The 141,360-nt window shown below is 42.0% G+C and overlaps 4 protein-coding genes, 2 long non-coding RNA genes and 1 pseudogene across 11 annotated transcripts; 3 read left to right on the top strand and 4 right to left on the bottom strand.

Annotated features, from left to right (window-relative positions):
• Positions 1-20,170: 20,170 nt before the first annotated feature.
• Positions 20,171-76,854, bottom strand: dqx1 (DEAQ box RNA-dependent ATPase 1). 3 transcript variants are annotated; one of them, XM_047050905.1, is made up of 12 exons: positions 76,538-76,854; positions 69,712-70,072; positions 60,176-60,369; positions 58,643-59,081; positions 56,338-56,643; positions 56,061-56,160; positions 26,482-26,640; positions 26,097-26,288; positions 23,846-23,971; positions 21,771-21,961; positions 21,463-21,653; positions 20,171-21,262 (listed from the first exon to the last, which is right to left on the bottom strand). In XM_047050905.1, exons 2-12 carry the CDS (start codon positions 70,027-70,029, stop codon positions 21,046-21,048), a joined length of 2,433 nt encoding a protein of 810 aa, XP_046906861.1. In that variant the 5' UTR covers positions 70,030-70,072; positions 76,538-76,854; the 3' UTR covers positions 20,171-21,045. The 3 variants fall into 3 exon arrangements, with proteins under 3 accessions (XP_046906861.1, XP_046906863.1, XP_046906862.1); XM_047050906.1 differs by lacking the exon at positions 20,171-21,262 and adding an exon at positions 21,269-21,355; XM_047050907.1 differs by lacking the exon at positions 69,712-70,072.
• Positions 76,855-78,430: 1,576 nt separating this feature from the next.
• Positions 78,431-85,502, bottom strand: LOC124488276. 3 transcript variants are annotated; one of them, XM_047050897.1, is made up of 5 exons: positions 85,386-85,502; positions 83,853-83,919; positions 79,535-79,752; positions 79,100-79,259; positions 78,460-78,755 (listed from the first exon to the last, which is right to left on the bottom strand). In XM_047050897.1, the coding sequence occupies exons 1-5, from the start codon at positions 85,500-85,502 to the stop codon at positions 78,625-78,627; spliced, it is 693 nt and encodes a 230-aa protein (XP_046906853.1). In that variant the 3' UTR covers positions 78,460-78,624. The 3 variants fall into 3 exon arrangements, with proteins under 3 accessions (XP_046906855.1, XP_046906853.1, XP_046906854.1); XM_047050899.1 differs by lacking the exon at positions 79,100-79,259 and having other exon boundaries at positions 78,431-78,755; XM_047050898.1 differs by lacking the exons at positions 79,100-79,259; positions 83,853-83,919; positions 85,386-85,502 and adding exons at positions 80,148-80,300; positions 80,391-81,723.
• On the top strand, positions 82,410-85,490 carry LOC124488277. The gene is made up of 2 exons (XR_006958621.1): positions 82,410-84,269; positions 85,402-85,490. It is a non-coding gene; the product is annotated as an uncharacterized LOC124488277 (long non-coding RNA).
• A 15,736-nt stretch (positions 85,503-101,238) lies between the features above and the next one.
• On the top strand, positions 101,239-103,356 carry LOC124488286. 2 transcript variants are annotated; one of them, XM_047050911.1, is made up of 3 exons: positions 101,239-102,024; positions 102,782-102,845; positions 102,991-103,356. In XM_047050911.1, the coding sequence occupies exons 1-3, from the start codon at positions 101,291-101,293 to the stop codon at positions 103,033-103,035; spliced, it is 843 nt and encodes a 280-aa protein (XP_046906867.1). In that variant the 5' UTR covers positions 101,239-101,290; the 3' UTR covers positions 103,036-103,356. The 2 variants fall into 2 exon arrangements, with proteins under 2 accessions (XP_046906867.1, XP_046906868.1); XM_047050912.1 differs by lacking the exon at positions 102,782-102,845 and having other exon boundaries at positions 103,192-103,356.
• Positions 103,357-118,256: 14,900 nt separating this feature from the next.
• LOC124488279 lies at positions 118,257-123,765 on the bottom strand. The gene is made up of 5 exons (XM_047050901.1): positions 123,714-123,765; positions 123,508-123,612; positions 123,214-123,399; positions 122,948-123,127; positions 118,257-118,645 (listed from the first exon to the last, which is right to left on the bottom strand). Exons 1-5 carry the CDS (start codon positions 123,742-123,744, stop codon positions 118,272-118,274), a joined length of 876 nt encoding a protein of 291 aa, XP_046906857.1. The 5' UTR covers positions 123,745-123,765; the 3' UTR covers positions 118,257-118,271.
• A 2,438-nt stretch (positions 123,766-126,203) lies between these two features.
• LOC124488281 lies at positions 126,204-127,105 on the bottom strand. Its single transcript, XR_006958622.1, has 3 exons — positions 126,925-127,105; positions 126,435-126,829; positions 126,204-126,291 (listed from the first exon to the last, which is right to left on the bottom strand). It is a non-coding gene; the product is annotated as an uncharacterized LOC124488281 (long non-coding RNA).
• Positions 127,106-134,965: 7,860 nt separating this feature from the next.
• Positions 134,966-136,731, top strand: LOC124488285 (annotated as a pseudogene).
• The last annotated feature ends 4,629 nt before the right edge of the window (positions 136,732-141,360 follow it).

Here is a 141,360-nt window from a genome sequence, read left to right as displayed (position 1 = left end):
GCATAGGTCACTGATAATAACAACAAGATAGCCCCACAGCATTGCGGGTAGTCAAAAACAAGAAGTACATATTGTGAACAACCAAAAAATTGTGCTAAAGGGAAGAAACCATAAGAGCATGTAGTTAAACAAGTTAAAAATTACACAACATTAATCTCTAAGTGCAGGTGTACCTGTAGGAAAGCAATAAAAATAGGATTAACTAAAAAAGAATACAACAGTTTAAATCAGCTACCACTAACCAACAAGAGCAACAGTCTAAGCAAGAGTCATTGTGAACCTTGAGGAAACTAGCGTTGGGTTCAGCAAACCATTCCTAAGTACCATTGTACTCCTGGAACAAGTGTGTCTTGAGCCTTCTCTTGAAGGTGGAGAGACAGTCCGTGTCTCTGATGGAGGTGGGGAGTTGATTCCACCACTGGGGTGCCAGGCAGGAGAAGAGCTTGTGCTGGGACCGGGCGGTCTTGAGAGGTGGGACCACCAGGCGGTTGTCTGAAGAAGACCGTAGGTGGCGGGTGGGGGTGTAAGGCTGCAGGAGAGACTTGATGTAGTCGGGCGCAGTCCCGTTCACTGCTCGGAAGGTCAGTACCAGGGTCTTGAATCTGATGCGGGCCGTTATGGGTAGCCAGTAAATATGCGTTTTTCTTCTGCCTGATGAAAAAGGACAGACCAGCATTTTTTACTTTGATGAAAGTCTAAATGTTTAATCCTTTCCATGTCCCAGCATGCCAAGCTGCTGACTTTTAGTGTCTTAAGTAATGAAACCAGTTCAAGTTATAGACTTTTGACCTGAATCCAATGATTATCTGAATAAAAACCACTCAAGAGAAGTACTGCTTCTTGGATGATTTGTGCTCCACATCAGTACATCTCACACATTTGCCTTTGTTTCCATGGGATTGCTAGTTTATGCTCCACCATTCTGTAATAAAAAATATAATTTAGGACAGCAATTACATTTTTGTGTTATCCTTTCGCATTACACACATTTAGTCAATGTTCTTAAACTCAACCGATTGTTGTCATTTTACCATACTGTTCATATTGATAGTGTTTGGGAAGATTACTGTATATTTCCACTTTTGATTTGTATTTCCATCGTGAATTTGGTCTTTAAGTTCAATTGGAAGTGGTATTAAAAGGTCTTAAAAAGTCCTTTTACATTTAACTTGTTTACTACTGTAGACACCCTGTGAAGCCCCCCACCCCACCCCAGAGACAGTTGGTTACAGAGAGGTGCAGACATTAAGTTAAACATAGTTATGCCTTAAGAGTAGAGTAAAGAATAGAGACTAAATGTGTAAATAGATGTTGAACATCAGTTCTCTGAGTTGGTGCATGTCACTTTAGGCAAAGGTTGTCTTTTAAACCTCTAGGTTTAAAAATTATTCAGATTTGATCGGAACTCTCTCTTTTATACATTTATAGTTGGATTTGACATTTAACAGCCATTTAATTCATTAAGCAAGTTGTTTAACTCAAACAACCATAACACAGTACATATGCTATACAAAGCTGCAGTCAGATTTGTAGAAATTGTTAGCTTGGATGTTATCTTGCCATATACATGGGGTCTTGATGATGATGTGCACGCAGCTTCAAGGCAGAAAGACGCGTTCCATTTCAGTAGACTCCGAGACCTTAGCGCGTCACTAGTATCTCGTCATATCACACAGTCGGAGCACAGCTAGATCATCAGCGTCAGCGCTCTTGGGTACCCAGCATGCAGTGTAGCATGTCAAAAACGCCAAAACAAATAGTTTGGTTACAACAGCTATGCAAGGGATTTCAGTTGTTGCGTTCGTTCAGTTAGATGTTTGTAATATTATTGTTTGTTAGTTAAAATAATATTGTTGGTCACCCTGAGAGTGCATGTTGTGTGGTTTAATGGGAAGTGAGAGTCGGCCATTATACATCAATGTCCGCAAGGAGTTGATCGTGGGCTGTGCCGATGAGGCTATTCTTGATAGTAAGTTTACTGTGGTTCTGGAAAGAGGTCTTCAAGCCATCTTTGAGAAATTCTGGAAACAGTGTTGTGACCAATGTGTTTTGACTGTAAGAAGCAATTTTTGGTCGTCATCTAAACCTCATGCGTCCGCTACAGCTACAGCATTTCTGCTTTGGCGTGACTTGCGCTGAGGGAGGTAAACGGCATGGATTGGGACAGTGTGCGGGTAGGTCTATTTTTATATAGGGTGAAATGGAATGAGAAATGTAATACAAAATGTCTGAAATGGGTGTATCTATGTAAATGTCCACATTGCCTCAATATATTTACATTTACATTTATGCATTTAGCAGACGCTTTTATCCAAAGCGACTTCCAAGAGAGAGCTTTACAAAAGAGCATAGGTCACTGATCATAACAACGAGGTAGTCCCAAACATTGCAAGCAGCCAAAACATGAAGCATACATTGTGGAAAACTAAACAAGTGCCAAAAGGGAAGACCCATAAGAGCATGCAGTTATACAAGTTTACAAATTAAAACAACATGAACCACAAAAAGTGCAAATTAAAAGAGCAAATGGAGGTGGGGAGCTGGTTCCACCATTGGGTGGCCAGGCAGGAGAAGAGCTTGTGTTGGGACCTGGCAGTCTTGAGCGGTGGGACCACCAGGCGGTTGTCTAAGGAAGACCGTAGGTGACGGGTGGGGGTGTAAGGTTGCAGGAGAGACTTGATGTAGTCGGGTGCAGTCCCGTTCACTGCTCGGAAGGTCAGTACCAGGGTCTTGAATCTGATACGGGCGTTGACGGGTAGCCAGTGGAGAGAGATGAGCGGGGTAACATGGGAGCGTCTGGGTAGATTGTAGACCAGGCGGGCCGCTGCGTTCTGAATCCTCTGAAGAGGGCGGGTTGCACATGCTGGGAGACCAGCGAGTTGCAGTAGTCCAACTTGGAGAGGACCATTGCTTGGACTAGCAGCTGGGTGGAGTGTTCAGACAGGTATCTCCTGATCTTCCGGATGTTGTAGAGGGTGAATCTACAAGACCGGGAGACTGCAGCAATGTGGGCCATATTTGTGTCAATAAATCAAATATCATTTTGACTGATGGTTTTCAAACCTTATTGGGTTCAAGATGACATCACTCTGAAGTACCATCAACAACTGCACCTTGGTATGTCAAAATATGATTGAATAAGAGTAGTTTCAACGTTGGCTGAATCTAACAACACTCACCACAGGAGAAACAGCTTACTTTTGAACACAGTAACTGAACATGACAATATTCAACACTGAGAATAGCTCAATGGGCTGGGATGGTGACCTGTGAAGTATAAGGTTGTAAGTTGGAATCCAGCCATTATCTTTTGGCCTGTCATCATTTTGATTATTTGTTTAGTTCAATAGGATGACATCATTCTGAAGTCCCACAAACACTTTCACCTTGGTATGTCAAAATATGATTGAATTGGATCAGGTTCAACGTTGGCTGAATCTAACAACGCTCACCACAGGAGAAACAACTTACTTTTTAATACAGTAACTGAACATGACAATATTCAACACTGAGAATAGCTCAATGGGCTGGGATGGTGACCTGTAAAGTATAAAGTATTAGGTTGGAATACAGCCATTATATTTTGGCCTGTCATAATTTTTATTATCTGTTTAGTCAATCAGGACGACATCATTCTGAAATACCCTGCACAAATTCATGCAATTTCACCTTGAAATTCCTAACCTTTGTCGCAAAGCTGACCAAAGCTGATACTCTGCCCTTTCTATTCATACTATCTCAACAGTTGGGAGTGTAGCAGAGAGGATAAAGACTGACTTGTAACCTTATGCTCATGAGTTCAAATCCCCATTCAGCATTTTGTTGTTGGCCAAACATGAAGTAGTTTTGCTCTCTTGTTGTCCAACTCTCAATCTTCTACAGTGTACATGTTTATAATATTTTGCGGAGGAACCTGCATCGCTGCTTGCAGCTATATTTATTATTATTTTTCTTCTCCTTGCGCCCCAATATCTCAAAAAAGTCCCTTGTCATACATTTTCTAATTTGGCACATTGATACTACATCCAAGTGGGTACCCCCACACCAAATATGGGCCACATCGGACCATAGGGGGCGCCAAGACCACGCCCAAAAGTTCAATTTTCAAAGTGATTGCATTTCCACCCCATTGCTCCAATTTCTCTGAAACTTTGTGTGCATGCCTCATTTTTCATGAGGAACAAAAAAGCCTCAAAGACCCATAAGGTCCGCCATGATGGATTTTCCTGTACAGTGATAATTTTGGAAAACCTTCAAAATTCCTCTTCTCTTGAACCAAAGGTCTAATTGACTTGAAATTTGGTACAGATATGTATCACTGACGTATTGAGAAATGTTACTTAAGGCAATTGAATCAAGTACAAAATGGCTGAAAGGGGTGTATTTATGTAAATGTCCACATTGCCTCAATATGTTTGTGTCACTAAATCAAATGTATTTTTGAAGGATGGTTCAAACCTAATAGGCTTTAAGGTGACATGCCTCTGAAGTACCATGCAAAGTTTTACCTTGATATGTCAAAATATGACTGAATTACAGCAGTTTGATCTTGGACCAAATCTAACAATGCTCGCGATTGGAGAAACAGCTTTTTTTATTATCCAGTCATTGAACTTTGTGTATTCCATGCCTGGGAATTGCTCAATTGGCTGAGATGTTGTGCTGTTAAGCAAAGGATTGTAGGTACAAAACCAGCCAGAGGCATAGTTTTTTTTTTTTTTATTCTGACAAAACAGTTTCTAGTCTTCTGATAAATCCTCCGGTTGTAAAACATAGCAATGCGTGTTTATTTGAGCGCATCACAACACTCCAATCGTCTGTTAAGCGATACTGTGTAAACCACTGCAAAACAAGCCAGGTTCATAACAGTATTTAGCTACTGGAGGTCAGATGGCTGAGCCGTTAGGGAGTCGGGCTATTAATCAGAAGGTTGTTGGTTCGATTCCCGCCCGTGCCAAATGACGTTGTGTCCTTGGGCAAGGCACTTCATCCTACTTGCCTCGGGGAGAATAACCCTGTACTTACTGTAAGTCGCTCTGGATAAAAGCGTCTGCTAAAATGACTAAATGTACTAGTAGTCTACGCATGGTAGAGATAACGCTAATGGTTATCTCTAATGAAGTAAATTGATTGTTCAGGTGGATCCCTTGTCTGTTGCACAAATTCATTTCAGTAACCTAAGCCAGGACACATCCCCACTGATGCTAGGCATGATTTGAAATTCCCTTCAATGACAAGTTATGGCACTCCAAACAACCTTTTATAAAAACTATAAGTAAGTTATTCTTTACAGCAGCAACCCAGTCATCCTGTTGTCCCATTTTTATAGGAAATGTATAAGCAGTTTCAACTTTGGCTGAATCTAACAACGCTTAACACAGGAGAAACAGCTTACTTTTCAATACAGTAACTGAACATGACAATATTCAACACTGAGAATAGCTCAATGGGCTTGGATGGTGACCTGTAAAGTACAAGGTCGTAGGTTGGAATCCAGCCATAATCTTATGGCCTTTCATAATTTTGATTATCTGTTTAGTTAATCAGGACAACATCATTCTGAAATACCCTACACAAATTCATGCAATTTCACCTTGAAATTCCTAACCTTTGTCGCAAAGCTTACCAAAGCTAATACTCTGCCCTTTCTATTCATACGATCTCAACAGTTGGTGTGTAGCAGAGAGGATAGAGAGACTGACTTATAACCTTATGCTCATGAGTTCAAATCCCCATTCAGCCTGTTGTTGGCCAAACATTAAGTAGTTTTGCTCTTTTGTTATCCAACTCTCGATCTTCTAAAGTGTACGTTTATAATATTTTGCGGAGGAACCTGCATCGCTTCTTGCAGCTATATTTAGGTTCCTCCGGTAGGAGGGAACCTATTGTTGTTGTTGGTATTCTTATTCTTATTATTATTTTTCTTCTCCTTGCGCCCCAATATCTCAAAAAGTCCCTTGTCATAAATTTTCTAATTTGGCACATTGATACTACATCCAAGTGGGTACGCCCACACCAAATATGGGCCACATCGGACCATAGGGGGCGCCACAGGCCACGCCCAAAAGTCCGATTTTCAAAGTGATAGCATTTCCACCTTATTAGTTCAATTCTTCTGAAACTTGGTGTGCATGCCTCATTTTTCATGAGGAACAAAAAAGCCTCAAAGACCCATAAGGTCCGCCATGATGGATTTTCCTGTACAGTGATAATTTTGGAAAACCTTCAAAATTCCTCTTCTCTTGAACCAAAGGTCTAATTGACTTGAAATTAGGTACAGATATGTATCACTGACGTATTGAGAAATGTTACTTAAGGCAATTGAATCAAGTACAAAATGGCTGAAAGGGGTGTATTTATGTAAATGTCCACATTGCCTCAATATGTTTGTGTCACTAAATCAAATGTATTTTTGAAGGATGGTTCAAACCTAATAGGCTTTAAGGTGACATGCCTTTGAAGTACCATGCAAAGGTTCACCTTGATATGTCAAAATATGACTGAATTACAGCTGTTTGAACTTGGACCAAATCTGACAATGCTCGCCATTGGAGAAACAGCTTTTTTGATTATCTTTATTGAACTTTGTGTATGCCATGCCTGGGAATGGCTCAATTGGCTGAGATGTTGTGCTGGTAAGCAAAGGGTTGTAGGTTAAAAACCAATCAGAGTTATAGTTTTTTATTTTTTATTTTGACAAAACGGTTTTCTAGTCTTCAGATAAATCCTCCGGTTGTAAAACATAGCAATGCGTGTTTATTTGAGCCCATCACAGCACTCCAATCATCTGTTTAGCGAGACTGTGTAAACCACTGCAAGACAAGTCAGGTTCACCACAGTAGCTAGCTACTTGTAGTCTACGAATGGTAGAGATAACGCTAATGGTTATTTCTAATGAAGTAAATTGATTGTTCAGGTGGATTCCTTGTCTGTTGCACAAATTCATTTCAGTAACCTAAGCCAGGACACATCCCCACTGATGCTAGGCATGGTTTGAAATTCCCTTCCATGACAAGTTATGGCACTCCAAACAACCTTTTAAAAAAACTATAAGTAAGTTATTCTTTACAGCAGCAACCCAGTCATCCCGTTGTCCCATTTTCATAGGAAATGCACAAGCAGTTTCAACTTTGGCTGAATCTAACAACGCTTACCACAGGAGAAACAGCTTACTTTTTAATACAGTTACTGAACATGACACTATTCAACACTGAGAATAGCTCATTGGGCTGGGATGGTGACCTGTAAAGTATAAGGTAGTAGGTTGGAATCCAGCCATTATCTTTTGGCCTGTCATCATTTTGATTATCTGTTTAGTTCAATAGGATGACATCATTCTGAAATACCATGCACAATTTCATGCAATTTCACCTTGAAATGTCAACCGTTTCTTAACCTTTGTCCCAAAGCTGACCAAAGCTAATACTCTGCCCTTTCTATTCATAGGATCTCAATAGTTGGTGTGTAGCAGAGAGGATAGAGAGACTGACTTGTAACCTTATGCTCATGCGTTCAAATCCCCATTCAGCCTGTTGTTGGCCAAACATGAAGTAGTTTTGCTCTTTTGTTGTCCAACTCTCGATCTTCTAAAGTGTACATGTTTATAATATTTTGCGGAGGAACCTGCATCGCTGCTTGCAGCTATATTTATTATTATTTTTCTTCTCCTTGCGCCCCAATATCTCAAAAAGTCCCCTGTCATAAATGTTCTAATTTGGCACATTGATACTACATCCAAGTGGGTACCCCCACACCAAATATGGGCCACATCATACCATAGGGGGCGCCACAGGCCACGACCAAAAGTCCAATTTTCAAAGTGATTGCATTTCCACCCCATTGCTCCAATTCTTCTGAAACTTGGTGTGCGTGCCTCATTTTTCATGAGGAACAAAAAAGCCTCACGAACCTATAAGGTCCGCCATGATGGATTTTCCTGTACAGTGATAATTTTGGAAAACATTCTAAATTCCTCTGCTCTTGAACCAAAGGTCCTATTGACTTGAAATTTGGTACAGATATGTATCATTGACGTGTTTAAAAATGTTACTTAAGGTAATTGAATCAAGTACAAAATGGCTGAAAGGGGTGTATTTATGTAAATGTCCACATTGCCTCAATATGTTTGCGTCACTAAAACAAATGTATTTTTGAAGGATGGTTCAAACCTAATAGGCTTTAAGGTGACATGCCTTTGAAGTACCATGCAAAGTTTCACCTTGATATGTCAAAATATGACTGAATTACAGCTGTTTGAAATTGGACCAAATCTGACAATGCTCGCCTTTGGAGAAACAGCTTTTTTGATTATCTTTATTGAACTTTGTGTATTCCATGCCTGGGAATGGCTCAATTGGCTGAGATGTTCTGCTGGTAAGCAAAGGGTTGTAGGTTAAAAACCAATCAGAGGCATAGTTTTTTATTTTTTATTCTGACAAAACGGTTTCTAGTCTTCAGATAAATCCTCCGGTTGTAAAACATAGCAACGCGTGTTTATTTGAGCCCATCACAACACTCCAATCATCTGTTTAGCGAGACTGTGTAAACCACTGTAAAACAAGCCAGGTTCACCACAGTAGCTAGCTACTGGAGGTCAGATGGCTGAGCCGTTAGGGAGTCGGGCTATTAATCAGAAGGTTGTTGGTTCGATTCCCGCCTGTGCCAAATGACGTTGTGTCCTTGGGCAAGGCACTTCATCCTACTTGCCTCGGGGAGAATATCCCTGTACTTACTGTAAGTCGCTTTGGATAAGAGCGTCTGCTAAAATTACTAAATGTACTTGTAGTCAACGCATGGTAGAGATAACGCTAATGGTTATCTCTAATGAAGTAAATTGACTATTCAGGTGGATCCCTTGTCTGTTGCACAAATTCATTTCAGTAACCTAAGCCAGGACACATCCCCACTGATGCTAGGCATGATTTGAAATTCCCTTCAATGACAAGTTATGGCACTCCAAACAACCTTTTATAAAAACTATAAGTAAGTTATTCTTTACAGCAGCAACCCAGTCATCCTGTTGTCCCATTTTTATAGGAAATGTATAAGCAGTTTCAACTTTGGCTGAATCTAACAACGCTTACCACAGGAGAAACAGCTTACTTTTTAATACAGTTACTGAACATGACAATATTCAACACTGAGAATAGCTCAATGGGCTGGGATGGTGATCTGTAAAGTATAAGGTCGTAGGTTGGAATCCAGCCATTATCTTTTGGCCTGTCATCATTTTGATTATCTGTTTAGTTCAATAGGATGACATCATTCTGAAGTCCCACAAACAATTTCACCTTGGTATGTCAAAATATGATTGAATTAGAGCAGTTTCAACGTTGGCTGAATCAAACAACGCTCACCACAGGAGAAAAAACTTACTTTTTAATACAGTAACTTAACATGACAATATTCAACATTGAGAATGGCTCAATGGGCTGGGATGGTGACCTGTAAAGTATAAAGTATTAGGTTGGAATCCAGCCAATATATTTTCGCCTGTCATAATTTTTATTATCTGTTTAGTTAAACAGGACGACATCATTCTGAAATACCCTGCACAAATTCATGCAATTTCACCTTGAAATTCCTAACCTTTGTCGCAAAGCTGACCAAAGCTAATACTCTGCCCTTTCTAGTTATACAGTCTCGGCAGTTGGTGTATAGCAGAGAGGCTAGAGTGACTGACTTGTTACCTTATGCTCAGGAGTTCAAATCCCTGTTCAAGCCTATTGTTGATGGCCAAACATTAAGTCGTTTTGCTCTCTTGTTGTCCAAGTCTCGATCTTCTACAGTGTACATGTTTATAATATTTTGCCATTTTGCGGAGGAACCCACATCGCTGCTTGCAGGTATATTTATTATTATTCTTGTAATTTATCTCATGAACCTATTGGTAAAAAGTTTTGAAATTTGGCATATTGATACAACATGCCACAACTACGGCCCAAACACAGACTGGCCCAGATCAGACCATAGGGGGCGCAACAGGCCACGCCCAAATGTCCACTTTTCAGAGTGATGGCATTTCCACCCCATTGCTCCAATTCTTCTGAAACTTGGTGTGCATTCCTCATTTTTCATGAGGAACAAAAAAGCCTCACGAACCTATAAGGTCCGCCATGATGGATTTTCCTGTACAGTGATAATTTTGGAAAACATTCTAAATTCCTCTGCTCTTGAACCAAAGGTCCTATTGACTTGAAATTTGGTACAGATATGTATCATTGACGTGTTTAAAAATGTTACTTAAGGTAATTGAATCAAGTACAAAATGGCTGAAAGGGGTGTATTTATGTAAATGTCCACATTGCCTCAATATGTTTGCGTCACTAAAACAAATGTATTTTTGAAGGATGGTTCAAACCTAATAGGCTTTAAGGTGACATGCCTTTGAAGTACCATGCAAAGTTTCACCTTGATATGTCAAAATATGACTGAATTACAGCTGTTTGAAATTGGACCAAATCTGACAATGCTCGCCATTGGAGAAACAGCTTTTTTGATTATCTTTATTGAACTTTGTGTATTCCATGCCTGGGAATGGCTCAATTGGCTGAGATGTTCTGCTGGTAAGCAAAGGGTTGTAGGTTAAAAACCAATCAGAGGCATAGTTTTTTATTTTTTATTCTGACAAAACGGTTTCTAGTCTTCAGATAAATCCTCCGGTTGTAAAACATAGCAACGCGTGTTTATTTGAGCCCATCACAACACTCCAATCATCTGTTTAGCGAGACTGTGTAAACCACTGTAAAACAAGCCAGGTTCACCACAGTAGCTAGCTACTGGAGGTCAGATGGCTGAGCCGTTAGGGAGTCGGGCTATTAATCAGAAGGTTGTTGGTTCGATTCCCGCCTGTGCCAAATGACGTTGTGTCCTTGGGCAAGGCACTTCATCCTACTTGCCTCGGGGAGAATATCCCTGTACTTACTGTAAGTCGCTTTGGATAAGAGCGTCTGCTAAAATTACTAAATGTACTTGTAGTCAACGCATGGTAGAGATAACGCTAATGGTTATCTCTAATGAAGTAAATTGACTATTCAGGTGGATCCCTTGTCTGTTGCACAAATTCATTTCAGTAACCTAAGCCAGGACACATCCCCACTGATGCTAGGCATGATTTGAAATTCCCTTCAATGACAAGTTATGGCACTCCAAACAACCTTTTATAAAAACTATAAGTAAGTTATTCTTTACAGCAGCAACCCAGTCATCCTGTTGTCCCATTTTTATAGGAAATGTATAAGCAGTTTCAACTTTGGCTGAATCTAACAACGCTTACCACAGGAGAAACAGCTTACTTTTTAATACAGTTACTGAACATGACAATATTCAACACTGAGAATAGCTCAATGGGCTGGGATGGTGATCTGTAAAGTATAAGGTCGTAGGTTGGAATCCAGCCATTATCTTTTGGCCTGTCATCATTTTGATTATCTGTTTAGTTCAATAGGATGACATCATTCTGAAGTCCCACAAACAATTTCACCTTGGTATGTCAAAATATGATTGAATTAGAGCAGTTTCAACGTTGGCTGAATCAAACAACGCTCACCACAGGAGAAAAAACTTACTTTTTAATACAGTAACTTAACATGACAATATTCAACATTGAGAATGGCTCAATGGGCTGGGATGGTGACCTGTAAAGTATAAAGTATTAGGTTGGAATCCAGCCAATATATTTTCGCCTGTCATAATTTTTATTATCTGTTTAGTTAAACAGGACGACATCATTCTGAAATACCCTGCACAAATTCATGCAATTTCACCTTGAAATTCCTAACCTTTGTCGCAAAGCTGACCAAAGCTAATACTCTGCCCTTTCTAGTTATACAGTCTCGGCAGTTGGTGTATAGCAGAGAGGCTAGAGTGACTGACTTGTTACCTTATGCTCAGGAGTTCAAATCCCTGTTCAAGCCTATTGTTGATGGCCAAACATTAAGTCGTTTTGCTCTCTTGTTGTCCAAGTCTCGATCTTCTACAGTGTACATGTTTATAATATTTTGCCATTTTGCGGAGGAACCCACATCGCTGCTTGCAGCTATATTTATTATTATTCTTGTAATTTATCTCATGAACCTATTGGTAAAAAGTTTTGAAATTTGGCATATTGATACAACATGCCACAACTACGGCCCAAACACAGACTGGCCCAGATCAGACCATAGGGGGCGCAACAGGCCACGCCCAAATGTCCACTTTTCAGAGTGATGGCATTTCCACCCCATTGCTCCAATTCTTCTGAAACTTGGTGTGCATTCCTCATTTTTCATGAGGAACAAAAAAGCTTCAAGGACCCATAAGGTCTGCCATGATGGATTTTCCTGTACAGTGATAATTTGGGAAAACATTCAAAATTCCTCTTCTCTTAAACCAAAGTTCTAATTTACTTGAAATTTGGTACAGATATGTATCATTGATGTATTTAAAAATATTACTTAAGGCAATTGAATCAAGTACAAAATGGCTGAAAGGGGTGTATTTATGTAAATGTACACATTTACTCAAAATGTTTGTGTCACTAAATCAAATGTATTTTTGAAGGATGGTTTTTTAAACCTAATAGGCTTTAAGGTGACATCACTCTGACATACCGTACACAATTTCACCTTGGTATGTCAAAATATGATTGAATTAGAGCTGTTTCAACTTTCGCTTACCACAGGAGAAACAGCGTATATTAGCTTTTTTTATACAGTAACTGGACGTAAAAATATTCAACACTGAGATTAGTTCACTGGGCTGGGACGGCGACCTGCAAAGTATAAGGTCGTAGGATCGAATCCAGCCGCAGTCATTTAGCCCGTCTTAAATTTGAATATCTGTTTAGTTAAACAGGCAGACATCATTCTGAAATACCACGCACAATTTCATGCAATTTCACTTTGAAATGTCAACCGTTTCTTAACCTTTGTCCCAAGCTGACCAAAAACTAATACTCATATCACGCAGTCGGTGCACAGCTAGATAATCAGCGTCAGCCACTTGGGTACCCAGCATGCAGTGGGGCATGTCCAAAAACGCAAAGACTTGTGGAAAATAGTTCGGTTACAACAGCCTTGCGAGGGATTTCAGTTGTTGTGTTCGTTCAGTTAGATGTTTGTAATGTTATTGTTTGTTAGTTAATATAATCTTGTTGTACACCCTGATTGTGCATGTTGTGTATTTAAATGGGACCAGAGAGTCGGCTGGTACACTCCCACCACCTATTCTCGCAAGCAGCTGAACATGAGCTCTGACCAGCCCAGCCCAGCTGACCACATGACTACTGTTTACATTTATTCATTTAGCAGACGCTTTTATCCAAAGCGACTTCCAAGAGAGAGCTTTAAAAGTGCATAGGTCACTGATAATAACAACAAGATAGCCCCACAGCATTGCAGGTAGCCAAAAACAGAAGTACACATTGTGAATAACCAAAAATAAGTGCTAAAGGGAAGAAACCATAAGAGCATGTAGTTGAGCAAATGACAATACACAACATGAATCTCTAAGTGCAAGCGTACCTGTAGGAAAGCAATAAAAATAGGATTAAATATAATACAACAGTTTAAATCAGCTACAACTAACCAACAAGAGCAACAGTCTAAGCAAGAGTCATTGTGATCTTTGAGGAAACTAGCATTGGGTTCAACAAACCATTCCTAAGTACCGTTGTACTCCCGGAACAAGTGCGTCTTGAGCCTTCTCTTGAAGGTGGAGAGACAGTCTGTGTCTCTGATGGAGGTGGGGAGGTGATTCCACCACTGGGGGGCCAGGCAGGAGAAGAGCTTGTTTTGGGACCGGCGGTCTTGAGCGGTGGGACCACCAGGCGGTTGTCTGAAGAGGACCGTAGGTGGCGGGTGGGGGTGTAAGGCTGCAGGAGAGACTTGATGTAGTCGGGTGCAGTCCCGTACACTGCTCGGAAGGTCAGTACCAGGGTCTTGAATCTGATGCGGGCCGTTATGGGTAGCCAGTGGAGGGAGATGAGGAGCGGGGTAACGTGAGAGACGTCTGGGTAGATTGTAGACCAGGCGGGCCGCTGCGTTCTGAATCCTCTGAAGAGGGCGGGTTGCGCATGCTGGGAGACCAGCGAGCAACGAGTTGCAGTAGTCCAACTTGGAGAGGACCATTGCTTGGACAAGCAGCTGGGTGGAGTGCTCAGACAGGTATCTACTGATCTTCCGGATGTTGTAGAGGGCGAATCTACACGACCGGGAGACCGCAGCAATGTGGGCCGTGAGGGAGAGCTCGTCATCCATGGTAACCCCAAGGTTCCTGGCAGAGGATGAGGGGGTCACCGTCGCAGATCCCAGGATGATTGAGAGGTCGTGGGAGATGGAGGGTTTGGCCGGGATGATGAGAAGTTCCGTTTTGGCAAGGTTCTGTTAACCTTGTTAACGGTTAATTGTGCATTGCCTGAGATTCTGGAAAGAGATCAACTCAAGAAGACTTTCAATATCCTATAAAAGGCTAATACTCTGCCCTTTCTGTTTGTAACATTTCAGCAGTTGGTGTATAGCAGAGAGGCTAGAGAAACTGACTTGTTACTTTATGCTCATGAGTTCTAATCCCCGTTCAGTCTATTGTTGTTGACCAAACATGAAGTAGTTTTGCTCTATTGTTGTCCAAGTCTTGATCTTCTACAGTGTACATGTTTATAATATTTTGCCATTTTGCGGAGGAACCCGCATCGCTGCTTGCAGCTATATTTTCAAATAGCTTTTGTACACATATATGATTATATGTTATGGAACAACTGATGAAGAACTAACATAGTGCTACCTAGTCTTGGCATTAACATCAAAAATATCTAAATTAGCTTATCAATGCCATAGCTCCCTTGAGAAACAGCTTCTCTTTATTATTGTACGCGGACGGCAAGCTGTAAGATTTGCCCCTGCTTAACATTAACAAGACTCATGTCAACAGGCTACCTGTTGCGAAGGACGACCTATTCAGGCAGCTGAAAGTGACCAATTAAGAATCAGCCAATCAGGAGCGGCACTCCGCTCTGTGGCTCATTGAGGACTGGTCTAGGTTGGTGTCGGCAAAGTTAGAAGAGAGTGCTAGAACCAAAGGATTGATCAGTTGATATATTTATCCAAGTGTTGCTGTACTGTCCAGACCGACGGAAATTGTGTGCGTGCAACTACTAGTAAGTTATACTGTTTGTTGTTGGTTGTACCACATCATAATGCAGGGCTCTCAAGTTTTGAAGACAGGCAAGAGTGACATTCTCTCTCCCCCGTCAGGGGGTCAAAATTAATTAATTCATTGCTTTTTACCTGACATCTTTGAAAGGCAGCAATGATTAATGCATCCATGGCCAGGATATAATAATAAAATATGACATTATTTTAAAAGTCAAAGGAATCGGGCCTATTTACATCCCGCACTGGATTCGATCCTGCCACCTATGACCTCCCAAGTGGCGCCACTACCAACGAAAAGCTAGATAACCTTTGATGCGGGTGGCATTTTACTTACCTGACGAGTGAGTTTCACCGATACACACCGGCTACATCTATGAACTAGCCTACTTGTTCTGAGCAGGTGTTGTCAGTGAACAGGCTGTAAATCTGTTGGTTAAGAGACTCGTGAAAAACTGATGCTAATTATCAGGGATTTTTTTTTTAACAGCAGTCAAGTTGTCATTGTTTGTGTCAAACAAGTTGTGAATTTGTTGTAACATTAAAACAGGAGATCATGACTGTGCTCAAAGTGATGCTCGAGCTCCAGCGGTTTGCTTTGTAGGTGAACAAAACTTTCGGAAGACGTAGCAGAATCCCGAAAAATTACAGGATATCCTTTTTTTCCATTAGTTGTTTTATTAAATCTTACCCAGATACAATGGTGCTATTTTATTTTTTGATTGGCTGATAAGTGGCAGCCTCGACTAAGAACTCCAGGGGAGACGCGCTTGACTGCCGGTTCCATAGTGAGGGAGTGGGGCGGCCAGAGGAATTTCGGTTGGGTGCTGCGGCATATTAAATATATTATAAATATTTTTTTTCGGTGTGAGAAATACAATGTGTGGCGGGAGGGCGTGACTAAAGACCGAAATGAGTGACTGTCACTCTCAATGCATGACACTTGAGAGCCCTGATAATGTTACTGTGTCTCTTGTGAGGCAAGAATGTTGTCGCACATTGCTGCTAGCTATTGTATAATGGCGGAGTCTCGCATTACCCGTGTGATCTATTGGAACACATTAGAACACAGAATATAAGCGGAGATTGCTTTGCAAGCCTTATGTTGTTTTGTATATTGTGTAACATTGTTTAGCATAACACTGCATTTAAGTTTATAATATTACTGATTCATGCCTATATGTGCTTCAGAACCACACACATCGATATGTACATCGTTAGTCAATAAAACTCATAAAAGGAACATCTTGTTGCATTCTAATCGATGCCCCCCCTGGTGGCCACAACCCTTTGAAGATCAACAAATTATAGTCCTTTTAAAGCCACCAAAACACTACCATAGCAGTTTAGTTTTACTTAACACTCATGTAAGAATGGAAAATGGTGTCCTATACTGCTACTGCGTATTATAACGTTTGGTGAATTATAACCTTACTGGTCTTTTCTGTAGATGATATTTAGTGAATAATTTTGTAATGTCAGCCTTGTCATTGCACAATTATTTTACACTGCTGATCACACGTAACGTTAAACGTTAGTGTCCTTCGGTTAACACAAAAATGTTAGTAGCTGGCTAAGCGCTAACTCCTAACATTAGTCACTCCAACATCGTAACGTTGGACGAGGCAAGCTATTCTATTTCTCGTGAACTACAGACTGTGCAGCTAGCTAAACACTCACCTTTCTTCCGAATTTTTTTTCTAATATTTTGGGCCCTTGATGTGCTCCTGGCCTCTTTTCTTCCTCTCCACTCTTTTTTTGGCGTCCCGATTTATGTTTCTGTTTTGGTATTGTCAGTTCTCTGTTGATAACCAGCTGGCTGGTGCTGCAGTTCGTGAGCTATAACGTTACGTGCATATTTTCAAAAGAGGAGCGAACCATGGACCAAACTATTTTTTTTAAAGAAGGGGTGTTATTACTCGGAAAATATAAACGTTTTTTTTTTTAATTTTGCTTGATTTTGTGGCTTTGTTTAAACTCTGATGCATTGGTATGAGTATTAGTTAGGCATAGGCATCATCATTTAGTAATAGAAAGGGAAGCCTACATAATAGGCTACTGTGAATTTTGTGTCCCCCCCTGCGCTGTGGGCCCCTAGAATTGTCATCACCTTTCCCCCCTAAACGACGGCCCTGCCCACCAGTGTGCAGGTGAGATTTTCCATACGTGCCTCAGCCATTGGCTGCGTTTCCCAATAACAATGGATCGTAGGAACGATCGAGCAAAAAACGAAACCATCGATATTTCTGACGTGCGTTTCCCAAACATGCTCGTATGGGAGTAGGCTAGTATGCACTTTTAAGAGTTACGAATTTGCAAGAGACACTTTAGCTACAATTTCTTTGGGAACGGCCTGTAAAACTAAGATTCGTTGTACGATGGATTCTACAATCAATTTAGGCTTACGATGCTTTCGGGAAACGCAGCCATTGTCAGTATCCTTGTGGAGCTTCATCTTCCATCAGCATTCCCAGGGGCCCAGTTCCCTATGCCTTAAAGCCATTGTTGTCAACCTCCTGGGCAACTCCGGCCACCTGGGCGCCCTCCAGACCTGCTCTGCCCCTCGATCCTGACTTCCAGTAGCCCTCCAGACCGGCTTCATCCTTTTGACTTGCCTCTGGGTTACCCTCCGGACCCGCTCTGCCTACCCTGCTCTGTGTTCCTGGTGGGATTTGGGACCCACCTGTGGAGAGGGGGGGGGGGGGGGTACTGTCATGCACAGGTGGCCACAGTGGCTGTGTTCTTCAATGTCACAGCCAACTCATCACCTGCATCCTTGATGCTTAATTTGATTATTTTCACCTGTGCCTTTATTGGTACCTATTTCTATAATGTTCTGTGCCGTCTTTATGATCTTATCAAGTTAATTCCAAGCATGGTGTTGTCTGCTTTGTGACCTTTTGTCTGTTGTTTAAAATCCCTCTGCCCTTGTATCCTACCCCTCTCCATCATCAATCCCCTTAACAACATGAGATTAAAGGGGTCATTGATTGCAGAACTGAATTTACCTTGTCACAGTTGAATAACAACAGTTCAGTGGGTAAAATGGACATACAGTGAACCTCAAAGTCCATTGACACCTCTTTCCTATGTAAATAGGTAGCTGTAAAACAGTCGGTTTTGAAAAATCCCGCATTGGGACGTCACAATGAGGCTCCAGCTTTTTTGGCTCTATCTGTACATTTGTCACGCCCCAAAATTTGCTGCGCGGTGTTCTGTGTACTTCCACCGAATTACAAAGAAGAAGGTTTTTCTAGCATATTGAAAATGGACTACGGTAGTAAATGCAGTGTTCCAGGCTGTACAGCAGGGGTGTCCAAACCTTTTTTTAGTAGAAGCCAAATACAGAAAAATAAACAAAGGGCCGGAACACACACTACAGGGGTATTCGTCGTAGTTCACTAAGCGGTTTAGCGAGCACATTTTCAGGCTAAGATAAAAAACGCCCCTCTTTTTGGTTCGTGGAAGCAACTTTCGATAAATCACCATAGTAACATATCAATTAGCACTAACCTGCTCCAGAGCAGGCTAACGTAAGTGTAGCTGGATAAGTTTGCCACACCCCCGGAAAATAATTGGCAGCTCCCTTTTTGAGAGACCCAGTTGACCACGGAGATATTCTAGTTCGATTAGCTTTCCATACCAATAAAGTTCTTAATAAAGATCCTTTATTTCACACGGATTAGTTCTTGTTTGAGCGATATCGATTCAGCCGACAAGGACTCATTTATTTGCGAGACCTTCTCCGGCCGTACATTGCAAATATCACACGCCGCAGCAAGCTTTATGCTTTATGAGCTTATGCTGCTGTATGTGAATATGGAACGCTAGGTTTTAAGAAATGTCTTGTCTTATCTGTTGTGCCTGTGCTTTTTATGTTTCACTGTGGGAGAGTGGGAAACGTCATATCGATTTCTTTTTATGTCTTGACATGTGAAGAAATTGACAATAAAGCTACTTGAAACTTTTACTGTGCTTCAGACTCTCTGCATAGCCTTGAGGTTTTTTGCGTCAGGTACATTTTCATACAGTATAGGCGAAGCAGAAAACAATGGCAAAGCCGCAGCATGCGTTGCTGTAAGAAAAGTGATATATGATGAATCAATTCATCATATTTCCTGGCCATGTCCCAGTCAATTAAATCAAAGAGGGATTTACAGCGGCAGCGGTGGCAGTGTTTGACTTAACCATGATAATATGCTTATTGTCTTCGTAGAGACTCATTACAATAGTTTGCTCGGATGGCGAGAATATCACCGCTCTCTCTTTTGTCTTTTCCGCCATCATACCGTTAGAAAATCACGGTTTTGGTGATCGACCTTTCCTGCCTTTTGAAGTAGGACGTGCTCGTGCACTTGCCCTGATGAGTTTAGCCTGATTGAAATTAACCACATGATTTGGATGCGGATCAGCCGTCATCGAACCGATACTTGCGGTTCTCAATTAGCTTGCTAATGTTAACGGGCTAAAGGGACAATTGATTAACTTAGCTTCAACCCTTACGACGAACGGGCCCTAGAAGTGACATATTGACGCATGAATATTATGTGTATTTCTAACTCGCCTATAGTGTGAAGAACATTGGGTTAAAGTTAAGTTTATTTACCCCCCCATCTTAACAGCCTCAACTCGGCTCTCTTTTTTCCCTTGGCACACACCAACGATGCCATTCCTTTATGTAGACAAAATAGATTTATTTGTACAAAAAATTTTCAAGGCTCCACATTCGTTGTTTCAGTGAGTGCTGATGACCGTGTTGCGTCTTTGCTCTGCAGCTACACTCATTGTAAACCAACCAATCAGCGCAAAGCTCATCCATATATTCATGAGCATGCCATAAAAGGAGAAAACCTAGCGTTTTTTCCCGGGAAAAATTCACTTGATGTATCAGGGGGCATAGAACAGCACCCGGGCCATTTTCGTCCCAACCAAACTTACATACCCTATTCGGTATTCGATTTTAGGAACAGTGTGAAATACCCAAAAAACCTAGTCAATTACCCCTTTAAGTAGTGAACAAAATAAAGGCCAGATGTTCAGGAAATAAACATTTTATTAATGTGTGTTCAAAATATAATTTTGAAGATACAGAAGATTTGGGGAAGATACCCTGAACTTACACACACATATTATTCAAACAGTTGGAGTGGGGAAGAAATTATCAGAGTACAAACACTAAACACAATAAGGGTAAAAAGATTAATCGTATCACAAAAGTTTCAGATACCATTGAAATTGAAGCTCTGTGCAATATCAGAAGTCCATTGTAAACCACTCAGCCTTGAGATTAACACAGATTCACAGTGTCAGGTTCACTTTCTTGGTGCTTCTTGGGAATTAAATATAATTCATTGACTTCCTGGGAGCATTTATTGATTAAATGAAAAGTGTACAATCCACAGTTGTATATAAAATGTCAGCAATTTCTTCCCCAATATATTGCTTTTTATTTATTTTATTTAGCCAGGTAGGCTAGTTGAGAACAAGTTTTAATTTACAACTGCGACCTGGCCAAGATACAACACAGCAATTTGACACATACAACAGAGTTTCACGTAGAATAAGCAAGCATAATAAGCTCAGTAATTACAATAAAACAAAATATTACTTAGCATTAAAATGTGTACAATAAATCTGTATGTTTGCTTCATGTTGAAGCTTTTTCCCATATCTAACAATTATATTCTTAAATTAGGTGATGTTTCCGGACACCTGTACATTAACTCCTGTTCCCTCATATGTAAACAGCTTCAATAAAAAAGTGTCTTGTTGGTTAGTGTTTATTTACTCTTGTGAGAGGATCATAGTGTGGTTCAGAAGAGTAATCTTGGAAGACCTCAGTGACAGCATTTGAGAGCATCTTGCACAATGTATCCACAACTCTTGGTTATCTATTCAAGGTTTTCACTGGTTCCTTTTATTGGACTATACAGAGTTCGGTGCTGTACTGGCTGTGAGTTTCTCCCATGTTGTTGGGATTTCTCTCTTTGTGCGTCCTGCCATAGGCTCCATCTGAGCCCTCCTCCTGGTCCTCGTCTGGGGAAGCCTGACTCTGTCTCAACTCCATCAGCAGCTCCTTCCCCTCACTTGGTGGCAGGTTACCCAGGTAATATTGAGGGGCCAGCTCCACTAGCCTATCACATTAAGAAGAGGCGAGGAAAGAGGTTACGTTTTTATTATGTTTAGACACTCACCTGATAAACTGAGTGAAACAACTGTTGAGCCTGCTGCAAAGACAAAACAATTCAGATACTCCAACAAAGTAGTAAAAAAATGATTATGATGTTTATAAATATAATTTTCTTAATAAAAAATATTTTGCCAGGATACTCACATGTGGGGATGAACTTCGGAGGCAATGCGGATGCAGTTGTCATGGGAGATGGTGAAATCATGGTAGAGGACCCAGGTAGGTGGGCTGGGGCGTGGACGACGGCACAGGTAGGAAGAAAAGGGGTGGAGGTGAGCCACATGGCGATGAGTCAACAGGAGGTAGTTACCAGAGCCATCTACATCATGCGCTACCTGAAGGACAAGGAGTTTGGGAAAATAAAAGAGGAATTGCAAAAGGAAAAGCTGGAAAGGTTAGTAGGCATCACAATGATCTTTTACCCATAAGATTCACACAAACGTTTTCTCTACCTTGAGGAAAAAGCCTGAGATAAGCGCACGCTTGATGTTGGTGCAGTTATCTTGGCAACCAAAGGCTGGAGGTGAGACAGGCAACTCTATTCGCTTCATCACTTCCAGGAGCTCTCCCCTGATCAACACAGCTAAACGTAACGCAACTGGGTTCAAGAAGTTGGTGGTACACCATGCTTCATCTTCGTTGTCTGTAAAATACATTTATAGGCAAGTCAGTTTATTTATAGAGCATATTTACAAACAGCCAATGCCGACCAAAGTGCTGTACAAAGTCATCAGATAAAGGCAAAACAACAATAAGTAGGAACAGTCGACAAACTAGTTTAGACTAGTTTACTTCAAATCACATGAGCCAATATTTTATTCACAATAGAACATAGATAACATAACACATGTTTAAACAGAGAAAGTTTACAATTTTATGCACAAAATGAGCTCATTTCAAATTTGATTCCTGCTAAAGGTTTCAAAATAGTTGAGACGGGGGCATGTTTACCATGGTGTAACATCTCGTCTTTTCAAAACAGTTTGACGACTGGGTATTGAGGTTATGAGTGTCTGGAGTTTTGGTGTTGGAGTTTGGTCCCATTCTTACTCTATATAGGTACCAGCTGCTGAAGTGTTTGTGGTCGTCTTTGACATATTTTTCGTTTAATGATGCGCCAAATGTTCTCTATAAAAAAAAAGATCCTGACTGCAGGCAGGCCAATTCAGCACACGGACTCTTCTATGACGAAGCCATGCTGTTGTAATAGCTGCAGTATGTGGTTTTGCACTGGCCTGCTAAAATACACAAGGCCTTCCCTGAAATAGACATCTTCTGGAGGGGAGCATATGTTGCTCTAAAACCTTTATATACCTTTCAGCATTCATAGTGCCTTCCAAAACATGCAAGATGCCCATACCGTCTGAACTTATGCACCTCCATACCATCAGAGATGCTGGCTTTTGAACTTGCTGATAACACGATGGAAGGTCTCCCTCCTCTTTTGCCTGGAGGACACGGCGTCCGTGATTTCCAACAAGAATGTCAAATTTGGACTTGTCGGACCATAGAACACTCTTCCACTTTGAAATAGTACATTTTAAATGAGCCTTGGCCCACTGGACACAAAGGCGCTTCTGGACCATGTTTACATATGGCTTCATTTTTGCATGATAGAGCTTTAGTTGGCATCTGCAGATGGCACGGCGGATTGTGTTTACCGACAGTGGTTTCTGGAAGTATTCCTGGGCCCATTTAGTAATGTCATTAACACGATCATGCCGATGAGTGATGCAGTGTCGTCTGAGGGCCCGAAGACCATGGGCATCCAATAAAGGTCTCCGGCCTTGTCCCTTACGCACAGTGATTTCTCCAGTTCCTCTGAATCTTTTGATGATGTTATGCACTGTAGATGATGATATTGGCAAAGCCTTTGCAATTTGACGTTAACGAACATTGTTTTTAAAGTATTCCTCAATCTTTTTATGCACTCTTTCACAGATTGGAGAGCCTCTGCCCACCTTTACTTCTGATAGACTGCCTCTCTAAGACATCCCTTTTATAGCTAATCATGTTACATACCTGATATCAATTAACTTAATTAGTTGTTACATGGTCTCGAAAATTAATATTTTCAAAATGTCTTGCTTTTTCAGCCATTTGTTGCCCCCGTGCAAACTTTTTTGAGACCTGTAGCAGGCATCAAATTTGAAATGAGCTCATTTAGTGGATAAAAGTGTAACATTTCTCAGTTTAAACATTTGTTATGTTATTTATGTTATATTGTGAATAAAATATTGGCTCATGTGAAGTCTTTTAGTTTTCATTTTATTCAAATTTAAAAAAGGTTTGAACTTTTCCGGAATTCGGGTTGTACAATTAGCACAAGTGACCCTAAACTGACCCGAATTGGCAGTTTATTCCACAGAGTAGGGGCCAAAACTGAAAAGGCACGATCACCTTTTGGTTTCATCCGAGTCTGTGGAATGGCTACTATTACTTCTACATTGTGATATAAAAATAATAATCATTTCGAGAAAGTGTAACTATCTAAGTGTGTAAAAAATAGCGAATCCAAGAGACTCACGCTGTATGTAGGCATTGTAGATGTTAATGAGGGTGAAGTGGTCTCCCTCTGTGTGCAGTAGGGGGAGTCTGTGAGTAGCTGCAGCCTCCTCTCTGTTAGATGGAGGAGTCACAAAGCATGGGGGAGCTGGAAACAGAGGGCAGGGGGACTGTTTTGTAAAACATTAAGGGTCTTATGTCCCCGCAAAGACATTGGCTGTTTATCAATCCACGTTTTTCTTCGTTCTTGAATTCTTGCGAACTCGTATGACGTCATCTTTCATTGCCCAAGTACGGTTCCAATCCAAAGAACACAAGTTTTCCATCCTCGCGGTCTTGTAAGACCGTTCTCGCAAGACACTTGGCAAGAACGTTCTTCTCAAGAACACATACGTTCTTAACGTTATTCGGATTGTTAAACAGCCAGCGTGTCTGAGAGAGATACGTTAATGAGAATGTATTGATAGGTGTACAGTGCATCCCGAACGTATTCACAGGGCTTTACTTTTTCCACGTTATGTTACATAGGGTGACCAGACGTCCTCTTTTATCCGGACATGTCCTCTTTTCGAGACCTAAAAAACGCGTCCGGCAGGGATTCAAAAATTGTCCGGGTTTTTGCCCTGTTCGAGTTTCTCTTGGTCTTTCACCAACAATGACGCCCTTACAAGTTTCGGAAAGGGTATGTCCCTTACGTTCCACTTTCTTGCCAAACTCTGACTGTAGCGAGAATTTTGATCAGATAGTGCGGCATACACGACCAGCACCCCCCCCCCCCCCCCCCCCCCCCCCCCGACGTGAAGTGTCCTCTTTTTCACAAACTCAAATCTGGTCACTATGTTACAGCCGTATCCCAAAAATTAATTAAATTATTTTTTTCCACATTCTACACACAATGCCCCCTAATTGATAACGTTAACTTTTTGGGGGGGAAATGTCTATAACTATAAACTACTTAAGTATTCACAGCCTTTGCCATGACACTCAAAATTGAGCTCAAGTGCATCATGTTTACACTGTTCATCCTTGAGATGTTTCTACAACTTGATTGGAGTCAGTATTTCAAATGGAATCCCGATTCAAACAGTACGATCTGCTAACTGAAAATGTGCCCCCAAAAACGTAAATAAGATTGACATTTATTTAGGGGCAATTGGCTAATTCAAAAGAAGTTTGCTGGAAGCGATCATTGTCAGTATATATTTCCAATATTTTTCCATATAATTTTACCTATATTTAAAATATATTCCACAATATATTGACCACATATCTGTACATATATTTCATGTATATATTTCCATATAATTAGAATTCCCCCGTCAGGAATAGGCTTTAAGGTGACACCCCCCTGAAGTACTGCAAAGTTTCACCTTGATATGGGAAAATATGACTGAATTAGAGCTGTTTGAGCTTGGACCAAATCTGACTACTCTTGCCATAGGAGAAACGTCTTATTTTATTATTTAGTTACTGAACATGCCATGGTCTAGACCTAGGAATGGCTCAATCGGATGAGAGGTTCTTCTGATAAACTAAGGGTTGTAGGTTCAACTCCAGGCATAGGCATTTAAATTTTTTTGACAAAACAGTTTCTAGTCTTCTGGGTAATCCCGGTGTAACTATGTATTATGTACATTTTACAATATTGTGCCATTTTGAAGGAGGACTCCGCCGTTGCTGTTTGCTGCTATACTTTTTACATATATTTAAAATATATTCTATTTGATATTTTCCAATATACTGCAATATATTTTCCTTCCGTAAGGGTCAATATCCCAGCCAGAGCCCAGACTTGAACCCGATTGAACATCTCTGGAGAGATCTGAAAATGGCTGCACAATGACGCTTCCCATCCAACCTGATGGAACTTGAGTGGTCCTTCAAAGAAGAAAGGGAGAAACTGCCCCAAAATAGGTGTGCCAAGCTTGTAGCATCATATTCAAAAAGACGTAAGGCTGTAATTACTGCCAAAAGTGCTTCAACAAAGTATTAAGCAAAGGATGTGAATACTTATATACTCATAATTTTTTTTCTTAATTTTTGCAAATCTATAAAAAATATTAAACCAACTCTTTCACTTTGTCATTATGGGGTATTGTGTGTATAATTTATGGAATCCATTTTGGAATAAGGCTGTAACATAACAAAATGTGGAAAAAGTGAAGCGCAAATATTTTGGGGAGGTTGTGGTTGTGTTTTAAAGTAAGTGAGAGATAAGTAGAGGGTGTCAGTGCATGTGTACATATGTGTGTAACCAAGATTTGTGTGTTGACCTGTTAGCATGGCAGCGATGGTGAGCAGCTCGTTGACACAGTCATACTCGCAGGCTGCTATCAGAGCCTTGGCCAGTGAGGGCTCCAGAGGAAGCTCGGACATGATGATGCCCACCTCAGACAGATTGCCATCGTCATCCAGCGCTGCCAAATAGTCCAGGTCCTCCAGAGCCTGCATCAGAGACTCTGGAGCTGGGAGGATATAACATAAAAAAAACAGTTGGAAGGAAGGAGAATATAAGATAATATTAAGTATAAAAACAATTGAGTATAAAAACAAAGTACATTGACCACATAGTCATAGATGGTAACAGTCTGTCCTGAAGCTTAACTTAAACAATATAGGAGTTATAGGACACAAAACAGTGGGACTGTTTTCTATTACCTGGTCTATCTAGGAACTTGCACTGGCCCATGTCAGCAATGTCCAGCCTCTTGAGCAGCAGCACTAGGTGGCTGAGGTTCTCCTCCACCACCCCTGGACTACAGGCTTGCACCATGCCTTCCTCATACAAAGACTGGGGGTACAGACGGAAACATACACCTGGGAATGTGGGTGGGGGGTAAAGAAAGGGGAGAAAGAAACGTTACGAAAAACGATAAATTGGGAAAGGACAAAGCTGGTCCATCATACATTGATGAGTCAAAACATTATGACCACCTGCCAGTGGAGGTTTGTCAGGGGAGGATCATCCTCCTCAGTGAAATTTCCTAAAATAAAACATTTTGGAACGTAAAAAGTAACACATATTAAATAGAACTACACTGAATATATTTATATGTCTGATACATTTATTAACCTATAGATGAGTGAGTTCTAAATATTACCAACGCTTCCACCAGAGTGAGTTATTTTTTCAAAACGAAAGCTAGCTAGCTTTAGTTAGCTTCCGTTACCTAGCAACCTAGCATAATACTCGTAGCAATGCTACTACCTGCTAGAGTTACTTGTTAGCCTCCTAATAGTAAATTTTGAAGCCATACTATAGCGTTTGTCATAGTTTTTTTCTATCGGAAAATAGTCGGTTGGAATGTTCAGAATCACACGTGTGACGGTACTCTGTGGGGCCCGCTTTCGAACGATCACATATATGTGACGCTACTAATTAACGGGTTAAAATACACAATATTGAAATGAAGGTCTACAGTAACTCAACAGCACTGTCTGTGATAGAACTACGGTACATCCGGAGGACAGGTAGCCTCAGTCCTCCTCTGGCTGCATTGATTTCAATGTAAAACCTAGCGGCTGGCGGGCCGAACCACCCGTCCATAGACATGCACGGTAAATAATAGGGGTGGGAGAAAAAATCGATTCAGTCTTCTAGCAATTCACATCGATTTATTTTTTTATCTTTGAAAAATCGAGAATTGATTTTTAATCGCATCGTGACCCCAAGAATCGATTCGAATCATGAGGTACCAAAAGATTCCCACCCCTAGTAAATAATACTATTTCCGTGGACTTCTTCCCACCAGTCAAAGCTTCCGCAGTATGAATTGACATGCTGTTCAACCAAATCCAAAGAGCATTATTGGGGGCGAAAATTTTAGACTGAGAGAGTGATAGGTGAGCATTTTAGTAATATTATTCTATTCAAATTAGGTATTTCGTATTACAGGAGACTGAAAAAGAATATAGATGGTTTTCTTGGTTTTAAAAATGTTTATTTGTGTTCAGTTACTGTATCAAAGCAGCTAGTAGCTAGTACTAGCTAACTACTAGCAGCGAGTGCAAGAGAAAGCACTTTTTCTCATGCACTATGACTAAATGTACTGAAAATGTTGTGGATTTTTTAATTAAGAACCCCTTTAGTTTCTGGGATACACGGAATAGGTGAGAACGTTAGACTATAAGTGTAAGTACAAAAGTTCGAGGGGGACTGTACTGCGACCCTAGGAATATCGGCAACACCAAAGCAGGGTGCATTTAAATGCCGACATAAATTTCAAGCTTCTGGGGGAAAAGCAGTTATTATCTGTATCTTGTTTTCCTTTTTATAAACAGAGGGTTTTGTTGTGTAAAATGTTCCCATGCCCACAGTGATCAGATGCGTCTTTCCCTCTTGTCACCTGGCCCATTTTTTATTTTCATCCTTTGTGTTACCATTGATAGGCTATACAGTATAATTAAATGATATTTGGTACTTAGAGCTATGGAAGATGGGTATAAACTCCACATGCATTACGTTACGTACAGCGTCCTGCTGAAGTGATAATTAAGACCGCCGCATTTACTGCGAGTGATCAAGGCTGTAGTATTATATTGAGTTTAGCTAAAACTTAGTCTCTTGGGTAGAGCTGAAGGATCAGCAGTTAGGTAACCAGTTTAAACTGGTCAAAGAGTAGCTAGCCAGTGAGTCATTTCGGTTTCAGGGTACTCAGGGTATTCTTTTGTTTGACAGTAATTGGGGGCGTTGTATCTGCGCATTAGCATATTTAAGGCGGCTAGCACTACAGAGGCAGCCTCGCCTGGCAGCCTCGGTGCACGAAGACTCAGTCGAACAAAGCCAGGGAGTCTACCTGCGGGGGTCAGTCAAACAAAGACAGGGAGTCGACCTGCGGGAGTCAGTCAAACAAAGACAAGGAGTCTACCTGCGGGAGTCAGTCAAACAAAGACAAGGAGTCTACCTGCGGGAGTCCACCGAGGAAGGCTGACGAGGCGGATCACCTCTTCTGATAAGTATCAACCTATTCATATTTAGATTATATTCAACCTAGAACTTATTCATAGCTAGCATGTGTTTCCTTAGCATTCCTGTTCATTACACTACCCGTAGACGTAGATATGTCACAAAGTATATATATGGTCAACTTCTAACCTTCACCACCTATCCAGATCTTCTCCACCTGCCCTCTCTCTTTCTTTAGGGCTCTGGAACTGCCAGTCTGCTGAACAAGGCAGACTTCATCCCGGCGTTTGCATCTCATGCTTCTCTTCATGCCCTTGCGCTGACAGAGACGTGGATCCGCCCAGAGAACACTGCAACTCCAGCTGCTCTCTCTGTCAACCACTCCTTCACTCAATCACCCCGATCAACTGGGCGGGGTGGTGGGACAGGTTTGCTTCTTTCCCCACATATTAAATACACATCCACACCACTCTCTGTTACTGCCAAATCATTTGAACACCATTATGTGATGCTAACCTATCCTATCAAAGCATGTTTAATTGTTCTTTATCGCCCACCAGGACCGCTAGTCGACTTTGTGGAGGAGCTGGACATGCTCCTCAGCGTCCTCCCAGATGATGGAACCCCCCTGATAGTCCTTGGGGACTTCAACATCCACCTCCAAGGAACTTAGGCTGTCGACTTCTTGTCTCTCCTGACCTCCTTCGACCTGATACTGCTGACCACACCGGCGACCCACAAGGCAGGAAAACAGCTAGACCTCGTCCTGACACTTAACTGTATCACTGACTTAACCTCTGTAACCCCACTGCACATTTCTGATCACTACTTTATCCAATTCTCTGTCTCTTTCCCTCAAACTCCTCCTACCTCCCCTCCCCTCGTAACTTTCCGGCGCAACCTCCGCTCCCCATCCCCCTGCCATTTCTCCTCTATTGTAACATCCTCCCTCCCTCCCATTGACGAGTTCTCGTCCCACCCCCCTAACACTGCCACCGACACCCTGTTATCCACATTAACTGCACCACTCGACACTCTCTGTCCCCTGTCAGGCCTGCACAAGCTTCTCCCTCCTGCCCGTGGCTCACGGATGTTGTCAGTTGAGAACGGTCCATCCTTCGGGCAGCTGAGAAGAGATGGCGCAAGTCCAAAGACGGTCTGGACCTTGATAAGTATCACTCACTCCTTAAATCCTTCTCTTCTCACTGCTAAAACCCTTTACTTTCTGAAAAAAATTAACTCTGCTTCAAACCCCCACAAACTTTTCTCTACCTTCTCCACCCTTCTTAACCCACCTCCCCCACCACCCTGACGGCAGACGACTTCTCCTTCTTCTTTGAGAAAAAAGTCTCCCGACATTAGCAGTCGGTTCCCTAAACCCACCTTTCCTACCCCCTCCCCCTCCATGACTGACCCAACTAAATGTCTAAACTCTGTCTCTCCCCTGTCCGAGTCAGAGCTCTCTGACCTCATTCTCTCTCATCGCCCCACCTCCTGCCCCCTTGATCCTGTCCCCTCCCCTCTCTTTCAAACCATCTCCCCCTCCATCATAACTTTTCTGCTCCATGTCCTAAACTCCTCTCTTACCTCTGGCACCTTCCCCTCTGCCTTCAAACAGGCCAGAGTTACCCCTCTACTTAAAAAACCCTCCCTTAACCCTGCCGTCCTCCAGAACTACAGACCGGTATCACTGTTACCCTTCTTTTCTAAAACAATTGAACGTGCTGTATCTAACCAACTGTCTAACTTTCTCTCTCAGAACAACCTGCTTGACCCCAACCAATCGGGCTTCAAGACCGGCTACTCCACAGAGACTGCCCTCCTTTCAGTCACCACTGCCCTCCAGTCTGCCAGAGTAGCTTCGAGGTCATCCTTCATCATTCTGCTGGACCTTTCTGCACCGTTTGATACGGTTAACCACCATATCCTACTCTACAGACTTTCTGAGATGGGCATCACTGGCACTGCACTCCAGTGGATCTCATCCTACCTGTCGGGAAGATCATACCAGGTCTCCTGTCAGACCCTCGCCAGCTCTCCACTGGTGTCCCACAGGGCTCCGTCCTTGGACCCCTCCTTTTCTCTCTGTACACCACCTCACTTGGACCACCTCCCATCACCTCTCATGGCTTCTCCTACCACTGCTACGCTGACGACACGCAGCTGTACCTGTCGTTCCCCACAACTGATACCGGGATCTCAGCTAGGATTTAGGCCTGCCTCGCAGACATCTCCGCCTGGATGACCGAGCACCACCTCCAGCTGAAACTCGCCAAAACAGAACTTCTCATCAATCCGGCCAAACCCTCCATCTCCCACGACCTCTCAATCATCCTGGGATCTGCGATGGTGACCCCTTCATCCTCTGCCAGGAACCTTGGGGTTACCATGGATGATGAGCTCTCCCTCACGGCCCACATTGCTGCGGTCACCCAGTCGTGTAGATTCACCCTCTACAACATCCGGAAGATCAGGAGATACTTGTCTGAGCACTCCACCCAGCTGCTTGTCCACTTGTCCTCTCCAAGTTGGACTACTTCAATTTGCTGCTCGCCAGTCTCCCAGCATGCGCAACCCGCCCTCTTCAGAGGATTCAGAACGCAGCGGCACGCCTAGTCTACAACCTACCCAGACGCTCCCACGTTACTCCGCTCCTCATTTCCCTCCACTGGCTACCCATCACGGCCCGCATCAGATTCAAGACCCTGGTACTGACCTTCTGAGCAGTGAACGGGACTGCACCCGACTACATCAAGTCTCTCCTGCAGCCTTACACCCCCACCCGCCACCTACGGTCTTCGTCAGACAACCGCCTGGTGGTCCCACCGCTCAAGACCGCCCGTTCCATACCTGTCAACACTCCCGTTTTCCCCGGGAGTCTCCCGTATTTGAAACCCATCACGTTTTGTCATTCCTCCCGTGAAACTCCCGTAATTTGTATGGCCAAACCTCACTATATAAATATTCACATCAATATATTATTTCATTGTTGTCCAGTTGCCAGATCTTGTATGAAACGCATCCTACTCACATAATACATAGGGTATCATACAATTTTCAACCCATTTGTGACCGCAACCAGAGCCCGTCTATATTAACTACATTCTCTGCCGCAACCTACAACCCAGTTGCGCTGTTGATATCTCTGCGGGTAGACGGGAGAATTTGAAAAATACATGGTTGATTTTTGATACAGAATCACTAGTAGAAATGGCAAAAGTCCCAGGTGGTGCTACGGCAAAAAAAAAAATATAGCTGCAAATTAACAGTAGGCTACACAGTAGCGGACTGGCCATTGGGAGCACATGGAGAATTCCCGATGGGCCGAAGCACTTCTGGTTGCCTTATAGTTCGCTTGCCTTATATATTTTTTTACTACTAATAAACATTTCGGCAGAAAATTGAGCGACACGGTTGGCCAGCAACACGGTTGGCCGGCCCCTCTTTCCCCCAGTACGGTTGGTCTATTCCAAATGAACGTCTATGCACACAACAGTGACACTGACATATAAAAAGCTAGCTAGTAGAGACAATATAAAGATGGAAAACCAGGCCAAGAAATGTAAACGTAATTACCTTCACTGGACAATGTTTTACCAATTGAAAAGGCGGCTATGTTTGTTTGTTTTACATAAAGCCTCAAAAACCTTTTTGCTCAAATCAGCCACAAAAAATTCGCTTGCGCGCTATGTGCGCTCGCATTAAGCGTTGAAGTCCCTATAACTAGCATCACATCAGGCACAGAAGTTGCATGCATTAGCAGGGCGCTCGCTGTGGTGGCGTATACGGGACCGGTTTTGGTGGGCCGGTCTGAATCAAAGTCCAGAGCCTATTTTTACTCCCAGTCCGTCCCTGACAGTAGGCTACATGGACGGAGGAATTTAATGTCTAATCAGCAAGCCGCATCGACAATTCCCCCCACCAAAAAATAAAAATCTCCCGGATTTTGGTACTCCAATGTTGACAGGTATGGCCCGGTCCCAACACAAGCTCTTCTCCTGCCTGGCCCCCCAGTGGTGGAATCAACTCCCCACCTCCATCAGAGACACAGACTGTCTCTCCACCTTCAAGAGAAGGCTCAAGACGCACTTGTTCCGGGAGTACAACGGTACTTAGGAATGGTTTGCTGAACCCAATGCTTGTTTCCTCAAGGATCACAATGACTGCTTAGAGACTTGTTGCTTTTGTTGGTTAGTGGTAACTGATTTAAACTGTTGTATTCGCTGCGAAATATTTTATTTTAGTAAATTTTATTTTTATTGGGTGTGCTTTTTCTTCGGCAAGGGCACAAACATTGCTATCTCACATATATATTATTATTATTATTATTATTTTCCCACCCCAAAGAAAAAAACTGGACTATATGCACTACATAGACAACGTTGGTGTCAAAATGTTCGTCTTGGTCCCGATTGAGTTGCTTGTATTTTTATTTACGTTCCGTTGTATAGTTTAGGAGGTTACAACTAAACTTTATTATGTCAAAAGAAACGTTTACATTTCCGGCGCTTTCAAACAATCAGTGAAGTGTGGCTAGCAACAGCAGCTAGCTTGCCTCTAGAAAACTGCTTTTGAATTAGCCATGTCCCCTTAAATTAATATTAAACTTATTTACGTTTTGGGGGGCATATTTTCTGTTAGCAGACGGTACTATTTGAATTGCAATTCCATCTGAAATACTATCAGTGACAACGTTGTTACAGTAGCTTGTTTCAAAGGGGGTTAGGTTTGGCCATACAAATTACGGGAGAATTGACAAAACGGGAGGGGGCGGGAGATGGGTGTGAAATACGGGAGACTCCCAGGGAAAACGGGAGTGTTGACAGGTATGGTCAGTGTGGACCCTTGGCCTTGTTGAAGAGGCCAACAGCGGAAGGGAAAAAACTGTTTTTGTGACATGAAGTATTGGTCCAGATGGACCGCAGTCTTCTGCCGGAGGGGAATGACTGAAACAGGGAGTGTCCAGGGTTGGAGGAGTCGGCCACAATCTTCCTCGCTCGCCTCAGGGACCTCGAGGTGTGCAGGTCCTCAATGGAAGGCAGATGGCAGCCAATCACCTTCTCAGCAGCGCGGATGATACGCTGCAGCCTGCTCTTGTCCTTGGAAGTGGCAGCAGCGTACCAGACGGTGATGGAGGAGGTGAGGATGGACTCAATGATGGCTGAGTAGAAGTGCACCATCATTGTCTTTGGCAGGTTGAATTTCTTCAGCTGCTGAAGGAAGTACATCCTCTGTTGTGCTTTCTTGATGAGGGAGCCGATGTTCAGTTCCCACTTGAGGTCCTGGGAGAGGATAGTGCCCAGGAAGCGGAAGAATTCCACAGTGTTTACTGGGGAGTCACTCAGGGTGATGGGGGTGAGTGGGGCTGAGTTATTCCTGAAGTCCACAACCGTCTCCACTGTCTTAAGAGCATTTAGCTCTAGGTTGTTCTGGCTGCACCAGGTCACCAGGTTGGCCGCTTCCCACCTATAATCAGACTCATCTCCACCAGAGATGAGCCCAATAAGGATGGTGTCGTCCGCAAACTTCAGGAGTTTGACGGACGGATGACTGGAGGTGCAGCTGTTTGTGTACATTTAGTCTTTTTTTTTTTTTTTTTGCAGACGCTCTTATCCAGAGCGACTTACAGGGAGAAGAGCAGAGGAGAAAGGACGCAGCCCTGAGGTGATCCGGTACTGATGGACCGGGAGTCAGAGACTAGTGTTCCCAGCTTAACGCACTGCTTCCTGTCAGACAGAGAGTCTGTGATCCACCTGCAGGTGGAATCGGGCACGTTCAGCTGGGAGAGCTTGTCCTGAAGCAGGGCGGGGATGATGGTATTGAAGGCAGAGCTGAAGTCCACAAACAGGATCCTGGCGTAGGATGCTGGGAGTCCAGGTGCTGTAGAGTGAAGTGGAGGGCCATGTTAACTGCGTCGTCCACAGACCTGTTGGCTCTGTAGGCAAACTGCAGGGGGTCCAGTAGAGGGTCTGTGATGGATTTAAGGTGTGCCAGCACCAGGCGCTCAAAAGACTTAATTACCACATACAGTGCCCTCCAAAAGTATTGGAACAGTGAGGCGAATTCCTTTATTTTTGCTGTAGACTGAAAACATTTGGGCTTGACATCAAATAATGAACGTGAGACCAGAGATCAACGTTTCAGCTTTTATTTCTAGGTATTTACATCAGGATCTGATGCACAACTAAGAAAATATCACATTTTGTTTGAATCCACCCATTTGTCATGTGATCAAAAGTATTGGAACAGATATACTTAAAACATATTTAAGTGAATAAGACTTAATATTTAGTTGCAAATCCTTTGCTTTCAATAACTGCAGCAAGTCTGTGACCCATTGACGTCACCAAACTTTTGCATTCTTCCTTTTTGATGCTTTCCCAGGCTTTCACTGCAGCCTCTTTCAGTTGTTGTTTGTTTTGTGGGGTTCCTCCCTTCAGTCTCCTCTTAAGCAGGTAAAATGCATGCTCTATAGGGTTTAAGTCTGGAGATTGACTTGGCCAGTCTAATACCTTCCATTTCTTGCCCCTGATGAACTCCTTTGTTGTTTTGGCAGTGTGTTTTGGGTCGTTATCTTGCTGCATGATGAAGGCTCTGCCAATCAGTTTGGTTGCATTTTTCCTTAAATTGGCAGACAAAATGTTTCTGTAGACTTCCGAGTTCATTTTGCTGCTGCCATCATGTGTTACATCCTCAATGAAGATTAATGAGCCCGTCCCAGAAGAAGCCATGCAAGCCCAAGCCATGACATTACCTCCACCGTGTTTCACAGATGAGCTTGTGTGTTTGGGATCATGAGCAGTTCCTTTCTTTCTCCAAACTTTAGCCTTTCCATCACTTTGGTAAAAGTTAATCTTTGTCTCATCAGTCCATAAAACTTTGTCCCAGAATTTTTGAGGTTCATCTCTGTACTTTTTGGCAAATTCCAGCCTGGCCTTCCTATTCTTCTTGCTAATGAGTGGTTTGCATCTTCTGGTGTAGCCCTTGTACTTTTGTTCATGAAGTCTTCTGCGAACAGTAGATAGTGATACCTTCACTCCTGCCATCTGGAGGTTGTTGCTGATCTCACTAACAGTTGTTTTAGGGTCTTTCTTTACAGCTCTCACAATGTTTCTGTCATCAACTGCTGATGTTTTCCTTGGTCTACCTGTTCGACGTCTGTTACTTAGTACACCAGTAGTTTTCTTCTTCTTCAGGACATTCCAAATGGTTGTACTGGCTATGGCCAATGTTTCTGCAATGGCTCTGATTGATTTTCCATCTTCTCTAAGACTCACAATTGCTTGTTTTTCACCCAAAGACAGCGCTCTGGTTTTCATGTTGTTTTCACCTCTGAATACAGTCTGCCTAGACAAAACCTATCTTACCCAATCTGAACCTGAGTGTAGACATTCAGTGGTATTTATTGATTGAATAATGTATGTAATAGGACACACCTGGGCAACAAAACACACCTGTCAGTCACATGTTCCAATACTTTTGCTCACGTGACAAATGGGTGGGTTCGAACAAAAAGGTGATATTTTCTAATTTGTGCATCAGATCCTGATGTAAATACCTGGAAATAAAAGCTGAAACGTTGATCTCTGGTTTCACATTCATCGTTTGATGTCAAGCCCAAATGTTTTCAGTCTACAGCAAAAATAAAGGAATTGGCCTCACTGTTCCAATACTTTTGGAGGGCACTGTAGGTCAGGGCGACGGGTCTGTAGTCATTATGTCCAGTTGGCCTGGGCTTTTTGGGCACAGGGATGATGGTGGAGGACTTAAGACAGGCTGGCACATGGCATGTCTCCAGGGAGGTGTTAAAGATGTAGGTGAACACCGGAGACAGCTGGTCAGCACAGTTCTTGAGGGTGGCAGGGGAGACAGCGTCCGGCCCAGCTGCTTTGCGTGGGTTCTGCCTCTTGAAAAGTCTGTTAACTTCACTCTCCTGAATGGAGAATGTTGTCACTGAGTTGGTGGGGAGCGGGGGGGAGGGAAGGGATAGTTCAGGAAAGTCCAATTGTCTTTCAAAACGACATTTAAACATATTAATGGTCAAATATTTACTATTGTGTTAAAATTTAAATGACTTAGAACACGTTCATATCGAAGACCAGTTCGTTAAGAATCAGCTACATATATTAGCAGGTTGACTGACTGATTTCTGTCTCATACTTTCCCGTAGCACCACAGTGCATTTCCCTGTGGAAGCTTAGCTTCCATGGACTTCAATGGGCCTGCTGTGAACAGTTGTTTTCAGTGCTTCAAAACTATACGGTCATTGGATAAATGCTGCGATTATGTCCCGCCCTGGACGCTCAGCGTCTCTGAAGGTGAATGGAGGAGTGGGCTGGCCTGGACGCTGGGCTTCCAAGTTATGATTGAAGGGTCTGTCGAAAGACTGCATCTCCTTTTGATTGACAGCGATTTTGTACTGTAAAACTCGCCGAAGCTATTCAAGCTCAGTCTCATCACGGATTTTGCAACTGTAGTTGAAAGACAAACTGCGGCAACCTATTTCTTGGTATTTGCTTGTCGAAATTGCTTGCCAATTTTCATCATAGATTTCATACAATTATACATCACATTCCTTGTTTTAGTTTAACCTACTTCCCACATTTCCTTCAGGCTTTATATTTGTTCCTTGGTTCGTTCATTCATTCATACAGTAGGCTAGGCTAGTGTCGTAGGGGTGAACTAGCCAGTGAACTGAAAATGTATATGATGTAAGCCGAAAATAAGCTTCCCCTATTTGAAAGACCAGCAGCCGCCACTGCCTGAAACCGACGCAAGCAAGCACACCCTACAATTTCCCCAGAAATTGTACCCTCTCTAGTTCTTACTGTTGCTTGCTTTTTCTACAGGTACACTTGCACTTAGAGATTCATGTTGTTTAATTGTAACTTGCTTAACTACATGCTCTTATGGTTCTTCCCTTTGGCACTTATTTTATGGTTGTTCACAATGTGTGCTTCTTGTTTTGGCTACCCGCAATGCTTTGGGGCTATCTTGTTGTTATTATCAGTGACCTATGCACTTTGTAAAGCTCTCTCTTGGTAGTCGCTTTGGATAAAAGCGTCTGCTAAATGAACATTAGTTTTAGTACATTTACAATAGGTTGCTAGTCGGCTTATTACTACAAACAACATGTTGTATTACATTTTTTTCTCCTATCGCACACACCACATCCCACAGACGCTCTGAGGTCATGGGAACACCTTGAACACTTCATCGTGTCCCTTAAACCGTTCCCAAACAAAGAGTACCTTGTCTGCGATGATGTTTAGGTAGATCGCACATGTCAAACTGACATCCACATGAATGGCCAGACCCAGGGTTTCCCAGTAAAACATTTCCCAGAGCTTCATTATCAGCTTTATTCACCAAGTAAGTTTACACAAACAAGGAATTTACTATGGCAGGAAGGGGAATACGGTAAACATAGGAGATTTAAATATAAAACGTAGAAAATGTACAACAATATCTAAATAATTCGGTAACCCTTCCTCTTACAGTCCCTTAAGTACTAGGTATTTACATAGAAAGTAAAGGCTATGTTTTGTGTTTTACCCAGTAAATAAATACTAAAGTGCTGGTCATTACTGGGTAATTTTCACTGTTCCTAATTAGGTAAAGACAGAAGACAAAACTTAGTATTTACCTGTGAACTTATAAATATTACTATTTAAATACCGCTGGTAGTAAGTTTGTAACTACGGGAGATATATATAGTAAATTATAATGTGTTATTGGGTAAATACCACTGCTACTAAGTAGGTAAAGACGGCCAAGCTCCAGCAGAATTACGAAGAAAATACATTACCCTGCAGTTACCTAAGGTTTATGTCGGTAACAGTCCAGGTCTAATGAGAATATAAGATAGTACTTTCCAATAAAATACCCTTTCAGATACATTTATTGATGAGGGCCTCATTTACTTGGCTGGTATACCTACCTCCGCGGTAAGAGTTTTCTTCTACTATCATGGTAAATCTTCATGGATACTGGGTATGTTCTTGCGCATTTTTGAAATATTTACTCAGTAAGTAATCTGAAACTGGAATGTAAAAGGAAGCCGTGTTTGTTTCCATGGTGTTACCAGGCTCTTACCATTATTCTTTGAAATCAAATACCACTTTGTCAACATTACCCTTAGTATGAACCTGTACTATACGTTCCAAGGCGATACCAGGTAAAACATGGCTATGTACTCAGTAAGTAATCTGAAATTGGACTGTAAAAGAAAGTCGTGTTTGTTTCCATGGTGTTACCAGGCTCTTACCATATACTTTTCAACTGTTCATTCCCTTCTCCATGCAATAAACACAAACTTGGATTATGTTACTAAGCAAACATGACACTTCACTCTGTAAATTGTAACATTATTTTTAAATATAGCTGCAAGCAGCAATGAGGTGTCCAAGCCGGTTAAGCAGGTAAAATGAACGAAAAACAGTTTAGACATTCTCAGAACAGGGTTCTGAGTAAATGCAGCTTTGAATCCATCAAAGATTTGCTGAGATACGACCCAACTTTCTGTTTGCCGGCTTTGCCGCAGATTTTGATTGGCTGTACCGATCAAACTGTTTCGAAAATGTAAAATAATTTTTATAGTTTGTGTGAGGATTAGGGATGAGATAAGATTTAAACTATGGAAGCAAATCGTGACCAAAATTCAAATGAAAATGCATTTCCAGAAATGCATTTTCATTTTAAGAATGTGGCTGCATTATTTGACTCATAAATCAAATTAGTATTCAATCATCCTATTTGCATTTTCATTTTCTTCTTTAAGACTGCTCATTCTTTCCCTTAATTAAAATGAAAACGAAAAAGACATTTGAAATTTAATTTTCAAAATATGCCCCAGCAAATAGATACCAAAATTCAATTTGAAATGTAAAATTTGAAAATGAAAATGCATTTCCAGAAATGCATTTTCATTTTAAGAACGTGGCTGCAAAATCGTGACCACAATTCAAATTCAAATGCATTTCCAGAATTGCATTTTCATTTTCAAGAACGTGGCTGCAAAATCGTGACCACAATTCAAATTCAAATGCATTTCCAGAAATGCATTTTCATTTTAAGAACGTGGCTGCAAAATCGTGACCACAATTCAAATTCAAATGCATTTCCAGAAATGCATTTTCATTTTAAGAACGTGGCTGCAAAATCGTGACCACAATTCAAATTCAAATGTATTTCCAGAAATGCATTTTCATTTTAAGAATGTGGCTGCATTATTTGACTCATAAATCAAATTAGTACTGATTAGTACTGAGCGGACATTGCATTTTCATTTTCATGTTCTGCCCGCAAAGAACTGCCCATAATTCGAAAACGAAAATGCATTCTGAGCGGCGCAGTAGAGTGACATCAGTAGCCGCTATTCTTCAGCTCCCTGCTGACCGAGCTACCCATCTTGTTCGGTAGGGGGCGGTGTGCACATACGCATTGCATTACATGACAAATGTGCCGGGAAATTGATTGAATTGCCGGGTCTTTAGAGGACGCATCACAGATCATGGCGCTCCCTCAAATTGTGCAGACACTGATAGAATTAGCTGAGCTGGTAGAAACTAATAATATATCTGAGTCTGATGCCCGTGACCGAGTAGAACAAGTCACAGAGAGCTTGGTGGCATACTCTGCCGTCACAGACGTACACATTAATGAGGTTGCCATAGTAAACCTCTCTTCAGTCCTGGAACGGCTGGATGCTGTGGAGCCTCAAATGGGACGGGGACGACCAACCATCCACATCCCGTTCGAGTCCATCGAAAACTATTTATTAAATGGTTTAAAAATAAAGGACATAGCGGAGCTGTTGTCGGCCACCAGACCATCCGTCGGAGGATGCAAAGCAACGGATTTATGGAGCTAGAAAGCTGACAAAAGTATCTGAATTTGAATATGAAAGATCTGAAATATTTGTGTGTCGAATTTCATAAAACTGAAATATATTGCTGTTGAATATATAATATCTGAATTATTTGTATGCCAAATTTAATACAACTGAATTATTTTGATCCAAAAATAAAACATTCTAAAATTCAGATTGCAGGAATTCAGATTCTTGAAATTCAGATTGCGGAAATTCAAATTCAGATTGCGGAAATTCAGATTTTGTCTGAACCAGGCCAAAGGTGAAACAGCTTGCTTTCACAGGAAAAAGTAGACCATTTAATAAATAGTTTTCGATGGACTCGAACGGGATGTGGATGGTTGGTCGTCCCCGTCCCATTTGAGGCTTCACAGCATCCAGCCGTTCCAGGACTGAAGAGAGGTTTACTATGGCAACCTCATTAATGTGTACGTCTGTGACGGCAGAGTATGCAGCCAAGCTCTCTGTGACTTGTTCTACTCGGTCACGGGCATCAGACTCAGATATATTATTAGTTTCTACCAGCTCAGCTAATTCTATCAGTGTCTGCACAATTTGAGGGAGCGCCATGATCTGTGATGCGTCCTCTAAAGACCCGACAATTCAATCAATTTCCCGGCACATTTGTCATGTAATGCAATGCGTATCCTCCCTCTTGGCTCTCGACGAAGGCGGTCGCATTTTTCTATCCTCCCCTCCCTGACCTTCCCTGCTTCGCTCTGTCTTGTCTGTCTTGTCTGTCTCAAGATACTCTCTCACCATCACTCTCCGAAACTGGAAGCATGGAATTAATTAGCTGGTCTCTCAATGCAATTGACACCATCTTCTCGAAGAGAAGCTCGGGTTCGGGGGAACCCAAATGTCCGGACGGGACGTTTGCAGCTGGCTACACGATGGACGCGTGGGACAATTGGCGTGTCGTGTGTCTAGCGGCGCTTTCCGTTGAGGATGTTGAAGACATCTTTATTTTTCGGAACCATGATTACAGGCTTTCTGCTGTGTGGATTAGGCGGTTGGCTTGTGTATCGGAAAGTCAAGGAAACGGCTGCAGCCATCAAAAGCCCCCTTAGGCTGCCCGACCTGATTGAGACGGTGGGCAGAGCCGTTGGAGCACTGACTGTGAACTTACAGCAGAATAGGGAGTACAACAGGGATAAGTTCGCGGCTCAGCAAAGAAGGTTTGAGGATCTGGAGGCCTTCCTGAAGGGTGGACGTGAAAATTGAGTCGCATCTACTCGTCTAAACATCTACACCAATCTCATCTACTTTCGGCCCCGTAACCAGCTCAGGCCTTGGCCAAGGCCGTTGCTGGAAAACAACTCCCCTGGAGAGCGCTGAAGCGAGACTATCTTGCCTTCCCTTCCCACTCCCCCACCATCAACATCTGTGGCTTGGTCTCTACCCGGGTCATGACCAAGGACGTCTCCTTGCCAACACTATCTGCATAGAGAGACTCGGACTGATTGTGGCCTAGGTCGAGGGCGCCAACCCAGACCTACTCACACACTAACTTTCACCTACTACAGATACCACCACCCCCCCACCCCCATCCAACGCCTTCGATTGCTTTTCCCTGGGTGGCTGGCGGGTCTGTGTCCAGCGCCTATTACGGTCGCAGGTCCAGATGCTGCTGGTCTACCCCACCGCCCTTTCCCATTGCAAGTGTTTGTAATGTTGTGTTGTTAATGTTTGTGGGCTTATGTGCTGAGGTTTTTGCCTGTTCCCATACTGTACTCCTCTAGGAGCATTGTATGGGGGTTGCCTTTTTCTCTCCTCCTCTCTCCTCATGTTATGCTTTGCTGTAATCTTTCTGGTGGGCGCCTTTGATGGCTGCCTAGGTAGGCTCTCCTGCCAAATCAAATTCCGTGTCTGTGCAAACTTTCATGGCCAATAAACATCAATTCATCAATTCATCGTATGTGCACACCGCCCCCTACCGAACAAGATGGGTAGCTCGGTCAGCAGGGAGCTGAAGAATAGCGGCTACTGACGTCACTCTACTGCGCCGCTCAGAATGCATTTTCGTTTTCGAATTATGGGCAGTTCTTTGCGGGCAGAACATGAAAATGAAAATGCAATGTCCGCTCAGTACTAATCAGTACTAATTTGATTTATGAGTCAAATAATGCAGCCACATTCTTAAAATGAAAATGCATTTCTGGAAATACATTTGAATTTGAATTGTGGTCACGATTTTGCAGCCACGTTCTTAAAATGAAAATGCATTTCTGGAAATGCATTTGAATTTGAATTGTGGTCACGATTTTGCAGCCACGTTCTTGAAAATGAAAATGCAATTCTGGAAATGCATTTGAATTTGAATTGTGGTCACGATTTTGCAGCCACGTTCTTAAAATGAAAATGCATTTCTGGAAATGCATTTTCATTTTCAAATTTTACATTTCAAATTGAATTTTGGTATCTATTTGCTGGGGCATATTTTGAAAATTAAATTTCAAATGTCTTTTTCGTTTTCATTTTAATTAAGGGAAAGAATGAGCAGTCTTAAAGAAGAAAATGAAAATGCAAATAGGATGATTGAATACTAATTTGATTTATGAGTCAAATAATGCAGCCACATTCTTAAAATGAAAATGCATTTCTGGAAATGCATTTTCATTTGAATTTTGGTCACGATTTGCTTCCATATTAAACAATTCCGATTCCTTATCAATTTCTGTTTATCAATTTGATTCCTTATTGATTCTCTTATCGATTCTTAATAGGCAAGGGGGGGAAAAGAGAGCACAAACGGGTTTATGGTTGGAATACTGCTTCAGCATTCCAAGTATTGTTCTTTGGATCTTTATTCAACTTCTTCTATTTCTTCTGTGACACCCTTCAGCACCTTCAAATCTTCAGCTATTAAAACCGTTCAACTATCAAAAAATTCAGCAGTTTCAGGCTATGACTGCTATGACTTTTTCAGCTTTCTACCTCTTATGTTTGAATTAACGTAAATCAATATTCATAATATTTTTTAAATGGTTTTCCAATGGAGTTCTTTTTCAAATCCTCTCAATTCTGTTAAACTTCTTCAACTTTCAAATCCTTCTTCTTCCTCAATATTTTAGCCACAGCCACCATTTAAACTTTAAAATGTTGGGAAAACTCTAAACATTTTTTTTTTATTCAGCTTTTTAATATCTATTCAACTTTGTTCAATATCACTGATTATGTTCCATGAGTTTTTCTAATAGTTTCTGAGATTTACATGGGTGTGTATGTGGAAAGCCTAGAGTGCTGACAAACGCTTAGAGCTTCGAAATTAGTTTCAAAAAGTATTTGTAATTTGCCAGCATTGCAACAATTTTCACTCTTCATGCTTCATTTTTGGATCAATAGAAAGCTAATTTTGTGTTGGTGGTAGACAGTTGTCTGTGGTATACAACAGACTTACACATTTTTTCAGAGCCCCACAAAAGCGAGACAACGTCCAACTCTTGACCCATAGAGACCAATGCAAATCTGGTGACAAATTGGTCAGAGTAAGCAGAAGGAACACGTTTTTGAAACTGCCGGTAGAGTAGTATTTCTGTTTCCATAATTTCAGTTACTAAAACGAATATTCTACTTCCTCTACTAGTACAGTTTAACCGTTCAGCTTTCAGGTGCTCCCGCATTGTATTTCAGCTCTTGGCATTGTTAGATGATGCAGTTTAGCTTCAACACGCCTCTTTTGTGTGACTCACACATGTTTTAAGTTCATTTCAGCTTGCGGGTATTTTCTAATTTCTGTATTATCAGCAATTTTTTTAAATTAATTTCAGCTTTCCAATGCATTTTCTGCAGGAAATGCACTTTTTAGTTTACATTAATTTTCTTTTATATAATGTTCTATAATGCTGCACACCATATACAGTATGTATACATACACATTTACATTTTTCCGTTGCTCTTCTTCTACACTTCTATTAGCTACGCTAGCTTAGCTATAGAATCTTCAATTTTCAGCCAAGGTCAAATCATATAATGTGACAGTGTCAAACATTGGCCATTCTGTTAAACAATTAAAATGCTAAGTTTAATGATGGAATAAAAATCAATGTGCTCAGTTTAATAATGGCTTAACACAACAACGCGAATGTTTGCTGATAACACATGCCCTCCAATAATTAACGTGAAGTGATCAATAATGGGAGACGAATGCCGGAGCTAAAAGCTTCTGCCTAGTTGCCATGTTTGCAGCAGTTTGAATAAACTAGAAAAGTTCGCGCATGCGCAACGCCACAGAAAACCGTTAGCAGAATCGTTAAATAATTTAGCTGACGATTCCAAGGAATTGGTTCACTGGGAACTGGTTCTAAACAAGAACCGGTTCTCGATACCCATCTCAAGTGAGGATTGCCATGACTACATACTAGACTACAGGTAGCTAGCGACTGTGTTGTACCTGGCTTCCTTTGCAATGGCTTACAGTCTCGCTAAACCGAAAACCAGTGACATGGCAGGCTCGTTGGCTTTTAACCTCTTACAGCCCTTGCCAGGACACCAATTTATCCTAGTGAGCTATTCTCAGTGCTGGAAATGACTGTATTCAGTTACTGTGTAATAATATAAGCAGTTTTTCAACTGGCAAGCGGTTGTCAGATTTAGCCCAAGTTTAAACAGCTGTAATTCAGTCCTATTTTGACATGTCAAGGTGATTGTGGTCTGAAGATAATCTGTGCCAAATTTGGTGAATATTAGATACATTTTGAATTGGAATAGGGAAACAACTTTTTAGAAAACGTAAAATGGCAGCCGCATCAATTCATCTGGTATCACAAGTTAACATGTGTCAGACACGGGATCGCCCCCTAGTGGTTAGATAACACAATATTTTGTGGTCCTCTTTGGAACAGGGTCCCGAACACCATACCAAGTTTGATGTCAATTCAGCAAATATTTCCTGAGATATGATCTCACTTCCTGTTTTGGCTGCTTCATCGCCGACTCTGATCAGCTTTACCGGAAAAACTGTTTTGAAAATCAAAAACCATGTTAAAATGTTTTTGTTGCTTATTGCAGCGTCACCTAGAGGTGAAATGGCATGATTATTGGACCTCTTTAGAACAGGGTCCCTAGTCCTTATACAAAGTTTGGTGCCAATGCAGTAAAGAGGTGCTGATATACGACCTCTCTTCTTTTATGGTGGCTTGGTTGACAACTTTGATTGGCTGTTCCAGTCAAAAGGTTTAGAAAGCATGTGATGTTTGTTTGTGAGGCTTGGTCTGAATAGAATCTGTGCCAAATTTGGTGAAGATTGGACAAACTTTATAGGAGGGGTAGCAAAAAAACGTCATATTCATTCAATCAAAATGGCGGCCACGTCAATTCGGCCACATCCACAAGTTCCCAGCCCTACAGGACACCTACCACACACGTTGCCTAAGGAAAGCCGGCAGGATTCTAAGAGACTGTTCCCACCCATCCTTCAGTCTCTTTACCCCGTTGCCTTCTGGCAGGCGTTACCGCAGCATCCGGTCGCGCAAACGCAGACTGGACAACAGTTTCTACCCAAGGGCCATCAGGCTTCTGAATGGACACTAATATGGACATTGACTTACTGCACACTAGTCAGTTATACACTGTCACTTTCAGCTACTGGTTGCACTATCAGTAACATCGCACTACTGTACCTCGCCACCAGGCTCCTGTATGGTCATTGACAAAGTCACTGATCTGCAAATTTGCACTATTGGACTGTACTCCACTTAGGTTAGAATAGGTTATAGGGTTGAAACAGGTTTTTTGTGCATTTAGGGTTAGTATAGTGCACTATTTATTGTTATCTGTAATTTAGGAAGTTTTAGTATTAGGGTTAGTATAGTCGATTATTTATTGCTATCTGTATATTTAGGAAGTTTCACTTATTTAAGCTCAGCATAGATGTAAATTATGTTCTGTGTACTTGTATGTTATGTTATTCCAGGTGCTTGCGTTGTCTTGTCTTAAGAATTTCAGTGCCCAGTCTAACCTTATGTTGTTCTGTGTACCTGACAAATAAAAGACTTGAACTTGAACAGAAGAAAATGTATAACTAGAGAGGGTACAATTTCTGGGGAAATTGTAGGGTGTGCTTGCTTGCGTCGGTTGCAGGTGGGTCCGTTTTCCCATCTATTGATATTTTCAAGCATTTAGCCTACTCATATTGCATAATTCATTAAGAACACCCTTTGAAACAAGAAACCCCCTTGGAACAAACTACTGTAACAACGTTGTCACTGGCAGTATTTCAGATGGAATTGCGATTCAAATAGTACCGTCTGCTAACTGAAAATAAGCCCCCCAAAACGTAAATAAGTTCGATATTAATTTAGGGGGACATGGCTAATTCAAAAGCAGTTTGCTCAAGGCAAGCTAGCTGCTGTTGCTATCCACACTTCACTGATTGTTTGAAAGCGCCGGAAATTAGAACGTTTATTTTGTAAGGGATAATTACGGTGGCCGACATGTGCAAACACGCTACAAATAGACAAAGTACAAGCAAATTGACCATACACTAGCAAATTAAGAAAACATGTATTTGACCACTGCATTCAGCAAACGCGCTGCAAATATAGAAACACGCTGCAAATACACACAACACAACCAAATACATACAGTGCCCTCCACAATTATTGGCACCCCTGTTTAAGATGTGGTCGTGGATTTTTAAAAATTCTCCTTAAAATAAAAAAAACATAGAACCCAAATGCAAAAAAAGAGAAAAATCCAACCTTTCTTCTAAGTACATTACTTTAGTGGTAAAAAAAAAAATCACACATTTAAAAAAAAAAAAAACTTGAAATCATGTGTCCCACAATTATTGGCACCCCTGATGTTAATACTTTGTACAACCCCCTTTTGCCAACAAGACAGCACTTAATCTCCTCCTATAACATTTCACACGATTGGAGAACACAGAGAGAGGGATCTTTGACCATTGTTCTTTGCACAATCTTTCTAGATCATCCAGTGTCCTGGGTCCTCTCTTATGCACTCACCTCTTTAGCTCGCCCCACAGGTTTTCGATTGGGTTGAGGTCTGGGGACTGAGATGGCCATGGGAGGATCTTGAGTTTGTGACTGCTGAAACATTTTTGTGTAGACTTGCCCATATTTTCAGTCAGAGGAATCATTAAGAAGTTTAAAACAACTGGAACAGTGACAAACAAGGCTGGAAGAGGTTCCATGTTTATCTTGCCACAACGCACAGTGAGGAGGATGGTAAGAGAAGTAAAAAAAAGTCCTAAGCTCACTGTCACAGAATTGCATCAAAGAGTATTCATTTTTACATGTGCCCCTCCTCTTTGACAGTTTTTCAAAAGACTTACTTCGATGTTGGTCCAAACTTTTCATATATCTCTCTTTCTCTCTCGCTCCATGGGGCCGAAAATCCAGATCTTCCACTTGGCTCTCCCCCTAGAGGCCTGGAAAACTTCCGTTGTGAAAACTGGATGCAGCATTTTTGGTTTGCGTGCTTTCGTTTTTGCAACGCGTTTATGTACTGCAGCGTTTTTGGTTTGAGTGCTTTCGTTTTTGCAAAGCTATTTGCAGCGTGTTTATGTATTTGGTTGTGTGTATTTGCGGCGTGTTTGCTGAATGCTGCACGTGTTGTCAAATTAATGAAGATGTTTTCTTAATTTGCTTGTGTTTTGTCTATGGATGTTTTTTCTTAGTTTGCAGCGCGTTTGCACGTCGGCCACCGTAGATTATGTATTGAACGCCGGTCATTATCGGGAAATTAAGCCCCAACAGGGCGAACAACACCCCGACGCGAAGCAAAGGGGTTTTGTTTCGCCCTGAAGGGGCTTATTTTCCCAATAATGACCGGCGTACTATACATTATCCCACTTATTACACGGCTACTTGCCAACAAAAATAACTTAACACAGTGTGTCTTTTTACAATGTATTTGTTACCATTTGTATTGTTGATCAGCAGAGAAATAGTTTGCCAAAGACGCTGAACAACGCTGACGCCTAGACTTTGAACAATCTTTAGGCTTCAAATCATAGATATATATATAAACACTAGATGTCTTACGGCGGAGTTTAGAACGTCCGCACATGGCGGCCATCTTGCTACAGTGAACTCGCTCACCCATAACATTGGGTTGATGCTACATGTACTTTTTAAATAACCATTGCTTGCTCAATTTTCAACTGATTTTTTAACGGTTTGGTTTGTTATCAACGACAGAGATGTAGCTATGCCACTAAATACTTATGAATAATTATGTAATTAAAAACAAATTGAATAGAAGTATGCAGTGGCATAACTACATCTGACGTTGATAACAAACCAAACCGTAAAAAAATTGGTTGAATATTGAGAAAGTTATAGTTATTTAAAAAGTACATGTAGCACCAACTCAATGTTATGGGTGAGCGAGTTCACTGTAGCAAGATGGCCGCCATGTGCAGACGTTCGACTCCATTGGGCGACAACGCGGACGAAACATCTAATGTTTATATATATCAATGCTTCAAATCAGCTGACGTCGCTAAGCAACAGAGTACGCTGGGGTTGAAAAGTTACCGGACTACTTGCGGAGTTCTACGAAAGACGTGAATCCGAGGCAAAAAGGTCACTTCCCTTGACAGCGGTCAAATATGCATAGCAACGGTCAAATATGAGAAAATTGTTCACTGCAGAACGTTGGGAAGCCTCATTCAAGTGAATGGAGCATTCTACAGCATTAAGAACAGCCGCGTAATAAGACATAATAAAGTTTAGCCATAGCTGTGGCATTGAAGACAGTACTGTAACCTACTACTACACACTGCCAGTGGGCGAGCCGAGTCTGTGACTCAGAGGCTAACGTCAAAACAAGACACGGTCTCACTCAAATTCCAAGTTTTACACAAATAACAAAAATATGCTGACCCGCTGGCTGTCTTCACAATCGCCATATCTTTAAAACACTGCTCTCCATTTGGATGTAGAATTGACCCTGGTACGAAATTAAGAAAATACTCATCAGACACAGATCTACAAAACTGTTGTCGACGAGTGTCACCACTCGCTAACAACACTGTTGTTGCTGCCGCAATCGTCAATGGAGGCTGACGGGGGTCTCACGTAGCAAACAAATCAACGTTTTTACAGCAACCTACATAAAAATCTCACCACCTGGCTGTCTTCACAATAGTCGTATCGTCATAACATTTCCCTCTGTTTTTTCGTGTAAAATTGAACTATAAAATTAGCTACAAAAATACTACTATGACTCTTTCTAGCATGGCTGCCGCCTAAAAGACTAGGCGGTCTCACGGGCGACCCGCACTCGCTCAAATTACAAAGACTTTGACAACCTAAATCAAAAATCTGAGATTGCAGTTCCACTCGAAATCGCTTTCTCAACAAAGCCTTTTGCTAAATCCCAATACAAGCAACTCAATCGCTAGCAAGACAAAACTTTTGACACCTATGTTGTCCAAATATTGACTGATCCTTAGGGGTGGGAAAATAAATAATAATAAATTATAAATAAATATACATGAGAGAGAACAATGGTTTGTGCTCGCCGAAGGCATGCACACCCCAATAATAATAAGAATAAGAATAAGAATACGTAGAAAACACTTAAGGTGGCTTCGCCACTTCGCGGCTTGGCAACCAATTAAAGCACTGTTTCCATGACATGAACAAATACAAAGGTTAAATCTATACAAACCTCCATTTAAAAACTAAAAATTCAATAACTTTATAGCATAGAACACGTCAGTATTAGTTTGGCCCCTATGGTTTGTCTTTTGTACAGCTCCTGTAACATACATACATAACATAGTGAAACAAATATCTAAGATTCTACCTATTTGAAGTATGTTAGAATACAGAATAATCGATTGGCACATTTATCTGAGTGTATCATGTGTGGTAGCCAAGCATGCTGTGGTCGTGTGGGTTCTTTAGAAGTGGTTGCACACTGGGCATCATTTTTTCCTTGCCAGCCGCCTCTCCCTGGAGCCTTCTTATTAAGCTTTTACCACCTTGAGCCGTCAAGAATCTTTGTGAAAACTGCGCAAGTGGGGTTTAAGAACAAATTTGTTCTTAAGAACATTTGGTGAATGAGGCCCAGTGTTAGTGGCAGTTGGGAGTTCTGGGCCTTGTTGATGAGGCCAGCTGCCGACGGAAATAAACTTTTATTTTGGCGTGAGGTTTTGGTCCTGATGGACCGCAGCCTCCTGCCGGAGGGGAGTGGCTGGAACAGTGTGTGTAAAGGCTACGAGGAATCGGCCACAATCTTCATTGCTCGTCTCAGGGACCTTGAGGTGTGCAGGTCCTCGAGAGATGGCAAATTGCAGCTGATCACCTTCTCAGCAGTGCGGATGATACGCCGCAGTCTGCTCTTGTCCTTGGCAGTGGCAGCAGTGTACCAGATGGTGATGGAGGAGGTGAAGATGCACTCAATGATGGCTGTGTAAAAGTGCACCATCATTGGGCCTCATTCTCGAAAGCAGTTGAGAAGAATTTAAGAAGGAATTTCTTCTGAATTGGAGGAAAATATTTCGCATTCATGAAAGTTTTTTTGTTCTGAACTTTCCTAACTCGAAATAGCAGTCGTAAATCGGCCAGAGTTGTCTCAAATGCGATTCTTTAAAAAAACACAAGGTTTAAAGGAATCGCATTTAAGAAAACTCTCCGTGTTTGAAGTGTTAATGAAGTTATGAGAAATCGTTGGTGATTTCGTTCAACTCTACAGACTATGGCAAGCCGTTTTATCATTTAACCAATGGATTCTTGATATCCAAAATTTGAATTCTTGATATCAAGAATTGCATTTTGGATATCAAGAATTCGAATTTTGGATATCAAGAATTCATTGGTTAAATGATAAAACGGCTTGCCATAACAGACATCTTTGGATTTAAATAATTAACCTTGCTTTGTGTGCACACTGTTAGATCCAATGGAGAACAATTCCACTGCTCATCTTATTGGTATGATGTTTTACACCTGTGCACTGGTTGCTTTTCGCTTGGACATAACTTGCGTTCCTGTTGCTTTCCTAATTGTGTCGATTCTGACTGCACACGTCACTGCTGTTGCGTGCCCTTATAAGGAGCTGTTGGGGCGTGTATGTATGCAAAATGTGTTTTTCTTACGTTGTTTTTCTGAAGCCTGTAAGAAACATTTCAGAAGAAACTTAAGAAAATGTTCAAGAATGAGGCCCATTGTCTTTGGCAGGTTGAACATCTTCAGCTGCCGCAGAAAGGACATCTTCTGTTGTGCTTTCTTGGCGAGGGAGCTGATGTTCAGTTCCCACTTCAGGTCCTGGGAGAGGATAATGCCCAGGTAGCGGAAGGACTCCACAGTGCTGACTGGGGAGTTGCACAGGGTGATGGGGCTGAGTGGGGCTGTTTTTCCTGAAGTCCACAACACACCTCCAGTCTTGAAAGCGTTTAGCTACAAGTTGTTCGGGCTGCACCGGGTCACCAGGTTGTCAGCTTCCCACCTGTAGTCAGACTCATCCCCGTCAGAGATGAGCCCAATGAGGGTGGTGTCACCTGCGAACTTCAGAAGTTTGATGGACTGATGACTGGAGGTGCAGCTGTTGGTGTACAGGGAGAAGAGCAGAGGGGAAAGGATGCAGCCCTGAGGGGATCCAGTGCTGATCATAGACTTGTATATTAATAGACACAGCTAGATATTTCTTCCAAGATGGCGTCCCCAATCATTTCTGTGAAAAGTGCTCAGTGGCGCAGTGAGGCAAGCGAGAGCGCGAAATGGACCGCGCCATCTTTCCAGACTGACTCGTCCGGTCTTGCACAGAAGCTTGTTCCTAGCTCCAAACTCGTGCATGCTTGCAACTAGCTGTACACGTTATACTTTGCGATAACCAGTCCCGAGCTTGTGAGCTGAAGCTAAGGCACTGCAGACAACTGTCAGAATGCGGTACAAGTCAGATCAAGAAGCAGATACATGTGAACTTTACGAAAATCAATACTATCAGTACTGTAGTATTACCTATGCGTGCAGGGCCTATACGTTGTTCTTTTTACTTCGTGTTTTTAGTTTGACTGCTTAAGTATTGTGTCGGATTACAGTTTTTTTATTCGCTTTGGTACTATTTTCACAAGTAAGGTGTACATTTTCAAAACTCTTAGTCAAAGATCCAAACTGATCACACTTGTAACGCAGCTAGTCATTCTTTCAAAACCTGATGGAATGCTTTCAGTCCACATAATCATTGTTTCAAACACAAGATTATTGTAATATTTAATGGGAACATTTGGTTTAATCACCGAAACACAACAGTATGATCTGCTTTCAGTTTAGTACTTTTAACAATCAGTTCATCCAACAGCAAACAATGCAAGATAAATGTTTCAAATCGCCCTTAGAAGTGCTGAAATGAATATGCTACAGTACTATGTAAAAGACAGACTACAGTGTCAGTTTCACATTAGGCAATGCATTTACATTACTCAAATTTACATAATCTATCTTCCAAATTATATCCATCCTATGTGTAATCAAGTGAAGGATCAATGAAGACATTGTCTACAATCATTTGGCCAAATTACTTTTTAGACTACTGTATTTTTCAGATATAATTGTAACATAGGTATACTTTCTATTACGTATGTAACTGAATGAGAACAAAACATTTACTGCAAAGACCCCATGTCCACCTCTCTGACCTCTCTGTTGGAGTCCATGACCACCTCTCTGTTAGAGCCCATGCCCACCTCTCTGACCTCTCTGTTGGTGCCCATGCCCACCTCTCTGACCTCTCTGTTGGTGCCCATGTCCAAGTTTCTGACTTCTCTGTTGGCGCCCATGCCCACCTCTCTGACAGATTCCTTGTCCACGAGTTCTTCCTATTCCTTGCTGTCTATCCTCCATGTTGAAAGAAATTGTCAGTGTTTAAGCCCCCACTTTTACATATATCTAATGACCAATTGTGGTTACCCCAATTTGAAATCAAGTAGCAATAACGAGTATTCATCATGTGTGGTTACAGTAATTTATACGTTCGTACAAAAACACATTTTACAGTATTTCTGTAGTTCTCAAAATCAATATACTGTTTATTGCTGAAATGAATATATATAGGTTTACCAAACGGTTCAGTCCTTAACCATTAAGATCAGTTGGATTAAGTGTTGGTCAAATGTATTTACGCAAATTAGAAAAGAAGCATATCAAAAGTATTGTGAGCCTTGCATTGTGAAAGACAATTACTTCATATGAAAGGTATTGCTTTGATGACACACTGATTAGGTGTGGTGAATAAGTGATTGTGTAGTTTGTGCATTGTACTTTGTCAATTGAACATGTGATTACATGTTTGAAAAAACTGACTTTTTGATGATCTGCTTTGAGTTTTTTACTAACAGTTGTGAGGTTTTACCACATACTTGTGAAAATAGTACCAAAGCGAAAAAAAAAAACTGTAAAGAAACTGTAAACTTGAATATCTGGCTCCGTCGTTGTTCTAGCTCGGCAAAGCAAGCTAAATTAAGGCCGAATCCCAATACTACCCCTTACCCCTACCTCTTACCCCTAGCCCTTAGTTTAACCCTAGCCCTCAAAACTGAGTTGTAAGGGCTACAACCATAACAACCATAACAATATTGTGGTTAAATAAATACAAAAACCAAACGCAAAGTTGGGTAGTGGTCTCGCTCTTTCCTTTTGCGGCTAGACCCTAGACCTGGTTGTAACATTAGGGTTGCAAATTTTGTGTAATTAACTTTAAACTAATTATGTTTTCCATAACCGAGCACGCTAACAATCAATAATCGATTGATAATTAATAAGATACAAAACACGTCTTTTTGTCAGTTTAAGTATTATTTGAACAATTCTTGCGGCACATTAGTTTTGCGAAACATTAATTGGTGAAGCACAAACAATTTAAACGAACAGATTAATAAAACAATAAGGCTCTCGCTCAAAACGGCTGCTCTTGTCCGCCTACCCTTATTCAACAAAAGGCGCCGCCAAACAAAAAAATGTCAAATGGGGCGCCCTCTTGTAGTATAAAAGTTAATATGAGCTCCAGAGAAAATGCTATACAAAACATACATTGTCGGTTAATACATTTTTTATCTGTTAAAATCTTAAGGTCATTTAATCATCCCTAGTTTATGTGTTGATTAGAGTTGTGATTAAAGGTTTGGGTGGGCCTCAGAAGATTTTCAGATTTCAAATCAGGCCGTCCTTTAAACCATACGGGAATTAGTTTTGAGTGTTTGGCATATATTAACCCCTACAGTGTCATATCCAAAATGGCATCATACTCCCTCCACCGGCTTGTCATCATTCCACAATGCATCCTGGTGCCATCACTTCCCCAGGTAAACAGTGCACTAGTACTGTACATCCATCCACATAATGTAGAAGAGAACAGGACGCATCACCTTATTCATCAAGTGCACTCTGACCGGGCTGCAGCTAAGCAGCCCCTTAAAAAGCAGGGTGCAATTCAATGTGTGTGACAAATTCTTCCCGTTTCACCATTATCATTGTTATATCAACTGTCATTAACATTTGATGTGAATTGAGCCAAAGTAGACCTTATGTTGGTTCAGATGGTATAGCCTTCGTTGCCTTCGTGCATCGATGAGCCTTGGGCACTCTACACCCTGTCGCCGGTTTGTCCCTCCTCGGACCAACGTCAATAGGTACTAGGACTGGGCGATATATTGAATATTAGCGATAATATTGCAATCATTTTGACAACGATGTATAATGTGAATATATTGTGAATATTGAATATTAAAAAAATATATTATTATTTTTTGGTCCTTGTGTTGCTTGTGTTTTAAGATCACCGTCTGGCTACTCTGTGTTCACATACACACACAGACACAAACACACACACACAAACTGAAAATTGCACTCGCACAGGCACTCTCTTTTGCTCTCTTTTTGTCTTGTCACACAAGGACTTCTACATGAATTGTTCCATGTGAGGTCCATTTTGTACCATGTTATGGCAACTGCTAAAAATGTGCACTACACATTTTGTACTTTGTAACAATAGCTGTTCTATCGAAATGGTTTTGGTTGTTTTCTAATGGAGGCAAAAGAAAATGATGTTTTCATTTATTATTTGAATGCAAATGCAAACATATCGAGATATATATCGAATATCGTATTTTTTGGAGGCAATATCGAGATATCATTTTTTAAATATATATATCGCCCAGCCCTAATAGGTACTCACCACTGCTAACCAAGAGCACACCACAAGCCTTGCCGTTTCAGAGATTCTCTGACCCAGTCTTCTGGCCATAACAATTTGGCCCTTTTCAAAGTCGCTCATGTATTTTCTCCAACCCATTTCTCCTATGTGCAACAAGTTAACTACGAGAACTGATTCCTTGCTTACCATCACATATACGCAGACCTTGTTTATAGATTATCAACCTTATTCGCTTAATCTGTGAGTGGTTATAATGTTTTGGCTCATCAGTGTATGTTCCATACCTTTAGCAGGGAAAACAAGCATCCTATTAGGACTTCGAAGTGAATCTACCTGGTAAGTGACTGTTGATCCTCTGAGTGCGCATGTTTGCCTGGTGCTTGCTGATTGGCCGTAAGACCTGGGAGTCTGCTCTGATTTGTGGTTTATAAACCTATGAGACAAGAATGGGATGAGATCATCAAAGAATGGTTCATCAATTGACTTCTTTATCTCTACCAATGTCAAAACTACATACCATATTAACCACCATATTGCTTTTAGTACGCAAATAAAAACATGAAATGATTTCATGAAGCTACATGTCATTCAATCTTACTGAGTTACTCACTGTTTTCAGTTGAAGGCCAGTGTCAATGACGTATCGTATTCCAGGCTGAGAGAAGGAAGCTTCCCCTAATGTGTCTGTGAGTATGACTTTGCGTTTAACCCATGGCTCTGACCCTGGTGCTTTCAGATCCTCCTGGTTTTCTGAGCTTTCCGTCTTCCCCAGCACAGAGGCTTCAGGTTCGGGCTCGTAGATGCGCTGGGTGGCCCGGCCTAGGCCAACATGAAGGGGGAGGACTCGAAGAGGACCCAGCTGAGGACTAAAAGCCACAGACTCTTTCTCTAGTAGAAAGACACATTCCTCAATCTCCTGGAAGGGAGACATGGGAGATGGGGCAAGAAAGAAAGTGTATGTCAAAAGTGGAAACTTTACTGATGTATCTCCAGTACATGTCTGATGTGGCAACAGGATTTCCAATAATATTAAACTTCTTATTTCACAATGCTGAATGACCAAAGAATGCTTGAGGAGACAGGGGGACATTATTTCATGAGATGCTATAGCTACAGGAGCTTGCCTCTTTTATTGCACACCTAAAATATGATTTAGCAAGAGTTGTCCCAAAATAAATAAGAGCAAATAATGAACAAATTACAATCACGGAAACACTATCTTTATTTCACTGGTTTTCTTCACAGCACTCTATAATTGTAATTATCTTCTCTCAGGGAGCTGAGGGGGAGTGGTTATGGCGATAAGTTAAAGGGATGGGAATCTAAAGAGATAGCACTGAGGCTTTCATCTTTGACCCACGCTGCCCAACACTATCCCTTAACCTTCAGAAAGAGACATCTGTGTCAGTTTAACAACCAATATTTAGATGTTTTCTGCTATCTATTACCTTCTCTATCTGAAATACTTACACCACTCTCCCCCTCACTGTCTCTATTACAAACCTTTTACAATATTTTTTTTGTAAATATTTTTTACATACAACTGTTGCTCCTCAAAACACATGAAAACTGAAGAATCTTAAAAAACAGGATTATAAAACCAAGTCATAAAACAACAAAGTTACTGAGATGGAGGTAGGGTCGTGAAAAGTCTCGCGTATTGACGTTTGAGAACGTTACTTCTGGCTAAAATCAAGTGTCATTGGTCAATCAAAACGTTGAGCCTCGCCCACATTGAGACCACTCATTGGTCAATCAAAACGTTGAGCCTCACCCACATTGAGCCTGTGTCAGGTTACTGACCTGTTTCTCTGTCCCCAGAGCACATATGACAATAAACCACAATAACAAAGGCATTTTAAATTACACAAAAAAATACTAGGGGGATAATATTAGGGGATTTGAGAATTCACTGCATGAGAATTCACTGCATGCATTCAGAATATAGACACGCAGGTAGATTTCTAAATTATCACATTAAAACAGAGCTGGTTGTTCATATTTGCTACATTGTCACCTGAGAGAAGGCTGTTGAAATGCATTTTAATTTACAGCTGCAGATAGTATAATCATTGTAAAGACTGGTTTACATTTAGTAGACTATAGATTGTTATTCAGAGATATGTTTATCTCAACTCAGGGAATGGTGCAGCCTAGCCTGCAACTTCCCTCACAATATAGTTAATTCTGATCATGGGCGTATCTAGCCCTATTTTGGGGGGGGCCCCCAAAAGTTTCATTAGCCCCCCCAATTTAAAAAATATATAAATTCATATTTTAAATCTAAATGTGTTAATTTCTCTTCCTAAAACCCATTAGAGGACACTATTTAAAAGGATATTTTCAAAACTTTCTTCTGGGGGAACATGCCCCCAAACCCCCCTAGTCTTGCTGGGTCACAGGAAAAATAATAGGTTTTATCTAGGGGCTTAGCCCCCCCAAAAGTGGGAACCTAGATTCGTCCGTCCCTGTTTCTGATCATGTAATATCTTGTCATTTAGCTTCACCATCCTTACTCCCCAGTGGTGGAATGAACTCCTCGTTCAGCAAAGCACCCCTCAGTCACTGCCCACCTTTCCACAAGGTCTGAAAGCACATCTCTTTAGATTCTACCTGGACTAATGACTTTATCTAAGAGTACTGTATGCAGCACTTATCTGTACATTACTCGTGTACTTGTGGTGTCTGCGAAATTTACCTTTCTATGATGTATTTGAGACACTATGTTGTTGTTCTGTGTCTTGCAACACAGACTACTCATTGACAATAATCACTGTAATACTGTGCTTTACCTCTAGCCCTTGACAATCTGGTGCATTTACAATATTAATTTATATGTTGCTTTAGATAAAAGTGTCTGCTGAATGAATATAAATGTAAATCTCTACGCCATTTACTTAAGTATGTATTTTTACCTGGCCACTAGACAGGAACACCATCACATTTCCCTCCTCCCCTCGGCGATGTAGGTCCAATACCATGTGACATGCTGCTACAGCGGGCTCTCGCCCCATGGGGGGCTCCCGGTACACCGTTTCCACAGTAGCCAATGGTAGGGTATCCTCAACCATACCTTCCTCCTGACCCCTGGCAGGTTGATGTGTGAGAAGTGTGTCCAGAGTGAGGAGTGGAACCTCAGGGCCAAGGAAGGTGACAAGGCGTGGGGCAAGAGATGGGACAGTGAGTAGGACCACGCGAAGGTCGTGGCGCTGGCGGCAAAGGTCGAGGAGGAGGCCTAGGAGGACGTCAGTGGGCACGGTACGCTCCTGGAGCTCATCAAGGATCAGGATACCATAGTGGCGCAGTAGCGGGTCCGACATAATTTCTTCTAACAGTAGGGAGTCACTGACAAATCTAAAGGAGAAACGGAGGGATGGATAGATAAAGAAGGATATAGAAAAATACATTGCTATATGTGTTTCTTTTCATTTAGACTCTTTTCCCCAACACACCGTACACAAAGTACCATTGTACTGATACACACAAGGACATGTAAAAATCAGTATTTTATTTCATGCTTGAGGGGTAAAGGTGGAAATCCCTGTCAAAAGGGAGTTGAGATTACTTGTAATATGTGTGGGGGGATGGGGACGTGTCTTTATAGCATGTGCTGCTGTACTGTATGTGCATGCCTGTGTGTGTGTGTGTATGTTCCTCTAGATAAGGGGTGACAAACTCATTTTCACCGAGGGCCACATCAGTATTATGGTTGCCTTCAAAGGGCCAGTTGTAACTACAATGTTGTTTACGATGTAAAAACATTGTTTTCAGCTGTACCTTTTGTAAACATATTCTGCTGCGATGCAGTCCGCCTTTTAATTCTTGGACAATCTGCTGTTTTACTTGGAGGCTAAATTTGGCATATTTATCTCTGTGTTTGGTGTCAAAATGCAGACAGAGATTGTACTCTTTAACGACTGACATTGCCTCATAACACAAAATACATACATTTTTTTCTCCTTGAAAACATGTATTCGCCTTCCCAACTTTCTTGAATCTGCTTTCCATCCAGGGCCATTTGCAGCCTGCTTTGAATGGGGGTGCAGTGAATTCCGTATCATGATTACGAAAAGGGATCGTATTATTTGTTATATTGATACAATTTTCAAGACTGCTTATCAATCCAATGTGTTAATCAGGCGCGGAGCCAGACGTTGTAAACATTCGGGGATTAGCCCAAATTTAGGACGTATCCTGGGTTTGATGTGATAGTGACTTCCACAGTTAATGTGAGTGTGCCCAGCGCGCATCATAAGGCAGTTGTGCTGTATTGCGGGATTTGAAGTTTGTGTGTTATTGGTGCTTCATATCACCGTGCCATTAAAAAAAGATGATCTTGCGGACCAAATATAAATGTACGCCAGGCCGGATGTGTCCCTCGGGCCTTGAGTTTGACACGTTTGCTCTACATGTCATGTGTGCGTGTGTGATTATCTTCCCCTCCTTACCTGAGCAGCGTATCTGGTGTGCAACCATCCTCATGGGGGACCCTGTAGCCCACCTCTAGGCCTAGACTCAGGTCCATCTCGTCAGCCACCCTAAGAGCCAAGCTCGCAGCTGCTACGGAATGTGGCTGGGAACAGCAAACCAAACCTTGGGAAAATTCATTTGAGAGGGCGTATTCCACACACCACTGGGGTACCTGGGGAAAGAGGGATAGGTGAGGGAGACAGAGGGACGGAAAGGAGAGGGGTTACTGAAGGAATGTAAGTGCGATAAAGAGGAAGGATTAGATTTTTAGTCTTTCTGTCCTATGCTGACCATCAGTAGTGTAAGAGAGCACATATACTGTATGCATCTGTTTGTAGACTGGATGATGCTCTGCCCCCTCTTTTCAGGTGCTAAAGAACAGTGTTGGGGAAGTTACTTTCAAAATGTGGATTAATAGTTACTGTCATTTCAGAGTAATTAGTTATATTACAATATTACTGTTTCTGAATTGTAATGCTTTACACTACTGTTGGGTTACTTTCACCAAAATAACCGCAGAAGTATTCCAAAATGCTAAATTGAGCTTATTGCAGCTCATTATACATCCAGTAGAGCGTTTCCTTGGTGTTGCACATCAATTGGACTATAATGTTCTTATCCCTGTCTCTGATTAACTGAAAATGATGGGAGTCCATCTCACAAATGTAGAATCAGTCTCTTCAGTCTCTATTTCAACAGGAAATAGTGTTACTCTTTTACTCACAGATTTTCTTTTTCTCTGGTGCCGAAAGGTTTGTGGTGTTGGTGAATAAAAAAAACAAAACAACACCTAATATAGGATTAAAATATGCTGTAACGCGCGTTACCGAGTTACAGCAAAAAGCAATTCATTACTATAATCTACCAACACTGCTAAAGATTTGCTGAAGGAAATTCTGCATGCCTTTCTCTACACTGAGGAAAGTGCGCACAATGTGCGCGTAAAAGCATGGCGAGGTAAAACATGCCGCACTGAGGTAAAAGCGCAGACTGCCTGTCGCGGTGACTGAAAATGGCAAATTGCACTTTTCCGTGTCATGCATATGCATTCACGGGAGGGTCAAGTGGGAGTTTCCCATAAAAAGATGGGAGGGGATGCATAAAGTGCGCCTAATTATGTATTCCGTTGTCTGTACAATAAACGCCCGTGAAAGCACACCTCTAATTTGCAGTGAAAATTCTCTGCTTCTGAAAAGCAGGTGTAAACCAGGATGTGGGTTTCCTCGCATATGCATCTTGGTGAAATGGCAGCAGTAATCAGAGCAAGACGAAGACATAGGCCAAGGAGACGAGCTGAAAATATTTTTGCCACAAGGATCACACTTTTTCAGTTGAGTGAACACAAAATCATTACGCAATACAGATTAAGCAGCCATGCAATATTACAGTTTTTTTATCTGTGTAGAATTCCGCCCTTGTATAATATTTAAATTTGCTGTTACCTCATCAACTTCGTTATCACTAAATCTTGGTTTTCGCAGTTGTGACTTTGGTGGCTGATCCATGATAGAAAAAGAGAAGGCGCGTTCAATTGCACGTTTAAATGCTCGCAATTTACTGTATAGTGGGCGGAGAAAGGCGCTGATTACTCGATGAACTGCAGGTTTGGTAAATACGACATAAGCTTAAGGATCACAGCATGCGCTTTTTGCGGGTTGGCCATGGTGCTGATAACGCTACGTTTGCAAATGTACGTGCATGAGGGCCTGCAGGTGTTTTCACACCTTGTGTATTGTATTGGAGTATATGAAGCAGTATGGAACTGTCAGGGCCCTCTCTTAAGTAATCTTAAAAGTAATCTTTTCCAATTTTATTTGATCAATTCATAATTTGACAATCTAAAGACAATGTTTTTGAAATAAACCCTTCAATCCTGCCTATTAGGTTTGTATTGGAATGTGACGAGTTGAGTGAAAAAATCCCCTTTTGTCACCTTATCAGAATTTTGCTGCCTCTGTTGGGAGGAAAATGCTATGCAGCCCTGTGATCGGTTGTCCAGCTATGAATTTAGGGCCGAATAATAGTAATTCAATGAAAGACAAATTTCCATTTATGGTAAAATTGACCAATCATATATTCCCTCTAAATGGGTGGGCTTTGTTATCGCTAACTTTATGACAAGTTCCGCCCGCTGTGGGGAACGCGATGACAAGCTAACAAACTAGCTAACGTTAACTTGTTTGTTCACTTCACAATGGAAGGCACGAGTAACGTTCCCGCTAATGAGGAGCAGTGGCAATTTTAAACTCTTTTTAGTGGTGCTCAAGCACACCTATATTTCATCTGAGTGCATTTGTGTTTAAGCTGAGTGAACATCTTGACTGCCGTCTTACTAGTGAGGTTAATCAGACTTGTTTTATTATTGTGTTAGCTAGACTAGTCCCACAGGCAGAGCTTTAAAGTTTAGCAGCTAGAGATCAAGTTTCGGGGTAGTTGCAGCCGCGCTTTGTTTTCATTATAATTAACTAGGGCCATCGTCAGCTGTGCCTTAGCATATGTAAGGGAACTAGCACTGCAGAGGCAGCCTCATCTGGCAGCCTCGGCGCACGAAGACTCGGTCGAACAAAGACAGGGAGTCTACCTGCAGGAGTCCACCGAGGATGGCCATCGAGGCGGATCACCTCTTCTGATAAGCATCAACCTATTTGTAGTCTAATCCATCTCGAACATATTCATAGCTAGAATGTGTTTCTACAGCATTCCCGTTCATTACACCACTCGCAGACGTAGACATGTCACAAAGTATATACGGTCCACTTCTAATCTTAGCTACCTATCCAGATCTTCTCCACCTGCCCTCTCACTTTCTTTAGGGCTCTGGAACTGCCAGTCTGCTGTGAACAAGGCAGACTTCATCCCGGCGTTTGCATCCCAAGCTTCTCTTCATGCCCTTGCGCTGATAGAGACATGGATCCGCCCAGAGAACACTGCAACTCCAGCTGCTCTCTCCGTCAACCACTCGTTCTCTCACTCACCCTGCTCAACTGGGGCAAGGTGGTGGGACAGGTTTGCTTCTTTCCCCACTTAAATACACATCCACCACACCCTCTGTTACTGCCAAATCATTTGACCACCATTATGTGATGCCAACAGATCCTACCAAAGCATTCTTAGTTGTCCTTTATCTCCCTCCAGGGCCGCTAGCTGACTTTGTGGAGGAGCTGGACATGCTCCTCAGCGTCCTCCCGAATGATGGAACACCGCTTATAATCCTTGGGGACTTCAACATCCACCTCGAAGGAGCGCAGGCCGTCGACTTCAAGTCTCTTCTGACTTCCTTCAACCTGACACTGCTGAACACACCGGCGACCCAAAAGGAAGGAAAACAGCTCGACCTAATCCTGACACGTAACTGTATCACTGACTTAACCACTGTAACCTCACTACACATCTCTGATCACTCCTTTATCCAATTATCTGTGTCTCTCCCTCCAACTCCTCCTACCTCCCCTCCCCTCGTAACTTTCCGCCGCAACCTCCGCTCTCTATCCCCCTCCTATTTCTCCTCCATTGTAACATCCTCCCTCCCTCCCATTAACAAGTTCATGTCCCACCCCACTGACACTGCCACCAACACCCTGTTATCCACATTAACTGCATCACTCGACACTCTCTGTCCCGTCAGGCCTGCGCGAGCTTCTCCCTCCTGCCCGTGGCTCACGGATGTTGTTAGTTGAGAACGGTCCATCCTTCGGGCAGCTGAGAGGAGATGGCGCAAGTCCAAAGCCGGTCTGGACCTTGATAAGTATCACTCCCTCCTTAAATCCTTCTCTGCCCGAAAAACTGATGCTAAAACCCACTACTTCCAGAACAAAATTAACTCTGCATCAAACCCTCACAAAATTGTCTCTACCTTCTCCACCCTTCTTAACCCACCTCCCCCACCCCCCCCCCCCCCCCTCCACCCTGTCAGCAGACGACTTCCCTTCCTTCTTTGAAAAAAAGTAGCTGACATTAGCAGTCGGTTCCCTGAACCGTTCGCCTTTCCTATCCCCTCACCCTCTATGACTGACCCTACTAAATGGCTTAACTTTTTTCTCCCCTGTCCGAGGCAGAGATCTCTGAACTCATTCTCTCTCATCGCCCCACCTCCTGTCCCCTTGATCTCCTGTCCCCTCCCCTCTCTTTCAAACCATCTCTCCCTCCATCATAACTTTTCTTCTCCATGTCCTTAACTCTTCTCTCACTTCCGGCACTTTCCCCTCTGCCTTCAAACAGGCCAGAGTTACCCCTCTACGCAAAAACCCTCCTTTAACCCAGCCGTACTCCAGAACTACAGACCGGTATCACTGCTACCCTTCTTTTCTAAAACAATTGAACGCGCTGTATCTAACCAAACTTTCTCTCTCAGAACAACCTGCTTGACCCCAACCAATCGGGCTTCAAGACTGGCCACTCCACAGAGACTGCCTTCCTGTCAGTCACCACTGCCCTCCAGTCTGCCAGAGCGGTTTCGAGGTCATCCGTCATCATTCTGCTGGACCTTTCTGCAGCATTTGATACGGTTAACCATCAAATCCTGCTCGCCAGATTTTCTGAGATGGGCATCACTGGCACTGCACTCCAGTGGATCTCATCCTACCTCTGGAAGATCCTACCAGGTCTCCTGGGGAGGCAAAATGTTGGGCCCCCGCCAGCTCTCCACTGGTGTCCCACAGGGCTCCGTCCTTGGACCCCTCCTCTTCTCCCTGTACACGACCCCGCTTGGACCAATCATCACCTCCCGTGGCTTCTCCTACCACTGCTACGCTGACGACTCGCAGCTGTACCTGTCGTTCCCCCCGACTGATCCGGGGATCTCAGCTAGGATCGAGGCCTGCCTCACAGACATCTCCACCTGGATGACCGAGCACCACCTCCAGCTGAACCTCGCCAAAACAGGACTCCTCATCATCCCGGCCAAACCCTCCATCTCCCACGATCTCTCAATCACCCTGGGATCAGCGACGGTGACCCCTTCATCCTCTGCCAGGAACCTCGGGGTGACCATGGATCCCTCACAGCCCACATTGTTGCGGTCTCCCGGTCGTGTAGATTCACCCTCTGCAACATCCGGAAGATCAGGAGACACCTGTCTGAGCATTGTACCCAGCTGCTAGTCCACACACTTGTCTTCTCAAAGTTGGACTACTTCAACTCGCTGCTTGCCGGTTTCCCAGCATGCGCAACCCGCCCTCTCCAGAGGATTCAGAATGCGGCAGCCCATCTGGTCTTCAATTTACCTCTGTTACCATTTTCTCCTCATCTCCCTCCACTGGCTTCCCATCACGGCCCTGGATCAGATTCAAGTCCCTGGTACTGACGTTCCGAGCAGTGAACGGGACTGCACCCGACTACATCAAGTCTCTCCTCCAGCCTTACCCGCGACTTACGGTCTTCTTCTGACAACAGTCTGGTGGTCCCACCGCTCAAGAGCGCCCGGTCCCAAAACAAGCTCTTCTTCTGCCTGGCCCCCCAATGGTGGAACCAACTCCCCACCTCCATCAGAGACACTGACTGTCTCCCCACCTTCAAGAATAGGCTCAAGACGCACTTGTTCCGTGAGTACAACGGCACTTAGGAATGATTGGCTGGACTCAATGTTTCAGGATCACAAATACTCTTAGAGAGTTTTGTTGCTCTTGTTAGTTAGTCGTAACTGACTTAAAACTATTGTACTTCCTGTGTAATATATTTTTGTTGCTTGCTTTTTTCCCCACAGGTACACCCTTGCACTTTTGAGGTTCATGTTGTTAAATTGTTTCATTGTAACTTGTTCAACTACATGCTCTAATGGTTCTTCCCTTTGGGACTTATTTAGTTTTCACAATGTATGCTTCATGTTTTGGCTACCCGCAATGTTTGAGGCTATCTCATTGTTATGGTCAGTGACCTATGCACTTTTGTAAAATTCTCTTTTGGAAGTCGCTTTGGGTAAAAGCGTCTGCTAAATGCATAAATATAAATCTCAGCACCCCTAAAAATAATAATAAAAAAATTGAATTATTATGAATTCATATTACTTAATAGTTTTAGTGCTCTAATGTAAGAGCAAACGTGTCTGTTAGTGACAGATAAAACAATTACAGGTTCAAAGGGCTTTTAACATGTTTCATATCCAGTGTCGCCATGCTCCTTTAACGTTGGTAGTCTGCTAGTAAAACCAAAGGAGAAGAAGTAGGTAGTTAACTTCATGATGCAGATTAAGAACACAAGTCACATTCTCATTGGGGGCTGAGCCCCCCTAAAGGTCTGATCCTAGAATCGCCCCTGGTGAGGAGGACATTGTTTCACATTTGTTATATGCGTTTTTTTCAACGAGTGATTGGGGTCAGAGGGCCAAGGTTTAAGAGTCACGGTTTCCTACTGATATGAAGTATGTCCACTCACTATGAATGTCTATCTCTCTCCATCTCTCTCACTTTGTTTGTGACTTGCTCACCTCCCCCTGAATACAAAGACACCCTACCCCAAATGGGAAAATAAATTACAGTAACTCAAAACAGATCGCTGATTGGATGCACAGTAACTAACAGGAAATAAGAAATTGATTGACAGAAGTACAAAATGCAATAATGAGAAAGTTACGTGCACCAGGACAGTTGTTTGGCTATCGAAGCATGTAGCAATTACTTATGCAAAAGTATAAATTGCGTGTTAATCGTAAACATCGATAACCAAACAACGATCCTGGTCCATGTTTCGTACTTCTGTCGATCAATTTCTTATTTCCTGCTAGTGTGCATCCAATCAGCGACGAAAGTGTTGTATCTACCCTTTCCATTTTGAGTTAATGTAATTTTGTTTCCCATTTGGGGGAGCGTGTCTTTGTATTCTGGGGGAGGTGAGCAAGTCATCCTATTTGGGGGGGAGTTGACTCGTATTTGGGGGAAGTGTTTTCATTTGGCGGATGTACTCATATTAGTGGGTGTGTTTTGCACTTCAGGGCCACCATAGTAAACCACTGGGAGCAGAACCCCCCATTGGCAGTGCTCTATAATTTAGAAAAATCTCACCAAAAGTCGCTACTGACTACAAAATCTCGCAAAAGTTGTGATATTGCGTGGTTATATATTGTGTCAACCTTAATGCTGTGTTCACACCAAACTCAAACCAAATTATTTGCGCGTCAAGATTACGAAGATGTAAAGTCAATGCAAACCTCTGTCTACCTCTTGATGATGATTTCTTACTAATATGATTACTGTTAATATTATCTAGTAGTAGTGGCTAGATAAAGCATCATACACAGTTGACAACTTTACGTTGCTCCGATCAGGTTTTTTGGTGCCGATCACCGATCACTGAAATCAGTATCTGCTGATCCGATAATACCAATCACCGATCACGGTGTTGATTGAAGCATTATATTTATTGTGTAGCATTATTTATGAAATTAATTATTCGTAACAACATTGGTATTGTATTTTAAGTATTTAAATTACGAGACGAGAGTATCATGAATCGACAACCATCTGTTTTATTGCAGGAAACGTGCAACATTCCACTGTAGAAGCTATCTCGCTTACTATAAAATGTGTAAATAATAATCAATATTTAAATAAAAAATATATAAATCTTTGAAAGTCACAACAATAGACCGACGATGCGTCTTCCACTTGCGATGACATCAATTATGGCACGCTGTGCCAAAAGTCCCTCATGCACAGCGAGCTGAAGGGTGTGCGCCATGCACGGTAGGCTAGGTAAACGCGCGTCCCTCATGGCCTTCTCCATGTTCCTGGCGTTATCCCGCAGAATGACGTGCACCTTTTGCTGTCGGATTCCCCATGCTTTAAACATTTACATTTACATTTATGCATTTAGCAGACGCTAAATGTCGCGCTAAATGTTTTATCCAAAGCGACTTCCAAGAGAGAGCTTTACAAAAGAGCATAGGTCACTGATCATAACAACGAGGTAGTCCCAAACATTGCAAGCAGCCAAAACATGAAGCATACATCGTGGAAAACTAAACAAGTGCCAAAAGGGAAGACCCATAAGAGCATGCAGTTATACAAGTTTACAAATTAAAACAACATGAACCACAAAAAGTGCAAATTAAAACAACATGAACCACAAAAAGTGCAGGACTGTACCTGTGGAAGAACAATCAATAGTAAAATATTTCACAGCAAGTACAAGACTTAACCTCGTTATAACTAACCTACAAGAGCAACAAGGCACTCAATAAGAGTCATTGTGATCCTGGAGGAAACTAGCAACAGGTCTAGCCAAGCATTCCTAAGTGCCGTTGTACTCCCGGAACAAGTGTCTTGAGCCTTTTGAACATGTCAGTGAAAGCTGCAACAAGAGCCTCCGCGGTGTGCGATCCGGGAAACTCTTGTGAGTGAAGCACCACTTTGGTCAGCTCGAAGTTTTTATTAATAAACTGCGCAGTTAGGCTCAGCATTGACATAGGACAGACACTCAAACTCCAAATGTCACTCGTGAAGTTAACTGCCTTGATGTTGTCCTTCATAAGGCTATTGATGTGCATGTAAACATTTTGGTACAATTCCAGCAGACAAACATCAGTTAGGTATTTTCGGCCCGGCAGCGTATAGCGTGGGTCCAAGCAGGATACGAGGCGTTTGAACCCGGCATCTTCCACAACAGACAGCGGCTGCTGATCAAGGCATATGAATTCCATTACCTTTGCATTTAATTCCTTTCGTCTCTTGTTGTCATTGCTGTATGGTTGGTGTCGATTCAACGTCTCTGTTACGGTCAGCTGAGTGAGTGGCGTTTGGGAAGAGGTTGCACGTTCGTTGTCTTTATCTGCTTTAGCGCTAGCCAATTTCGTAAACTCCTCAAATTCCTTAATGTGACAAGCCTTCAAATGCCGTATGAGGTTTGTGGTGTTGAAACTCCTTGGATGCGTTCCTCCACGGGGAACTACTTTTGAGCAGACGTTGCAAACTGCAAATGTATTATCTTTCTCCGACACCTTGTAATATTGCCAGACCGGCGAAGCCATTTTGTCTCAGTCGTTTCACCTACCCGCCACCGAAGATGGGGGCCAATGAAATTTAATAACATGGAGAGACAGCCAATCACAAGCTTTTTTTTTTTTTAAGAATAATTTCTTACCATTGGCGTTCTCTAACATTTTATTGAAACGTCTGTGATAGTAGTTCTCGCAGATTTTATGTCATCTGATCGGCCATGTTTGATCGGCCGTTTTGACAACGCCGATCTGATCGGCGCCGATATGGATCGGCGCCGATCAGATCGGAGCATCCCTACTTTTAGCTCTATCTATCTTAATTTACAGGGCAGTGGTTATTTAAGTTTGTTGGTAATGGTAACAGCTAGCTACTATTAAGATAATATTAGAAGTAGGCCTAATCATCCTAGTAAATAGTAACCATTTTTAAATCCAATTTTACCAATGTAATCTAATATAGCGTTTGCTCTAGCTACACACGCCTTGCTAATCCCGATTTTCTTTGAAAATGTGTTGCAATTTGTTGCAGCGCCGCTGTGTGTGTGAATGCCCCATTAAGTTTGTGTCATTCACCTTCCCCCTCACCTGTGTGCTCTTGCCTGTCCCACTCCGGGCACTGACTACCACCATGCTGTGGCTCTCTAGGTGTTCCAGCAGGCTGTACTTCATCCTCCACATGGGCAGGCTCCTCCTCTCCTCCAGCAGAGAGTAGTACCGAGAGGAGAAGGGCAGTCCGTCATATGGGTTCACCTCCAGATCCCCTAGCCCCACATCCTCTGTGCTTCCTATGTCAACATCAAGGTCCCCAGACAGGAGAGAGGAGACAGAGAGGGAGTCTAGGGCTGAAGGGGGGCGCCGGGTTGAAGTGGGGGACGTCGAGAAGGTGGCGTTGGGTCCTGACATTGCTGGGAGTGTGTGTTTGTGGGGAGGGGGGGGGGGTATTTGCCTATTTGTGAACAGAAGAGAAGGGATAAAAAAATGAATGGAGTGAGATTTTTGGGGGGTTAAAATAAACTTTGATTAACAGGCTCTTTAAGTCTATAGCCCCACTTCACTGATATACCCTAATGCACAACGATACTCCTAAAAACCCATGTGAATACATAGTGAAGGAGCAATTCTATAGGGAGTTAGATTAGTTTCATAACGAATAACGATTCACAAACGTATTTCATGATTCACAAATAAACGTAACGCGATTCACAAATGTATTTAGTGATTCACAACTGTAACGCGATCCACAAGTAAATGACCCCTTTTACATTTGTTTGCAACCTGACAAACACAAGTTACAAATCGGAGAACACGAGTTACAAATCGGAAAAACACGAGTTACAAATCCCTGCATTTGTGTGTGGATTTTTGGAACTTTCCTGACGTGCTTTGATTCACAAATGCATTTTTTCTAAAAGATATGCTCTGCAGCCTATCAGATGTCTCTTCCAATTTCACAGCTCACACTTAGCTTGCTAAACGTTAGCCTAGGAAACACTTAAAATGACTAAACATGGATTCTGCCATTCTCAAGAATATTAAATCACGTATGATAATCAGCTTAATAAGATTAACAAGCAATATTTCACCTGCATGCTACCAGGCGACATTGCTCGTGATCTGAAGGAGACAGTGTCTGTTATTATGGCAGGTTGTTGAAGTCTGCATAGACACGTTAATGTGATTGGTTAAATTGGAAGAGACAATCTGATAGGCTGCAGAAAATGTATTTTAGAAAAAATGCATTTGTGAATCTAAGCACGTCAGGAAAGTTCCAAAAATCCACACACAAATGCAGGGATTTTTTTCTCGTGTTTGTCCTATTTGTGACTCGTGTTCTCTGATTTGTAACTCGTGCTCTCCGATTTGTAACTCGTGTTCGTCAGGTTGCAAACAAATGTAATGGGGTCGTTTATTTGTGAATTGCATTACATTTGTGAATCACGAAATACATTTGTGAATCGCATTACATTTATTTGTGAATTATGAAACTAATCTAACTCCATAATTCTATGTTATGGAGTTTTAAACAGCAGTGATACAGTAGTTGTGCTGTGCATATACACACAGGTGCTTGTCTTGTTATAAGGCCTGTGCAATCAGACAGCTTAGTGAAGAGTGAGCGGTTCTCTCTTTTCAGCTGTGCTATTCCATCCTCCCCTGGAATGTCTGCATTTGCCTTGTAGGCATGTACACTAGATCACAACAAACAGTTTGATGTACCCAACCAATCTCTCACAGAAATCAATTCACTGACACATACATATAAAAACAGTACCGCACCCAAGGTAAACACATGATAATTACTACACTGGAACACATGCAACATAGTCACTTATATTTATCACACACTCATACCTGAGTACTATCCCTACTGACAGGCCTAAAAAACGTAAATGGAGTAAGGGCAAAGACAATTACGATAACGCAATATATAGAATACCAGTTTGCCTAACTGCCTTTGTCAATAAATGCCTGAAGCTAGAGATTCATGGATACAGTCTAAAATTACTTAACTCGATAGGCAAATTGCACAAAATTGAGTTAATTACACATTAATGGCAGGACCCAAATAGCACAGTGGTAGTCTGTGTGAAGGGTAGGGTAACTGAAACATTACATAAGGAAGAATATCAGATTGATTTTAAAAGCATCAGGGTAGGCTTTGTAGTATTCATCAACAAGGACCGATTACACTTTCCTATTTACTGCGTTGTCTCAGTTAAACTATCAGGGCTTGGAAATACTGCGACTTGCTAAATACACAGCTGCAAGACCCAGTTAAATGTTATATACAGCTAGCTAGCAAACTAACGTTAGCTAGCATCGCTAACAACATTGGCTAACTCAACTTCGGTAGGCTATCCTCAGTGCTAGCTGACCATTGAAGTTGACGCTGTGTGCTCAAAGATTCGGACGCAAGTGATAGATTCCGTTGGTCAAGAGAAAAAGTGCTAAGATTAGATTCCAATTGGCCCAAAGAAATGTCAATTATAAGAATTATCCAATAACGTTTCGCAATTCTAAGCCTGCATGGCCCCCCCCCCCCCCCCACAAAAAAAACTCTGGTTCTACACGATTCACGTAAATGACCCAATTGACCAAGAAAACGGCGACAAGTTTGCAGGTCTGGGAAGAAACGGTTGTGGACGATAATGGGGCCCCGAACGTTGGAGATTTAGAGTGGACGATAATGGGCCCCTTACACTATGTGCGCTGGGAGCGCACCGTTTAAGTTTGAAAGTTGAAAAGTTTGTGTGTCCGAAACGCTTTGTGATACAGTACAGTTTACAGAGCACAGTATATGTTCTGTAGCTACTATTGCACTAAATGGTAACACCTGAATACGTTATGCAAATATTAGAGCTGTCAAAAGATTAAAATATTTAATCGCGATTAATCGCATTAATGTCATAGTTAACTCGCGATTAATCTCAATTAATTGCACATTTTTATCCATTCTAAATGTCCCTTGATTTCTTTTTCATCCATTCTTTTTTCAAATTTCTCTTATCGACATGGAAAAGTGGTTCGGATTGCTTCGTGCAAATGTTTTGTTTTTTTTAAACAACATTGTAATCGCCTGGCTTTGACGAGCAGGCGGAGAATTCGCATCAACTGTGTGCTTGGCCATCAAAATTGTATTTTAGACTCCACGACGTGCTGCGATGATAGCTCAGTTCAGAACACACTGATCACTTTGGTCTTGTCAATGGAACCATTTGGCAACCTTTTCAAAGTAAACTTTCCATTCAGAATATTATTGGCATCCATTTCGGCGTCTGGCGCTGGCAATCAACTCGAAACGTAACGTTAGCCTACTACCAGAGAATGTCTAATATCCATAAACGGGCTCTGCTACTACTCTTTAGCCGGCTCGCAAGCCCAAACGTATGTGTGGCGTGCCTGTTGTTTTGTTTCCGGTCTAGCTAGATCCGGTGTGGTATTGTAGTTTTTCTAACGTCAGTGGTTGTTGCAACAGAATGTGAAAAAAACTACTAAGTTTGCTAGGTCAAAAAGAGCGTTAATCGCGCGATAAAAAAATGTACGCCTTTAATTCAGGTTTGCGTTAACGCCGTTAATAGCGCGTTTAACTGACAGCACTAGCAAATCTCCAACTTGTTTGTTGAGATGTTAATAAATGGGAGCTTCCTCAAGCAGCCATCTCGAACCCTTACATATGGTAATTAGACATTGAAACATGCGGCTTATAGTCCAGTGCGGCTTAAATATGTGCACATCATTCAATTTAGCTGCTGCGGCTTATATTCAGATGCGCCTCATAGTCCGAAATTTACGGTAATGTGTTTACTGATGTCAAAACTGCTTGCACATTGCAAATGTACATGCAAGCGCTGTATGGTGAATTATGACAACTCACTCAACCATTGTGCATGTAATGACTGATGTAATGAACTAAATGTCTAGATGTTTGTGGTGGTAAGACAATTTAATAGAGAACCAATATAATACCTTTTAATCAAAATAACATAAGTCATTGATGACTAGGGCACCGTACATGCATACTAAGATCGGATATCGGCCCCGATATTGACAAAATAGCTGGATCGGGGATCGGAAAATGTAGCCGATCCACTGGCCGATCCATGCAACCTTTAGATGCGTGAGTTCTAAATATTTCCGACGGTGCCCACAGCAAGCATAATACTCAAAGCAATGCTACTAGCATGCGTGTGTTACCTGTTAGCCTTCTCATTAGTACATGTTGAAGCCATACAGCGTTTGTTGCATAGTTTTTGTCTATCGGAAAATATTCAGTTGGAATTTTCGAAATCGCATATGCAACGTTACGCTGTGAGACCCGCATTCGAACAATCACATATGTGCAACGCTACTCGTTCTACACTGTAGATTCTACAATAGTAGAGACGTTGAGCTGTAGGAAATTGGCGTGCTCCTAGCATTGTGCTTTTGGATGTGCTTGATTAAATTGGTATTATTGTACTACTACCACCACCCCTCAAAACATTTACTTTGCAGACATTGCAAACAGCTGACAAACTAGACAGCCATCTCTTCTCACTCCATGTTGCTTTTAAGTTTCTGTCCACTGGTTGGACATGAGCTGTACACTGCACGGTGCAATGCTTTAAGCTAAAAACTTCCATGGTTTACACACCAGCGACCACAAATAAATAAGAATTCAAATATTTTTACAAACATTGTTGACAATGTTTGGTTGCTGTTTGATTACTATTGTATGTTTGACCAATACACTATTTTGTTTCTACAGCTGCATTTTATTTAGGCCCTACGTTTGATTACATTCTATTTTTGCATTTTGAATGCACAATTGTTTTTTAAATAACAAATAAATAAGAATGCAGTAGATTACACCTGTTATTTTGTCTTAGTTAGGAAAGTCTGGTGCCTTTAGTCTTTTCCACATGGTGGAAGGAAGGTATAAGGTGGGAGGTATACAGTTTATTATTAATTCAACAACGGTATCGGATCGGTATCTGGTATCGACAGATACACAAAGCCCAGGCATCGGTATCGGTCTCGGGACTGAAAGTCGGATCGGTGCATCCCTATTGATGACATAGGAAACAGCAGACAAATGAAGGCTACATAATCATTTGCATGAATGTAGCCTACCACAGCATTGACAATTTGACTAGAATAGATGATGTAGAGGTTGAACAAGTACTTCAGAGATGACAGAGAATTTCAATTTTGATCGAGGGAAATATAGGTACCAAAACCACTGAGAAAAACTGTCATCACCAGCTGCATCACGGGCAGTGCACTATATCTATAATTCCAGAAATGTGTGCGTCACCGACATCATTGTGGGCACTGTGCCCTATCTATAATTTCAGGAATTAGTGTGTGCCACACATTTTATCACAGGCACTCTGCACTATCAATAGTTCAAGTAATCTGTATATGTGTGCTTCATTGACATCTTAAACATGGACTGCATCACAGGCACTGTGCACTAGTTTTTATTAGTAACCTAACTTCCGATGGGGCACTTTTATTTTGAAAGGTGCGCAAGTTGATATAGCTGTCTCGAGTTATACCAGAGCCTGTTTAAGCAGAGCCTTGCCACTCCCTATTAAGCCCCATTGTACCGAATTTGGTTGCAGTTCCACCAGAGTTCCACTGTGGGTGATCGCAAGCGATTGTATGTTGAATGGGAGTCTATGGAGCTAAACAGCTAAATTTGTCTCTTTCACCTGATTGTCGTTGAGAAATCTCCGATTTGATTGTAGTTTTTGCATGTTCAACATGGATTATACGTTGAAAGTTGAATGAACGAGTACTTATGTCCTTTTGATTTCTTACAGGGTGAGTCGTTGTTGCCCATAACACGCTAGCATTCTGCTAATGAATGCTGATTGGTTAGTGAAGGACTGATACGACCAGAGCTCCCGCTTGATGGCATCCGAAGCGGAATCAGAATGTCAGAGCATTAGCAACATTAGCAAGCCAAAACTCTTTCTAGCATGTGTATTGACAGGGAGAGCCTAACCTGTCAGCTGTGTTGTCGATGCCCTGAGAGAAAAAAGTAAGTTACCAGAGCTTGCCCTAAAGCAGTAGCTCTGGTCGTACGATGTGTATGACGTCAAATACATTTTCAAAAGCTTTTTAGAACAGAAAGGCGACTTTAAAACAATCTAACAGCCAGCAGTGTGTATTTTCTTTGCCTCCCCTTTCGAATCCAGAATTCAAATTACTAGACAAAAAATTATATCCTGAGAAAAGTGGATTTTGAGGGGTTCCGCTCCATAGACCTCCATTCATTCTGCACTCGCTCGTTAGCGCCCTCACATGGTACTTCAACCAGTTCAGAACCCGGAAGTTTCCTGAGAGTGGCAGTTCTCTCTATATTAGACATTCTCTGGTTATACAGTTTTATGCCACCTACCAGCCAATCAGAACCCGCCCCCCCCCCCCTCCCATGGGAGAAGTTTAATATTAATTTGGAGGATTATAGCACAAAAAAACAAAAAAGGGCACTAGGCCTACAATGATGCATGGTGATATGTATACTAAATTGTTAGAACGTTTGTTTTAGGGATATAGGCCTACATCTATTTTTGACAACGCTATTACTAGTGAATGGGAGGAAGGTCCATTATTATCCTATGATGCTCATTAACCACAATGCGATACTGTGAGAGTGGATGTGAGGAACTGTTAAGAGGACAAAAGGATGATATGGAAACTTGGCTCCTGTTGACGAAAGACAAAGGATGACGCCACCTGTAGGCTAAGCAACTCTTCCTTCTTGCTTGTTCTCTCCCCCCTTACTACTCTCTCTCTCTCTTTGGTTTCTCGTGTCAAGATGGAATCGACCTGCCAGGGGCTACGTGTCAGCTGACAGTCACACACTCAAAAGCAATAACCATTAGCATTTAAATATATTTTAGAAAAACGTACATCTTACCTCTAATACATTACTGGTATTTCGCCAAAGCGAAAGCAGGACTCCCGGATTTCAAGAAATATTCTCTGATGTCGGTGGAATGCACAAGCTATAGTCCACTGTTTACTGTTGCACGCTAGAGTCCACTTAAATGTCTCAGAACGGACACCGAAATAACAATCAAGAGGGTTATTTCAATTGGCTAAATCATAAATGCTCATTCCTTAGGTTTACCAGGTCCCTGGCTTATAGGCTATCTGTGACTGATGACACGGATAGAAAAAGCTAGTCGTTGATCTGTCAATTCGCCGCCATGTTTGACAGTCTCACCGTGCGCAGGTGGAGTCTACAGTCAAAGGGGGCGGAGTTGTAATCTGCTGGCTGACAAAAAAAAGTAATATAGGCCTATGCTTATCAGTGACGGCTGACAAAAAAATTGGTGGGGACAGGAGAAAGAAAAAAAACTAGCTACTAGCGTGTTTGTAGCAATAAACCGACCATAGCAACTTAATGTAAATTTACTAAATAACTACCTAATGCACCTGATGTGTATGCCCATCTTCCATAGCTCTAAATAGCAAATACATTATCATACTTTATAGCCTATCGATTGTATTACAACACATAGGATGAAAATAACAAAATGGGCCAGGTGAACGAGAGGAACATAGCCTATACATAATCACTGCGGGCATGGGAAGATTTTACACAACAAAACCCTCTGTTTAATGTTTTAATGAAAAGTAAGATAGTTACAGATAATAACTCTTTATAAATCACATGAGGCCTGTTCCATAAGGCGAGTTTACCGAATAAGACAGACTTATATCAGTTAAGTCAGACTTATTTCTAGTTCATTCAGTTCCATGAAGCAAGCTCAATGTAGTTCGAACTCAGTTACTATGGTAACTTATGCTTCGAAACTAGCCTGGTCGGGGCAGGCTAATTGTCAAGCTTAGACAGTGTTGTTGCTTAACCAGACGTTCCTGTAACACTGACCCGACGGGAAAACTATGATTTACCACGGACATTCTCATTTTCGTTTTCTCATCAGTTCAATATGTAGCCTACATTTATGGAAAATCAACTTAAATTGCCTACATAGGCTACAACATGTAGCCTAATGCATTAAACATTGATGAACAATGATTTGATACACACGTTCAGGGCCGTCGTTTAGGGGGGAAAGGTGATGACAATTCTTGGGGCCCACAGCCCAGGCAGGGCGTGGCCACGTGGCCAGAGAATTTCCACCCCGCTGGTGTTGGGCCGAATTCTCACTCCCCAACAGAATCCCACTCCCATACGCGTGAACGCGCACTGCCTTCCTAGCTATTGCTAATTGTAGTTTGACGAACCGAGGCGATTTTTACAAGCCTAAATTCCCTCGTCTAAGGCTTTGAGGAAACTGTCAGTAGACTATTTAATTCATGTTTCATCAAAATATAAGTTTATGTTGTGCTGCACTTGAGAGCCGATACGATTTGTATGTCGTTCTACTCGTAAAATCCGAATGATTGTCTCACTAAAATAGACGTAATTTGGAGCTGCACTTGAAAAACGATGTTGATGTCAATGTTGTGCTACACCAACCCAGTCTCATCCCAGATAGCAAAAATCATCTGGCCCAGATCCGGGCCAGAGCCTCCATAAAGTCTGGGCCAGATCCGTAAAACGGACTCGGGCCGGTGTCCAACGGCACAATGGGCCAATACCGGCGCGGATCCGTTTTACGGATGTGGTTCACATCCGGACCGACACTGGGCCAGTTCCAAAACGGCAACGATTATTTCGGTTATATTCCCCATATATGTTAGTTCACGCTCAATATAGTTCTCAGTAAGAAAAAAAAACATGAAGATTTTCAAATAAAATACTTTTATTAATTTTCAAGCCATTAGTTTAAATATATGTACATTCTCAAATTTTAACATAACAAAAAACACAAATGTATAAAAATACAAATAATAAAAAATACAAATCTTTTATTAAATCAAATCAAATGCATAAGAGGAAGAAAACCATGTCCTAGTTTAATGATTCACTTTAACAATACTAAATGCACACATAAAACAGGAATGAACAATGAGTTAGACAGAAGACACAAACTAAGAGGTCTCCTTGGCCATCGCCCTGTCTTTGCGGCCGCCTCCCCTGTCAGATGCCAGGTTGAACCATCTTATGGCGCAAGAGTCAATCTCACTGTCCGGTGCACTCTGATGATTCTTCCTTACAGCTTCTGTTGAGGGAGTTTGTCCATCACTTAATAAAACTGTCACTAACAGATATTCTGAATGTTCCACTTATTCCAGCTAATTCTTCATTGCAGTGGTTCTCAAACCTGTCCTAAGGGACCACCTGTCCTGCATGTCTTAGATGTTTCCCTGCTCTAACAAACCTGATTCAAATGAATAGGTCGTTATCTTGCTCTGTAGAAGCCTGTTTACGAACATGCATTTGAATCAGGTGTGTTGGAGCAGGGAAACATCTAAAACATGCAGGACAGGTGGTCCCTGAGGACAGGTTTGAGAACCACTGCTCCATTGTTTTGACAGCTACTTCACTGTATTTTACAATACTTACTGATTAATAGAGTTCTCGTGAGCATTTCTTTGAAACATTTTTTGCCATTTACTCCTTTCCAATTAATTCTTTTGGCCACTGTGTCAGAGAAAATCTTTGATAGAACATTCCAGGATATTCTCTTGGTGTTCTGTCCTCCTACTGCACCAAGCGCAGAAATCTGACAAGATAAAAAAAGGTTTCTTCTTGATCAAAAGACAAAATATTTGCTACAATTATGCACAGTTTTGTTGGCTCATGAAATCAGGTCTAAAAATGTTGTTTTGTGAACTCTATGAAGTTTGCAATTCTGCATCAAATGCTGGGTTTATCTGAACAGAACCCTGCACTCAACACCAGCTAAACAATATTAACACCCAGTAGACTAAACAGCAGTGATGGATGTCGCCTTAAAGGTGATGATGTAAAAAGACAATGAAGTTGTTGGCTTTATACCATGTTTTGCTTAGCATGAGAATTCCTTGAGTCTTTCAGCCACTCCTCCAACTCCTCCACTTCAGACATGGTGGCCAGTGGGAAACTCATATTGTCCGGCATCTCAGCCACTGGAGTTTCTGTACCCACTCTTGCAGCAAGACTGTTGACAGCAGCAGCAAGTTGCATTTGTTGCTGCTTGATGTGTTCCAGCAGGGTCAGGATGTGCAGCTGAGCCGCTACAGAAAGAGTTAAGAAACAATTAAAAGTGTTACTTTTAGCTGTTACATGCTATTCCTCTCTTCATCATTTATTTATCTATCATATGAAGTATGATATATATTAGGGGTGTCAAACCCTGGTCCTCGAGGGCCGCTGTCCTGCATGTTTTAGATGTTTCCCTGATCCAGCTCACCTGATTCGAATGAATGGTCGTTATAACAACCCATTTAATTGAATCAGGTGTGTTGGAGCAGGGAAACATCTAAAACATGCAGGACAGCGGCCCTCGAGGACCAGGGTTTGACACCCCTGAATATAGTTTCAAAGAGCACATAATGTAAGTACAAATATTTTTTCATATTGACTTATTTAACCATTTATATGGTCACAGTCTGTTTTAAAATGATTGTACCAGAGCAAGGAACAGGTCCAGTGCCGGTCTTCCCCAGTCTAAAGCTAGGAACGAAAAGGTGGTCTTGGCCATTTTCTGACAGAGGGGTGGCAGAGATCCGCCACACAGGACTTGAGGGCAGACGCGTAGGGGTGTCAACCAGTGACATTGGAGCTGAGGACAGGTAGGTAAATTGAGCACATTAAGAACAAAGACATTTGATAAGACCTGTGATATGAAATTGTTTTTTTGAAGTAGGCCTACCTGTGTCACAAGCACGGTCAGATTGCCTCCTCAAATCTGGACGATGTCCAGCAGAGAAGTGGTGTGGAGGACTTGGAAGCATGTAAGGTGGAGGGCTAGGGACAAGTGGTGCAGGAGCTGTAGTATGCCTCTGGCCTGGCAGAGGTCTAGTAGTGGTCTGGCAAACTACATTGAGAGTGGGTGGAGGAATAGGAGGCAATGGAGTGGAGGTGCGTCTTCTCTTGTTCCTCTCATCTGCCTCACTGTCAGAGTCTGTATCACCAAAAATGATCCTAACAAGCAAAGCAAAACAGCTAACAACCTGGTATGTGCAACATAAAAACTAGTTTAGAATTGAACAACATTGGCTAATTACTTATCCTTATTAAAAACATCATCTGTTTGTAACTCTTAAGTGTTACAGATCCCTCAGATTTTCTCTTACCTTGGCTTACTTTTTCTTTTCTTCATAATTACTTGTTCCTCGTCATCAGTTTGTAACTCTGACGTGTTACAGATCAGTGAAACCCTCAGCTTTTCTTTTGCCTTCATGTAGTCACCTGATAAGTTTTGAAAATCTGAATTATTAGTAAATAATTAAATATAAACTTTCAAATATTTAATGATTTAATAATTTCAATGCCTTATTAAGTTAACTTTCTAAATGGTTCCGTACCAGCTCTAAAGAGGACTCGAACATCATACTGTTTCCAGTCTGGTCCTGGATCCTCCCGTTTTTGGACAGCTCTATTGATGCGTTCATCACTTTTGTAGTTTGGCCACCAAGTCACACCATCTTCAAACCACGAGTCTGATATAATGTTTACTGTTTTTGTTTCAGTAAATTCCACAACTATATACATCTGAAAAAGAAAATACTACGGATTAAAATGAGCATTATTTCATAATTTCTTTGGAAATAATAACCCAAAATGTTTTCCATTCATTAATTGTCTTTCTTTGTAGTCGTTTGTATTGTTGTTATAGTCTGACTTTCAACACGTTCTGAGTGCACTTATTGTAGTTAGTTTCTGTATGTCTTACCAACCATTTTCGTTAAAGATACTTACATCATTAAAATTCACAAGTATCCAGAACCCTTTCTGGGCCCTTTTTCATTTGGAGTAAATGTGCTGTTTTTCTGTTAGTCTGGCAGTCATTTGTCTTATTATTAGTCATTGGTCTCCCACTACTCAAACTCCCCACCCTCCCTCCTTATACCCACCACTCCAACTATGCCCTGTCACTATGCATGTGTAAAAAAGGCATGACAACAAACTTATCTTTATAAGGTAAGAGGACACACTTAAAGGAAATGTCTGACACTTTAGCTACCTTAAAAGGTCCTGTTGGTTGAGACACAATACATGTTCTAAGAAAATCTGAGCCCATAGGATAGTTAAAGAACCTTTCAATTTTTGAGAAAACTTTGAATACTACATAAATTCCTTCCACAGATTGAGTGATGTTATGTAAAACACAGATATCTCTGCCTATAGCAAAAACATTATCGCCTGTGGAAACTTTCACTGTCCATTCTTTAGTATGTAGCTCTCTGTACTGTGCTTCAGCTTGAAGGCCATCAGGAACAGGTCCAACATAATGTTGCCTTCTTAGACCCTCACGACAACCAATGCTGCAGATCTTTTGAACCTCTGATAACCTTCGTACTACCTGAGCAAGAGGAAATTCAGGCTTTCTAACACACCTCTTCAGTTTATGAAGGTAATTTTCAAATGGAAAAGCAGAGATAGTGTCCAAACAACCATGCACATCTGCATCTGCAGACAGGTGGACCAAGGAATGGACATTATACACTAAGGCATCTCTGCCGTACAGCTCCCCAAAATGACTAACAAATGTGGAGAGCAGTGTGTTTGCATATGTACTATACATATGGACTAGCTGTGGACTGACAAGGATGGAAATACCTGTAGATAACAACATAAAGTTGTTATATAAATTACTGTCTAAATATGGTTCCAGAACAACAGGGCCTGTATACAAGAGAAATTGTCTGAACTCTGTAGCTTTCCAACGATCTAATTCTCGAAGGGATCGGGGTTTCCTTGCAAACTCTACTGGTATATACCTACGCATCTGAGTTAGACTTTCTGAAATCCTGTCAACAAGACTAGAGGACAAACGAAACATCAGAGGGCCCCTCAGCCAAATGTTTAGCAATCGTCGCATTACACCTAAACATGCAAGGTGCATGTAATCAAGGGGAAACCGAGTTACCATACCAACATCTAAATTAGAAAATCCATGAGGTCCTTCATGGTGATGATCCTCATCAGCTCTCTCTGAAAATGATGAGTCAGTCCGTAACATGTAATTATTTAAAGGGTAAGTCATTCGTCTGTTAATGTAAACACCTGGCTGGGAACATTTATCACATCCGTGATATCCATTGTGAGCCTTTGTGTTTTTTACAAATGCCCTAGCAGGTGTATCACACACAACAGAAACCAGTTCAAGGAACACTTTTTTCCCACTGAAATCAAAACCTCTCTGTAGCTGTTGTAACTCACATGTGAAGTCTCGCAAAAATTCTTCAGCTGGATAAGGTTTTTTACTGCCACAAAAAATGCCTATGACAACAGGTTCCTTCATTGGAACACTTAACAGAAGTCCTAAAATAGGCCAAAACTGAATATTTGTGCTTTTAAACAGTGGTAACCCATCAATATTAATCTGCAGCTTGAATTTAAAGCCATCAGCAACATTGCGTATATGTTGAGATAAGGTGTTACGAAGCGCTGCCAAGATACCTGTATAATGATACAACCCACCACATTTTTCTTGTATTTTGTAATTAATTTCTGTTTTGAGGACAGTCCTAGCATCTTTTGGCAGTTCTGGGTGGTACACCCTCAACAGGGTAAGGAGGGCTGTGAGCGCGACCAAAGAAATACTGAACTGTACAGCCCAATTGGCTAAGCTGTCCAAAAGGCTCACATGCTCTTCATCAGTGTCATCATCAGACTCTGAAACCATTTCTTCTCCCCCCCATTCTATGTCTGTGTGATGGTCATCTGAATTGTCATCCTCCACTTGAGGAGTAACGCTAGAGTCACAATCATGGTTGCCATCGCTGTCATTGGTGTTGTCACATGGGTCTGCCCTGTTTTCTACCGCCTGTTCTGTTAAATGAGAGTCGTCTGCAATGTCATGGAGTCGTTTTTCTAATGCAAAGCGTGCCCTCTGCCTGACTCCGGAGTCTGTTAATGGAGGTTGCCTCCTTTTCATCTTCTCTCTAAAATAGATTCTGACAGAAATACATGTTTTAGGGTCCATCTGGGGTTTAACCCCAGCCCTCTACTGATCTTTATTTATTTATTTTCCACTGTATATGTGTGTGTATCAGACATTTATCTGAATAACAACAAAGTTAATACAAAAACAACTAAACAAGTTAACTTTTTACTCCTTATACCCATAAATATTGTAACACATTGTATGTTTGTGTGTTTGACTCACCTTCCTGTTGTGCTGAAGACGTGATGTGTGACTCCTTTCTGTTACAGTATTCCAGATAAACCTCAAACTGAAAGAACATTTTTTACATGATTAAGATTATTATTGTTTTAACAAATGAATACGATCAGATATTATTTCTCAGATCAGAATCAACTAATTAAATGCCGTTTCAAATTATATGGTGAAATAATAAAATACAATGGAAAGTGCATGATTTTTGATTGGCCGATTGACTCTGAAAACTAGCTATTCACAAGCGACAACTTGCTTCTGAATGGTCATTTCAAGTAATTGACAGTTGCCGTTGCCAATGCTCATCCATATCCTGTCTGGCTAAAGATCCTACTGTACTGTAGGACTGTAGAGCTACAAATGAGCAACGGACAGCGACGTTGAAGAGAACTGTTCAACATCGAGGTAAGCGTGATAATATAATAATATAAATAACATGTGCAACAAGTCATATTTAATTAAAATGATGGAACACAGTGTATTTGTTACGTTTGTGTCGTAGCTTGCTAACTATGGCATATCTGGCTAATGTTCCGTTAGTAGGACCGAGCTACAGTAGACAAAGCTAGAGCTAACAGTACATTAGTAGCTCGAGCTAGCACTATAGCTACTGGTTTATTTTATAGCAGTTCTTCCAGTCGTGGTTTTACAATAGCTTTTAAAATTGTAGAATGGACAAACCAATCGGTAATTACTATGTATATATACATATAACAAGTTGGTAGCTACAGGTCTATCCATAAAGAGGCATGCCCGGCCAGTAGAAATAGCGTTAGCTTAGCTCTAACAATTTAACAGAGCACACCACTGGATCGTATTCGATGTAGCTATATTGCTAGCGCCATCTAGCTACAGCAGCTAGTATACGCACTGTATAATGAGATGTACACTTACATTAAGTCATTTTTAGTTACAATAATATTATAAACTTCTATCTACTTACTCAACGTTACTTTTCAAAAGCTGGTACTGTATCGTTAGACCACCTAGTTTGCTGGTGTCCTCTAACTGCCACAAATAACGGTTTGTGTCCGAATGTTTAGCCACAAATTCACGAGACAGCCATCTCGTGCGATCAGCTTGCCCCTTGTTGATTATAACTGGACAAAAACATTTACAGTACTTGTTTGTACCGGTTTAACGTTGTTTTTATATACAGTTTGGGATGTAAAGTAATATACGAGGTCTATCGGTATACTGCAAAAGTAAATGCTTAACTGATAGTTGCCATGCACTTCTAAAAGTCTAACAGCAAATGTCAAATTATGTCAAAAATACCTTTAAGTCATGAGTTAGCTCGGCTATTTAACCAACTAAAGACCTCCTTAATTACCAGAGTAGGCCTGTTGGATTACTCCTCCTCTTCTAATGTTATGTTCTGATTGCCAGTGGGTTGTTGTTTATGGTGACTCTTATTTAGCATGTAATGGGCAAATATTTAACATGGTTCTGTAGCAAGATGAGTTTAATTTTCTTGGCTGTTTCTGTAAGAGCATCTGCTAAATGACTAAATGTACTTACTACTTTTATTTTCCAGTGAGCAGAGCGTTGAAGATTCTTCCTGGTGATCTGCTGCCCATCATCAACAGTGTTGGGGACTTCTGTGTGCTTCTTCTCACTTCCTGCTATAACAACCATTCTCCATTCCACAAATATAGCTGTTGTTTCTACTCATTTGTCAATTGTGTACAGCAATTAAGTGCCAAGAGGGTGTGGGTTTTCATTCAAACAACCACTATACCAGCTGATTTTACAATTGAATTGCTGCTCTTTATTAAACGGGAGCCACAAAGTGAAATCAGATGGTGTAGTCGTGCTTGGTTACGTAAATGTTTTTCAAAGTTATGTAAATGTTTTTTTAGCACGGTAGGCAATTTGGTGACAACCTGGCTGGTGTGTCACTGACTATCCAATGTTATCAATCCATATAGCCTCCCTATTATAATTGCACATCCTCATTACAATTTCCAGAGGGCTTCTCTCATAAGCTCCGCTAAGGATATCCCTCCTGGAATATGCACATTCATGTTTGTTAGTTCAGACTGTCAATAAATCTGCCATCTTACAAGTTTAATGCAGTTGACTGGCTTGATATTGCACAGGTTTTGCATCCCTTATGTAAGAGCCATTTTCATTGGTTTATATTTCGCATCAATTTGCACACACCGCATCACTCATGGGAATGTAAAAATGTTTGTTGATGGAGCTTGATGGACACATGTACTTGCATGTTCAATGGAAGAACATTGTGATCAATAAAGGGCCATCAAAACACGGACAACAAGGAGTCTGTAATTTCAACTGCCAGCTACGGAGCGGCGTAAGGTAGAAGAAAGCGCGTCAGGTAGTTATAGACATAGACAGTTTTAAGTCTGTATAGCAGACCCTAAGTGGCCTTAAGTTGTAGTCTTGGCCATTATACATAAACTGACTTTTTAATCACACATTGTGGTGCTAATTGTGTGTTATTGTTTGTTTAACCACCTACATGTGGCTGCACCGAGTTTGCCAACCGTGGTTTCTGATGTTGTATTATGGGGTAGAATGGTGTATAATTGGCCTTGTGTATATCAGGGTGAAGGCAATGAATGCAGGTAGGCCTATGAGTGTGACCATTGACATTGTCTTACAATACAAAGTGTAGCACACAATGAGGGTTAAGGAAAATGTTCCGATGACACAGGTTATTACTGGATAAGAGTCGGCTAAATGACAATGTTATTAACGTAGGTAGACTATTAAATATGCAAGCTGTCTTTTAAACACTCGATGTCCAATACTTTTCATGTCTGGGAATGTGTGAAAGGTGTTTGAAACTCGATTAAGACGTCGTCAATGACGAAAATAGACTGAGCAAATTTGAGTGTAAAATTAATGATAGAGAAATGTCCGAATCCGTTCCAAAAACGGGCCAGTTCCGTAAAATGATACTTAGAATGTAGCATTTGTATCAGATCTGGAACGGATCCGCAAAACGGATGCGACTGTTACGCGGATCTGCCGGAACTCAGCCAGATCCGGCGCGGAATCAGCTGCTATCTGGGATCCCAACATCCCAAGCTGGGGGACGCCTTTTTCGTAGTTTTTTGACGCCTAGGGACGCCCATTGACTTCCACGTTAATATGTTCGGCTTTTCCCGTAGAAAATTGTAAACTATGGTGTTGTATTTTGACGCATTAGGTCTCCAATAGATTTTGATGAGCGGCTTTTGGATTTTTTATTGAAAAAAATTCACTGATACAAAATAAACCGATCTAAAAAGGTAGGCCTATATGCATAAAAAAACTATGAAAAAGAAAATCCGGCGGGGGAGGAATATCATTTTATTTTAATCATAATTTTAAGCGCATGGAAGCAAGCATGTCAAATGCACTGACAGCAAAACCTATAAATTATCCAACATTATTGTAATTTTAATATTACACACGCTGAAAAGTCGCTGAAAATTTGACGGTCAAGATCTGGCTACTTCTTGTCAACTAAACCTCCGCTCTCTCGTTCTGAAAAGGTAAGCTATTATCGATGAGGTAGACATATATTTAAGATACTATCCTACTATACAGTTTTTATTTTATTTTTTAGGTTGGTTTAATGTTATTGTGTTTGACGTACATTGCCCGGTGCTTTGCATCACCAATATAAATGAATTGACTTTGTAAACAGCAAAAATAGGCAAATACACTGTGCTAGCTAGCTAGCTAGTCTAACGTTATGTCATGCAAGGTCATGAACCGGTGCACTTTCATTGGACTCAGACCAATGTTTATCTTTGCTGGCGTGGTCCTTTTTACATCTCATAGCTTGCCAGGTATGACATTTATTGTATTGTATTTTTTATCTTTTCTTACTTGCAGCTGAAGTCACAGATTTTCTGGAAACGATATCAATATCCTAATTACCTCACCATATTATTACCTCACCATATCCTTGCCTTACTGCCTATTTTTATAATTTGTCAGGACGTACCTGTGTATACCTGTGTCCACCTACCTCTGTCTACCTGTGTTACGCCCTCCACAGGCTCTGCCTGTTTTTCTGTTTCTGTCTTTCTGTTTGTCTGTGTTTGTGTGAATCTCCAGGCTCCAGTGATCCAGTCCACCCTACCTGCACAAGATCCACACCTGCGGTCCAGTTTCCCAATAACTTGCGGTGACAAACCCTGGTTTGCCCTCCACTCACCGCCAGATTGTTGTTTTTACAACCTGGTACCTACGTTCCTGGCCTCCTTGTACTTCCGAGTCTATTATCTACTATTTGTATTCAAAGTTTTCTAATATTGCACTTTCTTGTGTCCCAAAAAAACATCCCACTCGCCCCAACTCTCCATCTGCCTGCCTACCCGCTCTGCTTGCTACCTGCCTCGGTGTTTGTGAGACAAATATATACATTACTTCTTTCCATGGTGTCGAAGTTCATGCTTTACTACAATACCCATAAGCCATGAGAATGAAATGTAGGAATAATAATTATTTCATGTGTGTTACTCATATTCCTACTTGTAATGCTTATAACATGTCAATGTGTTTATGTTTGCAGAAAATGACCAAACCCAAAAGCAGGCCTTGCCCTCACTGCCAGGTCATGAATACTGCCAACCGCAAAACATGTCTTTCATGTTTTGCAAGCCTCTCACAAAAAAAGAGGATTAAGTCCAAGGAGGAGAGTTTGCATGTTGGTGACTGGGGGGAGAATGTGAAGAAGCACCGCAACGCAGGCAGAGTGATAGATTCAGCCCGCATATCTGTGAGTGAGAATGTGGAGGTCTTAGGTTACGGTTCCATTCAGATCCATACTATAATGGTCAGAAGAAGTATAGTAGATACTTTGAAAAGTAGGAAGAAGTATGATACCATTTCAAAAGTAGTTGATCAGATGGCAAGAGAGCTGATACAGAGGACAAAGCCTGATAACTTGTTAATGTCTGTTTTTTAGGTCAATAAGCTGCATGAACTGGACTTAAAGCCACTGCTCCTCATGGGGAAAGAGAAGAGAGGGGGGGGGGGTTTACAGCAGAGGTCATTGCAGGCATAGGCTTCATACCAGAGGGGCCTGTGAGGGAGATCATAAAGAAAATGACCACCCTTTATGAATACTATCCTAAATGTAAGAACACATTTTGCATTGGGACATGCTTTTTTATAACTTTGCATTTACATTTAGTTTCTAAACACGTTTTGTAACATAACATATACTAATAGAATATTGTTGATGAGTAAATATTCCCAGATTAGGCCCTATTTCTGTTTAATTAACCTCATTTGTGGGGTTGTTATAGTTAGATTCAAATAATGTTACCTCTACATTTAGTTATTTGTCTTTATCTCTCAGACCACAATAGCCTTCTTGCCACAGCTGGTGAAGAAACACCAAAAGAAACACCAGAAGCAACATCCCCTGCCTCCACTCAGGATCAAACCTTCACCCTTAACCTTGTCCCGGTCCCCCACCCACCTCCTATGACTCCCTCTCTCTCTTCATCTACTCTTCCTACTCCCTCTCTCTCTTTATCTACTCTTCCTACTCCCTCTCTCTCTTCATCTACACTTCCTACTCCCTCTCTCTCTTCACATCCTATGACTCCCTCTCTCTTCCCCTCCTCTTCCCTCCCACTCTTTCTGTTCTCCTGCTCTTCCCTCCCATTCTTTCTCCGCACCTCCTTTCCCCAGTCCCTCGCTCTCTTTACCTCCTTCACCAACCCTCTCTCTATGTTACCCACTTTCTACTTCTTCCCACATCTCTTCTCCTCAAGGTCTTCCCAAGAATCATTCCCCGGGAAAAATAAAAATAATTTAAGGTAAAGGTTGTCTTATGTAAGGGTCATATGCTTATGCATCATGAATAATCTTTTCTTGTAATGACCAAAAAGAAATCAGGCAAATCATCTTATTTGTTATTCCTCTGTTCATATATTTTCAGGCTGCAATTTCCTGTTTAAAAAGAGGGACGTTCAAAGCAGGTAAGCTCAGATGCATGCAATTGTGTTTCATTTAAAAAAAAAATTGTGGGGTTTATTATTATTAAAGCTTTTTTGAGTTAGCTTGTCCATGAATCCATTTTGCCAGGCTTCAAGTTACATTTACATTACATTTAGTCATTTAGCAGACACTCTTATCCAGAGCAACTTACAGCAAGTACAGGGACATTCCCCCCGAGGCAAGTAGGGTGAGGTGTCTTGCCCAAGGACACAACATAATTTTCCGGCATGTCCTCGGCATCGGCATGAATGTGGTCCGCTAGACAAAATACACTCCACATCAACAATTTTGTCAAAACAACGCAAATCTGCATCAAGGTCAAACGAAAATAGCAAATCAAATAAAAGTTAAACTACAATTCTAAATATTGCAGGAATACGATTTATGCAATGGCTTATATACAATACAACAAGCAGACATTTAATTGACGTGAAATACAAAAATATCACAAATTTGTAAAGACTTTGGATGCGAGCCCTTATTGCCCAACCCCAAAAATTTTAAAGTAGGCAAAAAGTATACCGCGGTTGAAACAGTATAGCCAAATCTCTCCCGGTAGACACATTTCTGCCGTCGCGCGGTATATACCGTCATACCGCCCGGCCCTAATAGACAGATACAATCACTTGCAATTTTAGGGGTAAAAGTGCCTGCCCTTTTCCTAACAGTTTCCAAGGATGACTTCCCCAGTTGGTTCTGTGCAACAAACTATCTGACGTGTCAGGTTAACATTTAGGCCCATCGAGCTCTAAGCGACTGTACTCTTATCTTTTGGCTATATCTCAAGTTCTTTCCTCCATCTGAAATGTAGCCAACAGCATTTTTCATCACAAGCAACTTGTGAAAAGCCTATAGTTCCTGTTGTTAAAAGTTGAACATCTATCATTAAACATACATTGCCTCTGTGGAGAAACTATCACCAACTTGAATCAAAGAAATTAACTTCTACTCTACTAAAGAACTGCAGTATCCAATAAGGATTCGTTATTCTTTGTGTTAATTATAGTCCTGTAATGGCCACAGATACCAGATTCATATTACATTTACATTTACATTTAGTCATTTAGCAGACGCTCTTATCCAGAGCGACTTACAGTAAGTACAGGGACATTCCCCCCGAGGCAAGTAGGGTGAAGTGCCTTGCCCAAGGACACAACGTCATTTGGCACAGCCGGGAATCGAACCAGCGACCTTCTGATTACTAGCCCGATTCCCTAACCGCTCAGCCATCTGACTCCATATTACTGTCCAAGCATTTGATTTGATTACTATTAGGATTTGAATTTTATTTAAACCAATATGACAAAATGTCTTTCTCCAAACCCTTACTTATACAGTGTTAAAGGTCCCATGATATGAAAACTTCACTTTAGGAGGTTATTTAACATTAATATGAGTTCCCCTATCCTACCTATGGTCCCCCAGTGGCTAGAAATTGCGATATGTGTAAACCAAGCCCTGGATATCCTGCTCCGCCTTTGAGAAAATTAAAGCTCAGATGGGCCCATCTGGAATTTTCCTCTTATGTCGTCTTAAGGGGAAAGGTTACCTCCCCTTACTCTGCTTTGCCCGTCCAAAGAATTTGGCCCGCCAATGATAAAATGAGCTACGACTGTGCAAGCACGATATTGGTTTTTCCTCGAGAGACATCATGGCTTGCAAACGACCGAAGCATGGCAGTTAGCCCCGCCTCTCTCCTCCTCATAGCATTTAAAACTACAGACACAGAAACGGCACATCCTGAGGAAAGCTCATTGTGGGACTGCTCGTAGTGGCTGTAATTCTGCACGAAGACTGAATTTCGGGAGGAGACTTCAGATACAGTATTAGGGGACCACTAAGGCCTATATAAAAGCATCCAAAAACAGCATGCCATGGGGACCTTTAACTTAAGTCACACAATCTCACGGTGAAATTGTAAAAACAGATAACATTGATCACTGTATTTCACTAACTTTTGATAAAGTAACCACCCTTATTATCAAGATGGCGCCGACGATGGCAGCCGCGGTAGCTCGGTGTGCTCTGTTTTGTCTTGTTTTGTCTGTTAATTCAGTGTTCTGCCAAGATTTCCGTGGTTCTTTAACAAGAGAAGCACTTCTTAACATCAGGACTACAACTCCTGTGGATTTATTTCCCAGTTTTCTGCTCCCAGCGGCAGATTTAGTGGGAATTATAGTCAAAGCCACCCTCGGCTTTGTCCTAGCAGCGAAGAATCGCAGGAGAGGTAAACGGATCGTTCGCTGAGCAACAAACTGGACAAACTTCAGCTACTGATATGGAAAAACAGAGATATTCATTCATCTTCCGTTTTGTGCTTTACGGAAACATGGCTGAGTGAAATGATCCCAGACTCTGCACTACAGCTAGCAGGTTTCAAACTACTGAGAGCGGATCGTGACTCCTTGCTTTCTGGCAAAACGAAAGGCGGTGGTATTTGTTTTTTTATTAACAGTGGCTGGTGTGAAGATGTGACAGTGATTCTGCAGCATTGTTCTCCTGATCTGGAAAATGTATTTATCAACTGCAAACCTTTTTACTCGCCACGTAAGTTTGCTTCATTCATACTGGTCGGCGTCTACATGCCCCCTCAGTCTAGCGCCAACGAGGCTCAACGTGTTCTCGCCAACCAGATATTTCTCTCTTACTGGAGAGGCCATAAAAGATGTCTGGCCTTATCTGTGTTGGGTGAATCATGTGGTCAAGCTTACAGGGGTCAAATGGCACACACACGCACACACTCGCACCAGGTCTACGCAAAGAGCCAATGAAGAAGAGCCATGGAACATTTGCATGCCTTTGTCCTAACCAATGACTGTAAAAAGCGCTTGTGCTTAAATAGCTAGCTAGCACAACATGCTAGCAGACAAACTTTGTATTGCGATCAGACTTTGTCTCCTTGCTGGCAAGCATTAAACTATTGTACTTTCTTTGAATCCGACGAGTCTGTGCATTACTTGAGAAATTATCTTAACAAATTGGTCCTTGCGAGCCGGATCTCAATACCTTTTTCCGCTGTCCAGGGTCGGGACCGAATCCGTGCACGGCAAGGTTTTTTTTAAACTCCTGATTAAAAGACCTTGCAGCTAATTGCTGTTTCTCAAAGGCCGGTCCCACTGGAGGTTGGCAAAGAAGTGACGAGATTAAAAGAATAGCCTGAGGCACAGTCTCGTTGGATTTCAAGGTAAGAACAAGATTTGTGTTTTATTTTTACTAATATGTTCTAAATCGAGAAAAACTCGTGCAGTGAGGTCGTTAAAGATTAATCACTGGATAACATTGAAGTCGGATAAAAAACTCCACAGTGAAGTTATGCACTAAACTTATAATGGATTCTGACCTGTAAATGTATATTGGTTGAAATTGACATAATAACTGATTGTTATTGCCGATGAATTGGGAATTGTAATTTACACATGGTATCCTAAAGGGGGTTGAATGCCATTATAGAGTGGAGTTCTACATTAGTGCGTTTATTGTTGCTGAGATGTGTTTGTTTTGATAGATCTGGGTCTGGTGGTAGACACGTGCCTTACAAACATGTGTTATTAAATCCTAGCCAAATGAACAGGTTGAGGCCTGGGCGACCAGGACTCAGATATATGTGTGAACAAAAGATAGGACTTTTCAGTGTACAATGCAGAATTTGAACTCTCGATTTTTAAGTTAAATTAGAAGTGCAGTTCTATCACCTACATTTGCTTAATTCAGATCCAGTTGTGAGATAGTGAAGACTAATCACTGAGTCATACTCGCTAAGATGTGGTGCCGGAGTCCGGGAAGCAGCGTTAGTAACCTATTTTACTAAGTTCCGTAGAATACCAGTGAAGCGGGTAGGCTGTCCACAGTCGTTGTGAGAAGACTACAGGATTAAATTACTCCGTGCAGTGTTTCCCACAGATTATAAATCTAATTGTGGCGGGGAGGGGTGGGGGTTGTCAGACCGGGGGGGGGGGGGTCGTAATAATTCCTTTGTTAATAATTCGTTACAGTTAATTTGTTAATAATTTGTTACATTAAATATTAATCCAAAATGATTCACACCTTCACAAATTAACAACAACTAACATATCATTTCTGCATTATGCATGTAGCAACGCTAGTGCTAAACAACTATTTAACTGGTCGGCTCCATGACGCCGAGAAGGTAGCTAGCTCTTGAGACTTCTCACCAAAAGAACGAAGGGGAAACTTCGAGTACTGTAAGTCGCTCTGGATAAGAGCGTCTGCTAAATGACTAAATGTAAATGTGAGTAAGGTACCTAGCGAAAAGTAGCCTCAACTTTCCTCGACTTTTAGCTACGGCACTAATGCTGAAGGCTCGCTGATATAGCTGTCGGTCTTACTAGAACAGCATATGTATGCATTGTTGCTAACGTGTGCTGACGTTGTGAATGTGTGCATATGTGGGAAAGACGCATGAGTGACAGAGAGACGGAGGGAGAGCAGGGGAAAGGAAATGCAGCTGAACGAATACGCTGCGTGTTTTAACCTAATTAGCGATAAAAAAATGTTTTACGAAACGCAATGTGTGGCGGCCGGTGTTGATTCTGTGGCGCACCGCCACAAATTAGTCTATGTGTGGGAAACACTGCCGTGCGCGCGTACAAAATTGACCCAGTCTGAATGACTGAAGTGTATACAAGGGGAACTAATTCGCGATTGTTGTTAAGGCCTAATTTTATGTTGTTAAGGGCAAATGTGCTGCATATGTGTTTATTGCTGCTGAAAGTGATTGTTGAAATGTATCGGGTTTATTGACCTATGGACGTGTTGAAGGCCTGTCCAACCAGAATGCTGATACATGTTTAAGTTGTCATTTTCTGACGAGTGATATTAGATGCATATGTAGACTTTGGATCCCGATTTTTCTGTTGAAGATAAAATACTACTAGTCTATGAGGACTAAGTGTATGATTGTATAACCGCGGTCTTGTTGTGAATAAAACCATTATTCCGATTATATAAATACAGTAACATCTAGACAAGATAAAAATCTCGGAGCAGAACTTGACATGTCTCCGCAGCAGCTCCTACTTCAACCCCCAGCTTTGATCCAAGTCCCAAATCCAACCCCTGGGAAGAACGGCAAGCCAACTTTGTATGTTTTTAGACCATGGACAGCCAATGGTGATGGGAGACAATTTGCGAACTTAAATGACCTACAGCATTTAGCAACTATGTTGAATGAAAGCCCTGAAGAACCACTTAGGAGTGAGTTTTTTGAGAGTTGCCTATGTCACAGTACTTCCCATTTAAATGAAACTCAGGAATATGCTCTTCATGCTGAAAAACATTTCCAACAAAAGAAAAAGGCAAAAACCAGAACAGCAGTGTTTTCGTTAGATGACGAAGGGGCGGGCATGTTTATATTCGACAGTAGCACATGCGGAGGTTGAGGAAAAGGTCAAAGAAGAGCCAGGGGGAGACGAAAGATGGAATATAGAACAGAAGGATGCTATAGACCAATTATTTGTTTGTAAACAATCGGGATGCGCGCGCAACGTGGCTGCAGAAAACCGGGAAAGGATAGAATTTTAAATGGCAAAAGGACCACACGGATAATACAAATAGTTAGATTTAAAAAGACCAAAAGCGTCGAGGAGGACATGCATTTAGGAGAGAAAGCGATTACCTAATGATCTGTCGCATCAGAATTTTGATTTGGGTCACGAAGTCTTGAAATTTGAGTGAGAATGTCGCCCGGTACAGACCACATAGTCGAGCGGCAACCATGTCTTCACGTCATGTCACAAAGTTCATAATTTTACACTTTTACAGTCAATTCTACATTTAAAAAGTCGAGCAGGGCAGCTTTCAAGAGATATGGGAATTCTGCTTTTAGTCAGCTGGTCCGATTATTTTTCTGATTTGTTTAAACTGGCAATCTGAGTGAGACCACATCCCAGTTACACTGTTTTGACGTTAGCCTCAGTCAGACTCGCTCACTGGCAGTGTGCACAATGTTGTATTTCACTCCATTCTACACCAGAAACGTCAGGGAGGACTGCCTAATGTAGATATGAGTCTGGTGAAGATAGCCAGAATCTCGGATTTCTTTAACCTGTCTGTTTCATTCGTCATTTGCCTGAGAAAGCGACCTCCGTAGCCAGGCTAGTTTTGCCCGATCACTTGGACAGGCTAAGGGTATCGGGGTCAAGTGACTTTTGTGCATAGACAAGTGAACGTAAATGTATTTGTCCAAAGGCCAAGAGCCTCAAAAAGTTAATATCAAGCCCTGCAATCCAGTGGCCAGAGATATATGATGACCTGAACGACACTTCAAGAGTAATAGAACGGGGAGAAGTTCGTCTTTTGCAACCCACATGCGCAGTTGAGTTGTGTGACGTAGGGTGATAATTGGTCTATAGGTGTGGTAGAATGGGACATTATGCCAGAGATTGCAGACAAAGGAAGCTGAACTTCTCATCAGGAGAAGAGGGAACTGCATGGAAACAGGAGAAGGAAATCAAAAGGCTGACAAGGTTCTAGTTTGCATTTGCCAGCCCGATGTCTCTTGTATTATGTCTGCTATAAAGGAAAAACAGAACAACTTACAGACACTCAACAGCGATGGCGGCGGGTACAGGCTAGTACAGGTATTGCAGATTGACATTTGACATCCAGGATGAGTAACCGCATGACGCATGCGCAGACTAATTTAGAAATAGAGAGATTGAAAAGACGCAAATTTAGAGAAATTTATGAATTTGGAGCGAATTTGACATTAATTTGGTTACTTTTGAAATATGTTAAGTGATGAGTATTTTGAAACATTTGCTAACAAGGTTTTTGGTTGTTTGAGTAGACATTTTACATGAGTTTCAGAAATTCTGAGGAAAGGTGGGGGCTAAAAGTCCCGTTAGGTTGAAGTTTTACAAAGGTGATCCCAGAGGGTAATTCTACATAATTATGTGAGTATTAATGCTGAAAGATGTGTCCGTTTGGATGAATTCGAAGTTTGGTGGTTAACAAATGCGTGATACATTTGTTGTAATTCCTAGTCAAACAGGGAGGTTTTTTGAAGCCTTTCCGACCAGAACTTGTATTTATAAGTGACATATCTGTGATATGTGATGGTATTCAATAAAAATTCACAAATTGAACCCCTGGTTTATAAATTGGTTATAATACAATCAGAAGAGTTATACTAGAGCAAAATTAAGTGAATAGAAGGTAAACGCCAACCATCTGTGTTGTTTAAAGAGAAAAAAAAAGGATTTGAGTTTTTGCTTTGTTCCAGAGGGCACTGTTTGTGTGATTCAAGTTTGAAGCTACCGGTGGGAGTTTTTCTGGGAGTTTTTCCTTGTCTTCCTTGAGGGTTTAGGTTGGTTGAGGGGCAGTTCTATGGGCGCATGTGAAGCCCTCTGTGACATGCTTGCGTGTAAAAAGGGCTATACAAATAAATTTGATTTGATTTGATTTGATTTGAAGCGGTGATAGAAACAATGTGATAGATTCGAGTTATTCAAGTAAAAACTAAGAGTAATTGAGAAAGTAACAAGAGTGTTACATTAAATCATAATACAAACTACAAAATATTCCAATTAAATATTTTCATTTAGGGTTTTTGGTCCACAAAATTGAGATTTGAAGAATTGTCCGTGCATTACACATGTTGTGGGCGTAATGGCTGGTAAATATAGGAATATTCAAAGGAGTATTCTCTGTATGCTTTGATAAGACATTTAAAAGGAAGTTAAAGAATAAGGGTTTTGTTTTACGGGCTTATGTTACTCTTGTTAAATTGTGAATTTAAAGGTTTAAAAAGAAAAAGGGAGAATTTATATTTTCTTTTGTCTTAAGGGCATTGTTTGGTTGACGTAATTACGGAGCGTAATACTTGCATGAGTGACTTAGGTCTGGCAGCAGTTATAACTGTCCGAACATGGATTTAATGAAACAAAATTATGATAACGATAGTTTAAAGGAAATTAAAATGTGGGTCAGAGAATTAACAGAAGGCTAATTTTTAAATCAAACGGCGAGATTCAGTCAATAATTGCAACCTTGTGTGTTATGGGAACTTATGGGAAGTTTGTGTTTAAACAGGAAGGTTGTTTTTATTTGGCGAAGGAATGCGTTTTGTTTAAGGATTTGATTTAATTTGAAATTGTAACTTTATTAGCTACATTTGATTTTAATAACCACTTGCACATCAAATATCCGACATTAAATCAAATGGTGGCACTTTTCCAGTTGGGTTATTTTGAAGCTGTGTTTTCACAAATGTTATATTTTGGTTTGAAGAAATGTATGTAAAACATTGAGGAAATGATTAGAAAGTTACATAAAAGATTGGTTTAAGAGGATCATGGAAGATTATGAAATGAAACAAGAGAACGTTTTGTGAAGAGATGATTGGTTTAAACACTTTGATGTTCTGAAATGGGAACTATGCATATACTTTAGGTATATGGGAAAACATTTAAAATCCGTCCGTCATCTGCCGCTTGTCTGGGGTCGGGTCGCGGGGGCAGCTACGGAGGAAGCAGGGAGGCCCAGACTTCCCTCCCCCCGGCCACTTCCACCAGCTCTTCCTGGGGGACGCCGAGGCGTTCCCAGGCCAGCCGAGAGACATAGTCCCTCCAGCGTGTCCTGGGTCTTCCCCGGGGCCTCTTCCCAGTGGGACGTGCCCGGAACACCTCACCAGGGAGGCGTCCAGGAGGCATCCTAATCAGATGCCCGAGCCACCTCAGCTGGCTCCTCTCGATGCGGAGGAGCAGCGGTTCTACTCTGAGCCCCTCCCGGATGACCGAGCTTGTCACCCTATCTCTAAGGGAGAGCCCGAACACCCTGCGGAGAAAGCTCATTTCGGCCGCTTGTATTCGCGATCTCGTTCTTTCGGTCACTACCCATAGTTCGTGACCATAGGTGAGGGTAGGAACGTAGATCGACTGGTAAATAGAGAGCTTCGCCTTTCGACTCAGCTCCTTCTTCACCACGACAGACCGATGCAGAGCCCGCATCACTGCGGACGCCGCACCGATCCGCCTGTCGACCTCGCGCTCCATTCTTCCCTCACTCGTGAACAAGACCCCGAGATACTTGAACTCCTCCGCTTGGTTCAGGATCTCCCCCCAGACCCGGAGATGGCACTCCACCCTTTTCCGGTCGATTACCATGGCCTCAGATTTGGAGGTGCTGATTGGCATCCCAGCCGCTTCACATTCGGTTGCGAACCGCTCCATTGAGAGCTGAAGGTCACGGCCCGATGAAGCCAACAGGACCACATCATCTGCAAAAAGCAGCGACCCGATCCTGAGGTCACCAAACCGGACCCCCTCAACACCCTGGCTACGCCTAGAAATTCTGTCCGTATAGGTAATGAACAGAATCGGTGACATAGGGCAGCCCTGGCGGAGTCCAACCCTCACCGGAAACAAGTTCGACTTACTACCGGCAATGCAGACCAAACTCTGGCACCGGTCGTACAGGGACCGGACAGCCCCGATCAGGAAATCCGGTACCCCGTACTCTCGGAGCACCCCCCACATGAGCCCCCGAGGGACACGGTCGAACGCCTTTTCCAAATCCACAAAACATGTGTAGACTGGTTGGGCGAACTCCCATGTACCCTCCAGGACTCCGCGGAGGGTATAAACTGGTCCACTGTTCCACGGCCAGGACGAAAACCACATTGCTCCTCCTGAATCAGAGGTTCGACAATCCGACGGACCCTCCTCTTCAGGACCCCTGAATAGACTTTCCCAGGGAGGCTGAGGCATTTAAAATCAAAATAGTAAAATGTAGGGTTTTTAAGAGTTTTGATAAAGGTATTAGATGCAAATTGGTTAAGAATGTTGGGGTCTTTTTTGGGCCTATGTGAGGGTAAAGTGGTACGTGCAGGGAGTAGCCCAGGACAGAGGTCAGCTAAGGCTGAGAAACAGCCCTAGTAAGGAAATAGTTTAAAGTTGAGAGATGATGTTGTTGTCCCATATTCGGGTATGGGACAACAACTTCTTTGTGATTCACTCACCCCTCCCGTTAGAATGTTCTTACCATCAGAAAGCCAGGTCAGGATGACCTAACAGCGTGTTCCCCTAGTTAGGACGACCCTGGTATCATAGGAACCCAACAAATAGAGCGGATACATCTGTTTAGCTTGAAGTATGTGTTGTCTGAATGGTGCCAAGATATTTGTGTGACGTGGGTAGGACTGTATAAAAGTACTTGTCTATGATTACATGTCAGACTTCTCTGGCTAGAGAAGTTCCGCGTGTGTTCCCAAGAGCCTATGCAATAAAGACGAAAGCCTTTGTAATCAACTTCCTCGACTCCAAGCCTGTTAAATCTTACACCATTAAGAACCACTTTTGAGCCTCCAACAATTGATGACGCCGACGTGATTCGCCACATCTACATTTGGATAAGGTAGGCAATTAAAAAAACCTGTGAAACCTTATGAATGCCTAGATACGAATCTTGAACTAGATAAAGTGAAAAGGCTATGGAGGAGAGGATTGGTTACAAATGCTTTTGAATTGCTAGGATGTATGTTTCCCTGAATGAAAGGAAGATTGAATGTTAAATGTTCCTTGCTAAAAGCTTTTCTACTGTCGTACCCTGTAAACTCGGGCAAGGATTTATCCGGCGATCTCTATTATAACTTGATGTTTAGGTACAAGGATATGATATGGGCCTCTTTAAACAATATTCGAGTAAACTGAGGGCATAACTTTTTAGGACTTTTTGAATCTAGCAACGGTAAAAAGAATGAGGAGAATGAGGAGGTGGGGGCCGGGCCCGGCGCGGGGCAGAGCAGGGAGCAGTGTGAACTGAACAGAATACAATCAAGTAATGGTGGCATATCCTTAGACCAACAGAAGAGGAAACATTAAAAACCAAGTAAATGTATATAATTTCAAGATAAGTCAACAATTTAAACTATGATAGGAAAATATCTGTGTAAAGTTTGTAGAAACTGACCAGAAAGGTTTCAAGGGGTTGAAATGTTTAAAGTAACTGTAAGCTGAAAATCTGAAAGTAAACTTGAAGGAATGCATATATAAGTTGTCTCACATTCTCTTCTCTCTGAACATTACAGACGGAGAGGCGAAAATCTGGCACAAGTACAACAAAAGGGTTTACACGTTGTCTCAAAGTGTTTATATAGGAAGTAATAAAAATAGAACTGTGTTTCTGTTGCGTGTGCAGAGTGATTTTCCCGTTCAACAAGGCCACTGCCACATAAATGCTATGCACAAACACATACATATCAAACAGGGGTATAGTCTTGAGAGTTTCTCCAAACTGATTCATATCTCATTATAGTTGGTGTTAGAGAGGACAAGGGTTGTTTTGACTTGTTGAATGATATACCTGTATTTGAGCTTAGATCACCGAGCTGCTGTGCCTAACAACTACCACCCATGGCAGAGAGAGCAGTGATGCAGGAGGGAAGAGCAACCCCTGACCAGACTCTCTCTACAGCACCCCATGTGTTCCAGATGAGTACTAGCGCTGCCCCACCCAGAAGGACTTTGGTTGAGAGGGGGGCAGAGGCAATGCCAATTCCAACAGGGGCAGGTAATGAAATGCTGGAAACTGTTTTGACCCACAAACAACTTTTAGCAACATACTTCTACGTAAGATGTCTGCTGGATGAAGCCGAGCAGCGTGCCAAGGCTGACAGGATCCCAAGACCACATGATGACATCACTGATGTCCAAGCTGGGTTCCAGTCTGCAGTAGTGAGCCTTCAGGTACAGGGAGTGGGAAGTACATCAATTGACTCTCTTAACAGGCGTCCTATGTCCACTGGAGAGACCCTCCAGGAGCAGCCCAACAAGCTCCCAGATGGGGGTGTCGACGCAAGGGTGTATCTACTGACTGAAAAAGGACTGAAGGACCTCGTGAGAGACGTTGGAAAAGGAGCTCGCAAAGAATGCAAGAAAGGAAAACAATCTTCGACCATCCCCCTTCCAACTGCCTCATGCGATCCACCTACTGGCCAGGAAGATTGGCCGCCCCCTTACGAATGGGGGAATGGAGGTCAAAGGGCAATGACAGAGGCCATGCTGTCCCGAGGAAACCCCACCCTGCAACAAGGTAAAAAAGAACGGAGTTGCTGGGGATGTGAACGACATGGACACTTTAAGCAGTCCTGCCCCGGCCGAAGACAGAATGACACCCCAGTTAGAGTTCCAGTGAAAGAGGGCTGTGGGCAGCCACCTAGAGCAAGGTACGCATGGGTGCAACCACAAGCGGAGTTAATGCCGCCGCCATGCTGCCAAAGGGCTGTAATACATCTGAGACGGCACACCATACATGACTATGCAACACCAGGTAGAAATCCACACAACACACACAGGTTCTGTTGAATGATGGGAAATACTTGCATAAACAATAAAAAACATCTTTGATTGGTTATGCTCTAAATAAGTGAAATGCCTGCATCCACCACTGTAAATTCAGCTAAACACTATTTTTTCCTGCTGCATGGGCCTAACCCATGGGTTATGATGATATTCTGTCGGAGGATGGGCCAAGGAACGCACCACAATGAAAAAGAGTTGACTTCGTTTATTAATCGAGCTGCTCGGATCACACCATCAGTCCACAACAGAGTGATAGGCATGAGTGAGAAACATGTCTCTCAGATAGACATTATATATGAGCTGGACCATACAAATATAGTAACCACCAAAACATGTCCTTAAACGGTAGACATTCCACAACTTAAGGCATAGGAAGAACAACGCACAGGTGGTGCAGTCATTGTTTATACTATTTTCTGCATGTTGCTCTGTCCAAAGGTTAAAGTGCACATTCTCCTATCTATATGTGTATTGTCCGAGACCTGCTGCGTGACCTCTTGACCACAGCAAGAGACTCAAGCTTCTCTGTACACAGAAAATCTGCCTATCACCCATGGTTGTGAAGTTAAGAACCAATTTGAAACTTAGCCATTGGAAAGACTGAACTAACCCTGTCGGTAGACAATTTTTGTTTCAGGAACCCAGTGGTTTGAGTGATTTGCTGTGGTGGACAGGACTAAAACAGGTACAGTTATTAAAGTTTGAGTAAATATCCCCAAACTTTGCTTGAAAGCAGGAGATATAAAGAAGAGGTAAAAATATTATAAATATGTGAAGGAATATGAAGAATTTGGGTTGTCACTGACTAACATATTTTTTCTATCCCTTAGGAATCGCATAGATATGAACTATGCGATGGGGGGAAGGGGGGATAGGAAAAATTTGAACTATGGTCTCAGAGACAGAGGCAATTTTAAATTGATAACTTATTTGATAGACAAGCAAAAAACACCCTAAGTAGTAACATCTATAATTTTGATAGTCTAACCCTTAGACTATGGTAAAGCTTTTTTGTTGAAAATGTTTTGTAGGAAGTAGGGGAGGAGAAGGAGGAAAGAACGAGCCTCGGAGAAACCAACCAGTATCCAGCCTGGTGGCCGAGTCTCCACTAAAGGCGACCGGGGGAAAATTCAACACCCCCGTGTAGAAACACTGCCTGAACACAGGGTCACGAGCAACGATGACCACAACACAGTTTGAAGGGTCAACCATGTGGTCCATCTGGAAGCACCGTTATAAATCCCACATCAAACTTGGTCACACCTATAACAACTATTGACTCTGATTTCCCTGATACAGTACAGGACAGTGCTGTCCTAAAGGCAAAGCACACAAATTACGTTGGTTAACTCTCAGCCCTCCAACTGGGCCTGAGACTGAGGATTGAGAGCTTCCTGCTCGTGCCTCAGAAGTCAAGGTTGTGCTGAAGACCAAGGACCAAATCCAGGGCTCGAAGGTACCAAGCCACCCTGGACAACGGCGAACAGTCACTCAACCCCTGCTCCCTGTTGAGGGATCAGAAAATGAAACTCAACCGCCGGATAACAACAATCCCTTCCTGGTTGCGTTCCAACTGGGAAGAAGGGGGGTGAGTGAAACGGGGACACATGAGGTGGATGCAACAGCAATATTGTCATTTGAAATGTGAAACTAAAGTAATTGTTAACAAATGCCTAGGTGGTTTAGGTTGATAGAACCAGGGTTTATTGATGACATTAACGATGTTTGTTGGCTCTGAGTTAACACCTACCAGAGTCCACTGCCCGTGCATGGAGAACAACTGGCGAGTAGCAGAGGAAAATAGGGATTGGTGATGTATATACTACATCCACGTTGTTTCTGATGGAGTTTCACAAAAGCTATGACTAAACTAAACACACTAAGTTTGAAGCTGTTATGGCTATATATCCATCTCTCTGTCCCGGTTTCTATAAAACTCACCTCCATTATGATGACAGAGTCAATAAGACTCTCCCCTGACCACAGAAGTATCCTGTTCCTGGACTGCATCTAATTCCAGGAGAAGGTAAAACCAGATCCAGATCCAGGGGTCGAGCCAGGGAAGGTTAACCAAAGAGGGCCTGCACCAGAGACCATCGACCTCCAACAGCCCCACTCGTGCAGCCGCTAAAAGACGTGCAGCTGAGCGAGCAGGGGACGATCCTGGCAGACCCCATAGACCCCACACCGCAGAATCCCCTTCCCGAGCAAACTGCTCGGTGAGGGAGAGGTAAGTGGGCTGACAAGAGATGTTTTAGGAGAAGGGGGGAGCAAAGCAGAGTTCATTGCAATATGTATAGCACAAGCCGTCACCCAGGTGATCCACTTCAAACTAAACCAAACAGCAGAGAAACTCGAGGAGACTCCTCGCAAGAGGCGGGCTTTCACGTCTGATGTAACTATCGATGCCATAGGTCAGCCAAGGGGGGTGCCCAATGATTTTAAAGCTAGAAATTAGGTGGCTTCATGGGTTTGAGTCCATCTTACCCTGGATAACGGTAAATAAGAACACTGAATGGATCAATTACCTGTATTATAATCAGCAGCGCTTCATTAACTATACAGACGAGGCTCTCACCGCCCTGGGCCAGCAGCTGTCATCAACATCAGCAATGACCTGGCAGAATCGACAGGTATTGGACTGGCTGCTGGCAGAGCGTGGGGGGGTTTGCACTCTGATTGGACAGGTATGTTGCACATTCATACCAAACAACACTGCACCTACAGGAAGATTTTCACAAGCTCTGATTTAAAAGAACTGAGACAGGAGGTGATGGATAATGCTGGACACAAAACTGAATGGTTTGAGATGATGAGACAGAGCTTGGGAGATTGGGGGTTTAGCTGGGTAAGGATAGGGATAGCTGTGCTGCTAACCTTATTGGCCATTGTATTGATTCTCTGCTGTTGCATACCCATTTTCCGGTCTTGTGTCAAAACCCACTATGCCTTCCCCATTGTAGCTAAGAAGCAGGAGTCGGATGACTCACATACTCTTTTTCCTCTTAAAAACAGGCTTTCTGCCCCGGACTTGTACTCTGTCCCAGCATGGAGCAAGGGGGGTCAGGGAGCGGAGGGTCAAAGTGGCTGAATGATGTTCCAAACCAGGCCACACCAGGCGTTGCCAAATCAATCGAGCCGCTTCGAGGTCGTGGAACATCACTCAATGAGTATACCAAGCACATAATTTTGTTTGTTTTATGAGTTTAATTTCTGTTTTATTATGTATAATTGAGTGATGTATATGTGACTCAGTGATCTGTGTATTAATCAGTGTAGGTTTGAGGAGGACTGCCCTCCCAAACCCATTTATGTTGAATCATCCATGGTTTCTCCCCAAAAAGAACATGGCCTAGCAAGCCAGGGGGAGTTTTACTCCAGGATCTAATAATACAGAGGAACAAAGGCAATTCTGAACAGATATTTGGGCACTGCATATGTTGTTGTAAAATTTATATGTGGACTTAATGTTTGATCGTATACCATCGTGTTTTTGTGAAACTGTGTTTGAGGATCGGGAGTACTTATCACGTCAGAAGGAAGGTTATATACTCACACATATTGCAGGTTTACAACCATATGAGTAGACTGAACCAAGGTTTCCTTAAGACTGGGCACCTTGTTTACACAACATCAATCTGGACAGCTCCACGACAGACAAACACTAGCTTATTACTTAACCATATACTCAACTATAAATCAAAATTAAAAGAAATTGTTTCTTCTGGAAGGTTTTTTTTTTTCAATGTTTAAATGTTTTAAAAGTTACCCAAAAATAGATTGTTGACGTAGTATGTAAATGATTGGTTCACATAAGGGGGGTATGTTGGGGTCTTTTTTGGGCCTATGTGAGGGTGAGGTGGTACGTGCAGGGAGTAGCCCAGGACAGAGGTCAGCTAAGGCTGAGAAACAGCCCTAGTAAGGAAATAGTTTAAAGTTGAGACATGATGTTGTTGTCCCATATTCGGGTATGGGACAACAACTTCTTTGTGATTCACTCACCCCTCCCGTTAGAATGTTCTTACCATCAGAAAGCCAGGTCAGGATGACCTAACAGCGTGTTCCCCTAGTTAGGACGACCCTGGTATCATAGCAACCCAACAAATAGAGCGGATACATCTGTTTAGCTTGAACAAGTATGTGTTGTCTGAATGGTGCCAAGATATTTGTGTGACGTGGGTAGGACTGTATAAAAGTACTTGTCTATGATTACATGTCAGACTTCTCTGGCTAGAGAAGTTCCGCGTGTGTTCCCAAGAGCCTATGCAATAAAGACGAAAGCCTTTGTAATCAACTTCCTCGACTCCAAGCCTGTTAATTCTTACACCATTAAGAACCACTTTTGAGCCTCCAACAAATGAAAAAGAGAAAATTATTACAATTTACTTTCATTTTGAGTTTGATTGTAATTTGACTTATGTTTTATTTTAATGTTTTATCAAGAGCCTGACACAATGTTTGGGATAAACAGTTAGGCTGTGATAAGGTTGTATTAATAAATGGTATTAGTGCATAAGGAGGGTTATTATAACCTTTGTTCTGAAATAATTTGGGAAGACTCATTAAGTCTGATAGATTGTGGTAATGATGGTTTGTGCTAATTAGCTTGTTTTGGACTGCAGCCAAACCAAGTTATGAAGTTCCACCTATCTGACCTTTATAGAAAATATAGTTGGAATTTTTTTTTGTTAAAAGCTACATTGGGAACATTATGTGGTCTATATTTTCATTTGAGAAACATACAGATTAAATTCTAGTTTGAGATAATGACAATGGTTTTATCATATCTTTGACAAAAAGAGGTGTGATTTGGTTAAACAGAGAATCTAAAATGATATAGGTCTTAAACTTACCGGGTTTGAAAGAAAGAAAAGGTTTTTGCAGTGAAAGAAATTAGACTAACAGTTGATTTTGATTAAAAGGGAACAAAGAAACAGATTTCTGGATATAAGTAACAGGAGTTTAATATCAAATGACGAGGTATTGTCTTGTTATATATGTTTGCTCAACAATGGATAAATAGGGCAATGATCACCTGGAAAGATAAGAATTCTGAAGAACTTGTGTTGGTTCTACTAGAAGTAGTCCAAGTTCCTGAAGAGGTGGATCAAAAAGTTAACCGATTTTATACAAAATGCTAACTAGAAAAGAGATTTCTTCTGCTAAATTCTGTTCCAGGTGAAGCAGTAAACCAAAGAGTGAATGAGTCAAACCAGGAGATTGGGTATTGATTAAAGTTATTAAGAGAAAGAACTGGTCCAGCCCAGGTGGGAGGGACCGTATCAGGTACTACTCACCACACCCACTGCAGTCAAAATAGCAGAGAAGACGTCTTGGATGCATTTGTCACATTGTAAGAGGACATTGATACAGGGACAGATTAGTTACTCACCACAGTCTTGAGGCACAAGTCTGACTACAAAGGGGAGTCATTCTCTTAAAGAACGACGCGTCTCAAACTCAGTGAAGAAATCAACGGCCAACAGAGACATAGGGTGTAGACTAAATAGGCTTAAAAGATAGGAGACAGTAAGCAGGGAAAGGTAGAAAAGGTAGATGGGTGACTTATTTCCTCGTCCGTAGTATTGTGACATCTGTGGTACCATATTTAGCTTACTGTTGTTAATATTCATAATAGTCTTCCCTATACAATGGTTTGAAAAGGTGATTGCTCCTGTATGATGCCACTAGTGGAAACAATAGGACAGATAAAGACAACACTGCTGAGATGAGCAAAACAAACTAGTATTAGGAACTGTATTTACTGACAGAAAATGTGTGGTTGGAATGGATCTCTACAAGAAGTTCATACTGATAACATTGATTTTATTTTTCTGGGAATGCTAAAGCAGATATGGCAGCAAAAGAGGCAGCCATACAGGTCTGTCTTAACATTAAGAAAGGTACAATGTAAGGGATATGCAAGAAATGTCATCAAAATGATGGGTTGTTTAAATTCACAGGAGGAACTTATGTTACTGAAGAATCTATTTCGTTATGCTATAATATTGAGCCATGAGATTAATCATGTCTCAACAGGAGGGAGTGATAATGAAAGAGTGTTCACAGCATATGGATTTGCAAACTATTAAAAAAAAACTTTAAGAAAAAACTTTTTTTTGCATACTTTATTTGAGAGAGAACATAATATGCATGAACCTTATTGAGCTAAAGAAATGTAAAGATTCAGGAATGGACCAATGACGAGTCAGTTGCTTTCAATTGACTTCTGTGAGAATGTAATGTTAATTACTGTGTAGTCTACTTCTTCTGAAATTCGCAGACAGGAGAGATGATGTCTCAATCCAGTGACAGGTCCCTGACCTAAGGAGACTGGATTGTGGTGACCGATTTGACACGTTAAGTCCTGGAAAATGACCCAAGGTGAACGGGGTCATTCCTGGCAAGTTTCAGAGAGGATGGCATGGTACACGAGAGTCAAGCGTGCATTTTGTTTGACGTCAAATAAAGGAAAACTCCGTGCTGTGCCTATAGTACAGTGCGTTGAGGTTGCCTATAGTACAGACAACATTTTCTATGAGAAGATTACACATTCACCATGCACACAATCATGGCATCCGTTTCAGTTTTTTTCACTTTGAGAAACAAGGGGAATTGTCTTGGGGATGACATTCCGTTTTTATGTTGAAAAACGTATAAACAATTCTGAATGGTGCTATGACTATGGAAGTAAAGATTTAACTGTTTCATTGATAACAATGCAAATGTTAAATAGATTCAGAAGTGAAGTTTTAATCTTGAGATAAGTGAGAAACTTTTTTGTGGAATAAAATTTAGGTACAAACACTCCTATCATGATACGTTCTACCAGTTACGTAAAGATGTTCCAGTTGATTTGTTATGTTCCAGGGCAGAAGTTTGAATGTTTTGAGAACAGTTATAGACTGTCGGAAGAGGCGATAACAATGCTGTTTCATTTATGTGACTTGATGAAGTATTACTTGGGAATTGCATTAAAGCTTCATGTTTAATTTTCGAGAAACTTGGTTCTACTACAGAAAATTGATATTAATTTGTAAAGAAACAGAAATTGACAACATGTAATGAGATTTCAGGATTTGTGCCAAAGTGATGTGTCTTATCATGCAAAGGTTGTAAAAGAGTTAGCTGTAGGCTGGAAAGAAATGTCTGTTGATCTTAAGTCCTGACTGCTTTGTAGGAGATCACCTTCGGGGGAGATTGTTTTGCCATCTATAAAATGGAAATAAGTTTGACTGAGGTAGTACATCTGGAGAAAAAATCTAGGGTGATTTAAGGGTTAAACAGGCTTTTGTTTGGTTAACTGAGGTTTATGACTCCCTGACTTGGAGAGAAATGCTTATCACCTAACCTGGAGAGGAAGAGCACAATCAGGGCCTGTCTTAGAAAAACCTGACTGACAGTCTACTGAATGTTTGATGGTTTTAGAGATGACCATGTTGACAACAAGTAGGCATGTTCTAATATCCTATTTCTGTATTGATTTCTTTGTTGCAATCTTTGTTTCTATTTGATTTTGGTGTTGAATGAGATCTGAGATGAAGGTCTGCTGGTGAATGCAACAGACGTCAAATGACCATTCTGCTGCGTGATGACGGGTTTTACCCAATACCATGGGCTTCCGTCATGTTCAAGCATTCACACTACTAGACTAATGCTGTATAGTCTTATTGAATATTAAACATTTTAGATTTTTATGAATTATTTGGATTTTATGTATTTTTGATTGTATTGACTGTGTGTAGGCGTGGCTTTGGAATAATACATTTTATTCAGGATAAACAGGAGGAATATGTTGGAGAAATTGAAGATGTAACACATTTATCCTGTATAAGAATGATTCTGTGTTCAGCATTCCTTGTGTGTAGAGAGAGGCCTACCCCCAAATCTTAACTTTGGGTAACACGAGGCATATGTAAACAAGGAGACCTGGGCTGACCACTCTCTCTTACTGGAGAGGCCATAAAAGATGTCTGGCCTTATCTGTGTTGGGTGAATCATGTGGTCAAGCTTACAGGGGTCAAATGGCACAAACACGCACACACTCGCACCAGGTCTACGCAAGGAGCCAATGAAGAAGAGCCATGGAACATTTGCATGCCTTTGTCCTAACCAATGACTGTAAAGAGCGCTTGTGTTTAATTAGCTAGCTAGCACAACATGCTAGCAGACAAACTTTGTTTTGCGATCAGACTCCTTGCTGGCAAGCATTAAACTATTGTACTTTCATTGAATCCGACGACTCTGTGCATTACTTGAGAAATTATCTTAACATTGTGCTAGGCGACTTTTACAAAGGCAATCTCACTCAAGAACTCCCTAAATACAGACAATTCATCAAATGCCCTACCAGAGAAGAGAACACTTTGGATCATTGCTACTCTACTATCAGTAAAGCATACCATGCGGTTCCCCGAGCAGCACTGGGTCACTCAGACCTTGGACTGTACTAACTGGGACATGTTCATGACTGCTACCAATAGTTTGGATGAGCTCACGGAGGCTGTGACATCATACATCAGCTTCTGTGAGGACTGCTGTATACCAACACGCACGAGGGTGAGCTACAACAACGACAGACCTTGGTTTACAGCTAAACTCAGAAGGCTGAGGCTGGACAAGGAGGCCGCGTTTAGGAGTGGGGGACAGGGACAGATTCAAGGAGTCGAAGAACAGGTTTAGCAAGGCGGCGAGAGAGGCTAAACGACTGTACTCGCAGAGACTGGAACGTCAGTTCTCTGCTAACGACTCTGCTTCTGTCTGGAGAGGCCTCAGGCAGATCATCAACTTCAAGCCCAGAGCCACCCACTCCACTAACGACTCCCGCCTGGCCAACGACCTGAATGAGTTCTACTGTAGATTTGAAAGACAATTGGACAGTCCTGAACAACCCCTTTCCACCCGTGAGGCCTCCCCCCCCCCCCCCCACTACTGTGACGACCCTCTCCATTCAGGTGGGTGAAGTTAACAGACTTTTCAAGAGACAGAACCCCCGCAAAGCAGCTGGGCCGGACTCTGTCTCTCCTGCCACCCTCAAGCACTGCGCTGACCAGCTGTCTCCTGTGTTTACAAACATCTTCAACACCTCCCTGGAGACATGCCATGTGCCAGCCTGTCTCAAGTCCTCCACCATCATCCCTGTGGCCAAAAAGCCAAGGCCAACAGGACTTAATGACTACAGACCCGTCGCCCTGACCTCTGTGGTAATGAAGTCTTTTGAGCGCCTTGTGCTGGCACACCTCAAATCCATCACAGACCCCATCCTGGACCCACTGCAGTTTGCCTACAGAGCCAACAGGTCGGTGAATGATGCCGTTAACATGGACCTCCACTTCACCCTACAGCAGAAGTCGCCAACCTGTCGATCGCGATCGACGTGTCGATCTCGGAGACTTTCCCTGTCGATCTCCAAAATAATTTCAGAAATACTGATCTCCGACTAATTCATGAACGCGGAGGATTCTTAAACTGAACGCGCGTTCTCTTGTACCTGGATTTGCATATTGGCCTGTGCGTGTTGCAAAGCAATTCACCGACAGAATAAATGGGCGTTTTTTCCCGAAGACGACCTTTGAGAGACCTGCTATCCCAGGATACCTGTGGGCGTGGTTGCCGTTGGTTTGTTTATTTACCCGGCCGTGTTGTCCACATAGTGTTAGCAAGCATGGCAGAGGCACCACGAAAGAGGGCGAAAAACTACAGTTTCCATCATGAATGGGAGGAGGAATTCATCTTTACCTTGGTAAAAGACAAGAGTGTGTGTATGTTGTGCCACCAGCCACAGGCACTGTCTAAGCGAGGGAATTTGGAGCGGCACCACAACACTAACCATCCGAAATTCAAAGACTGCTATCCACCAAAGAGCGCAATCCGCGCCAAAAAAGTTCAGGAGCTGAAAGTGGAGTTGAAGGCTCAACAGTCGCTTTTCTCACAACCTACGTCTCAAAGTAAGGCTGCAACTGAGGCGTCATTTCGTATTAGCCACATTTTGGCTAAACACAAGAGACCTTTTACAGATGGGGATTTGTTTAAGGAACTATTGACCGTCACCGCAGAGACTGTTTGCAGCACCTTCAAAAACAAAGAGGACATAAAAGCTGCATTCCGTGCTGTGCCTCTTGGTCCTACAACAGTGACACGAAGGATCGAGTTACTGTCGGATAACGTTGGTCAACAGGTGTTGGAGGACTTGTCACTCTGTGAATATTTTTCACTGCAGTTTGATGAATCGCTGGATGTAATGGACACGGCTCAGCTTGTTGTATTTGTCAGAATGGCTTTCCAGGACTTTACAACAAAGGAGGACTTCCTCACTCTTCTCCAATTAAAAGAGAGAACGAGAGGTGAGGATATTTACAACGTTTTTAAAAGCTATGTCCGTGAAAAGAACATCCCCATTCAGAAACTGGTGGCAATCACTACCGATGGGGCACCGGCAATGTGCGGTGTGCACGCTGGTTTTATAGCACTGTGCCGTAATGATCCGGATTTCCCCGACTTCATGAAGTATCACTGTGTGATTCATCAGCAAGCCTTGGCTGGGAAAGTTGTGGACTTTTCTCATGTCATGTCACTGGTGGTCAAAGTGGTAAACTCGATTCGAGCAAAAGCGCTTCAGCATCGCTTATTCAAGGCGTTATTGGATGAGCTCGATTCGGCGTATGGAGACCTGCTTCTGCATGCTGATGTCAGGTGGTTGAGTCGCGGAAAAGTGCTGCAGCGATTTGTTGACTTGCTGCCTGAGATTAAGACGTTTCTGTCGAAAAGGAACGAGGAGCACGAGGAACTTTCAACGGATGCGTGGCTACTGGACCTGGGGTTTCTGACGGACCTAACCGGAAAACTGAACTCGCTCAACCACGAACTCCAGGGAAAAGACCGGCACCTCCTCCACATGATCAGCGCAGTGAATGCGTTCAAGGCCAAACTCTGTGTCTGGACCACGAATCTGAGGAAAGGGACGCTGACACACTTTACAAACCTGGAAAAAATGTCACAGTCCATCAAAGACTCTTCTGACTTTCACCCTGAGCAGTACTGTGTGCACCTGGACAAACTGGCAGCGGAGTTCAGTCGACGTTTTGGTGAGTTAGAAATCATGAAGGATATTGCTGCATTTCTTTCAAACCCATTCCTGCCTATTAATACAGAGGAGGTTGCAGACCAATTCGAGAAAGCATTTGCTTTGCCAAGTGGAGTGGACATGGAGATGCTTGATTTGCAAAATGACATTGAGCTGAAAGCCAGGTCAAGGGACAGTGACTTTTGGGGACTTGTCAGCCGAGAGAAGTTTCCTCTCCTCAGTGCATGTGCACTAAAAGTGAGTGCCTACTTTGGATCGACCTACCTCTGTGAAATGGCATTTTCACAGATGAAAATCACCAAATCCAAGTACAGGAGCCGGCTTACTGACAGACACCTCACAGACTGCCTCAGACTGGCTGTCTCTGCTTATGAGCCAAACTACAAGGCACTCACAGACAGTGTTCAGTCACAGCCATCACACTGACTTGTCACATGAGAAATTTGTCAGTGTTGTGTTGTAACTTCAGTTTATAAATAAAACCGTTCATATCCAGCCTGCTCATTGCAAAAGTGTTTTTTCTTGTTCATATTGTTCACAAAGTGTTTGATTTCATTCAATTACAATAAGGCCAAATATAAAGTTAAGTTGTAAGTTCAGTCTGGAGTCTGTTCTGTCTCTCAACGCCTCAATAGGTAGATCTTCGGGTCACCAAGGCAAAGGTCGGTGATCTTTGGCCTAAAAAGGTTGGTGACCACTGCCCTACAGCGTCTGGACTCCCCAGTATCCTATGCCAGGATCCTGTTTGTGGACTTCAGCTCTGCCTTCAACACCATCATCCCCGCCCTGCTCCAGGAAAAGCTCTCCCAGCTGAATTTTTATTTCCCTTAGTATTAGCTAGACCCCCCTTAGTATTAGCTAGACTTTGCTCCTTTTGTATAGTTAGTCCACATATTTAAGTTTCAATATTCCTATATGTTTAATGTATGCACCTCCCTGCCAAAGTAAATTCCTTGTTTGTGCAAACATTCATGGTGAATAAAATCCTTCTGATTCTGATTCTGATATGTTATCAAAATTGTACTTACTCAGTCTTACTCTTATTTTTATACATATTTAATATTTAAATTGTTTTATTCTTAGATTTTAGTTCTAAGAAATAGTGAAACTTTTGCACTTTTACTTACTTTAAGATCCGTCTGTTTATTGTTTGCCCCTTCCTGCCACCGTAAATTCTGTGTTTGTTCACATACATAGTCAATAAACCATATTCTGATTTTGATGTGTATTTCTTTTCACAGTGTAAAGGAATGGGAGGATACCTGGAAGTCTGCTGTTAATATTTCTGTTCCTAGCTACCTGGTTATTGTTTTAAGAGTTCCCAATTCTATATTTGTTATTGATATACACTGTAACATGTTATGAGCTTATTGTGATACTGTTACGGCCACAATCTTTTTCTCAGTTCAAGTTTTGTTTGTAATCAACTTACATTTACATTTAGTAATTTAGTCACTTCCTGGGCTCTGGGCATTGATTTATGGCTGCCTCCATAAAACTTGACTTATAACATTGGTGAGTTGGTGACCTAGATAACGTTTTCGGGTTTTTGTTTTAGATTTACTGTTAGGTAAGGGAACGCGCTGGCTCCGCCTTCCCATTGCGGGGAGGGCCAGCGGCTACCAGGTTTTGGTTTTATTTTCACTAACTCAGTCTTGTTTCTCTGTTCAATAAACTTTGGTATTACTTTTATAAACATTGACTTGCAGGTTGGACTCACTTATGTTAGCCTACAAGCAACCGTCTAATCCTTTGCTTGGTGGAGGTAAGAGTAGACTACCTATGAAGAGAAGACTTAGATTAAAAGTTAGGCCATCACAAGCGGATGTAAATTTGTTATCTTATTAACACCACATTACATACAATGTTAAATGATGGATTCCTCGTGGCTGAATATGAATAATCTGTACTGGGAGTGCGGCGCGATGACGTTGCATTCAGAATAATACAGTTTTTAAAGTAATTGAATAGGTCATTAAATAATGTGGGCTACACTTAACTAAAATGATGACCATAGTGAATTTACGTGGACTTCAAATATGGCGCATATTAGCGTTAAAACATATTGGCGGGGTTTAAAAACACATTTTTTGAGAAGATTTTTGTCCTCAGTTACATTTAAATCACTTAATATGACAAATATACATTCATTGGTCTTTTATGAAAGACAAAATGTATCAGTACTCGAAAAGTCAACATTTAAATATCTTTATATGTAAACTTTACTTAACATAATTTTACATCATAATCTTCAAACGTGGTTCCAGTATGATGTGAAGAGCGTCAATATTGGTCGAAATACAAAATCCCAGGATGATCCTAGCTTCAGATGGGAAAGAAAATTGAATTGAATTTTAGGAAATTACCTTTTCTAGGTGGCGGTGTTGATCCCCTGTAGGGGCTAGGGTTATGAAACTAAAAGACACAGTTTATCTAACCCCAGTTATTCACTGTACCAAGCCAGGACTATGTGCCATGAAAGGAACCCGTAATTACCATACTACTACTAAATATAGGGTTTTAAGGTGACCCCTAGCAAGGGTTCAAATGTCAATATATCAGTTAAGGGTTTACAGGAATGTGTCAAATTTACATAAATGGACCCGCAAGCTAAGACCTCTCCAAACATGGGTTTGACGTTGTTGTACGACAAAGTCTTTTTAATATCCAAATCTGCCATTGCAGTGAGGTATCTTTACAAGTATAGATTCCAAGACCATTCATAATCTAAATAGACGACATCAGTGGTCAAAGTCAAATTATGTTTTGGTGGCACATAGTCCTGGTTTAGCACAAACAATATCAGGGTCCAGACCCACTTGTACATTTGTTTATCCCCAAACTTAAAAGATGATTAGTTGCTCTGCATAAGACATGGTCTGAACAGACAGCGCTAGGGTTAGGGGTTTGATGTCCTTGGTGGTACATGTTCGTGGCTTGCCCTGTCGAATATTTTGGACTAGTAAATACTTTTTTATATGGCTTTACCTCTAAGCCAGATAGAGGCTCAACAGCGCCACCTTGAAATGTTCATTTTCAAAATCTAAGATGTGTCTTGTACTCCAATGTATGCTGCTACCGGGCTGAAAATTATCATGTTGCTCCATTGATACATTCCATGCAGAGTGTGACAAAAACATTCAAAACTCGAATTTTATATAAAATAGAAGTATGAGAAAAAGACATGCCAAAGTTTACTTTTGTAGTGCTGATTATATATAATGCGTATTGATCTATAATGCATGTAGATTTTACATTTCTGATCAATCTAATATAAAATCTGAGATGATATTGGTGTGAAACACAAATTACTAAAAGAACTACAAACGTATTCCATTATACACTAAATCAAGATGTTGAACAACGCCATATTTGTAGTTCAACTAGGCCTACATGTTTCAAAGTTTACATGTTTAGGGTTTGAAAACAGAACATCTTAACAATTAACACCTTTTGTGTAGGCTAGGGCTACTTAAATCATGGTGTATGCTTAATTTAATTTTAAAGCTATATTTAGCCTGTTCGGTTTGTCATCATGTGTAATTTCGCATAATTAAACTTGCTATTAGAAACCATCCGATTACTTCGTTTTACGATTGTTTGGAATCTCGTTTGTTTTAAAGAACGACAGTTAGCTATCAGTAGCTTTCAGCTAACTCAGGGTTCCGTTGGGAGGATCCCTATTTGATACAACCTTCTGAAGGCCATCAAAGCAGCGAAAAGGGCTTACAGGACCAAGGTGGGGTCCAGCTACCATGGCTCTGACCCCAGGCGCATGTGGAGTGGACTTAAAGCCATTACAGACCACAAAGGGAGAGGCTACAATGACACCCAGTCCTCTGTCCTACTGCCAGACGAGCTGAACTCCTTTTACGCTCGCTTTGAGAGGGACAGTGATCCCCCTGCAGTGGAGCTACCTGAAGGCCAAGCCAGTGGTGTGCCTACACTAACTGTAGCCGAGGTGAGGCTATGCTTTAAGAAGATCATCCCTCGCAAGGCACCTGGCCCAGACGGCATATCAGGTAGGGCCCTTAGGGAATGCGCTGACCAGCTGGCAGGGGTCTTCAGTGACATCTTCAACCTCTCCCTTAACCTGTCTGTACTCCCCACCTGCTTCAAGAGGACCACCATCATCCCTGTGCCCAAGAACACCAAGGTCACATGTCTGAACGACTATCGCCCAATAGCACTGACCTCTGTCATCATGAAGTGCTTCGAGCGGCTAGTCAAATCATTCATCTGCTCCTCGCTGCCCCCCACACTGGACCCTATGCAGTTTGCATACCGGTCCAACAGGTCTACAGACGATGCCATCGCTCTGACTATATTCCCACCCATTTCTATCAACAGAAAATGCGTCTATAGGTACGTTCGACTCCATGCAGCGCCGGCGGCGTCGACAGCCGACTGCCTTGAATCTGAGAATACCATTGGCTGCGTCAAGTCAGCCGGGCTGCAGGCGACGCCGGCGCTGCATGAAGTCGAACGCACCTTGTATTACACACAGAACTTCAACCTCATCCAGACACGGATTTTCACTAATGGTCACTAATCAATATTAAATATTTAGATGATAGTTGTCTCGAGTTATACAGAGTTAAATCAGAATTTTTCAAAAACAATCTGGATAATTTAAATATATGATGAATAAATATATGATGAATAATAAATGAATAATTTATCCCCATCATTTCCCAATTGCCCAATCTGCCAGCCAACATAAATTGAGTCCAACCACGCAAGTCAATGTATGGAAAAAATAATACGAAAGTTTATTGAACAGAAAAACAGGACTGAGTTAGTGAAAGTAAAACCAAAACCTGGTAGCCGCTGGCCCTCCCCGCAATGGGAAGGCGGAGCCAACTCCCTTACCTAACAGTGAATCTAAAAGAAAAACCTGAAAACATTACCTAGGTCACCAACTCATCCATGTCATAAGTTAAGTTTTATGTTCTACCACTCATTTACAAATAATGCTGCAGTCATGCTCTGGAGGCAGCCTCTGTTGCAATTGACTCGCCTGGGCCATTATAGGTAGAGATCAAAGGGAGAGAACACACAGTATACATCACAGTATATCAAGTTAGGTTTCAGGCGATTACAGCTGTGACTGAGTGATTCAGATCCAAGTGACTTGAATTCAATTCTCTGCATCCGCCTCCTTATCACTATCATCATCATCCGAGCTGTTGCCACGTTGCCAGTCTTTTCTTTTTCCCTGTCCATTTCCCTGTCCCAGTCCATTTCCCTGTCGTCCTCTTCCACCAGCCTGTTACTTGGTTTGAGAGTGCATCTGTAGGTGCCTGCTATGGTCTGCTGTTGGAGTCTCAGGTCTTGCAGTCTTCTTTTTAGTGCACTGATGAGGCCCTTGGACCCCTCCTCGGTTAATCCATTTGGCAAGCCTGGAAATGTTGTTAATTTATGTTGAAATTAATTTACTGAAGACTACCCTTAAGGAAGGAAAATATATTTACCAATATATGATTTGAAATACATTTAAATATATTGTCATATATTATTTTCCATTACATTGACCAATATATTATATATGGAAATACATGGGATAATATATTGATGATAAATATATTACTAATATATTATAAACTACAATATATATTCATGTAATATATTGCAATATATTGCAGAATACAGCAATGATTGCCGTTTTCCATATATTGCAATATATAGAAAATGAACATATATATATGTGGTTATATATCCCAAAATATATGCAATGATGTATTCATAAATAACCACCATAATGTATGCCGCTTTATATGGGAAAATGTATGGCTAATATATGTAAAGACAAGTGTCACATGTATGCTTCATATATGGTAGAATGTATTTTAAATATATGTAAAATTATATGGAAAGATATATTGTACAATGCATGTGTACATATATGAGAACATGCCCATACAATGTACAGACATATATGGTGATATTTACATTTAGTCATTTAGAAGACGATCTTATCCAGAGTGACTTACAGTAAGTTACAGTAAGTACAGGGACATACCTCGAGGCAAGTAGGGTGAATTGCCTTGCCCAAGAACACAGCTTCATTTTGCGCTTCCGGGAATCGAACCGGCAACCTTCTGATTATTAGCCTGATTCCCTTACCGCTCAGCCATCTAGAAGGTGTTCTAATAAGGTTGTCAACGGCAGTATTTCAAAAGGAATCCCGATTGAAACAGCACCACCTGCTAACTGAACATGTGCCCCTAAAAACGTAAATACCGTAAGATTGACATTTATTTAGGGGGAAATGGCTAATTCAAAATAGGTTTGCTGGAAGCGATCACTGTAATTATATATTTCAAATATTTTTCCATATTATTTTACCTATATTTAAAATATATTACACAATATATTGAACACATATCTGTACATTTATTTCATGTATATCTTTCCATATAATTAGGATTCCCCCGTCAGGAGTTCCCCCTGAAGTAACCTGCAAAGTTTCACCTTAATATGTGAAAATATGAATGAATTAGAGTTGTTTGAGCTTGGACCAAATGTGACTATGATTGCCATAGGAGAAACGTCTTATTTTGTTATTCAGTAACTGAACATTGCAATGTCTAGATCTTGGAATGGCTCAATTGGATGAGAGGTTGTGCTGGTAAATGAAGGGTTCCAGGTTCAATTCCATACATTTTGGCTTTTTTTTTTGACAAAACAGTTTCTAGTTTTCTGGGTAATCCCGGTGTAACTATCTATGTCAATTTTACAATATTTTGCCATTTTGAAGGAGCAATTCGCCATTGCTGCTTGCAGCTATTTTTATTTACATATAATTCAAATATATTCTACCATATATTACAGTTTTTCTCAATTGGTTTGGCTCATTTCACGAAACAGAAATGACATTCTCAAAACAACACGTGCAAACCTCCAAACCGCTGGGCACTTGTTCACGACAGATTGGAATTGTTCATTCCTTTAATCAAATTGCAATTGTATTAGCACATCCTTGTAAATGAGAAGTGCAATTGCCTACAGTTTGCACACACTTCAAATGACTTTGCACATCTTTGAAATGGTTAGGTATAATTGCCTTCAATTAGGCCAACTATCAATTGAAAATATCTTGCTGGTCTAAACTGACTGTTATTTCTCAGTCAAGTGGTTGTTCTCTGCAAAACATTGGCATAATTTCTTGTGTACATCATCACCTGCACAATAGTTCACTCCACTGTCAAAATCTTTCAAGCACATAATACCATGAAAAACATAATGGTATATACTGTAATATGGATCTCTTGGATCATCTGCTTACAGTCATTGTCAGGTGCAACTAGAACTTTACTAAACAAGGGGACACATCCGATCACCAATCACACAGTAAGTTTAGTTAGCTGACAGGAGCTATCCAGGAGTATAAATCCTTCCATCAAATATTTAGAGCTTGTCCCAGGCCAGCTCGGGGGAAACATCACTGTTTGTGCTGCCATTTCAGAGAATGGTGTAGTCACCCACATTCCCAGTCTTGGCCCATACAATACCCAGACACTCCTGGTGTCCTTGGACTGCCTGCACTCCGATCTTATCCCTCTACATGAGACCACTTTCTTACATTTGTCATTGTGTGGGACAATGTAAGCTTCCACCGTCACCCACTCATCAGGATTGACTGCCCATCAAAGAATGCTGATGGTGCTCATATCACCTAACTCCCCATTCCTTAAACCTATCCAGGAGGTTTTTTCTGCATGGAGGTGGAGGGTTTATGAGCATCGGGCTCAAAACCAGAGCTCCCTGCTCCAGACAATGGATGCTGCTTGTGATGATGTCACAGCAGATCAGTGTAGGGGATTGTTGCGGCATGAACAACAATTCTTCCCCTGTTGCATCGTAAGGGAGAACATCAGATGTGATGTCAATGAAATCTGTGGCCAGACAGACAGTGAGGACGACAACTAGCGAAACTCCAGCTTTGCTTTACTTTCTTACTGTATGTGTTTCCTTCTTGCCATGAAATGCACCCTCTGCAACTCTGACTAGGAGGGGGTCACTTGCCTGAAACTTACTGTGGTTACTCATACTACTAGTGTAGGTTATACATAATGTTAGTTTTGATGTGTTTATTGTATGAAAGTATATTGTGCTGTACACATTTCCTGTAACAGTAACCATGATGTATGGCAATTACAGTAACAATTTCCATGGCAGTGTAAGTGCAATATGTGATGTGAAACCTTGTAGGCTACTCTTGAATTACTGTAATCTTTTTTCTGTTTGATGCACATTTACATTTTACATGTATTCATTTAGCAGATGCTTTTATCCAAAGCGACTTCCAAGAGACAGCTTTACAAAAGTGCATAGGTCAATGATCCTAAACAACGAGATAGCCCCAAAAACATTGTGGTTAGCCAAAACATGAAGGATACATTACAGTATTGTTGCTTGCTTTTCTACAGGTACACTCTTGCACTTTTGAGGTTCATGTTGTTTAGTTGAAACTTGTTTGGCTACATGCTCTTATGGTTCTTCTCTTTGGCACTTACTGTATTTGGGTTTTTCATAATGTACGCTTCATGTTTTGGCTACCCGAAATGTTTGGGGCTATCGCGTTGTTACTGTATGATCAGTGACCTATGCACTCTTGTAAAGCTCTCTTGGAAGTCGCTTTGGATGTAAGCATCTGCTAAATGAATAAATGTAAATGTAGATTGAGACACATTGTATTCTGGAAAGAAAACGTCTACTACAGTAACTGTAGCACAGTGCACATGAGGGATATTTCTAAGGTCCACTGCCATACTGACAAAACATCTAAACATTTTGACCTGCAGTGTTTACACAATGCCAAAGGGACTTTTCATTTTGGGGGCACTGACTATTTGTATGAGAGAAGGATTTAGTTTTGACTGATAAGTTGTCTGTTTAAGGAAAGAGATGACCCTTTGCAGTTGTTCCATGGTGTTTTGCTGAACCATCTGAGTTATTTTGGCAAATGTATTTAAAGGTTTGAGAATGTTCTATTTTTTCTCGAGAGATGAGCCAAAGAAATCGATAAAGAACTTTTCATTTTGAGGGCACTGACTATTTATATGAGAAAATGATTTGGTTTTGAAGCATGAGTTAACTGTTTTGGGTGAGATATGACCTTTTGAAGGTGATCTATGTAGTTGTGCTGAACCATATAGGCTATTTTGCTAAATGCATATGGAGCTTTGAGAACGTCATTCCTGTTTCAAGAATTGAGCCAAAGCAATCGAGAAAAACTGTAAACATACATGTGACTCTATATCTTTAAATATATTACCAATACATTTTCCCATATAAATCGGAATACATTATGGTGGTATTTATAGATATAAAATTGCATATATTTTGGGATGTATAAACACATATTATATATTCATGTTGAATATGTTGCAATATATGGAAAACGGCAATCATTGCTGTATTCTGCAATATATTGCAATGTATTACATGAATATATATATTATAGTTTATAATATATTAGTAATATAATTATCATCAATATATTATCCCATGTATTTCCGTACAATATAAATATTAAATCCCATATATGGACATATATTGCCTAATATATCACATTATATTTTCCAATATACAGCAATATATTTTCCTTCCGTAAGGGTATACTAGCACGATTGGTTTCCACTTAAATAGTGTGACCTATAAATTTGAAAGTGCATGTAGCCAGATCATTTGATTTACACTTCCTGTCTGTGTGCTCACTAAAACAGTGCCCATCAGTGTCTGGACCTTTGCCACTGAGTCCTTGAGGTACTGGCAGTGCTGCAGCATCTCCTTCACAAGGATCTGCTTTTCCTCTTTTAGCCGTGAGGCAAGGATTACGTGGTCAAAGAGCTTCTTCTTTGTGAGGATGTCCACACTGTCTGTCAAGGAATAAAAACATTTGACATTAATAAACTAATTTGATGACATTTTAGATGCATACTTAAGTTAAATCTTGATGCAACACCTGTGTTCTGTTCCTGCCAAGGCCAGATCATGCTCTCTGCAGCTCTGTTAGAGAGTTTCTGCACAACTAACTCTGTGTCCACAAGGTCACCATCAGGCTGTTGGTTGTATCTCTGGATGTCTTCCAGAAACCGTTTCTTTTCCTGGGCTATCTTTTGAGTTATTTTCTGTCGCCTTTTGTTGCGATCTGCAAATACAGTAAAAACAATAGTACGTAAAAAGAGCTGCCATGGTAATGAAGATATCAGTATAGCCTAAGATTTATCTGCATTAGTTATGTTTACACTATACATACCATTCTGTCTGTAAAGGTAGTGCTTTTTCTGACAAATGCTCACAAAGAGTGCTTCGATTGTGATCTGCAAACTTTGAGCATCAACAGGACCAGGTGCTGCGCTTCCTTGATTAAAGATCAAATAAATACACTTTTAACATTTAAGCTACAGATATGCATTACAACCAAGTGACTGAGAGTGTTTATGAATTAAGTATTTTTCTTACTGCTACTGGCAACAACCCATTGTTTCAGCATGTCATCACAGCAATGCAACTGCTCCTACATTGTCTTCAGGCTCTCAGCTACATCCACAGTCTTCTCTACTGTCTGAAAACAGCAATACAGAAGGCAGTCTTTTAAACTACCAGAGGTCCTGTACTGCTACAATGTCTACTAGGGGGTACTATAACAACGTGATGCATTTTGGGTATAATAAGTAAAAGTTAAGTTTACATGTAACTGCTTTAAAAAGTTAATCATCTTCAGTATGTGAACATACCTTCTTGAATCTAGAAGACAAGGCTATATGGAGGCCATTCTCTTTCAGTTCATTCCACCCCATAGCATGGACAGTCATTACTGTGAAGAACAAAACAAAATCACAATACAATTTTGTAAAACATGTACATTTGCAGGCTGGCAGGGGGAAATAAGATTACAAACCTGACTTGGCCATATACTTGGTGGTAAGGGCACAGCTGGAGAGAACTATTCACTTGCTCTACTTCTTCACCGAGAGTGGTGCCGGCGCCCTCCTGGTTCCTTGCAGTCCACAGAATCTACAGGAAGAAGATAATGTGTAAAGTGGTGTGGACACACGTTATTGGAGCATATCCTGAGATTACCAACTTTAGAGGGCAGCACTTAGGGGCGACAGAAAAACTTTAAACACACTCCTAGGTTGTTGTATGGGTCAGTCCAGACCACTGTGGTATGGCTATTGTCATTTATTATGGCATTTTACACTGTTTGCCACATCATACTCTAAAATGTACGGTCAAGTAGCTAAAAGCATCACCTCGCATTTTGTATTGTGGGCTTTGGCATGCATCACAGACAAGCAATGTCTCATTTCCTGTAGGGGTTGAAGATGCGTCAGGGCCTCTGACACTTTTGTCAAGTATGGCACATATCGGCAGGTCACATCCATGGCCAAAAATGTAGCACTCTGGAACTCTTTTTGGAGAAACATTGGATATGCAAAGATTTCTCCTCTATACATATTCAGACCTTTAAAAAAAGCACAATGCACATGAAAGAGGCTTTAGATCATGATATAAATATATACTATTTTATTTTTTTACTACTACTTAATCAGACCCATACCAACCTTTGAGAAGAAATCCATGTCTACACACAACAATTTCCACACCTTCTTCATCCAACTTGTTGGCCCGCTTTGAAGTCTCTCTTGCTGCATTCCATTAGGTGTCACCACACATCACTTTTCCTGTGGTCTACCAAAGTAAATCATTTGAACATGACAATAGCTAATTCAAGTACACTAGATTGCAGGACTGTTCACGCAAACACACAAACTTTAACTGTCAAGATTTTGTCATTGCCTGACCTATCTTACATTTCAAGGATAAAGCAATATGCATTATGAATGTACTGTGCCCCCTGGATAAGAATCTAGTGATGTATCCCCACCTGATCATAGACTCCCTTCTCCAAAGGCAATCGTGTTTTCTACTTTAACTTTAATTAAAACAAAATAATCCCAATACATCAGAATAATGTAAAACGTACACTCTTGACAGTTCCCCGGACCTCCTCAACAAAACTGGACACCTCAGAGTCTCTGGCTAAAAACACTCCATCAAAGAACCCTGGCTCTTCACTCTTTTAAGACAATGTATTATGGACTACCTTTGTAATAGGACCTTTTATTTATGTAGCACTTATCAAAAAAAACATTGACATTAACAGTGTCATTAACAGCTGGACATACTGTATATTAACTACATTGGCTGTTCATAATGTGTGCACAGAACTCACTGGTTTGTTTTCTGGAACCTGTACAACTTTCTGTTGCCATCCACGGAAACAGCCACCATTTCAGGGCTACAGGCTGGACAGACCAATAGCTCCTTTCCAAGAAGTTGGTTCTCTTCATTGTTGCATTACACAAATTGCAGAAAACTTCTCTGAAATGCATCTGCATTCACTTTGCCAGTGTAAAGGAAAATATATAACAGCTTTCAAAAATAATAAACTACATCTTTGCCCTTGTATGTTTTGTGTTTTGTATGCAACTTTTCAAATCCATAAGGATGCAAATGACTATTTTGTGTGGTGAGGTCTTCAGTCTATAATCTGGAATATGTACTACCTACTACAGCCACTTGTGGACCTTGAACTGCTTTTTACTTACTCTTCCATATTGCTTTGTTCTCTGTTCCAACATTGCTGTAAAGGCTTGTCTGGACATTCCTGGAGCTGCTGTCTTCATAGCCTCAAAGGAATGGAAGAGATCTTGATGGAACAGTGTCTGTGCCTGCATGGTAGCAGGCCAGTAACCACTCTTTACAAAGTCACTGACTTCTGGAGCCCATTTCTGGTTGCAATGTTTGCATGTTAGGACCGGAAAGTGAAGATCATAACGGCCTGAGAGCACATGAAAGGCAAATCAATAACATGAAACCAAAGTGACGTGTTAGTTATATTAAAAAGTTCAACAGTTTAACAAGATTCTACCATTTATACAAACCAGTATGATGGATCTACCAACAGAGACTGCTGCATCAGCGGTGTCACAGGAGCATATCCTTTGAGGTAGAGCTGTTGGCAGAAAACAATCTGCAAGGCAAAGAACCATAAGGTATACAATTAAGAATGTTTGGGTTGTGAGTAATGACTTAAATAACACATTTCAATTTCAGATAAGAATGATCTGTTAAGAAAATCAATTCAATTTACTCAATTGTAAAAGAAACGTCAACCTTGTTCACAAATGATGTATTTTCCAGTGTGACAGAGTGTCACAGACTGTTGGTGGGATGTATTTGAAAAAATCCATCCATGATGGTTTGCCTGTTGTGTAGAGTGTGGTGTTTATGTACCAAGCCATCAAACTCAGCGCAAAACCACACTGAGGGCATAGATTCCCCAAAACGGATGACAGCTTCTTTCACGTGACAGCGATTGCATGTCATCTGTACAACGTTCTCAGCAGAAAGTAAATTGTCAAGGTTCTGTGGCCTCGCCTGTTGCCAACATTGTTGGACCTCTTTCTGCCTTTGACTTCAACTGGACAATGGTGGCTGCTGAACAAAATCTTGCAATTCCATGTTCTCTGAGTCCTGTAGAAGGTCCTCAACCTGCCGCATATTCAAATCTTCAAAAGGGAGGAGAAAAAAGAATAATATCATAACTTCAACATCACCACAACACACTGTTGAAATACAGCATTTGGAACACAACATTATTCACCATGGTCTAGGTGTTGGCCATGGTCTAATGGCGGTGAAGAAGAAACATGTCTTCCTTCGTCTGGTCTTTGTGATGTTGACTGCTTTCTAAGGGCTCGTGGGCGCTGGTGAACAATGTCCCCATTGTGGTCCCTCTTCTTCCAATGAACAGGCTTTGGTGATGCAGTCTTAGTTTTCTGTCTGTTCTTTTCTGTCTAGAATTACAACTTGGTTTAAAAAAGGTTTACCAATATAGGAAATGCCCTCGGACTACTGACAGAAAAAACAGTTCAAGTAGTGTAACCCTTCTGATTCATGTCTTTAAAATACGCCTCCATGTATCTTATATGGACTGGTAAGAAGGAATACTGTTAACTATAGACAAAACAGAAGCTGCTTTACCTCTTCTGTCTTGAGATGTTCAAGAAATGTATCTACACTCCTGAGCTCATCCTCCAATTCCATCAACTGCAAATCACTCATCATTGAGTTGAAAGAGTAGACAGGCAAATGGGCAGATGGCGAGTAGGATATTTCTTTGGGACACAAGAAAGTGCAATATTAGAACACTTTGAATACAAACAGTAGATAATAGACTCGGAAGTACAAGGAGGCCAGGAACGTAGGAACCAGGTTGTAAAAACAACGATCTGGCGGTGAGTGGAGGGCAAACCAGGGTATGTCACCGCAAGTTATTGGGAAACTGGACCGCAGCTGAGGATCTTGTGCAGGTAGGGAGACCAATTAAAAGCAAAACTATATAAAAGTAAATATGTATATAATGGGAAAAAAATATTATACATTTGTCCAAAACTGATAAATTAATAATAATATTAAATTCGAATAAAATAATTGAAAATTGACAGGTTCACCGGAAGTCGTGTGACTGATTTCTGGCGTGTCGGAACTGACGTGAGGACACCTGTCAGAGATTGATCGAGAGAACCAAGAGAAGCATGCAAGACGGTGATCTCTGAAACATTTGGAAAACTTAACAAAAATACCTATTAAATTGTTTAAGAACATAAAAAAACGTTTCAGTTTTAAAGGAATATTAATCGTAGAGTAACAATCCATGTTGGTTACTTATATTGATGGATGGAAGCGGATTACAGAAATTGTTGCCATGTGGACTTTTAGTGTTTTAGCCTAAATTATCCAACTTGGTGAGTCAACATACATATGTATTTTTCAAATGAATGTACTTTGTTTTGGTTGAAAATATTGTAATTAGTGTTAGAAATAACATTTCAATTGTTTAGTGTTTAATGTAAAGCTGTGAACATGTGGAGTTTAGCTACACAGCTAATTCAATGTGTTCTAAGCTAGCGGCTGAATGTCTGAAACCAGAAACTTATTATTTCGATTGGAAAGTTTAATACATTTGTATGGTCCTGTTGTTTAAATAAATAACATGCCAGGTTTTTGATCTGGGATCGAAAGAAAAGAAAAGCCTTCTGGAAACGTCGATTGAAGACCTTGCTGAAAACCAACGGTTTCTATGAACCCGAGATGGCGAGCCACCCACGCGAGTAAAATCTTCTGGAGCGAGAGTGCAAACTCTTTTGACGACGATAAGTGAACTTTATGCCAGAACAAATCATACAGAAAAGAAGTCATTTATCATTTATTTTGTTTACAATTCTAATCTTTTGTAATTGAATGGATATTGATTGTTTTGAGGACCAGTTAGTTGATGTAATTCTTCTTATTTTTCTTTTTGAATATTGTATATATTCTATTGTGTGCCTTTAAGGGAAACAAAATACAGTAGTGTGGTTTAAACATATTCAAGGGTTTACTGAATAACAAGCTAAACCAAACAATCTTAACTGAAGTAAGATTTAAAAAATAAATCGGAAATCTACATTTAAAATTAATTAACTTAATTAATAACTGATAAGTAAACTAAAAGTTAAAGATTGTATAATACATTACAATACAATTCTAGAACTATAATCATTAGCTGTATCCCGAGCATGGTGGCACTATCTATAATTCCAGTTATTAACATTTGTGGCAACTTAATCATCTAATGCATCACAGGCACTGTGCACTATATAGCAACGGGAACAATGCTCATATGACTTTATAAAGGATGCATGTATTAAAATTATGTATTGTGCTTATTAAATGTATGTTTAATAAACCTAGAAGTGTGCTCAGGCTTAAAACATTGTGTCTCACACAGGGTGTGGGAAACAGGCTGTATTTTGTGTTGTTATCTCTCCATTTCAGAAGCAACCTTGAAACCGGGCTGAGAGAGCACCCGAGCAGGTGGGATGCGTAGGGAAGAACAAACTCCCTGATACACGAGAGGACAAGCACAACCCTTTTTGATATTACTGTTTCAATTGCACTGTATAATATATGCTGGGGCAGGGACAGATAGCCAGTTTGACTTCGTGAACCAACCCAAACTCTGTTGCGGGTAGGGAAGCGTAGACAGCCCCAGAGCTCTGTACTTGTTGATTTCCAACTGCTGCATTAAAGCTGATATTATCGGACCTCTGCGACTCCAGACCACTCTTTCTAGAACACAGACTTGTGTCATTGAATACCATCATTACATATTGGATTAGACACAAAGATTTTGAATCCTTCAACTAGTGACCCCAACCCTGAAAAGAGGGAGTCCGGAGGGTTCCGGCCCGACCGACAGATCGGGAGAGACCCATACACCGGTACGAGGAGGTAGACGTAATCGTCAGAGGCGCCTCAACATAAAAAAGGTAAGCAGACACCTGTTTATTCAAAGTACTGCTATTCGGAACTGAGAACCAAATTTAGACGATTACTATGTCTCATCGTACCTAGTCAAACCATCAGTAGTGGGAAATCAACCGTTTTATAAGTCAATATAGTTAGTGCTTGAGGTTAAGTGTCCTCAATATAGTTAGTGCTTGAGGTTAAATGTCCTCAAAATAGTTAGTGCTTGAGGTTAAGTGTCCTCAAAATAGTTAGTGCTTGAGGTTAAGTGTCCTCAATATAGTTAGTGCTTGAGGTTAAGTGTCCTCAAAATAGTTAGTGCTTGAGGTTAAGTGTCCTCAAAATAGTTAGTGCTTGAGGTTAAGTGTCCTCAAAATAGTTAGTGCTTGAGGTTAAGTGTCCTCAATATAGTTAGTGCTTGAGGTTAAGTGTCCTCAAAATAGTTAGTGCTTGAGGTTAAGTGTCCTCAAAATAGTTAGAGTCCCTAAACAAATAATATTTGTGTGGAGTCAGATTGTGTTGGATAACAATAGAGAGGAGTGTGGTGTGTTCTTTCGTTTATTTTCTTTATCCTCACCAGTACAAGTGAATTATAGTCCCTGAACGAGTTATATTTGTGTGGAGTCAAGTTGAGCTGAACGATATTTTAAACAGATCTGCCGTTCTTAAAATATCCACTAGATGTCCTCCTAGGACCACAGTTGCTTTCAGTGCAAAGTCTACCAAGTATTTCAATTGTAAATCATTTATTTAGGTCAATCTCGTTTGTTTTAGGTATCTTTGAACAAAGGTATACAGCAATCCAAGGAAATGTCAAATACACCTCAAACCCTTTGTTTCCAATATGACATCGCGGTCTCTCAAATAATAAGTGGCACAGAGAAAGAAAAACGTAAAAAAGTACGTGCTGAGTATGACGAGTTCTGGAAACAGCATTTGAAACAAAATAACTGTGATGAAGGGGACCGTATGTGTTTAAAACAGATAATGATTGAAAGTGAGTCAGCGGCCATAAAAGCAAAGAAAGCACTCGGAGAGTGCCCGTCTAGTATTTTTTAAAAAAAGGAAAATGGAAAAAAGAATGTGATGAATGGGAGAATAGCAGGCGACTGTGTCACAATTTGGGTGTAGCCATATCTTCCGTAAATTATAATTAAAAGGAAAAACAATGTCACGAAACCGCGAAGGAAGACGAGGTTAAAAGAGTTCCCATAGAATTGCCACCGGCTCCGTACGCCCCTAAACTGTACCCTTCACTTCCTAAAAAAGCCACCGCCCCACCTCCGTACTCGAATCAAATGCCTGTGTATAGAGTCAACAACGGTCAGTTAGATATGGAAGAAGTGGCTGATGCTGGAACCGAAAGCTGGGGGGCACAAAGTGTACGTTCCAACTCACCACTCCCTAGCCGTAGGACAGTGTCTCCAGACCGTGCTGGCCCCTCGCATCACAGCCCCGAGGAGGATGACTTCTCTAAACGCGCTCGCAGAAACCACAATCTCGACGGCTCGTTTTCAAATTTAGCTGAATTAGATGAAACCAGTGCCCGTAAACGTAATGAGGAAATACAAATTAGGGAGCAACTAATTGCCATGGAAACTTATTCAGAGAGAAAGGCGCGAGACAGGTTTTTCGAGAGTTCGGGGATGGGAGGAGAGAACCAGGCAAGAGAGGGGGATGTGAACACGAAACCGATTTACTTACGGCGCTACAATGACAGGCTCGGTCATCTTAGCTGACCTAAAACCCATACCCGCCGAGCACACCCCCGGCGACATGACGAGGCAGACGAGGTCGGGGGCGCAATATTCTGGGAGGCAATTTCCCCTAATGGCAACACCAGGTGGAGGCATGCGTTACAAACCATGGGCGTTTCAGGACACATCAAACATAGCTGAGGCAATGCCTCCAACAGAGGAAGGGGGGCGGAAGTGGATGCGCAAACTAGCCCAATTGACTCGGGATGACGCTCGCGGTGGGAGATCGGAGACAGCTCATGGGCAGACAGACTACAGGGTGGGATTTGGAACAGATCGAACGTGCCGCAGATATAACTAACACCCCAGACCAAACCACATTCAGTCAGATGTCAGCCTGTGTGGGGGATGCTATGGATCTAAAATGGCCCCAACCAGTCACCGCACTGCACACCATCTCATTCATATTCAACCCAGATATCAGTCCATTTAAATTCCTGTCCGACTGCAAGGAAGAGTGGACCCAATCCACTGGCGTACATCCAGATAGGGACCCAACGCACACACAGGTCTATCGAGCGGCGGTTCTGACAGGTTGCCCAGACAAGGTTAAAGCGCGTATGATTGAAAACCCAGACATGGCAGGAGCTCGTCCAGCCGCGTGGGAAAACCACCTGGTACATCACCTAAAACTATCTAAAGATATGGTGGACAAAAATGAGGTGGCGAGTAAGGACATAGAGGTCCAGCTCCTTAAATTCCAACTAGAGGAGGCACGTAAAACGGCGGGCCAGGCATCAAAAAACAAACGCTCCGACGGTAAACAGATGGTGCAACAGCATCCGGCGGTAGCAACGGGCTCTCCCATGCTCCCGGCAGATAATGTATATCTTTTGGGGCATCCACAGACATATACATCAGCGGTAGGTGCTATGTCTCAGCCCCACCCGATTTACCAGCAGGGGCCCACGGGGCCCCCTGCAGGATGGTGGCAGTACAGGGGTCGGGGGGGAACAGGGGGAAGGGGTGGACAGGCGAGGTTCATGGGATGCTTTCTCTGCGGACAGCTGGACCACTGGAAGCAGATGTGTCCGAACGGTGGTTAGGGACAGTTTCAGATGGGGGGTCAGGCTCCTGCCGGATACGGGCGAGGGCAGCCAGGTTTTCATCAAGCACCTTTTGCTGGAGCCGCTCCTCAGAGAGGGTCCAGGGGAGGAAGAGGGGGTCCACCACGGGGTCAGTACCCGGTCATGTTTCCAGATGACCACTGGATTCCGGGTGAGAGCCATCTTGATGCATGAGGGGGCCCGAAGAGCCCTAACGAGCAGGGGTTGGCAGATCCCCTGCTCTCCATGACTGTGGGTGGAGACTCTGTCATTTTTAGTGGACACTGGTGCACGATATTCCACATTGTCCAAGCCAGTGCCCAGGAACTTGGTCTCAACCGCGACAGTGGAACTTTTTTGGGGTTTTTCTGGGACTCCTCAACGCCTGCCTCTCACTAAGCCACTACCAGTCAAGGTGGCTAATCAATCATTGTTGCACTCTTTTGTCCAGTCACTGGCTTGTCCAGTCAATCTCCTGGGTCGAGATATCCTGACTTTGGCGGGGGCTTCGATACTCTGTTCCCCGGATGGGGTCAGAGTGACATTTCCGAATGGACACACAGTCAATTGCTCCGTTGATGGGTTGATGTCGGCCTCTCAGATGTTACTTACCTCCCACTGCCTCCCGCCGACATCTATTGGGGTGCTCTGTCCGCAGAGACGGTTGAACATGGTGGCCTGCTGTCCACTTACTGGGAGTGGTGCCCTTGGATTGATTTGATTGATGCTTATCATACACTAAATGACCCCTGGCACGTCACTCTGTTCTATGATAGGGTCGGGGATGAGACATACAAACAAGCATTTTTCGAATCCATATTAGACACCACCGCAGCAGTCACATTCCACATATCTATGTAGGCAACAAGGGAGTGGCAGCGGACGTCACTCTACCACCGGACATGGCCGCATGGTACAAAATGTCAGACGAATCAGTTCCACATCTCTCATTAGCATTGCAAGCTAACCATCAGGCTAAAGAATTAGGACCAATGGTTAAATACGGCGCGTCACTTCCGGACTGGCAGGATACACAAATTCCGGAAGTACAGTGGTCTAAAACCGCTAGTATGTACAGAATCGCCATTGCGGCCTCAGATGATATTATCATGCAACACCGCCAGCTGCTCACACGGTAGGGAAAAAACGGATCACGAAGACACCGCCGCCATGTTAGCTACCTTGCCAACGGCCCTGTGGTCCACGGGGGCAACAGATGTTGGTGACTGTCACTCTGTAACACCTATTACATTTACGTTTGACTGCCCATTTCCATACTATATTGACCATAGCCAATACCGACACAAACCAGAGGCCGAGGCCGGCGTGGCTGACACAATAGCTGGTCTGTTGAGAGTAGGGGTTTTGGTTCCATCAACCTCTCGGTGGAATACACCCATTCTCCCCGTCCCCAAACCAGGCACAGATAAATACAGGATGGCTCATGACCTACGACGCATCAATCGAATTGTTACCACGCCAACAGTCTCTGTTCCAAACCCCTACACCTGTATGGCTGCGGTAGGCCCTCAACATCAGTGGTTTTCATGTATTGATTTGGCCAATGCGTTCTTCTGTCTCCCCCTGGCAGAGCATCTTCGCCACATTTTCGCATTTACATTTCAAGGCCGTAAATACGAGTACACTGTTCTCCCTCAGGGTTTCGTTTTATCGCCAGGCGTGTTCAATCAGGAGCAAACTTTTGCAGGATGTGCCACTACCGGACGGGGTGGTTTTACTTCAGTATGTGGACGATTTATTATTGGCGGCCACCACGCCCCGCAGCTGTCTGGATGCCACTCAGACTGTTCTGCGTCGTTTGTTCAATTGCGGGTTCAAAGTCTCGAAGTCCAAACTCCAGTGCTGCCGTCGCTCCGTCACTTTCTTGGGACGTGTTATATCGGGGGAAGGATCAGGAGTGTCCGCTGCGCATCGTTCGGCGATTCTTCAGCATGACAAGCCTCGCACGGTCAAGGACATGCTGTCGTTTTTGGGGTTGACAGGTTTTAGTCGACAGTATGTCCCCGGGTACGTTGACAGCACAGCCCCCTTACGCACCATCATTAACGCCCAAGGCATGCGCAACCTAAACAACGTCCTGGCATGGGACATTCCGGCCGAGGAAGCTTTTATCAAATTGAAACAGGATCTCGCCCGCGCAGCTGAACTGGCGCTCCCGGACTACACGTTGCCTTTTTATTTGGATGTTTCTGAAACCACCCTATCGGCAAATGGGGTGTTGTTTCAGAAAAAAGAGGGTGGCAGGAGAGTACTGCTATACCTCAGCGTAATGTTCGACAACACAGAGAAACGACAGCCATTATGCACAAAACATGCGGCAGGGGTAGCAAAACTACTTCAAAAATCGGCTCACATAGTTATGGGCCACCCAATCACGGTACTGACGTCACACGGAGTTATGGCCTACATCAATTCAAACATGTTCACATTAACAACAAACAGGCGCATCAGGATAGACAATGTATTAGGGGCACCAAATGTAACATACACACATGAAGGGATCAATATGGCAGAGGGAATGACAGGGGGAGAAGGTGACAGTCATGTATGTGAACACGGTGCAAAAAGAGGTCAAGGTCCGACTGGATCTAGGTGCAACACCATTGGCAGAGGCAGAAGAGGTACTGTTCACAGATGGGTGTTGTTACAGACATCCGGAGGAAGGGTTAAAAGCTGCATGGGCAGTAGTGAGACAGACAAGAGAAGGTTTTGAAGAAGTCGAATCAGGACGAGTGGTAGGAAAGGAGTCAGCACAGCTGGCTGAACTAACAGCCATGATTAAAGCTCTCGAAGGAGCTGAGGGCAAAACTGTAAATATTTTCTCTGACTCAGCATATGTAGTGGGCGCACTCCATGTGGAACTGAGTCAGTGGCTGCGGGCAGGGTTCTTGACAACCACGGGTATACCAATTAAACATGAAAAACAAATGAGACAATTGGCTAAAGCTGTCCTAAAACCAGTTCAAGTCGCAGTAATGAAATGTAAAGGACACGACGGGTCTCAAACAAAGGTGGCCCTGGGGAATGAAGCAGCAGACGCAGCGGCCAAGAGAGCTGCTGGTTATCTCCCAATGTATATAATGGTTTCACAGGAGATGAAACCGGATTTGATGACACAGGTAATCGAGGCTCAAGAGGCAGCCTCTCCACAGGAAAAAGAGGTGTGGAGACAAAGAGGAGCACAAAAAGCCCCCTGTCCGGTGACGGGCGGTGAAAGGTCAGACCCTTCTATGGAGGGGCCCGGACGGGCGCCCAGCTCTGCCGGCAGGTATGTGACAGGGTGTATTTAAACAGAGTCATGGGTTAGAACACGCAGGATATAAAGAGATGATGGTGCGTCTTACACATTGGTGGCACCCTCATCTACCAGCCATGGTGGCTAACTATGTGGCTGAATGTCGAGTGTGTCAGGAGTATAATGTCAGACCAACTCTGAAACCACATCAAGGAATGTTTCCACTACCAAAAACCCCAGGTCAGGAAATAGTTATTGATTACACCGACATGATAAACACTGTACGTGGTCATCGCTACCTTCTCGTAGCAGTGGATGGGTACACAGGATGGCCTGAGGCTGTCCCCACAAAACATGAGGACGCAAAATCCGTTTGTAAATTTTTGACAAACACTTATATTCCGGTCCATGGGTTCCCTAAACGAATCAGATCAGACAATGGGTCACACTTCAAAAACAAACATCTTCAATTGGTAGAACGAAGTCTGGGGTTGGTGCACGCGTTTGGGACAGTGTATCACCCGCAGTCACAGGGAAAGGTTGAACGCATGAATCGAAATCTGAAATGCAAGTTGGCCAAAATCTGTGCAACAACTAACATGAATTGGGTAGATGCTCTCCCTATTGCCCTAACAGCCATCAGGAGTTCAGTGAACACCTCTACAGGATTCACCCCATATGAACTTCTGACGGGGCGACAGTTTCCGGGACCGGGAGCTGGGCTGGACCTACTGGAGGTGAAGGGTGAGTTGGCGCATCAACCATACTATGATCAGCTGTCTGCTCTGGTATCATCCTTCTCTAAACAGGTACAGGAGAAACGGGGGACAGCACAGGATCCAGTCAAAGCCTTCACCGCTGACTGGGTGTGGGTGAAAGCCATTAAGAGGAAGTGGACAGAACCTCAGTGGACAGGACCATTCAAGGTCATCGAGAGAACCTCGCATGCCCTAAGGGTGCTGGGGAAAGGGAGTACATGGTACCACTGGAGCATGTGTTCTGCTGCTCCAGAACCCAGTCGTACGTTGCAGGAGTTGTTGAAGGGCCAGGAGGGCCAGTGAACCTTTTGCTATTGCTACGATTTTGACAGTCCGGAAAAGAGGGTTACGACTCGGTTAAGAGTGTTACTGCTTGACCATACTAGAATTGTACTGGACTAAGAAGGTTTTCGCTATTTTACTTAAGAGTGTGTTATATCTATATCAACATGAAGTGTGTTACAGGTTTAGCCTTGCTGGGACTGCTCTGCTTAGTCATAGGCTTTCAAGTATATTATTATTTGTATTTACCACAGCCGTTGGAGAGACAGACGAGACAGAACAATCCACCGGAGGTTTGCATAACTGCCTACCAGGGCATCGAATTGAATTACACCAGGGGGAGTGCCACCACGTTCACCTTTGACCTCTGTCACGTCATCAAGTGTAACGGTCAGAGTGGCTTATGGAGGGGGTATGGACCTTTACCTATGCTCACAACCTTATGTCCATGCCAGTTGTGCCCAGGGGCGACTCATCTATGAGCAGTGGTGCCCGGCATGGGCTTTTGTGGTAAAGTATACGGGTCCCTACTGGACCCCGAATGCGGACAAATATTGGGAAAATGTCACATTCAGTCGTTTTGCGGGAGGGGGCACGACGGAGTCCAACCCAGTGCAGTTGACTCTTAAACATCTCCCTAAAGGCCCCTACGGTTTAAGGGGCACGAGTAAGGGGAAGGACACCGTGTACTTGATCTTAGGGGTAGAACAATCTGGGGGGGACACCATGGGCATGATTAAAATTAATATCTTTGATCCCGTTACACGACCGGACAATTCCACTACTAAACCATTTTTAATACATCAGATGACTGGCATCCACTCCGTCGACTACTCCCAACTTAGTACCGCGGACGTTATCATGTTGGCTACCGGAGGAGTGGGGCAGAACCTGTGGCTGGGGTGGCTGACGGCAACGGCAAAGGAAAACTACATGGGCAACTGTGTGGCTTGTTCAGTGGGGTGCCCCACCTTATACAGTGAACCGGCACCCCTCTTTCCACAAACGGACAAACCAGGGTTTGGATGCATGATAGAACTACTGTCTGGGATAGAATCTCGCAATTGTAGTCAGCTCAGTAAGATCTTCCCACCCATATCTAATTACACCCGTCCTCCACCATTTAAGCCGGGGCCTCACCAAATGATTTGTTTCTCCCGAAGCAGTTCCGCTAGTGCCACTCGGGCAGTGGGGACGATCCCGAAAGACAGGTGTAACAAAACTTATACCATGAACACCATTGATTACACCCTGTCCTGGGCACGCGCAGATTTATATTCGTCCTGTGGGGGAGGTTCTCTGTTGCCCAGGCTACCAATAGAAGGGTGGGGTCAATGCGCCCTCGTTTGGCTGGCAACACCAGTTTTCTTCCTAGGTCATAAACAAATGAATAAAGTGTCCACTAGGCAGCGCAGGAGCACCTATTTCGATTTAACCAAGGATGGCCTTACCTACATAGACTCTATTGGAATCCCCCGGGGGGTTCCCGACGAATTTAAATTGGCTGACCAAATCGCCGCAGGTTTCGAAAACATACCTTTGCTGAGTGCTCTGTTCCCCATCACCCCCAACAAAAATGTAGACCGTATTAATTATGTTAACTACAACGTCTTGCGACTGGCTAATCTGACTAGGGACGCGGTAGAAGGACTGGCAGAGCAACTCTCTGCCACCTCACTTATGGCCGTTCAAAACCGTTTGGCGCTAGACATGCTATTGGCTGAGAAAGGGGGGGTCTGCGCGATGTTCGGGGAAGCTTGTTGTACATTTATTCCCAATAATACTGCCCCGGATGGATCAGTGACTAGGGCCATAGAAGGCTTGCGTACATTATCCAAAGAAATGCACGACAATTCAGGGATTGACAATCCCCTGAATGATTGGCTGAATAACACTTGGCCGCTGGAAAACCATGATTGTCTCTGTCTTTCTCTCCATATTTGGTATGTTGTGCATGTTTGCTCTGTGTGGGTGTTGCTGTATCCCATGTATCAGGTCCCTGTGCAACCGGATCATTGTCTCGGCTGTGGAGAACCCATGAAGGGGTTCCAAATGCCGTTGCTGGGGGTGGCTGACCAGGACGAGGAGGCGGTGGTTGGTCCGGCCTATGTTGATTGATCTCTGGTGTTTTCAGAGATCAAAAGAGGGATTAAAGAATGTATAATACATTACAGTACAATTCTAGAACTATAATCATTAGCTGTATCCCGAGCATGGCACTATCTATAATTCCAGTTATTAACATTTGTGGCAACTTAATCATCTAATGCATCACAGGCACTGTGCACTATATAGCAACGGGAACAATGCTCATATGACTTTATAAAGGATGCATGTATTAAAATTATGTATTGTGCTTATTAAATGTATGTTTAATAAACCTAGAAGTGTGCTCAGGCTTAAAACATTGTGTCTCACACAGGGTGTGGGAAACAGGCTGTATTTTGTGTTGTTATCTCTCGATTTCAGAAGCAACCTTGAAACCGGGCTGAGAGAGCACCCGAGCAGGTGGGATGCGTAGGGAAGAACAAACTCCCTGATACACGAGAGGACAAGCACAACCCTTTTTGATATTACTGTTTCAATTGCACTGTATAATATATGCTGGGGCAGGGACAGATAGCCAGTTGGACTTTGTGAACCAACCCAAACTCTGTTGCGGGTAGGGAAGCGTAGACAGCCCCAGAGCTCTGTACTTGTTGATTTCCAACTGCTGCATTAAAGCTGATATTATCAGACCTCTGCGACTCCAGACCACTCTTTCTAGAACACAGACTTGTGTCATTGAATACCATCATAACATATTGGATTAGACACAAAGATTTTGAATCCTTCAAAGTATACGGTTAAATATAATTCTAAATTGGGAAAACCATGGTAAATAAATAGATATCAAATAAAGAAATTCCAAGTCAATTTACATTCATAACTAAACAGATATGGCAGGATATAAAAGAATAACCACATTTACTTCAAGCTAAATTCATTGGATTTATTATTTTTTATACATTCTGTAAAGTATTAAGTTGTAGTAATTTTCAGAGTATCTGGTTTGCTACAGAAAATAAATCTTTGTAATCATCCACCGTATCATATCTGTTCTCTCAGGAACCTAGAGACCTGGTCCTTCTACTTGTACGTGTTACACTTGGTTTTAGTACCTGATAAGCCAAGCCTGGACCTTCCCTTTGTGAATGGCTAGTAAAAAACATCTAATAAATGATGACATTTTGATTGGTTCCATCACATTTATTTTAAACAAAAAACTATAACGATATATTTAACAAAAGGTAGAAAAAATAAATATACATATTTTAAATAAGAGTTTAAACAACTGAAACTAAATGAAAACAGGTCAGGGCTGTTAACGGCAGGCAGCACAGATGTAGTCATCTGTTAGTTTGATCCGAGCACAACCCAGATGGAACCACCTGCGGCAGCTGTCACACCCAACCTGAGATTTTGGATGAACGTTAAGACAAATTAATTTGTGGAATGGTAATGAAGGATCAAACATTAGGAATGGCAACAACTGGCACTGTCACCTATAACATTACCTCTTATACAGAAGAAATATCAATGCTTCATTATAAATGCGCTTCATTATAAATGTGTCTAGTAGTGAAAAAGTATTGTATTCAATACCAGTTCACAAGCTACTAACTTACCCAGTTAGTGTCTCCATCCAGACTGTCCACCTCCCCACATAGGTGGCATAGTTGACTGAGGTCATCTATAAAATAAAATGGCAACAGACTATATTTTAGCAGTATTATATTATATATTTACTGTGTTAGCAAACAGTAAATAGTAAATACTGTTTGCAATATAATCAAAGATATACAAGAGAACATCCACATATATTAAACTAGAGATTAATAAACAATCTCTGAATTTACATACCAGTGTTCTGGGGGAGAGTGACAGCTATCTGCCACCTAATGTCAGTCACCTCATGAGTTGCATTCGAAAATGCAATAGGCTCCTCCCTTAGAACACATTCTGCAAACTGGAAAACAAATGTATAGCCAGCCTTGAGATGTTGCAGCCCTTCTGTCTTAGGAATGATCTGAAAGTATGGTCATGTTTTACATTTTTTACATTTATTTTAGTTTAGTTTTAAAATGGTACCATTGTCAAAGAACATTACAAATAGTTTCTACCTTGTCACGTCCTGACACTTTTTTATGTTTTTTGCACTTTCCCCCAAAGGGTCCAAGTACAGTGCTTGTTTCTCAGATGGCAGCATAATCTGTTCAAAGGTTTAGACAGATAGGCACACACACAGACACAGAGTGTGCATTATTACATTTATATTTGTTCGTAAATACCAATCACACGTAATTCGATATTTAAAATATTTAGATATAATGATTCTGCATTACATTATTTTTTTCCCCTCCGTGAGTCACCACCTTACCGCGGTGGAGGGGTTTGCGTGTCCTAGTGATCTTGGAAGCTATGTTGTCGGGGGCTTTATGCCCCTGGTAGGGTCACCCAAGGCAAACAGGTTCCAGGTGAAAGACAAGACAAAGCGTGGCTCAAAAAACCAACCATGAAGAAAAACAACAATGGTTCTCAGTTGCCCCTGCCTGGAAGCGGGTCACCGGGGCCCCCCCCTGGAGCCAGGCCCGGGGGTGGGGCTCGATG

This window comes from Hypomesus transpacificus, unplaced genomic scaffold (assembly GCF_021917145.1).
Source record: "Hypomesus transpacificus isolate Combined female unplaced genomic scaffold, fHypTra1 scaffold_131, whole genome shotgun sequence".
Taxonomy (NCBI): domain Eukaryota; kingdom Metazoa; phylum Chordata; class Actinopteri; order Osmeriformes; family Osmeridae; genus Hypomesus; species Hypomesus transpacificus.
This window is presented reverse-complemented; position numbering and strand designations above follow the sequence as displayed.

Excerpts from the sequence above, each read along its gene's own strand:
- LOC124488286 (XM_047050911.1), top strand. The coding sequence starts at position 101,291 with ATGAGTACTAGCGCTGCCCCACCCAGAAGGACTTTGGTTGAGAGGGGG. Across the intron at positions 102,025-102,781 it reads GGGCAGCCACCTAGAGCAAG|ACAATTTTTGTTTCAGGAAC; the intron begins GTACGCATGGGT and ends CCCTGTCGGTAG. Across the intron at positions 102,846-102,990 it reads GGTGGACAGGACTAAAACAG|GAATCGCATAGATATGAACT; the intron begins GTACAGTTATTA and ends TCTATCCCTTAG.
- LOC124488276 (XM_047050897.1), bottom strand. The coding sequence starts at position 85,502 with ATGGTTGTTATAGCAGGAAGTGAGAAGAAGCACACAGAAGTCCCCAAC. Across the intron at positions 79,753-83,852 it reads GTCTTCAGCACAACAGGAAG|CGGCTCAGCTGCACATCCTG; the intron begins GTGAGTCAAACA and ends CTCTTTCTGTAG. Across the intron at positions 78,756-79,099 it reads CACGAGAACTCTATTAATCA|AAGCTGTAAGGAAGAATCAT; the intron begins GTAAGTATTGTA and ends CTCCCTCAACAG.
- dqx1 (XM_047050905.1), bottom strand. The coding sequence starts at position 70,029 with ATGTCAGGACCCAACGCCACCTTCTCGACGTCCCCCACTTCAACCCGG. Across the intron at positions 23,972-26,096 it reads CATCGCTGCCATGCTAACAG|CTCCCCCATGCTTTGTGACT; the intron begins GTCAACACACAA and ends CTCTGTTTCCAG. Across the intron at positions 21,263-21,462 it reads TCCGAAGTTCATCCCCACAT|GCTAGTGGAGCTGGCCCCTC; the intron begins GTGAGTATCCTG and ends TTAATGTGATAG.
- LOC124488279 (XM_047050901.1), bottom strand. The coding sequence starts at position 123,744 with ATGCTGAAACAATGGGTTGTTGCCAGTAGCA. Across the intron at positions 123,400-123,507 it reads CTACCTTTACAGACAGAATG|ATCGCAACAAAAGGCGACAG; the intron begins GTATGTATAGTG and ends CTGTATTTGCAG. Across the intron at positions 118,646-122,947 it reads AGTGAGCACACAGACAGGAA|GCTTGCCAAATGGATTAACC; the intron begins GTGTAAATCAAA and ends CAACATTTCCAG.